At 39.8% G+C, this 101,928-nt stretch overlaps 8 protein-coding genes across 12 annotated transcripts; 5 read left to right on the top strand and 3 right to left on the bottom strand.

Moving 5' to 3' along the window:
• Window positions 1–432: 432 nt before the first annotated feature.
• On the top strand, window positions 433–55,614 carry LOC105389863 (blood vessel epicardial substance). The gene is made up of 8 exons (XM_038105704.2): window positions 433–579; window positions 18,959–19,254; window positions 21,610–21,812; window positions 24,126–24,320; window positions 27,027–27,135; window positions 35,509–35,620; window positions 49,925–50,107; window positions 50,409–55,614. Exons 2-8 carry the CDS (start codon window positions 18,982–18,984, stop codon window positions 50,624–50,626), a joined length of 1,293 nt encoding a protein of 430 aa, XP_037961632.2. The 5' UTR covers window positions 433–579; window positions 18,959–18,981; the 3' UTR covers window positions 50,627–55,614.
• Window positions 55,615–61,162: 5,548 nt separating this feature from the next.
• On the top strand, window positions 61,163–65,443 carry LOC105389846 (lipoamide acyltransferase component of branched-chain alpha-keto acid dehydrogenase complex, mitochondrial). The gene is made up of 9 exons (XM_038105610.2): window positions 61,163–61,358; window positions 62,277–62,449; window positions 63,025–63,209; window positions 63,505–63,629; window positions 63,795–64,034; window positions 64,232–64,498; window positions 64,701–64,829; window positions 64,919–64,990; window positions 65,107–65,443. Exons 1-9 carry the CDS (start codon window positions 61,278–61,280, stop codon window positions 65,269–65,271), a joined length of 1,437 nt encoding a protein of 478 aa, XP_037961538.2. The 5' UTR covers window positions 61,163–61,277; the 3' UTR covers window positions 65,272–65,443.
• Window positions 65,392–67,032, bottom strand: LOC105389845. Its single transcript, XM_011561041.3, has 3 exons — window positions 66,297–67,032; window positions 66,022–66,220; window positions 65,392–65,743 (listed from the first exon to the last, which is right to left on the bottom strand). Exons 1-3 carry the CDS (start codon window positions 66,723–66,725, stop codon window positions 65,547–65,549), a joined length of 825 nt encoding a protein of 274 aa, XP_011559343.3. The 5' UTR covers window positions 66,726–67,032; the 3' UTR covers window positions 65,392–65,546.
• A 512-nt stretch (window positions 67,033–67,544) lies between these two features.
• On the top strand, window positions 67,545–72,964 carry LOC105389841 (beta-1,3-glucan-binding protein). Its single transcript, XM_038105617.2, has 7 exons — window positions 67,545–67,588; window positions 68,914–69,133; window positions 70,283–70,437; window positions 71,006–71,169; window positions 71,649–71,900; window positions 72,147–72,394; window positions 72,797–72,964. Exons 2-7 carry the CDS (start codon window positions 68,918–68,920, stop codon window positions 72,911–72,913), a joined length of 1,152 nt encoding a protein of 383 aa, XP_037961545.2. The 5' UTR covers window positions 67,545–67,588; window positions 68,914–68,917; the 3' UTR covers window positions 72,914–72,964.
• A 44-nt stretch (window positions 72,965–73,008) lies between these two features.
• LOC105389842 (rab-like protein 3) lies at window positions 73,009–76,097 on the bottom strand. Its single transcript, XM_048628871.1, has 6 exons — window positions 75,968–76,097; window positions 75,299–75,508; window positions 75,029–75,177; window positions 74,453–74,589; window positions 73,581–73,635; window positions 73,009–73,307 (listed from the first exon to the last, which is right to left on the bottom strand). Exons 1-6 carry the CDS (start codon window positions 76,011–76,013, stop codon window positions 73,164–73,166), a joined length of 741 nt encoding a protein of 246 aa, XP_048484828.1. The 5' UTR covers window positions 76,014–76,097; the 3' UTR covers window positions 73,009–73,163.
• LOC105389844 (general transcription factor IIE subunit 1) lies at window positions 75,825–85,408 on the top strand. 2 transcript variants are annotated; one of them, XM_048628870.1, is made up of 10 exons: window positions 75,826–76,018; window positions 79,772–79,938; window positions 80,299–80,415; window positions 81,114–81,292; window positions 81,698–81,924; window positions 82,314–82,383; window positions 82,912–83,040; window positions 83,518–83,650; window positions 83,977–84,084; window positions 85,176–85,408. In XM_048628870.1, the coding sequence occupies exons 2-10, from the start codon at window positions 79,815–79,817 to the stop codon at window positions 85,349–85,351; spliced, it is 1,263 nt and encodes a 420-aa protein (XP_048484827.1). In that variant the 5' UTR covers window positions 75,826–76,018; window positions 79,772–79,814; the 3' UTR covers window positions 85,352–85,408. The 2 variants fall into 2 exon arrangements, with proteins under 2 accessions (XP_048484826.1, XP_048484827.1); XM_048628869.1 differs by lacking the exon at window positions 82,912–83,040 and having other exon boundaries at window positions 75,825–76,018; window positions 82,314–82,512.
• Window positions 76,353–79,236, top strand: LOC105389843 (tyrosine-protein kinase transmembrane receptor Ror2). Its single transcript, XM_011561039.3, has one exon. It carries the CDS (start codon window positions 76,600–76,602, stop codon window positions 78,508–78,510), a length of 1,911 nt encoding a protein of 636 aa, XP_011559341.3. The 5' UTR covers window positions 76,353–76,599; the 3' UTR covers window positions 78,511–79,236.
• Window positions 85,409–87,007: 1,599 nt separating the features above from the next.
• Window positions 87,008–90,610, bottom strand: LOC105389862 (putative ATPase N2B). 4 transcript variants are annotated; one of them, XM_038105611.2, is made up of 8 exons: window positions 90,461–90,610; window positions 89,930–90,344; window positions 89,486–89,680; window positions 89,062–89,303; window positions 88,532–88,706; window positions 88,073–88,222; window positions 87,621–87,734; window positions 87,008–87,172 (listed from the first exon to the last, which is right to left on the bottom strand). In XM_038105611.2, the coding sequence occupies exons 2-8, from the start codon at window positions 90,323–90,325 to the stop codon at window positions 87,047–87,049; spliced, it is 1,398 nt and encodes a 465-aa protein (XP_037961539.2). In that variant the 5' UTR covers window positions 90,326–90,344; window positions 90,461–90,610; the 3' UTR covers window positions 87,008–87,046. The 4 variants fall into 4 exon arrangements, with proteins under 4 accessions (XP_037961539.2, XP_037961540.2, XP_037961542.2 ...); XM_038105612.2 differs by having other exon boundaries at window positions 90,465–90,583; XM_038105614.2 differs by having other exon boundaries at window positions 89,930–90,341; window positions 90,465–90,564.
• Window positions 90,611–101,928: the final 11,318 nt, after the last annotated feature.

The raw sequence follows: 101,928 nt of genomic DNA, 5'->3' as shown, positions 1-101,928 counted from the left end.
AATACAAATTTCTGACCTGGATATGCCGAGATAGGATGAAATTTTGCTTTGACGCACATAGTCTACGCTACGATAACAAATTTCCATTGTGTAGAGTGTCAATTACACGGTGTATTGATGGGCTGATGGCTGATACCTAATTTGTAAAATAATTTGTCTTCATAACAAAAGAAAATTCAGGGTTGTTTTCTACGCTTCACAATACAGTGAAGATAACCTAATTTATCTCCATAAAAGGCTCAGAAAGCGAGTGATCTCTCGAGGCGGACGGGCAGATTGACAGGTAGCTGCTAGACTCGGCCGGTGAAAGAGTTTTGTTACGTTTGCTACAGTAATTTTATTGATAATATCTAAGTACGGAGTAGTGAGATGTCGGGGTGGTCGGGCGGGCGGGGCGCGTGCGCGGCGGCGCCGCCCGCCCTCAGTCGCTCGCGAGCCGCCGCCGCCGCCCCCGCCCAGCATGCGAGCCGCGTGGCGCGCTCACTCGTGTTGTGGTGCTTTATGATGGTACATGACAGTGCGCGACATGCGGACGGTCCGTCACCGCCTCGCCACAAGTGGGTGTCCGGCGCTGCTCAGGTGAGCGGACTAGTCCCCGTGAGGTCCACAGTGTCAGCCGCGGGGGACAGCGACCTGCTGCCCAGTGTACCCCGCGACCACGCGCCACGCACTTCATCCCGTCTCTACGTATTTCGGCATATTGCGTGAACGGCTCGAGGCATGCTAGTTCGTGATAGTTCACCCTTCAGAACTTTTTCGTAATAAAATGTGTAATATCGCCGTCGGTACCAGCTAAGTACCAACGATTCAAAGCAAAAGAAAACAACGTTCAATCTTTGCTTCGTAACGTATACGATAGGCATAAATACGTTTGAAAATTGTTCAGAGAGTGAACTTAACTACGCATTTAGTTTGAGAGTATTATCTTCATCTGGAGTGTCTGAGAGTAGTTGTGTAGAGGCGGGAGGGTACATCTGAGGCACAGATCTTTGTCACGCGCGCCGGGCCGACGGCTATTGTTGCGCTCCATCCTTATCATCAATTATTCATGCTTTGCTGCGTATTTATTTATTTATACTTTTTGCACACATAAATATAAGTAACTTATTGCATTGCATATTACATATTATGTGGCCGGATACTTGAATAAGTTTCCTCTATTAAATTTGATGAACTGAACCATATATTGTGTGCGGAAATAATAAAATACATTTATGCATTGAACGCAACGCAGCTTGAAGCGAATGAAACTTCGAGTGCCAATATGCTTTTGTACACTATAGTTAGTGCAATATTCATTAAAGTATTCACCAAATTACCTCGAATCGTATTCGACGAAACATTAATTTTATCACTACACTCATCGCTTACATTCATGTGTCAGTAAAATTGATTATAGTTTTATGACTCTGATACGATTCGATATCTAGGAGAAAAGGGTTCAAAAACTTAATAGCTTTAACGAGAAAATAATGGTGTTGTAGTTGAGTATTAAGTACCTAAGTAGGTACATGTGTGTGGGTAGATACTCGTAAGATAGAGAGTAGAATGAGATCGTGTGTAGGCAGCAGCTATACAATATACAAGTTTAGTATCGAGACACGCTAAGTTTCTGAGAAACATAAAGAATCGGCACGAGAAGGAATCATAATAAAGATCTCTACAACTTCAAAATACAAACAAGAAACATGAAAGCATTCTCATTTGAAGTAGCTCAATAAGAATTCTTTAAATCTTTTGACTGAAACAAATTACGTGTGATATGAATAGTTTAAGTGTTTGTGAGGAACATTTATTTCAATTTGAAAAAATGCGTAGCGAACACAATATTTATTTGCCGTTTGCCGCTGGCGTGTCTTAAAAATATTTCTTTTCATACAATTTTACTCGTAACTATAGGTAGCATTAGCTTGCGAGCCGCTTTTACTAAACTTTAATGATTTTTTTTTTTGTTATTTTGGAACCAAAACTACCAAAAGTACCTACAAGGACGATTTGAATGTACCAACAACGAGTCTACCTATAGTTTTGAAATTCCTTCTACATCGAAACACATGCTAGTGCTAGATGAACTATCAAAGACCCTTATTTATAATATTGGCAAGAATATTTATAGCACCAAAAGGTATCACTGCGTTTTTTCGAAGCTACTAAATAGATGAATTACCGAGGCGGCGTACATCTATAAATGATAATATTATGAAAGGTAATCAAGTAAATCTATTAGAATCTTGATCGATTTGGCAACCCTACACCTCCCAACTAGGAAGGTTATGGGCCCATTCATCATTCCCAGTCGAGATCTAAAGGATTATATTGTTAGGACTCCATATAGGCCAACTTTGCAAGTCGATACAAAGTCAATAATGTCGATCAATTTGCTATTTTCGTATCTTGCGTACGGTAATAGTTGTTCAATAAACTTGGAGCTTTTTTCGATGCATAATAAATTGAACGGTGCATCTATTACAGAAAGATACCAAGCTCCGAATTGCCTTGTAACGATGATGATAGTTTAATATATATTTGTTACAAAACACATGTAGGTATGCCTTCCGCATGTCTGGTTTTACATATACTCTAAGGGTTTTACCTAATGATTACATATGTATTACGTATTCTAGCCTGTGACCATGATAATTTGCATAAACACAAAAAATACGTCTCGAGCTGAATCCGTGAAATAAAGACAATGGTGAAAGAACGAGGAATCATTAATTTTACGGAAGTGAACCAAATCCTAACATTATACATGATAACTTAGCCTTCTGCAATGCCCAGCTCGAGCCTTCACGTGTGCTGCATTACGGCGGAGGTTCCACTTAAAACCATAGAGGAACGGAAATTGCATTTGTTGAAGGAACAGATTATTTCATTTCCGCTTTGAGGCTAAACTGTGAAACTCACAAACTCCTATTAACATTAAAATTAAAATAACTTACCCTCATTTACATTCATTACTTTTATTATGTTCCTTATTCCTAGATTTGTCTCTGAGAATTTTTCGTGTTGGTTAAACAGTCTTTTTTGTACCAGTGGTGCCTTTTGAGCCATTTTAGTTATTAGATACTCTTGGTTAAACAACATCCACATCCAATAAGACAAACATCTCATATTTACGACGTAATTTCTACCAGATCTATTTCGGACAAGATAAATTAAATTGGTAAAAGTACCTAATAATTGTATATTTGGTAACTCAAGGAAAATGTTATACTTGCAATAATAATAACCTACGAACGTAAGTACTCAAATTGAACATTAGGTAAACTAAGTCTGAAAATTGATACCTACTGCAAGCTGAATATAAAGCATATTTACCTAGAGTATGTGTTTACATAATGCACACTCACAAATGGATAGGGATGGGTTCTCCCATTCACAATACGCCAAATGTGAATAACAAAACGTCTTATTTTCTTTTACCTCGACACGTTTTCCTGTTAGAAATTGTCCGCTAAGCCCATGACGAGGAAATAGGGACGGGGGGAAATTATAGACTAATAGCAATTCCCCCGTGCTTCGCTTCGCCTTAAAAAGTTTTCCCGTTGGAATTCCGGGATAAAAAGTAGCCTATGTTCTTTCTCAGGGTCTAGACCATCTGTATCTTACCAAACTTCATTCAAATCCGTTTAGTAGTTTTGGCGAGAAAGAGTAACAGACAGACAGACAGACACAGTTACTTTCGCATTTATAATATTAGTTAGGATGCTTAGATCAGGCTGTCGGGGAAAATATTCCAATATTTTTCACTGAAAGTGTTGGCAGCTATTTTAAAATAAACATCGTGGGGGGAAATTGTGGAATTTATGTAATTTGTTAAGATTATTGTGGATGTCGCCGCGGCGGCGTCGTCGTGTCGAGAATAGCCCCCTCTCGCGGCGATTGCCAAATCGCCCCCCCCCCCCCCCCAGCAATGAAGCACCAGAAAGCTATTTATTTTATGGACTGATGCACAGCTTTTAATACTAAGAGAGAACGAGAAATAACAGGGTTGATGCACCACTAATGCTGTGTGCCATTTCTGCTACATTTACTATATCTACAGTTTTAGATGTGTTATTAGATTCAAATGAATATTTTACACTGCTTATACCTATAATTTTACATATCTAATTGTGCATGAATTTGAGGTTTGTTTTGTAATTACTAATAAAAACCACATTGCGGATTTGCTATAGCTACGTTCTGTGGTTTTGTACTATTTAATTAGTTTTATGTTAAACTAACCTATTCGACAGAAAACCCAAAAAAAATATATGAAAATAATCAAATAATAAAAAAAGAACACATGAACGAATGTTTTAAAAAGTTTTGCATCACAACTTTATTTCTTGCTACGGCGCGGCGTAGCAACGCTACGAAGTACTCGGCGTAGCACCGTAGCGCACAGCGTAGCACCAGCACCGTAGCGAACAGTGATGTGAAATTACGGGATGTCTTGTTTATTATCAGATCTGTTCTTAAACATAATGAATCAATATTGATAAAAAGTTCGCTGAAGATATATTTAATTAAATACTTAAATGCCGTATGGCCGTATAAAACTAGAATTCCAAGGCTGCACAAATCTAAATGTATGTAATCGGTACTTATCATATTTGAATGTCTCTGAAACTATCGGCCGTTATTTGAATAGGGAGGAAATGGTCGCGGCTTCGTTATTTAAACGTCACGGAACCACTTCAGAGTTCATAACGAATTCATGTCGTTGTCGTTGTTCATATTATAGTTTTACGGTGTTTAAACTTTCAACAACTTTCATATAAAACAGGGCTTTTAAATCATTAATTATCTGCTTGGCTGTAGAAATTAGAAGTGAAGAAGACGCGCTTAGGCTGCAGCAGGATATTGACAGGGTCGTAGCATGGGGTTGCGACAATAAGCTGGAGTTTAATGGTTCGAAGTGCGTGCAGATGACGTTCAGCAGAGCGCGCGAGCCGCTGCGACACCAGTACACGCTGGGCGGCGGCGCGCTGGCGCGGGTCAGCTCCGTGCGGGACCTGGGCGTCAAGTTCACCTCCACTCTGTCATTTAGTGATCACATTGTGAATATATGTAAAGGTGCTTTTAAAACTTTAGGTTTTGTGCTCCGTAGCTGCCAGGGCTTTACAGACATAGTTACTGTGCCCTGTATAATGCGCTAGTTAGGAGTAAATTAGAAAGCAACGCAGTCATCTGGGCTCCGCATGAAATTAAATATAATCTCATGCTGGAGCGTATTCAAAATAAATTTTTAAGGTATATTTACCTAAAAATGTACGGAGTGTATCCGGGCTATCCTTTGTTGTACCCATCTTTATTTATATTAGGTATGGTGGGGTACAGCAAGATTGAAGTTAGGAGAGACCTGGCTTTGACCAAAATGGTATTTATGAGGTTTAGAGGATGGTTGTGCAATCCCACTGTGCTAGAGAGCATCGGGCTCGCGGTGCCAGCGGCGGGCGGGTGCGGGCTGCGGCGGCGCGCGGGCCGGCTGCTCGCGGCGCCCACCGCCCGCACCAACCTGCTACATGAGGCTCCAGTCACTAGGGCTATTAGGCTTATCAACAAGGCATCTGAGAGGACTGACATTCTCACATGTTCTTTGGGTGACTTCGTAAAGGTTATGTTAAATATGTTATGTGTTGATTAGTTTATTGTGTTTATTATTATTTGTATATCTTGTTATGAAAGTTTGTGTTATTGTTTGATGTTTCTATATTATTGTGTTAGGTTTATCCTGTTAGATAATATAAGTATTAGAAATAAATACCTAATTGATAAATCGGCTGATCTGGAAAGTAGGGTAAAAGTACTGGCAGTTTAAGCGACTAGCAACACAAAAATTTTTATTAAAAATAAAGTATCGGCCTGATTTAAGCACTGGTAGGCTTGAATTACTGGCAATAAGATGACGAACAATTATAGGCATAAATGGTAAAGATATATGATTAATATTCGATTTTAATGAATTTTATATCCACTACCCCCAAAAAACCTAGTAACTGGCAGTAAAAATTAGTAACTGTCACATGATGTTTCGGTAACTGGCACCTTTTAAAAAATCATGCAATTAGGCCAATAAGTACTCTAAAATCAATAATATATTTGATATTAGGTAATGTACATGTACAATTACCTGTCTAGGTTCTGTACCGGTAAGACTCAAAATCACCGTTGTAATGGTCGACTTCTACGACAAAATGACAGTACAAGTATGCGACGAATCGTGGGTCCATATCAATGCAACAAATCGAGAAACCCTTGGATTTGGAAACGGAAATGGAGAAAGCAAATGCTTGTGGACCTTGATGTATTCATTCAGCAGCTTGAGAGAAGTGACCTGGCTAAGTTGAAGACTGCTGACGGTAGTATAGTTGCCTCTAAGCAGAAATTTCTTGCGGAAATTTAAGGTTTCTACGGCTTTCAGCTTCACATGCTCTGGGTAAAGATAGAATTAGTACAGCTCTTCTGAAAGCTATTACTATCCTCGAACAGCTTCAGAAGCTCTTCAACCAATTTTGTTTATAAGTCATGTTTTCAAGCTGTTTTATAAGGTCATCACGAACCATGTTTCTATCAAGTTCTTCAAGGACTATAAGAAAGCCTTTGATTCCATTTAGACCTGGGCAGTTCTGGAATTCCCTCGTTGTAACATGCATAGCGGCCTTAATGCAGCAACAGTATATTATGTCTACCTTGGACAGTCTATTCGACTAGGCAGAAGGAACTTCGAAAACGAAGCTGTAAGGTGCATAAAACAAAATATGTATTACTGGATTGGACTGCATAAGGGAAGATTTGAAAAATTTTCACATAAACGCCTGAAGGCAAAGGTCTTCAGTCAATGTGTCTTACTGGTGATGACGTATGGATCATAGACGTGGACACTGACGGTTGGACTGGTCCACCGATTCAAAATCGATCAGCGGGCATTGGAAAGATTTGTGGTTCTTTGAAGGACCATTTATCAAAAATAAGGTAATCTGTAAGAGAACTTGAGTAACCGATATAGCTCTTAAATTCTGTATGCTCAAGTGGCATTAGGCCGGCCATAGCTGCCGAAGAAACGATGACCAGTGGGGCCAACGCGCTCTAGAGTGGAGACCACGAACAGGTAAGGGTAGCGGCGGATACCTTCGGGCCAGCTGGACCAACGACCTTATAAAGCTGACCGGTAGTGGCTGGATGAGGAAGGTCGAGAACAGAGTGCAGTGTCACTGCTGGTGAGAGGTCCAGCAGTGGCCAGTTACAGACTACTGTAGATTGCCTTGATTTTAGTAATTTTTCTGAAAAGAAACATGAAAGAAATGTTTACCGCACCAGTAAGTGCCAGTTATTGGTGCGTAAAAAAATGTATGCAGATTAGTAACTGGCAGCCCCGTGCCAGTTATTGAAACAAAGCTGCCTAGACACTGGGGGTTTTTACAGTGCACTTTAAATCGTATTTTCTGTCGATAGAAGGTATAAAATAGCTTAAAATCACAAAACCCAAAATATTAGTAACTGGCAGGGGGGTGCCAGTTACTAAGTGAAGATATAAATTACATTTCAGTAACTAGCACCCTCAAATATAACTCAAAAGCAACTAAAATCACAGTGAATCGGGCTATTATGATATTGTTTAGACCTTCCCCTACTTCCTTGGTATTGTCACACTATCAAAAACGTATTTATTTTCGCGAAAACAGGCCATACAAATTTTGGTGTCTCCTTAAGAAAAACTTAACGCACGTGCATTTTTTTGGCCATCTTAGCCGCTTTGACTGAGATAATTTCTAGCGCCGGAAAATACCCACCTAGCGCCGTAAAATTAAACTATAATATCAATGAATAATTGGAGATTGCTGTAAACACATCAAAGATGGTCTTACTATATCCAAAAGCTTAATATATTTAGTTTTATAGTCAAAGTGCGTTACCACGATTTACCCTACCTATAGGTATTATTTTTTGATTTTTTTTAATACAAAATTCGGTGTGACTTTTTGCCAAACTTTAAAATTTTCGAAAACAAACGATGTCTACTTCGAGCTGAAATGGGTTGACCAATGTGACTATTTCAGATTTTTAATCGCTAAGCTCTTATATATTATATTTTAAAACGTGTTTTCAAAAACAGAAAACCTTACCAATTATTTGAACAGGTTCTGTATAAACTGGACAAAGTTTTGTTGGCGCGGCACCATGCTTGAGCTACACTTTAACAAATTAAAAAGATAAAAGTTTGTTTGATTCAGAGAACAAATGATTCATGTTGAGATTCTCATTGAAGTCGAACTATTTCTTTAAAGTTATGAAATGTAAAGACTGGAAAAGAATCAACTTTAATTATATTTTTAATATTATAATTTTATACATTATAGTTATTTTAATACCATATCTAAATCAGTTTGTCATCGATTCTTAAGCAAATTTCTTTAGATATTTACAAATAAATAAATAAATACCTAACAATAACGTTTAGCTGTATTGCTGATTTGTTTTCACCCCTTAGTTCCAGTGACTTAGAACGAAGTCGTTCTATCTAATACAACTTGAACATACCAATGTGGATTGGCATTCTTGAGATCGAGTTCAACTGGGCAACTGACTACTGATGCTAGAAGAGTTTAAATTGCTGTTGAACATTAAAACTAATGGCTATAAGTATAATATTTATTATATGGATACGTTAAGTGCCTTTTTAACCCTACCTGGATATAAAAGTTATCTGTGCAAGGTAGATAACGACAACGTTGGTTACAGTTTTTTTTTTATTTATACAAAACATTGTGTAACATAGTTAGGTTTTTAAATTAACATGCCATTAAATCTTATTATAGTTCATATCACATAATATATTATTTAAATCATCTTCATAACTTTAGATATAAAATTGACTGGCTTTTGACGTTTGAGTGTAAACATGCCAAATAAACAAAATAAATAAATAAAATTTTAAATTATAATTACAAATAAGATAATAATATAAATACTACATTCCCAAGTGCTTACAATACAAATTTCCACGATCTACGAGTTTTAAGTGTTCCTAGTCGGCCAACGTACCTACATAATAACTAACTCCAGGACTTCTTCTCCAAAATACACTTCTCGGACGTATCGGAACCTGGCCGGAACCGGCCTAAGAGCCGCGGAGGCAGTGGTCCGAGCAACACGCGCGACGGTCCGGCCGGTCTGAGTGGACACCGTCATCATCGGCAGACACCGCCTCGCGGGGTCCGTCGCAGGAGCCTCCCTGAGAAACCGAGAGGGAGGCGCGGGGCCTGGACCGCGCCACAGCGGCCACAGCGGGCCTGCCATAGCGTACTCCGGCCCCTCGCCCCATGGGCCGGAGCTACGTGCGCTCGCTCGACAGAAACAATCTGGTTTTTAGGTGCCGAGTGCTTATACTTAATCTAAGAGACGAACATTGTGCAGTGATAGTAACTGTAAAGGTCTTTCTACTATTTTAATTATTTTTTTATAATGATATATACATTTATATTTTTAGTACCTATGTAGTAGATTAATTTAATTTTTATTATATTTATAGCATTTTAAAGAACGGCGTATGTCTCAAACAGACTGCCCGCCCTCCACCAGTAATGTTGCGCCGTCCCAGGAACTTGTGAGGTGTCCGGACTGCTCCCAGCCACGTTTTTTCAAGGGACAGAGAGGCCTGAAGATTCATCATGGAAAACAACACCGCCAACCATCGTCCACGCAGCCACCGCCGCCGCCCGCCCATGTCCCCACAGACCACAACCACAGTCGGCCTGCTGGTGGCGGGCTGTGGAAGCAATTAGCTGAGCTAAAGTCCACCTGCCCGGTGGTGGCACGGATACCCCGCGGCGCGCGGAATACGGTGGCCGCCTCTCTGTCCAAATGCATTCGACAGACAATAGAAACCAACGACGTGAGCAGCTGGGAGCAATTTTTTACTTTTTCTTACCGGACCCTCCACGTGACCCGGGACGGGAAGTCGAGCGGCTCCCTAACACAAAAAATAAAAAAAAACTGCACGCACCCCACAGAAACCGACAACCCACATCCACCATCAAACAGACTCCCCCACCGAAACACCGCACAACTCGTAGAACGCAAGATAAATGCGGGGGACATCAAGGGAGCCGCCCAACTTCTTTTTTCGTCCGACGCGGCTGCACCCGACACAGCAGAGACTTTGTCCGCCCTGGAGTCAAAACACCCGCTTTCATCACCATCCTCGCAGCTTCCACCACCGCCCGACCCCACCGAGCGCACCCCGACAGCCACGGTTGAAGACGTGCAGGCTGCAGTCGCGTCCTTCCGGGGCGGCTCGGCCGGTGGCCTCGACGGACTCTCGCCCCAACATTATAAAGATCTCATCTTTGGCACAACGGGAGACACTGGCCGGGTCGTGCTGGAGAGCGTGACACAGCTAGTGAACCTCATGCTGTCGGGAAAGGTTTGCACTGAGATAACTGATGTTTTATACGGTGCAAACCTATGTGCTCTAAAAAAAAAGGACGGTGGGATAAGACCTATCGCTGTGGGAAACGCAATCCGCCGCGTGGTATCCAAAATATGCTGCAAACACATCGCGCCAATACTGTCGGATAAGTTCCAGCCCACCCAGTTAGGTTTCGGCAGTAAAGGAGGGTGCGAGGCGGCGGTCCACGCGGCGCGCGCGTTCCTCACAAGCGGCGCGGGCGAGGTGCTGCTGAAAGTGGATGTAAGGAACGCCTTCAACTCGGTTGAGAGGGAAGCTCTGCTGACTCAGATCAAGGAGGTGGTTCCTGAAATATACCACTACATGTGGCAATGTTACGGGGAAAAAACAAAATTAGTATACAGGAACCACCTCCTTTACTCTGCGGCTGGGTGTCAGCAGGGAGACCCACTCGGTCCAGCGATATTCAGTCTGGCTATTCATCCGGTGATAACCAAAATTAAATCTAAATTTAACGTGTGGTATCTCGATGATGGATCCATAGGAGATGAAGCAAGCACCGCTCTTCAAGACCTTGACTCCATGATCAAAGAATTCCAAAACATCGGACTAGAATTAAATTTCTCTAAATGTGAACTTTTTATCAACCCCAACCTACCGACAGACAAACAAACAGACATCCATAGTAAATTTAACTCTCTGGCACCCGGTATCAAAATCTTAAATAAAAGCTCGCTTCGTCTCCTCGGATCCCCAGTTCTTGACGAATCGATTCCCAAATATATTGACGATGAAATCACAAAATTCCAGGAATCATCGCATCGGCTGGTACAAATTAATCCGCAAATCGCCCTGGTAATCATCAGATACTGTCTTTTCGTTCCAAAATTTACCTATGTACTGCGATGTTCACCTATTTGGAGACACCAAAATTTACTTAATAATTTGGATGCGATGATCAGAAATATACTAACCGAAATTCTAAATTGCCAACTGGATAACCGCAGCTGGGCCCAGGCATCGCTGCCGATACGGTTCGGTGGCCTGGGCATCCGCTTGGCGTCCAGTGTGGCCCTCCCGGCGTTCCTGTCCTCGGCACACAGCACGGCTGGCCTCTACGGAAAGATAATTTACCCATCGCTTGGCGATGCAGAGGTCACCTACTTGGCCGAGGCCAGGAGCGCCTGGTCAGATATCGCTGGCCTACAACAAGATGTCCCTCGACTACCCGAATCCCAGAGGCTGTGGGACGAGCCGATCTGCAGGCAGGTACAGGAAAATCTCTTAGAAACTGCCACCAGCCCTGCAGACCGCGCCCGCCTCATGGCTTCTGCCGAACCGGAGTCGGGACATTGGTTGAGGGCCCTTCCATCTGCGAGTGTGGGCACACTGCTGGACCGCAACACCTTTAACCTTTCTGTCTGTTTGAGACTAGGCTGTAAGACCAACGAGCCACATCGCTGCCGTTGCGGGGACCCCGTCGACCAGCTAGGCCACCACGGCCTCTCCTGTCAGCGGAGTGCCGGCCGATTACCCCGCCACGCGGCCCTTAACGACGTCATACGTCGGGCCTTTGCGAGCGCCGGAATCCCCGCCATTCTGGAGCCAACCGGCCTGGCGAGAGACGACGGGAAGAGGCCCGACGGTATGACCGTAATGCCCTGGAAGTACGGGAAATGCCTAGTGTGGGACGCCACCTGCACCGACACAGTGGCCCCCTCCCACATCCAGGGTAGTGCCGCGGCGGCGGGCACGGCGGCGGCTGCTGCAGAAAACCTCAAACGGCGCAAATACAACGGTCTGTCTGACAGCTACATATTTGTGCCGTTTGGGGTTGAGACCCTGGGGCCGTGGGGACCCGAAGCGCGACGATTAGTAAAAGAACTTTCGTCGCGCCTGGTCGAGGTATCAAGGGACCAGAGGGCTGGCAGCTATCTCAGCCAGCGCATCAGCCTGGCTATACAGAGAGGGAACGCTGCCAGCCTCCTCGGAACCATCCCGGGCGACGGCAGCGAACTAAAAGAAATATTCTACCTTTGATAAACTCCTGTTTATTAAGGGTAGAATATTTCCAGGCCAGTTATAAGTATTTTATATTATTATCATTTTTATTTGTAAAATATATAGATAGTTTAGTTAAATAATAAGTACTTAATATTTTATAATAAAGCTTAATAATGTTTAATTTAAATTTTCAATTAAGTATTGTACTGTACACATTTTAAAATTGACTTGTGAGTGTATTTATCTTAAAGTCTATTCTCTATGTCTTTTTCTATAACTCTGTTGGAGTTTCAAGCCTCGAGAATCTCGAGATCATCCATTTTGGTTGTTGACTATAAAATAAAGTTGGTCGGTTGCCAACCATTCACTATTCACGACCCTGTCAAAGCCTTAGTGCATATGTCATTCTTTCATCTTGCCAACTTTATCTTTATCTAGCATGGCATATTCTGCTCCATAACTTCATAACAGCCATCTGCATCAGTGTTTCATAAATATAAAATTAGGTATAAAGATAAAGATAAAATACTCTTTATTGCACACAAACAGAAACAGTTTCATCATAAACATAGAAAAGAAAAGAAATTATACATAGGTATATTTGTATATTACTATTAGTCTTCATGTCACGGTTTTAAATAGATGAGCACGGTTTTTAATAAGGGTATTTATTAACTATCGTAGGAATGTGGATACAAAATGCTCTAATACATCCATTAGCTGGTTAGCTATCATTCAGTTGTGAAATAAGAAAGCCTTATTGCATACGTGCTTATTATATATTGCAAACAAAACAATAAAATAAAGATCTTCCATTGTTTTAAATAAAAATTAGCTATGCTATTAATTAGGCTAGGAAAACTGGCTCGTAAAGTTATAATAGCTCAGGTAACAATAGGTTTTACAAAGGACATACAACTGCAGTGTTTTATCGATAAAAACTGTGCAGCTGGAAACAATAGGGTGTGTGTAATAACGGTACTGGTTGAAACTGCCTTGAGCGTAAAGCTGTGTGCACAATAGCACAGCTAAGCATGCATGAGGCCTTTGTATTTTATACATAAATATCTGAAAACATTTCTTCTCCTTATCGATTAAGTGACAAATGCATGGAATAGGGTTTGTTAATTCTCGTAATTTTCTTAAAATGTATATACAATAACGGATTTACAGCTACTGATCTGACATCACTTCTGCGATTACAAACGGGTTTTCCTTTTTTCAACTTTTTATCCACGTCCCAACGATGCTATTTACCCACACTTTACTGGTAACGTTACACGGTAATAGCGAGGATATGCTAAGGAAGCTGTTGGCTGGTCGCGTCCTTACCTACGTCTCGCGGGGCGCCGCCGGGCGATGCAATTCAATGCAAATGTGGCGATGCTTGATAAGAACGGGTGCGGCCGCCGCCGGCCGGATGTCTGCTAAATACTAGCAGCTACAATGTACGCAAATTTTAATGAAATGACTAACGAACAGCAAAAATATTTGGCCACGTTTGACGGAAGTTTGATATAATTACATATAAGGCGATTGACAACGTTTAGCAACAGTTTTGATGATAGGTTTTGATACTTTTGATAGTAATGGCCCAAGTCGAACATAAACATCATATACCTACTACAGACGACTGTATGGCGCAGTGGTTAGTGACCCTGACTACTGAGCCAAAGGTCCTGGGATCGATTCCCGGCTGGGGCAGATATTTGTTTAAACACAGATATTTGTTCCCGGGTCTTGGATGTGCCCGTGAAATGGCAATAGTTCCTAATAACCCTATTACATTGGGACTAACATAAACACTGTCGAAAAGTGGGTGCAGCACCTCTGCCTACCCCGCAAGGGAGTACATTAGTACAAGGCGTGAGTGTTTATATTATTATTATTATTATTACCTACTACACAATAAACATTATACAATATGACATGTTACGATGTTAAAAGTTAATCATCGGAGTTATAAGATTTTGTACCAGTCAAGGATGCGGATAAATTGCTGGAGATATCATTCTGAAAGCGTTGTCAGCATCATTGTACCAGCCAATACACTTTTTCTAGATAACATACGCCATTAAACGCGGCCTTACACATCCAAGACCTGCTCTCGCAACGTACAATTTCATTATTTGTAGTGAATACGTTTCCTTATAAGCGTAGTTACGGTAGGTGTATGTATAATTGTATTATATCTTCACCAATAATTTATTGCAAAGTGGAAGCTTGTCTAACTATTGTGCTGAATACAACTAGGTAGGAAAAATTGTGCCAATAAGCTTTCCCAAATAGGACATGAACCGAACTAGGCACACTCGAATAGTAAATAAGTGACCTAAATTTAATAGACAGACACAGGTTTAAAAATTCAAAAACGATAACAATTATAATAAATATATAGGTACATTCCCAATAATATGTATGTCAAGACGAAAAATGGGTTCATTACATAAAGGCTCTCTTCGTATAATATAGATTAGTCAGATTATTCCAGTCACTGGATAGTTAAGTACTTGCCTTGTACTACAACTAGTAGCTAGTGCATAAACTATGACTACAAGTGACGAAGCCTCAGCGCTATCAATCATTGCCACGCGATCCCTGTTCCTATTGCAACGGGATAGAGTCGTAGTTAGTTGCTTGATCAGTTTGGTATTCACAAAGCCACATGATTATCTGCCTGATGAATGCATCTGTCACTGACTATCAGTATTAAGTAGGTAATTGGTCAGTAAATCACAGGTGGGAAGGTCGACATGTAATGTATTATTACGTAAATAAGGAGCTTAGATGTTAAGCTTTGGCATCGCAATATCAAGCCCATCTTAAAACTTGACCTAATAAGCGACTGCTCTAATAACCTTACCCACGTCATACTAACTAACTGAATTTAAAAACAGCTGACTTTGATTAATTGTAAAAAAGCGTAGGAACCACAAACTACGATCGGTTATTCGTCGTTTGACGGTTATGAACGAATTTATACAGCTACTTATGGCATTCGGAATGGTTTATCGGTTTTGCATTTACGTAGATCGCATTTGGCATTACCAAAGACGTAATTATTATGATGATATTATGCAGAAACCATACTTACTAAACACGAGTTAGTTTACACTGTTATTAGTAATCTTACGGAATTCTGACAGTTATCAATTTTAGACAAATCAGAGATCACAAACCTTTTTGGGCTGGGCACTTTTTCAATACGAGTCTGGACATCTGAGACTATAATATATTTTTTTTAGTCCCTGTATCCATTTTATTAAGTGCGGCGCTCCAAATTAAAAGGGGATTTACCTACGGTGAGAAATAATTACCGTACCTACCTAAATATATTACAAACAGTGAAAAATACAATTAAAGATAATCTCAATTATCTTATATAATTATCGCTGTCGTAGAAAATATATCTAAAAACAACTAGTTATTATTTTTGAAACGGTAGCCGCGCCGATGTCAGGCCGATGTTGCGTTCGTATTTGAATAGAGGTAAAAAAAGAGATCTCGCTCTATAAAATTGTATTGTGTGCACTGACTGGCTTGCGTGTCGTCACAGCAAACTGTGCGTCTAAAATGTGCGGTGGTGGTACCAAATTAGCGATACAGGTGAAATTGTGTCAGCAACTCATCGCTGGGAGTAAGACAGCAGAACACGTTTACCCCATCGGTCATCGGTTCTTCGACAGATGTGACCAGCCCATTGCCACTTAAGCTTACTATCTCGGTGAGCTATGTCGGTGACTTTAGTTCTCTGTCAGATTACTTCGTTCCGGATGCGATCTTTCAAGCATAGCTCCAAGCATAGCTCTTTCCATAGCTCGCTGAGTGACCTTCAGTTTGTGAACCAGTCCCACAGTAAGTGTCCACGTTTTAGCCCCATAGGTCATAACCGGTAGGACACACTGATCAAAGACTTTCGTCTTGAGACTTTGTGGTATGGGCGACGAGAAGACTTGACGAAGTTTGCCAAATGCTGCCCAGCCCAATTGTATTCTTCTATTGACCTCTGATTGGAAGTTGTTTCTACCCAGCTGCAGAGTCTGTCCAATCCAGTGGCGTGCTTTGGGAGGGAAAGGGAATACGTCCAGCAGTGAACTGCTATAGGTATGACGATGGATGGATGATGATGGATTTGTTTATTAAAATCTCTACCTAATCATCACTATTATCATCATCATCATCAGTATCTTCATCATCAGCATCGCTGACTTTAATTATTAGAGATTCTGTAACTCTGTCGATAAAATCGTCGAGAGTGCACATCTTATCTTCGTCTTTTATTGTGTGGCTGATGCATGCTTGCCATTTCTCAGGAGTAACATTTTTTATACCTTCTAGTAGTAGTTTTTTAACTTCCACCATTTTGTAGGTTGTGTTGTCTCTTGCGACATGCCCCTTCACTTAAGCCCACACCAATTTTTGAAATTGATTAAAAAGGTTTATTATCCCTGAATTTAGTAGGAAGTGATGCCATGCTAAAGAATAAAATAAAGCAATTAAAATTAATTCGATACATGGGTCTGAGTCGTGATCCTACTTCATATTATAGATGCGAAAGTTTGTAAGTGTATATGTGTATGTATGGATGTATGTATGTGTGTATGTTTGTTATTTCTTCACGTCAAAACGGCTGAACCGATTTTAATGAAATTTGGAATGAAGTTAGCTGACACCCTGGATTAACACATATGTTACTTTTTATCGCGGAATTCCCACGGGAAAACTTATTAAGGCGAAGCGAAGCTCGCGGGAACAGCTATTATATTGAAATATTTGTTATTTTTGTATTAGTTTACTTGAGCAAGTAAATATTTAGATTTATCTTTTTGTATAAAAATATTAAGAAAAAATTATTGCCCAGAAATGGATCGCAATTTTTCATTTTTTCGGTAAAGAACTTTTTTAGTAGCATCACTTATAAAATGTCAGAATTCTTTCCAATTAAAAATCAGAGAGTAGAAAAATATTATTAATTTATTAAATGCGCATATATGTTTAGTATTATATAGATACAAGACTTGGCTTTTATTAAAATGTTAGATGAAAGTCGAAGTAAAACCAATATTGGATGAACAGACCCGTGAGTTGCGTATGAAATGAGGCAAGCGAGGGACCGCACATCGCACGTTGCACGCACATTCTTAGAATGGTATGAGAAAAATGCTTTTCACTATAACCTAGAAAAGATCTACTGAATTATTAATACTAAAATCCTAATTATTTATAGTTATCACCTTCGTGGTAAGAGATACATTTATTAATAATCTAAATAACAAGTAATTCAACCCCGTGTGCCTTTAGAAGTAGCCTTAAATTGATTATACATACAATAGTTGCTGTTGCTTGCTATATTAGCCATAGATCCCAAACCACAAAATGTGGCAAAACAATAAAAACTTAGCTTAGAAGTTTGTCGGGCAGTTAATATGACGTTCGCAGTAGATTTGTGTAAAAAAATATGTTTCTTATATAACCTCAGTGTTTACAAGCAATCGAATGTAATTCTATGAATTTGATACTCGAACGTGGCCTATCAGTGACCTCAATCTAGTAAATACTGTGAAATATATCAGACGCACCCTCGTCCGCCGGGAGGTCCTGAACAAACTCGATTTCCTCTCGACGACCCATTCAGTGTGCCCGCCAAATAATTCCAATAAACGACTCCACCAAGAAATCCTGTCCCCGCCTCGTGATTCATTCTGTTCTGCTCCTCCATTTATTTTTAGATACTACGGGAAATTAGCTATTGTAGGACTTAAGCCCTACTCGAAAGCTCGAACCTGAATTGGATTAGTGAGACCGGGAATAAATACTCCTTTTATATTGTACCGGTACTGAAATCGATAACTTGCAACTTTTATGTTATGTTGCTTTTGGGGTTTCGTCCGCAGCTCGCATTTTGCTCTAGAATTCGGTAGCGTGTTTCGAAGCGGGAATTTGAACCACGAAACTATTTTAATGAGTGCATGTGTTTTTGAACCGATATGTACCTTTTTATCTACCCACCTATACGTATAGTATTGCTGAGAAGCTAATGTAACAACATTAGGCAGTATAGGTTTTTTTCGGTAAAGTGAAGACTGATGATGCGATACGCCCACCCGCTAGCGAGGTCATTGTACAGACAGTCTGAGCGCTGCCGCGGGTTCAAGGCGGAACCTGTATTATTACGTCGTCTAACACTATATTTATAAACACAGCCCTTTATAGCCTCATGTAACATCGTTTACCAGAACGTTGCCGTTGTCGACAATATAATGTTAGAAATATTCGCAGTTTCGCAAAAGTTCAGTTCTAACCTTTTGTATTTTGCTGTTCATAAAAGTTTGGTCTCGCCCGCGCCCTCCCAAATATGATCCAAATCAAGAAAATCATGAAAAAAGCACTCGTTTACCTAATGTTAATGAGTGAGAGTAGACCAATTGAAATACGAGTTTGGTACGGTCATGTGCAGAAACCTGACCCCCCTCTCATAATAACAATGCTTCTGAGAGGGGTCAGATTTCTCCGCCTTAAACTAACCACCATGCTAACACTTCCTCCTTGTTACAGATAAGGGTGGCACGCTCGCGGTGATGGAGGTAGTAATCCTGAAAGCGAAGGCGCAACTGAATCGTGCGGCGGCGGCGCGTCGCGCGCACGCGCAGGCTCGGGGCGCGCGCGGCGGCGCGGGGGCCATGGCGCCGGCCGCGCCCGCGCCGCCCTGGCTCAACGCCTCGCTGCTCTACAACGCCACCCGGCTCAACCTCACGCTGGACGCCGAGCTCGACGCCATCGCCGGCAACGCCACTGATGATGACCACGGGTTCTGTGCCAAGTGGGGCACGGCGCAGCAAGATCTGTTTCAGGTAGGTTTTGTTCGGTGAATAAGTTTCGTATGGGGTAAGAGTTCTTCTTCTTCTTCTAGAAGGGTAAGAGTTAAAGGGGAAATAGATTTTGGAGAATTCTTAGTTATAAATACTACGGATGAGTAGATAGACGTATTGTATTGATTAACTATGTACTGAAGTTCCCTCGTTTATCTCGGACAGATTTTCAGTTGTTTTATCTATTCCATTTTGGTTCTGTTAAATTTATTATCAATCAAAGATCCATGTCGTTTTTGGACAGTAGTTGCGTCATTCAACATGTCTAAACCAACCGTGGCATTTTAACTAACATTTGCAAATAGCTTTACAATACCGATCCTGAGCCGTGCATTTTATTTCCCCGAAACTGGTGCTGTCCCGGGGGAGCTATTAATCTTATTGCCCGTGCAACAACAGAGTAAAACACTTTACTTTTTTCACGGCTAAAAAATTGCCGCCTGTTCCGTCTACCGCCATACATGCATGGTTGGGGTCACTCTCTAAGTAGACGAACGACGCAGTCGGCACGCTTAATAAACGTCATAAAGCTGTGGTTCGCGGCAGTTTTGGTTTTCCTAAGCTTCAGAGTGCTGCGATAACCACGGCTCTGTGACGTTTATTGAGCGTGCCGACTGCGTGACAATGCTTGTTCGTTCGTTCGTCGGCTTAGAGAGTGGCCCCCCAGAACGCAGTTTATTTCCATTTCTGTACCTGGCGGGCTCCCAAGCTGTGTCAGGACTCGCACGATATTGTACATTTGAAATTCTATAAGCTGCCATATCGACATTTACGAGTGAAAATTGTACGTCCGCCTGCGAGCGGCTTGTATAAATAAGATGACTTGAACTTGCCATTTTATTTGTTATGTAAGGGAAACTGAAAATGAAAAATACGTAGGAAACCTTGGTAAAGATTCAAAACAAGAGAAAGTTTTGGAAAGTTTGCTAGCAGAAATGAATTGTTTATGTTAGCAGGTATATTTATAACTTAACTTTAAATAAGAGCCGTGTATAATAAATTCGGCACTTTTTCATAAAGCAATGTCTACCAGACATCCTTTAGGTGGTGTAGATACTTTTGAAATGTTATTGAGGTTGCCCATCCAGCATACCATGTAAAAGAAAAACATAATACCATACCATGTAAAAGAAAAAGATTCTCGGTGGCTAAGTTCCACAAGCCCAACCGTCCGAGGACGTCTCCAGCAAACACTTTCCTTGTTGGTCGCGTGCACACTAGTCGCTTTGTCGTCACTGTGATTGCGCGCGCTCACGCACTGCTACACAAACAAGTTCATGTCACATGGAGCCGTGGCCGAGGCTACATTGCGTTTCTTTGCTTTTTTGTTTACTTTAATTTAGGACTGCGTTGCCAGTCGACAAATTGCTTATACTAGCCGCGTGTAACGCTGCAAATTCAGAACACTTATCATTCAGTATATAAACTTTCAGTCAACGGTAGTTAAAAACGGTAGTTTTCCTACTGGGAACTTACATATAGATTATGGAAGCGATGGATTAGGGTGCACGAAAGAATCCTCCCTGAATGTAGTATCTGGCGGCGGCGCACCCTGGATAGTAATGGACTGGCTAATCTTCACATCACGGAGGTAAACCCTAGTCTAGTCTACCTCTAGTGTTTGTTACCTTACCTTTTTACCAATTTAATTAAATATTACTTACTTTAGTTTATTTTAAATTACCACACAGGCACGTGACCCTGCCACCACATGAAAGCCATATTAATAAAGAAGCACTATGTACCGCAAAACTGTGGTTTCCGATGTCGCATGCAAGTCACGCACGGGCTGGGTGCAATTTGCGAGCGGCGACAGAAACAAACTTGCAAATTATTCTCAATAGTTGTCTATTACATGTTGCATTGCATCGCACTGACGACAAAGTATGTGTTGGGGGAAGTTCAACAATTTGGAACTACAATCTGATAAAATATCATATTCTTGTGTAACACTCCACCATCATTAAAATAGTCTTCCAAAAAGTTTTTATTTCATTTTTAACAATGCAACATTTACAACACAACTTCACACGATAGTACATAGGTAATGTTTTCCGTACTTGCATTAGTTTCGGCTTTTTATATCAAGTCCAATGATTTCATAATGACTTTATCATCTTACTAAATAAACCTACAAACTTACATTAACCGCTCAAGTCCCTGTGACTTATTGGTTAACCAAACCATTGATTTTTATTTGTCTCTAATTTCCCAGCAGAGAGGTTAAATACAACTTTTAAAAAATATCAATTTTTAATTAACATTTACCGTATGAACCCACAGACCCCACACTTAAAAACCCCAACCAAAACCAACTAACTCCCCTCCACCCCACAGGCAGCAAACCTGTGCTTCGCGATCGCCTTCCTCGCGCCCAAGAGCCTGAAGCAGAGCATCCTGGTGCTGCGAGCGCTGGCGGCCACGGGCGCCGTGCTGATGGCCATGTGGGCCGGCGCCGAGGTCTGCGCGCCCGACGTGCTGGCCTGGGCCACTGCGCTCGTGTTGGTGAATTCGCTGCACACCATTGTGCTTATTATTCGGTGAGTCTTGAAAACTAGGTTTGCTGGAGTTAGATGGTAGTTTATGATATGCTGGTCAACTCGCTGAACATCATTGTGCTTATTATTCGGTGAATTCCAGAGTTTTTTTTTGTTACAATGTTAAACAATTTATGAGTATGGGCAGGTCATTTTAGGTGATCAAGTTTGCGAAAATATTATAAATAAAAGTATTTAAAAGGTGTTTGAGGAGTACTTATATGTAGGTACACCTACATATAAGTAAGTACTCCTCAAGTATTACCTGTATATCAATCGGGATAGTGATATTTTACATGTATAATGGCGCATGAACTTGAAACATACGAGAATCTATAGATGCCTTAGACTGTTTCTGTCTGAATTATGCGGTGAAAAGTGAGAAAATTCATCCACTTTTTATATTCTTCGAATCGAATTAACTAACTTAAGTAGCCGTAAGAGTCTTAAGCGTAATTTAACATTCTTTACTTTGAAGCTAAAAAACGGAAGCTCATCGGAACCACAAAAGAAAGAATAGAATGCAGACCGCACAGTATTTTTGTTCTGTGCTTACATTTTTTCCTGCTCCCAAAGAACATAGCGGTAAATGTAGTCTTAGTTAAAGCTTTAGTGGATTATGGCTACCATTTTCGTAGCCACAACAAACATTGTTTCAGTTATTCTATTTTGTGAACTAAGAAATATAAAAAAGATAAATAGTTGAAATTACTTTTGTTCTACATAGTACAAAAGTAAACACATGTACTTATAATATCGATTGAACAAAATATTCTTCACTTCGAGTTTTAACTACTACATTTTGCAAAAACTTATATATTCATTAAGTAAGAATACCAAGTAAGACCAAGTTTATAAAAAATGCATAACACTTTGCAGAAAAGGATGGTAATATGTTTACTTACATCACAAATAAGTGGAAAGTACCTCGTGGTTTAACTTTTCCTTTTGCTTCTAAAACATTTTCCTGGCTGAGGATTAAGAATAAGTAAAAAAAAAAACGTAGCCAGCATTCCGAGGTGGCCACTCAAGAGCCAGGTCACGTCAAGTTGTCCCATGCGAGTGTGGGAGTGACGTCATTCACATGCACACAGCTCTATGCAAGTGATTTATATTTCATCCCGGTTCCAGAGTTTTCAATATTTCATAATATATTCACATGGCTTATGTTACGGGCTGAAGCTTGCCGTGGCTTCTGGCCTGACATTTTCCAGGCTATAGCGTTGTATCTGAACATTAATACATTTACGAGAGGTTTTCTATAATACTTAATGGCATTGAAATTAATCCATATATTTACTGGAATTATCTTAAACCATAGACAAAAAAACTTCAATATTTTGACCGCCATCCGCTACCAAAATTTTTACCACTGATTAAATTGGTAGCCTCGCTGTGAAACCGACAAAATTCATGCTCACTGAATGGAACTGTTTCATTAATTAAACAGAACAGTCATGTAAAATTTATATTAATACTTAAGTGGTTTGTAAAAGGCATGGTGCGAGGTCAGTAAATTCCACAGAAATACCCTACGATCATATTCGTACTGAAAAGCTGTCGCCTAAAATGTATCGTGGCAATTTAACTTTTCCACTTCAAACTATGAAATAAGGCGTTATTTGGCATGAGCTTTATGTGTCGTGAAAATACATGATAGAGATAAAGTATAGGTATTGTTGAAAGTTCACCGCTATGTAAACTTGTATATAAATATAGCGAGTATATTTTATTATAATGTCATGTAGTTTGAAAGCTCTACATCAGAGGGATAGTGGGAGCTTTACGATGGTTGTGAACTCGTTTGTAGCTTCCTGAGGTAAGCTTTCGAATAAAATATATCTGCGAAATATTACCCGGGATTTTAGTTTGTTTATTATTACTGTTACGAGTTTATTTTATAAATAGTGTACTGTATATCATTATACTAATGTTAAAAAGAGGATAACAAAGTTACAATGTAAGACTGAATATCTGTTTTCTAAAATTATTACACAAATATATGAAAATTATATTTTGTTCATCCCAGTATTCCAACAGCAGCGAACCTTTCTAAAGACAATGCATAAAATCTCGATGTGGAAAACTTTCGTACCTGGTTTCAATTAGCAAATCATTGATCATAATTTACATACATACAGTCGAAGACGCAGTGAGCCTCCAATCAGCCCACATTGTGTTATTACCGCAGTATCACGTATAACAACTTCTTACATACCAACCAAACCATAGGTACTAACATTTGGTTTCTTAACATGCAAAATAAAATTACCCCCTCTTTTACCAGACAACTGAACTTCATTTCTCTCCCGCCAGGTTCCTCCCGCCAGCGCTTTCCCTCGAGCTGACAGACTTATACCTGAAGCTGTTCAAGCCGCTGAAGGTGAACAAGAAGCACTTCACGGAGCTGACGCGGGAGGCGCGGCTCGTGCGGCTGGACGCGGGGGAGGCCTACGCCGTGGAGGAGGTCACGCCGGCGGACGAGAGGCTGTCCATACTGCTGAAGGGGAAGTGAGTCTTTTAGCTTGTTTATGGTTTTTAGGGTTCCGTAGCCAAAATGGCAAAAACGGAACCCTTATAGTTTCGTCATGTCCGTCTGTCCGTCTGTCCGTCTGTCACAGCCGATTTACTCGGAAACTATAAGTACTACAGTGATGAAATTTGATGGGAATATGTGTTGTATGAACCGCTACAAAAATATGACACTAAATAGTAAAAAAAAGAATTGGGGGTGGGGCCCCCCATACATGTAACTGAGGGATGAAATTTTTTTTTTCGATGTACATACCCGTGTGGGGTATCAATGGAAAGGTCTTTTAAAATGATATAAAGTTTTCTAAAAAACATTTTTCTTAAAGTGAACGGTTTTTGAGATATCAGCTCTCAAAGTCGTAAAAAGTATGTCCCCCCCCCTCTATTTTTATAACTACGGGGTATAAAATTCTAAAAAAAATAGAGGTGATGCATGCTAATTAACTCTTTCAACGATTTTTGGTTTGATCAAAGTATCTCTTATAGTTTTTGAGATAGGTTGATTTAACTGTAATTTTGCTGCTACGGAACCCTTTGTGCGCGAGCCCGACTCGCACTTGGCCGGTTTTTTATTATTATTTTCCGACGCAATCACTTTTTTTATTCGTAGTGCTACACTAAGGATTCTTTTCTACATTGATAAATTTGTATCTAGGTATAATACCTACACGTACCGCAATGATATAAGTATAGTCGTGTCAAACGCAGTGCGCGAAATAGTCACGTTTCAAACGGGTTAAATGTATGAATTTGGGCCGGTTTGGGGCACACTATTGTGTTTATCTACTATGTCATATGATGCTAAGTAGGTATGTTCAAGCTAGTAGTAAGCGCTGATAGTTTTGTCTACACAACACCAGAAGTACTAACTTGCTATCACTAGCAAAAAGTAGCCGTTGCAGTTGTTGTTGAGAAGTTTCTTGTTCGAGAGTGTTATAATAATATACCTAAATTATACATATTTGGTGTAGTGTCGTACTACTTGTTTTGAGTTGTGCTACGAACTAATAGCGCTTGCACAAAGGCACACACAGGTCTGTATTTTGTATGGACAGCCAAAGCGGTTGCAAGTACTTGAGTATTAATTAATATGAACATTACTGTTATGTACTCAATAATGACTAGACTCGGAAACTAGTCTAGAACGTTAGTCATAATACATTATTACGAGCACTATAACCGCACCCTGAGCACTAAATGAAGTAATTACCATGTAAAATTCACTTTGTCGCCCATTACCGCAATAATTGCGATGATGTCGTATCTAGATAAACATGAAACATGTGATTATAATATTTAGCACTTACTACATTGTCATGTAACTGAATTTATAATTTAGGCTGCATAAAATATACCAAAAAGTACCTATCAAGATATATATTTATGGTTGTTTCGTTTTATTAAAGTAAGCTAATTTATTAGAAGAAAGAAAGAAAGAAAGAAACATTTATTTGACACACTGAACAATAAAAACAGAAACAAAAAGAAAAAGAATACTACAAAAATTATATATGAAAAAAACAGAAAATAATACAAACAAACAAGGTTGCTGTCCAGAGCGTCAAAACTAGTTTTCCAATTGAAGATTTAAAATAGTTTTCCACCAGTGTCGGGCTTATTTTACACCCTGAATATAGACCAGATACAGCAGACACTTTCCCACCACAATCACTATAAAATATTAAACTCAATGCCAATAACATCTGCCTCAAAACAATAATCAAACCATAATGATAGCACAAATACAAGCATACCACATGATTATGTGATTAAATGACCAGCCGAGCAGCCGCTCGGATCATTTAGTATGCACAAACGAGTGGCTCGGTACCACACTGTCTACAGTACCCAACAGTTTTCTTACCTGTTGCTGCTTCGTCATTTATTATTTACACCACCACCTACTTTCAAGGCGAACTTATTTCTAAGTAACTTTAAAACTTTACGATCGATTGTTTTTACAAATTTTTCTTCTGAAGAAATGGCTGTGGTTTTCGTGAATGCTTCTGAATTATTCACTGTAATAATAAGAAACTTTTTCACTTGCCTTATGAAGTTAATCTCGCACTTTTCAGTAGATATTTTATTATTCGCCTCCGCTGAAGTTCTTACTACTTACATTCAGTGGAATATGAAGAATAACTTTGAATTTATTCTGCTGATTCACCAGACTGGTTTGAACAGATTTCTTTCATATCATCGCAAGCACATTATCTGGTGGATTTAAATTCAGTCAAAAAGTTGGACACATCCCGCTGAAAATATCGTGACAGCAGATAAACTTATTTGAACCATTACACTAATTTGGATATAAAAATCGAACTCGCTAACGTAACACGTCCCTCTAGAACAAAGAAACAGCAAACACACAGACACAAAGACACACTCCTCAAACGTATAACACTAATCAAGGCTATTTTAACAGCATGCGGATTTCATCACGCACGCGGTATCGCACGCCATTTTCCCGCGTCTCGTGTGCATATTCTACTGGTATGAACACGTGCCGGGCAATCCCGCGTGATCAAATCCGCATGCTGTTAAAAACAGCCTTAGACTATCTATCATCTGGTAGATTGTGATGTTAATTGGTGCTGGCCACTGGCGGGGCAATACCGTGTGCGATATCATATCCCGTTAAAAACAGGCCAAATCTGATGAACTAACCCTCCTTGGTGTCCGCAGGCTGCGCGTGTCGTGCGACGGCACGCACCTGCACTTCGTGCAGCCCTACCAGTTCGTGGACTCGCCCGAGTGGGAGGCCAACCGCGAGCAGTCCGACAACGTCTTCCAGGTACCGTCTTTACATATTATATAAGTATATTTTTTAATTTATTTAACGTAATAAATTTTAATTATACAGGGTGTCCCAAAAGTCATCGTCACACACACTTTTATAAATTTACTGAAAATCGACACCTCGATGTCAATATCTCGGAAACTATCGAATGTTTACGATATTGTGGCCACTCCTTAGCTGGCCTTTCAGCCCTTCAAGGTTGACTTTGGGACACTCTGTATATTCGTTGACATTTGGGACACTCTGTATAGCCATATTTGTGTCCCACTACTGGGCAAAGGACTCCCCATGTTCATTTCACACGTGTGTTGTCGACCTCCTGAAGCCGATCTATCTAAGTCGTCCCGCAACCTCCGCCTAGGTCCACCATCCCGATAAAACACCGCTCACGGATCCTCGGCATATAAGCCGACCCACTGCCACTTCAGTTCGTAGATTTATTATACGAGTACATACCTACTAAGCTATTTTCAAACTTAAACAGTAGAAACTCTGTAACTCGAACCTCAAGGGAGACTCCTAAAAGTTCGAGTTATAGAGTTATGAACTTAAAAATTATTTATTTCATTTTCTGGAGAAGGTGGATTTTATGAAGGGCATAGACATTTTGTTCGTGAATATAAAATAAATAGGCTTCTTTTTACTACTATCTTCTGAATGCCATAATTATAGATATCACAGACAGATCACATCACGTTGCGCCAACCAAGAAACCTTACACCTCAAACCATTGTGGCATGCACGGTAAAATTGGTATGCTAATAAGATTGGAATGAAAGCGGCAGACAATTGAGTAAATGAGTTATTCAATGGGGACTGAACGAGTAAAGCTATTATGAAATTGGGAAAATCGGGCTTCGGGAGATCGTTGACTCGCATGGAAACATTCTAACCACGTAGATACTGCGCGCTTCATGTAGAGTAGGAGCTGGGGAAATAGAGCACGGTGTACATTGGATCCCATACTATTTTGGAAGTGAAATTCGAACAAAGCCGTTTGCGGTTCTTTTACGTTATGAAATTCTAAACTAATTCAATTAGGTTGTTAAATTCATTTATTCATAAAAACATATAAGTCACAAACATGCATTAAATCCACTAGAAGTTTCGTCAAAAAAAATTAATAATAATTATAATATACCTACAAATATACTTACTACTTACTTATTATAACTAACTAATCAAAAATACCACTCCGAGCCACACCCGACCCAAAGGTACCCATGACACTGGCAGCGTTACCACGCTGCACAGCCAGGGATAGCCTCTGCATCAGGTGAGCCCCGGAAGAAGATCCCAGACCACGACTCCTCAAGCGTCTGGTGATTTCCCTTAAGAAGGCCCTGCCCTCTTCTCCCCACACCCCCATCGTCTCCACAGCCAAGGGCACAAACAGATACCGCTGCATTAGCTGGCTATATTTAAGTTTTTTAAGCCGAGCCGCGGCTTCAGCAGCGGCACCCGCATTGGCCGCTGTAGACTGCACGTGAGACGGCGCGAGGGTGCAGACGCACGTCGCGTCCCAGAGTAAACTGCGGCCCTTCTCCCACGGCACCATGGTGAGTCCATCCGGACGCTTGCCATCAGCCCGGGACAACCCTGGTGGCTCCAGGACCGCCGGGACATCCGCAGAAACAAGCGCTCTCCGGACGATGTCATTGATAGCATGGTGCCGTGAGAACCTGCCCGCACTACGCACACAGTGTAACCCGTGACGTCCCGATTGATCCACCCGCGCGCCGCAGACACAAACATGGGGTTCCACCACAGTGCAGCCGAGACGCAGAGCCACCGCCACCCGCAAGGAATCGTTGTCTAACAACGTTCCCAACTGCGGCGATGGCAAAGCATGCAGCCACAACCCTGACTCTGGCTGAGAGACCGCCCGCAAACGCGCCAACTCAGGCCCGGCATTGCGCAGCATCAGCATGTTCAACTGCAAGCGACACTGTTCCTCGTCCCAAACACGCTGACGCTCAGGCTGCACCGGCACAGCACTCTCAGGACACACAGACTGCCACAACTCCAGGGCCTCTGCCGCATGGGGAATACTGAACTCATCACCATTAACATGTAAAATGCGAGTGACAAGCCGCAGCACCTCACACGACGACGCCAGAAAAGCCGGCAGTTGAGTGTCCTCCAAGCGCCTTAAACCCAGCCCACCATACCTCACAGGAAGCGCCGCTTGAGACCACTGCTCATTGGACATGCTGATGTTGACAATAGCCTCCAGGAGGTCCTTCAACACCTCATCGTACTGCTTGGACTCCTCTCTATGCAGCCAAACTGGGGCTGTACGCAGCGAATATGTCAGCCTCGGTATGGACAAACAGCCCCGCAAGATGGAAAGCGCCACGTGTGCTGAAAGCTGGCAGAGGTGCGACTTGGTTTCAGCCAACGTACGCATCTTGGACAGAACCAGAGCTGGCACTCCTTCGGGAAAAATTGGCGCACCCAAAAGCATGAATGTTGTCCTGTCCAAAACCTTAGCACCTGGCACCAACACGTCCAGCCGTTCCTGGGTAGTCGGCGACAACTGACCAGCACACGCAAACACCTCTGACTTCCTTGGATTAATTCGCAAGCCCAATGCAGCCAAGCCCTGAACCAGAGATTCAATGTCGCTCAAAACCTCATCTGCGTCACCCCCCACGGTGCCATCGTCTAAGTACCATAGGTTCAACGGCGACCGGAGGGAAGACACCACGTCATGTATGGCCAGGCTAAAAATTAGGGGGCCTAAAGGGTCACCCTGCTGCGCCCCTACTTGAGACTCGACAGGGATAGTTCCAAAGAATAAGTTTGAGGGCCTTGCGTAACATTGGTGGAGAAACGGGAAGAGAGACGGAACGCGCTCTAAAACCCTTTTTAAAAATACGTCCCGCTCCACCATGTTAAACGCATTTTCTAAATCAACCTTGAAAATGATGCTATCCGATCCATCCCTTAAATAGGCAAAAGACCGAGCGACGTGAATGGCCGCCTCGCACCCTAAAGGCACACCAAACCCCAACTGCAAAGGCTGCAGGTATTCAGACATTTCTTCTCTGACAGCGCTGCAGCCGAGCTTGGCCACGAGACGGCGAAACGGTTCTACCTTTTTAGGCCTAAGATTTATTAGCCTAATCTCGTATTGCATAGTAACGTTTGGTCAAAGGCTCGTTTCGCCGAAAATCGTATGGCATAAATCTCGTTTAGTAAAAAGTTATTTCGCATAATCTTGTTTAGCGTAATAATTGTATGGCCAAATCTTGAATAGACTAATAATGCTACGAGTATGGCATAGGTTTATACAAAGTAATAATATTCGTTTGGCTTTAACTTTGACGGAGCGACGGAGCGTCTCCATACATAGGGCAAACTGGTGCCTTATATTGTTTCCGCTGTTTGGAAAACGCTCCGCTCCGCTTCGCTGCGCTCCGCTTTGGTTATGACGAACATGTGCACCTAACACGCTCCTCCTCGCTTTGCTCGTCGTCGCACCTATCTTTAGGTTTCGATCCCATGGGGTTTGTATAATAATATAATGCTCGTTAACTTTCGATTTTTTTATCATTTAATATCGTGTTTCTCGGAATGTAGGAGAAAAATACCACAATTGGTGAATTTACTACATACTTAATATATTATTTATTAAGATAACATTAGGGGAATCAAGATTATACATAGGTATAAACGAACATAAATTTGAGAAAACGAGACTTAGGTGTTTCAAGATTGTGCCTAAAGAGCTTTAGACGAAACGAGCCTTATGCCATTTAAGTCTTGGCAAAGTAATGATTCGACCAAAAAAGTTTAGACCATACGAGTTATGCGAAACGAGTTTTGGGAAATAAAGATTAGGCGAGATGAGCGGAACCCCGGCGAAACACACTACCTACGGCGATGGGTCGGATACCACCATCCTTTTTATTTAAGGCGCATAGCGAGGCTCCATATAAAAAGGGCATACCTCTCTATTGACCATTCCCTTCAGCATAAAATTCGCCAATGAGCATAACGAGCGTAAAAGAGTTGCACCAGCATCACCAGCCGCAGGTGAAGTCAATTCCTTGAGATGACCGGGGCGAATACCGTCCAAGCCGCCTGCCGAACCACTATTGAACGATTCAATCGCCTGCGCAACGTCCTTCACCTCCACAGTCAGAAATACACTAGAAAGGTTCGGTTCAGGAGGAAACTGTAAGTCCCTACTCGGTATCGGGTGCTTAAGCCGAAGTGCCTCTACCGTAGCATCGCTATCATCCGCCAAAGAAGAGTCAGACAGTAAAATACGTACCGCACCACTAACATCACCATCGAAAACTTTGGTCTCAACTAGCTTATACAGAGCCCTTCCGCTCGCCGATACACACCGCGACGTGACGTCAGTGGGCAAAGGCACACCCAAGCCACCAGCCGTGAGGTTTTCTTTTACCTTGGACGTCAGAGACCTGCCCCTGTCTGCGGAAGAGGGGACTCTCAGGCATGTGTAAGCAAATGACTGCAATTCAAACCAATCCTGGGTGGTGTTTGACTGAATACACTTCTCAATAACCTGAGACAACTTTTCTGCAGCCAAACATCTCGCGCCTTTCGGGATATGTTTAAGGATACGGACCCTTTTTTTCCACATAGGCAAATCCTCAAACAAGGAACGCGAATTACTGGCATCATCACCCTGAACATCCACTGAAGGCTGGGAAGCAACATCCCTATGCACTCGGCTTATATGAACATTCAACCCTCTGGGTTCAATTAGTAGTTATACGAAATAATTATGTATGTGTAGGTAGCGTAAACATGTCCATATTTTAATTAAATATCCATAAATCACATTCATAAGTTTTGACTCATAAATAGGTGGCTTGCTGTGTCTCTTATATCATACAGTCGAGTATTCATACTTATTTAGAGCATTATTGTAAGTCAGACTGTATATTGGTTACCAAAGAGACTGTCCCAAAATGCCGTCGTTTGATAGAGATAATAAACTAACAAAGTCAACAACCCGTCCTTTATTACACAAACACGGGAGAGCTAAAATTAGTCCGTCTGATTTGAGCTCTTCATTTCATTTAGGCGCGGCTGGCTGCCCGGCGGATGCTCGGGCTTCCTCGGGCTCTCGGTATTAGGCATTTAGACCCGCATTTACAGCGTTAGCATTTCAATTTTACGATGAAAACGTAGTTATTAATGGAGGAATGTTTTGGTTGCAACCAACGGAATACCTTATATGTACACTGCCATGATTACTCGCGTAGTTTCGTGTATTACAGATTTACAGATACATGCGTAGGTACCTATTATTCTTGGAATAAATTACTCCAGTATTATCTAACACTTCTAAAAGCGCGTCAGTCATAAACACGATCACGGAAGTAGCCTCCCAGATCGAGTATGACGCATCCGGGTCACCTGAAAATACTTGAGCACTGCTAAAAAAACATTCAGAAATGCTAATTTCACAAGTTGTTTGTTTTTATCGTACGATTAAGCTAATGCGTTTGCAACGAGGTAGGAGTCTCGTCCCGGAGATTTATTGACAAAATGTGAATAACAAGAAGACGTTACCAAGCGTTTAACGCTAAATCTCCTTTTAAGCTCCGTTCATTCATTATGAATGCAAGACAAATATTTTATGCACCCTCAATTACTCACGTAAGATAAATTCCGGAGGTTGTTAACCCAGAAAAGAGACGGTAACATACAACCTAGCGCTGTATTCTCGAACGTATAACTTCTGAAGCTGTTAAAATATAAACGAGCTAGACTTTTAGGTCCGGTCGCGCGCGCTATGCAAAATTTGTATGTAGTAAATAACGTAGTGAGACACTGCCGTAGTAAGAAGCCGTAAACTTTACAACGGCGTCTTGCCTTTCGCTTCCACCCTATTCATAAGACAACAGAGAATAATTTAGCTCGGAGGTGTCTGAGATGAAAGTTTGTTTTCAGCGAGTGGTAGTGAGTGCAGGCGGCGCCCAGGTGAAGTTCCACGTCCCTGGGCAGGTGCCCGAGGCTTAATAACGCCCCATTTGTTTGAAGAAAACGAACATTTTGCTTCCCGGTCCATTTAAGGGGAGGCAGCGGCGACCGATGTTCTATTGACGACGAGGGGCGGCGGTCGCAATTTGTCCGTTTCTCAGACTCGTGTTTTTTTTAGGAAATGCGGTAGTTTTCCGTTCCAGTCGTGTATTTTTTATGTTTAAATTTTTGCAGACTAATGAAATGTAAATTAAAGTTTGTTTTTTATGATTCTCGATTATGATATAACTGTTATGAGTTTGTGAGTGGAAAACTTTTAATGTGCGTTTGTAGCTGGAATGGAAGTTCGTTAAATAAATGGACTTTTATTTGAATCGTAACGATGCACGTAAGCGTAAAAATACAATGACGTTTTATTTTCCTTTCATCTCAGTTATTTGTATTTTCTGGTTTGGGTTTCTACACAAAATAAACGCGCGTATTTTTTTATTTCCATGAAAAATAAATATAATGTTTTCGCTACGAGGTAAGTAAATCTTAAATTTGTGAAAACCATTTTCTTCAATTCATTTCAATCATTGTGAAAACCATTAAATAACTATTTTCTTGGTATTTTAATGCTTAAAAATATATACTTATTAACAATTAACAATGATAATCAAATCACACACGTAACCGGCACAGCAATGAGCAATTATTCATCAAAAGCTTATTATAGGATAATCTTTTTCAATTGGAATAAAATAGCAAAAGCAAAGCGGCTGAAATCATAATTTATTGCATTAATTCCACGTACTTACTCATTTATAAATCGCGCATTTAAATGAATACACTTCTCTATCATCGTATTTTTCAACTATACAGGGTGTTGCAAAAAGGGTATACTAAGCCGAAACCTACGAGTACGTGTGCAGCATGTTATCCTAACTAATATTATAAATACCAAAGTAACTGTGTCTGTCTGTTACTCTTTCACGGCAAAATTACTGAAAGGATTTTAATGAAATTAGGTATACATATGGTCTAGACCCTGAGAAAGAATATAGGCTACTTTTTATCCCGGAATTCCCACGGGAAAACTTAAGGCGAAGCGAAGCTCGCGGGAACAGCTATATATCTAATAAAATCACAATGACAAAATTCCAAAAAAAATGTATTCATCCTCCATAATAAAAAGCAACACCCTGTATACATATACTACGCTACACCTATGATATCTCTCCACCTATGCTACAAAATAACTCCGTACGAAGCGGCTATCAACAACTTTTGACACGTTGTACGCCCTAATGACATGGTTTTAGCTTCGCCTGACGACCGCTGCCACGTACCGGCACTTACCCCTGTCCATCACCACGTTATGTGGACACTGGGCTTGTGGTATTTACTAGGTACCTATGTGTAACTATGGAGTATAGCGGATGCTCGTACTAAAGTCAATGAGATTGGAATTGACACGATTTAGGAAAGTCACGTAGTTATATGCGCGCATTATTTTTACGTTATGTTAATTTATTTATTTATTTATTTACACATCATACATAACATTACAGGCTAGAGACCTATGGCGTTACATATGGTTATTTCTAAAAACACAAACTACAAATTGTAAACTTATCATTATACTTATATCTTAACATCATTTACTATACCTAACTATATTACTTAAGTACGTTTACATAATGGACGAACCTTTCATTCCGATCTCTGCCATACTTTTACACGCTCTCAACACGGTGTTGAGTGAGTCGGCAAACAAGTCGACACCGGGCTGAGCGGCGAGCAGCCGGGCTAGCAGGCGCCGGCCGCGCGGCACCGGAGACTCCCGGTACAAGTTGGTGCGCGAGGGTGCCTCTGCCAAAAGCATGTGTCTCCTTGCTCTCATAAAATTGTTAGGTACAAAAAGCACTAGGATATTGTGGAGCAAGTCCAAGCAGTCTACCTTATTCCTTATGATACTCAGAATAAACTTTGCCAGTGCCATGTTTCTTCTGAGTTAAGATATAAGTGCGTTTAAATTTTTGCAAATAAATGTTACAAAAGAAAAATACGTGTTATACTTACTAAATATACTCGTACTCATGCTTCTTGGGGTAGGCGGAGGTGCATTGCTGCTACCACTTTTCGTCCAATGTAAATATATAAGGGGTGAGATTCTCGATGGTGTGTCACAAGCAAAAACTGTCCTCATTTTGTTCACTGTCAATCCGTATTAAGTTTAACCTAATGTCAACCAAATTTAAATTAAGGGCAGTGTTAGGATGTTTTTTTGTCGTGACGTTTCTTTAGTACTGACACTCCATCTTGTTTGTATATTGTTAATCTAAGCCTAATGTTTTGGAACATAATTGTGCAGCACAAAACCTTTGGGCCCATGTCCTAATGTTCACCTCCTTGCAGGTGACGGTGATCGCGGAGGAGTCGTCGACGTGCGTGTGCTGGCCGCGCATGCGCCTGGAGCGCGTGCTGCGCCACCGGCCTATGCTCAAGGTCGTGCTCGACTGTCTTGTGGGTATGTACTCCTGAACCTTGTTAGCCAATCACAGCTCTCTGCTGTGCTGCATGCTGCGCCACCGGTCAAGGTCGTGCTCGACTGTCTTGTGAGTATGTTCCTCTATTTCTGAACCTCGCTAGCCAATCAGAGCTTTCAGCAGTTTTCATGTAACCTCATCATCAGCCAATCACTGGCCACTGCTGTGCTGCTCTGTATTGCATGGGAGGTTATAGGCACTGCACGGGGTGGCATCGGCTCACTGTACATCCGGCGCACCCGATTTGAGTCGGGCATAGGGGTATGCCCAAAAGCAAAAAGTTATATACATCGTTTTTTTATGAATACAGTATATGTCAACATCGCTTGACGACTCCTGGCTTTCCACTGATCGTTGGCACAAGTTTATCATCTCGTTTATACGATATATGCCCTATCCCCACTTCACCTGGCTATGTCGCTGTCTGTAAGTACATTACATATATCGTAGTGACCTAGACCTGATAAAAAAAATCCTAATACTTAATCTTTATCGCAGTCGAAGAGCTATTGCAAAATGTAATTGTCTGCTATACGGAGCTCCGGGTTTTCTAACCCATTTTCCCACTATTTAGTGGAAAACGCGATGCGTGAAGCATTTATCTTTTTCACAGAATCTAGCCGCCGTTTCTCACTGAAACGTTTTTATCTCGCCCGATAAAACTTTCGCCAAAGTTAGTTTTGCTTTTTTATGTTACATTTTAGTTTTTACATTGTTAGTTTTAAATCGGTTTCTGCTGCTCAATCGAGTGGTTGTAGATTTAAGCTCCGGAACTTAAGAAAGAAAGAATCATGAATTTCTAGTGTTTCCTATAAGTATACATACTATACATTGGTATAAATGTTTTAGATCGTGTAGAATAGTATAGTCCAGGATAGTAGTATGAAGATGTTAGATAGATACAACTATCGTGCATCATGCGTTATAATTATTGCAAAAAACTGTAAACCTACTAGTCACTTAACCTGTATAAACCAACACCATTAACCGAAAGTTCGAAATCGATGAAATGTTATCTCGGGACCTGTAATTTGTCAGCTTCGATATTTGGTTGGTCGCTTCTTCAGGCCAGAACTACCAATTTGGCGAAGTGCTCTCCTACATTTGTGGAGGGCGAATGACCTGTCGATGTATAAATAGACAGAGGTCTGCGAATACCTCCATTTGTATCTATTAAAGCCGAATATATTAATAATTTATGTAAGAGTAGATGCTGTAGATTGTTTCTGAAGTACCCATTCAGTTATATTCCTCTAACAATCTTTATAGCTCTCACTTTAGTGGCGTATTTTTTTTTGTATTTTCGAATAAAGAATATAGCATATTATATTTTAAGTACTTACTTATTTACGATCACGACTAGTAACCTCACTTCATAATATAATTATTATGTATGTATAACAATAAATTTCGCTCTACAATTTATTTACACGAACGCATTGTAACTTGAAACTACCATTTCGTCGCATTCGTACATTTTCGTACATTCATCGCATAAGTATCATGTTATTTGCCACTCGAGGCCCAATTTATTTGTGTTGTATAAAATTGTTACAGCCGTCCTAATTTTATTGGCAACTATCTCGGTGTTCTGAATGAATTTCAGCATAAATCTATATAATAAAATATGTATACGAGTATGCACAGCGTTTCCCGTATTTCTGCATATTTATAGAAGTGGAAGTAATCATATCAACCACATTTCCAGATAAATTGAACAACGCCCGCCGTCAGAAAAACTGTGCAAATCGACCAATAACCGGTTACACAAGTTTTAATTTCCGTTCCGTTGGAAAAATGGCGGCAAACTCTCCTTGAGCGAGTCCAATTTTCATTTATAAATAAAAGACTTGTAGTCATTTTGATTTATTATTATTTTTAAATTTTTATGGGTTATTTTTTGTTTACCTTTTCCAGACCATATTTATTATTAAGGTTTTCATATGCATCAGCAGCATTTCAATAAGGAAATTATTAATTGTAACAGTGTCTCCAAATTGTTTATACACATATAAACATAACGTAATGAATCACTCACATCTGTAATCCCACTAATCCTGTATGAGACAGAGGTAATCAATAATTACTGTACACCTTCCACTCTTCCACCTGAGCTATAATATGGACTTATTCACATATTTTGTTGTTAAGTATACCAAAAAACCACATGAAAAAGAAGGGTTTTTAACTATTTTCTTGCGTTTTAGAACCATTTTATAAACTGACGTTATCTTAAGCCAAAAATCTCCCAAAGAGATAGTGAGCGTCTAGCTTAATTCAACCTTAATTATAAACGAAGTAAAGTTGAACACGCAACACTTTAAAAGGCTTTTGGTTTAAAATAAAGCTTATTTTATATTTTCTCACGAGGTCGGAAAGATACTATCAATAAGGAACTAGCTCGTCGCCGCGATTCATCACAGAGTATGTTATGAGGACACGGAATTTCACTTTGCCGATATGTGCGCTGGGAGCAAAGAGCTTATGTTGTACATGTATTGAGTACTTAGTGTATACCGACCGATATTTATAGTATAATAAGTACTTCAATTTGAGATAATTATGTTGGAATTATATCGGTAACTTTAATTTATCTCGGTTTAGAAGAATTAAGAAAAACCAACAACAAAAAAACTCTCGAGTAATGAAAAAGTTCCTCGTGTGTATATAAAAAAGCGTTTTATATAATATATCTATATTTTAATTTGATAAGTTTTTTTTTACCCTGACACTGACATAGTTTTCTTCTTACCATGATTTTTTCGTTTTTTTAACTACAGTAGTACACACGGCAACGTCAAATAGTTGGCAGGGCACACTAACGTAGTGTATGTGTGCACACTAACGTTGTCTATGTGTGCATAAACGCAGAAATCGGTTTACACACCAGTAACAAACCACACACACACACACACAACAACACAAACGAGTTTGTGCGTAGGCAAGCGCCCGTATACCAGCTGTGACATAAAAATATCAACCGGTAGTGTTAGTGAAATAGTTATAAAATTGATGTGAAGCAAAATTTCACTACCTGTGTCTATACACTTCGTAGCTCATTGGTAGAATGTTAGACTAATGAAACATAGGTCGTGAGTTCGAGTCCACCGATGGTCATTTTTATTTAACTTAATTCAAATTTTGCGTTAATTTAAACGCTGTTGAGTATAAAATTAATATATTTGAAACTGACAAATGACTACAAGCTGCATAGCTGTCGACTATTTCTCTTCGCCAAAAATATATGATTCGTTCTTCATTTGAGAATTAAAACCATTCTACCCTCATACAATATGAATAAACGAAATTTGTTTTTAGTTTTAGTGACAATTCACCTCTGCGTCTGCAAAGTGATTCACTTTGTGATTTGTCAATTTAATTAATTTCTCTTCGCAGTCAGTATGGAAAGTCACTTAACCATGTTAAAAAAGGCGGAGATAATCGTATTTATATGAACAAAACATTACAATTAGTGAAATCGCAAGACGTTTAACGGTAAGTAACATAGAATTGTAAATTTTTTATTTGACTGTTAGAATATTTGTATTTGTATAAGCTAAGTATTTGTTTTTTTTATTTGCAGAGGAGAACTGTTCAATTATGGGTTCACCGATACGCAGATTCGGGACATGTAGACAGTATCAGAATCAGAATCAGAATCAGAATAACATTTATTTGCCTACTTTGTGTGATAACAAATTTTGCCTGTGGCCGGTGAGCCGTGCAGGGGTGAGTCAGCTAACTTATGTCCAAATGGAACTATGTTTGCTGTGTTCTGTTGATGCGTAACAAATGAGTATTAACAATACCTAAGGTTACGTGTTAAATTAGTGTAGGTACTTACGATATTATTATTTAAAATATTAATGTTAGTTTATAATAACAAATGAAATACTTAATAGGTTCTAGGTAGGTAGGTATACAGTTCATCAGTTTATTTTCAAAGGTCGCGGATCTTTTGTTTTGTCAGTGGGCCATCTCTTATGACCTTTTTCTTTGGGGTCATACAGTATGTCGCCTAATCTGTGATTAACTCTTAGAGGGTTGAATTCACCATGTTTTTGGTAAGGATCTCCTGGGGATTCAAGATCTTCTATTTCCAATTTAGAAATTTTTAGCAACATATTCGTGTGAAGGTCCTCAGCGCGTAAGTGCCAAGCTTCTATATCAGCCATCTCCCAGATCGCTTCTGTAGGCGTTCGTCTTGGTAGCTGAGCGGCATTTTTTAGTGCCAATCTATATTGACGCTCTATTTTGCTGAGATTAGTGGAACTGTATCTCGGGAGAAGTTGAACAACTCCATAATCCATCAGTGGCAGAATGCAGGCCTGAATGATAGCTAGTTTAGTTTCTAAATCAGTCTTCGCATTATATCCTATTATTGGTCCCAGGGCTCCCCTGATTTGCTTCAATTTTTTGACGACCTTCTCGGTGTGCTGGTTCATTTTCATGTGTTTGTCAAAGATGACACCGAGGTATCTGATCTGCTTTTGATACTGTAACGTTTGTTCTTTCAGTTTCACTGATGGCCGGTACTTTTTCTTTTTCGAGAACATAATGCATTCAGTTTTTTCTATGTTACATTTTAGCCCCCATCTGGTGTAGTAGTCAATAATCATTTCCGCTGCCCACTCAGCACGCATAGTAGCATGATCAGGGTTTGGTGCTCTGTTGAGTATACATAGATCGTCAGCATACTGTGACAGTTTGAGTCCTTTGATACGGTCTTGGATGTCCCAAATATCATGAACGTACAGATTGAAGATAACTGGTCCCAGGATTGAACCTTGAGGTACGCCGTTGTGTATTGGTTTATCTTCGGTTGTCGTAGTTCTAAATCTACCTCTCAAGTTTCTGCCTTCGAGGTAGTTCTCGATTATCTTAATGATATTATTCGAGACTTCCTTATTTTGAAGTTTCTTTATCAGGCCTTTATGGTTAATAGAATCGAAGGCCTTCGATAGGTCAGTCGATATCATGGCAATACTTTCGTCATCGGCTAACGCATCGGTTATTAGTTTTCCGGTTCGTAGAATCTGGGTTCCTGTGCCTCTTGCCCTTGTGAAGCCGTGTTGGTATGTTGGTTGCAGCCGGTTGACCGTAGCGTTGAGTCTGCTCAGGATCAGACGCTCACACAGCTTTCCCATGATGTTGAGCAGTGTGATGGGTCGGTAAGAAGGTGCCAGGCGGTGATCTTTGCCATCCTTGTGCAGGAAAATGCATACGCCAGTTTTCCATTTCATAGGGAAGTAACCTGTGGACAAAACAAAGTTAGCAAGAGGCACGAATGCCTCGATGAATACTTCTCCTCCAAGTTTGAGAGCGTCTGCTTTTATCCCATCTAAGCCAGGGGCTTTCTTGTTTTTGAATTTGCTCAGTGCTAGTTGGACTTCTCTTCCTGACGTCAGATCGAGAGGTTGGAACGGTGTAGTTTTTTCAGTTCCTTCATCGTCTTCCGATATTTCAGCATCTTTTACTATGGCTGTGTCTACTAGCTTGTCGATAGTTTCTCTTTCTGTACTGCATCCTGTGATGTTTGGAAGTTTAACGATAGGTTTCTTAAAGTTTCGTTGGATGCGCCACATTTGTGTTCTATTGTCCCGTGGATCTTGGAGTTTGTTAAGCCAGCCTTTTTCGGAATATTCTTTCAGGGCTTTTTCAGCTTCTCTCTTAGCATTGTTATAAAGGGTACGTATTTCAGATCGGACTCTGGGATTGCAGTGTCTTGCTTGCCATTCTATTTGTTTAAGTTTATTTCTATAATCTATCTTATTGTTGATTTCCTCAGGTAGTCGTTCCTGTCTCGTGGAATTTTTCAAGGGCGCATGTTTGTCGAGGGCGCTAATAATGGAGTTTTCCATTGTTTCGATGTATTTCTCACAATCGGCTTCTGTAGTAATATCTACGTTAAGCTGACGGAAACCTTCCCACATTGTCTGTTGGTATGCCGCTCTCAGTTTCTCATCGTCATAAATTTTCTTTGTGTTACGGAATAGGTGCTGCTCTATATTGTGTTCGACCTTTACTGTTAGTAGCCAAGGAAGGTGATCCGAGCCCACGCTTTCTACGTGTTTACCTTGCGCTTCAAGCTGTTGGTGTGTTATTATAGCTAGGTCCAGGATACCGTCTCCCTGGCTAAAAGGTCTGGACGGGGCATTAGCGTGTTTCAGCAAACAAATTCCATCCTTAATTGCTTTTTTAACAGTGTTACCAAGACCAGCGTTCCTTTTATGGCCAAGCATTAGCATTTGAAGGTTCATGTCGCCAATGATGATAGATGGATCGTCGGCTAAGGTCTCCTCCAGTTCATCTCTGGCATGATTCTGATTTGGGATTTGGATGTATATTCCTTTAATCTTGATATATTGTCCGGTAGCATGATTAATAAAAAGTTTGATCCCTATGCCTTCTATACTTCTGTTTTCATCACGCCAGCCGGGGGTAACTTCTGTTTCGACCCACCTTAGCCCCCTTTGTACATACATGGCAGTGGTTAGATGTTTTTCCAATGTATGGGTGATTTTATCGTACCCCTTTATATTATACTGATTATTCTCCATATCGATCTTGCATTCATTGAATAATAAAATGGACGGTCTGTATTTCTCGACTAGTGTTTTAATTTCTTTGAACTTGTGTCTTATTCCTTGGGCATTTAGGTGTAAGATTTTAAGATTTTGTATTATTTTTTTATTATCATTGTTGGCCATTTAGATGCAAGTGTATCCTGTTTATGGTATCAGTCAGCATCATCAGTGTCTGTTGCATTTGTGTTTGCATTTGGAAGAGGCCTTCTAGCGTCAGTCCAGCTTTTGTCGGTGCCACTTGTTCTGTAGGTGACGGCGCTGCTTCTTTTTGAGGCAGTGTTGGAAATTGCTTTGTGTTTGTGATATCTGCATATTTCACACCCAGTCGTACCACTGAGCGTTTGATTCTCTCCTCTTTCTTTGATTGCTTAGCCTCTGCTTGTTCAATTTGTCTTGCTATCATATTTTTGAACACAGGACATTTTGCATTGTTGGCGCCATGGTCTTCTTCTTTGCAGTTTCTGCAGACTTTCGTTGTTGTACCCTCAGCTGTGGTCAAAACTATTTGTGGTTCTTCTTGTTTACCATAACACGATTGTTTTGAGTGATCGAATGCATAGCATTTCTTGCACTGAACGATGTGTTTTGGGTTTTCTCTGTATGGTTCGACCTTGATAGTAGGCGCGCAGAAAAATTTCCTTTCCGCATTTTTGAAGTTCGCTAGAAGTTCTCTTGATTTGTATTCGCCATCAAAAATGAGTAGGTGTATTTTGCCTGCTCTCCCTAGTGGCTTGATTGCAAGTGGTTTAATACCGATGCAGTCTTCTATCTCGTTAGCAATGGTGTCAGTGGATTCATCGTAGGTATCATTTTTAAGCACAATCTTAGTCGCCATTTGTCTATCGGCCTTTGGTTTTGGTGCGATTATTCTAGTTATCCCGCAGGTTTCAAGCGTAGTGAGTAGATTCACTCGCGCTGTTGCATTTGTAGGGTTAATTTTTATTTGGCCTTTCATGATATTAAGCGTTGAGCAATTTTTAGCTACTGATTCTCTAATTTTCTTTAGCGTTTCTTGATTTTTTATTGCATTTTCATCCCTGATAATTATATTAGGTATGTGGGTGTTTCTCTGTGCTGGGGCCGCATTGTTTGAAGCGCATGTACGCTGTCTTTTCGCTCCTCTAGTTACCATTTGGTTTGCCACTTCTTTGACTTGCGTGGTGTCACATGTTGTTGTTTGTAATTTGAACCCAGCTGCTGTAGGTGGTGGCCGAACTGGTCGTGGGGTTTTCCATGCATCAAGCGTAGTCTGTACTGTACCTACAGTATGGGAGGTTCCTAGTGTAGTTTGGCTTTCGATGTAATCACCTTCCTTTGTAGTGGGTTTGTACACGCGTTGACTATCTCTTACCACTGCAGTGGGCGGAGCTAGATGTGTGGCGCCGTTAGTTACATAGGTATTCCGGTCGGTTGATGTTTCGGTATTTCTGCTAGTTTGGCTTCCCCGCTTATTCTTTTTTCGTGATTTGCGGACAGCTAGAGGTAGTAGTTCACTTTGTGTAACATATTCTATAAATGCACACTGGTTTTTACCGCACTTACAGATGAACCATTCCTCAGAAGTGAAGCTCTCAATAGGCAAGGTAGTTATTTCCTTCTTAATTTTGCAGTCGATGCATGGGCGAATATTTTTCACGCCGGTCGCTTCTCCTGCGGTATATATTGATACTAAAGATTCAATTTCTAATAATCCGTTATCATATTTAGGCTCAGCTTTAAGCGCCGCTTTTATGAGAAAGAATTTCTTACATACCTTGCATTGAATCCTTCTAGTGTTCATCTGATTTATTCCCCATAAAGGTTCTATTTTGAAGGTACATTCACATTCCCAGCACTGCACTATGTTTTTGTTGAAGTCCGATAAATCTATTTTAACTAATTTCACTTTGTCTTTAACTGTTTCACTGTCTGATCCCGTGCAAGGCGGGGCCGTGTCCATATCACTGTTTTTAATATAATTTATATTGTTCTCCGAAAACATTTTCGATATGTTTAGGTATCTACTATAAATTCACCAACACTATACTAATTCCGGGGGTTACGAGGCCCCCCGGGCTATTCACAGTTCAGAATTTACTATAAAGAGTTCACTGTATAACTCGCGGCCGTGTAGAATTTTTCGTTCAACACAGTAAACAAATGACGGTCGCTTATCGGTCGTGCGCGTGAGTCACCAATTGTGAGCGCTCCGTGGGCACGTCCGCTCGCTACCGCAACTCGATGTAGACAGTAGTCGTCTATACGGATGCATCACCACGCCATCGAGAAATCGTAGCTGCACATAGCGCTGATCCGTTCTGCAGCACCCGTTCTACGGCCACAACACATAATCTATCCCTACAAACCGTACGGGTTCACTTGCGTGCTGCTGGGTTGCGTTGTCGGAGGCCGACGAAGAAAATTGCTCTAACCGATCAGCATCGTCGAAACAGAGTGCGTTTTGCGACTGACTTTTTTAAACTTTGATTGGTGCAACAATGTGGTGATATTTAGTGATGAAAAGTCCTTTAAGTCAGACAAGGATGGATGGTAAGATATTATGGCGAAAAAGTGGTGAAAATTATAGTTATTGGGGTTAGCTCAGTAATTTTTATTTTTCCATTTGTATAAGATTTTAGTTATTTTGTTAAATACTTATTATTATTTACAATTATGGGTAAGCCAATGTGTTAATGATGTTATTGTTACTGAGGTTGGAATAAGTTATCTTATTTCTAGCTAATTAACATGTTGATTCATATAACTAATGACTTGCCTATTTACTTTAGTAAAACAGCCAGTCCATCCTTTTCTGATGTTTATTATGATTTAAAGCTGCTAATTGAACATTTTCCTTATTAATAAACTACAACTATGTTTTAAAACGAAAAACAACAAAAAAGTAACATCCTTAATGTTTATGTTACGGCAAGAATAAATTTGGTAATTTTAACACTTAATAACTTGTTTCATTTACTTTCTGTGTTGCTTTTATTCGTATATACTACAATACTATTATTAGCCATATTAAAAAATAAATTAAATCTATAAAAAAAAACAAAAAGGAATATTGTAAGTTCAGTGGGATTTGAACCACCATACCGATTATTGTAAGTCTTGTATCATACCAACTGAGCCATTTAACCTATTACAATGCATTGCAAAATTTTGCTTCATATCATAAAAACAATGAAACATTGTCACTGGCACAACTACATGCTTACAATATCCGTGTGTGGGTTGCCCAGAACTAAATAATTACGTTGATGTCGCTGACACACACATACACTACCTACGTTAGTGTGCCCTGCCAACCATTTAACGTTGCCGTGTGTACATGAAGGAAGGTTTTACACCGTATCCGGCTGGGCGTGGCTTGAACCGCACAGAATTGGCTTGTCAAGCTGACGCCGGCAGCCCCTCGGGCGCGCGGCGACCCCGGTCCCGGCTCACGGGAGCCGGTAGGAGTGGGATGAATATGTACAGGGTGTTAAAAAAAGAACATAGTAAATCGAAACAGAAAAAGCAAACAAGCATTCTGAAAAATAAAGTTGTTGGAAAATTTGCGAAGTTAGTAATTTCGGCAAGTATATCAGTTTTGCAAAATCTGCTACATAATAATATTTAACTACATCATGGTGCACGCCAAGAGATGATCCCTGGGCTGTCAGCTACTGACAACTAACCTGAATGCCTGACAAAAATGCTGAGTGTACCGCAACATACCAGTGCGGCCTATAGTGGCTCCTTTGCTGTCAAAGCTGTGAATCTGTGGAACTCGCTACCAGTGGAAGTACGGCTATCGTCATCACTTAATGTATTTAAAAATAGTCTTAAATTACATTATTATAAGACCTTGGGATGGTAATTGTTTTATTCTATTTTATTTATCTATTTATTTATTTATATTTTCATTATTTGTAAGTTCTGGTGTACCCCAGGGATCACATTTGGGGCCATTACTTTTTATTCTGTTTATTAACGACCTTGCGGAATGTCTTGAAAATCCTTGTCTTTTATACGCCGATGACTTAAAAGTCTTTCGCAAGGTAAATGATGTAAATGATTGCCTTTCCATACAAAACGACATCAATAAAATAGCTAACTGGTGTTCAAACAATATGATGTCTCTTAACGTTAAAAAATGTTTTGTGGTGTCTTTCACAAATAAAAAAACCAAATTAATGTATAGTTACCAGTTATCGGGTCATTTGCTACAAAGACAGTCGGTTGTACGGGACTTGGGAATATATTTTGATGAGCAATTGACCTTCCGCTATCACTATGAAAATATTACTGGTAAGGCGAATAAATTACTAGGTTTCATTATAAGAGCCTCCAAACACTTTAAAAAGTACAGAAGTTCCATATATTTATTTCAAAGCCTGGTTCGTCCTATATTGGAATATGGATCTGTGATATGGTCGCCATACTATGTGGTACATATAGATAATATTGAGCGAATACAGCGCAAATTCACAAGATTCTTAAGTTATAAGTGTAAAGCTGGTCGGTCAAGAAGTAGTTATGAGGAAAGGTTAGAAAAGTTTAACATGGTGTCATTAAAATATCGTCGTAATCAAAGTGACTTACTATATCTTTATAAAATCATACACAATGGTATTGACTCCAGCTATCTTTTGTCACTACTGTCTTTCAACACAAATAATAGAACTCGAGCTTTTAAACCGTTTGCCCTTAGATCCTATATTAACAACACCTCGTTTTACAACCCTATTGTGCGAATGTGCAGACTCTACAACAGCATTGTGTCAATAGACTCTAATATAGATATTTATGTTGCGAATTATGTTAAATTTAAGGGATCCTTGGCAGATGCGCTCAGACGCATAGACTAAATAGATACAAATTCCTTTAATTTTATTATTATTTTCTTCTTTTTTTTTTTTTTTCTCTATTTCTGGTTTCGTTCAACCATTTTTGTTATTTAGTGTTAGTCTTTTAGTTGCTTAGTTATACTATAGGTTAAGCATAAGCACGATTTGTTTAAATTAATTATGCTGTAAACACATATTTTGGATTTCAATTCAGATCTAAATTTATAGTACGTAATCATATTATTGTGATGTATTAATTGTAATCCGTTTTGTGTTTTAATAAATAAAATAAAATAAATAAAATAAATATATATGTAATAGTATATTTATATATGTATACTACTATTTATATTAATATAAAACATGATAGTTAATATATGTAGGTACATAATAGTTATTTATATTTATTTATTTTTAGCTTAGAACTTAATATGTTAGGTTATAGTTAGATATGTTGATGACGACCGAATGGCGTAGTGGTTAGTGACCCTGACTACTGAGCCGATGGTCCCGGGTTCGATTCCCGGCTGGGGCAGATATTTGTTTAAACACAGATATTTGTTCTCGGGTCTTGGATGTGCCCGTAAAATGGCAATAGGCCCGCCCCCTATTACATTGGGACTAACATAACACTCTGGCGAAAAGTGGGTGCAGCAATGCACCTCTGCCTACCCCGCAAGGGAGTACATTAGTACAAGGCGTGAGTGCGTGTGTTTTTTTTTTAGATATGTTTATTTAAATTTGGATTAGGTTACACTTGATTGTCTCTGTGTATACAGTAGTTTTATTTAATTTTAAGAGTTATAGGCTTACTTTTATTTCCACACCATAAAGGTTGACTGGAAGAAATCGCGTTTAGGCGATAAGTCCGCCTTTGTATATATATACTTGTATTGTTCTTTCTTGTACTTGTTAACTTTTACTTTAAACTGTGAAAATTGTGTATACATACAATAAAGTGTTTAAATAAATAAATAAAAATGATGAACAGTATTTTAATGAAAAGAGCCTTCCTGTAGTCTGTAGCATGAGCTACAGACTACAGGAACATGAGTGAAATGGCGTCGCCTTTTCTCAATCTATTACGGGTTGATAATGTGCGTGTCATTCCCTCATACCTGGACCCTCTACTACCCCAATTCCAGCGAGTAACTGATACACTCCGGTCATGAATTCAACATTCATCACTTTTCGACAAATATTTCAGAAAAGGAGGATATTTTATTGTGTATAAGTGTGTACTAACATTAGGTACGTTGTCTTTATTTTGTTTATTGAGCGTTAGTTATGACAATGTATATCAGACAGTTTATTGATTTATTATAAGTAATTATTAATCACATACTTAATAATTATAAGATGGTTTCGAATAGACAACAAAGTTGACTATAAAATGAAACGATAAATAGTGCTACGCCGCCGACCGTAGCGTCGTCGTAGCTCTCGCGTAGCGGATGCTACGAGCACTCGTAGCCCGTAGCAGGTACTTATTTTATTTGTTTATTTTTATTTATCACAAAGTTCAAACTTCTATGAGGTAGACTTGACACTAATTTGATATGCATCCTGCATGCGCCTAGATTCCCTTCGCATATTTTTTTTAATAATATATTTTTTTTTTTTAAAGACATTTATTTATAATAAAAACTTAGGCTAATACAATTTTTTTTCTGCCAAACTGCGTAACAGTTTGTTGGCAGACGCTCTCAGTTCTAATCTGAATTGTTATTTTAAATTTCTAAAATGTTATAAGTAGGTGATTTATGTTTTTCATGTGGAAAATAATATTGGTATTACTTAAGTTAGTTTCTATAACTTATTACATAATTAAATAAACTTTTAATACATAATATTAATCAATATAATAAATACTATATTGTATGTACTTGAAACAAAAACGAATCAAACGGCTGCCATCTACAAACCTGCCAGTATTTCCCCTGACATTGACATACCTCCCGGCGTTAGCTGGAAATAGGTTGTCAATATTTACGCACGTCTACATAAATTGATTTTCCCTAATGAAAACGGGCGCATATTTTCTAGATGAACCCACGAGCTGGTATTTGCGAGGTACAGTCGGCGCCACAATGCGGCCGGGACGGATGCTATTGATTTGTGAATAAATTCCACGCGACCCCTCCGCCTGGGTTCTACGCACTGTATTTTTAGGCACAGCCAGCCAGTGTCATCAACCCATTTTTTTGTTTATCTTTGTTTTTTTTCAAAGCGGGTAGTAATTGACCTCAATAATTGCAATAGATACGTGTTGTATATCAAACCTTGGGAAAGGCTGAGGTGAGCCTATTTACGTCTAGTAGAGGTTGATGATCATAATATCTGGAGTTGGCTGATGACGATAAATAGTTAGATAAACATAGTTAAGTAATGAATAGTTAAGAATACATTTAGTACTTACTCTTGTTTCGGTCTTTGGACATACATGGTTTGAATTTCCAATGTTTTTTCTAGGCATGTAAAAGCTATAAAGTTACCCGTCAATATTGGCAACGGTTGGAAACATAGTTGGAATAGTTTAGTTGATGAATGCGTGTTGTCGCCGACACCGCGGCGCAATACTGCAGCCAATTTATACACACATATTTTGTTTTGTGTTGACACTTTCATGCCAGTTTTGATATGTGTGTGTTGTTTCATTAACATGCTGACAGTTTATCGTTGTATTTTATACCGGAACTAATTTGTTCACCATCCAATAACTAAAGGACGTCTCATCGTTAAAATTTGTGTTTCCATAAACATTATGTTGTTTCATCCGTTACCTGTTTTCACTTTAGGTACAAAACACTGTCTGGGAGTTTTGGCTTGGAGTTCCGGGTTTTACAAACTTTCTTTAACCCCTCAACCGTCTCCCTTCCAGGCAAGGACATAACCCACAAGCTGTACTCCGTGAGCGAGGGGCTCACGACGACGGGGCTGAGCGAGCGGGACGCACTGCCGCCCCATCTCACTCGCTCGGCCAGCGTGGACGCCGTGCACGAGGGCACGCAGGGCCGCCTGCGCAGCCTCGACTGGAGGACGCGCTCCACCAAGATGCCTAAAGGTAAGGAAGCTGGTGAATTTTGGGGAAATATATTTGGTCTTAAAATGAACGGATCGGATACTTTGATTGTTGTTCCAAGGGTCCAAGGGGCAAAGACAGATATTCGTATCCGGTCTTGGATGTTCAAAGTTTATGCCCAAATGTGATGTACAACCACTTGCTAAGCTTGAAGATCATAGCAATTACCCTCCAATCTTGAAGGAGAGTCATATCTTACAGCGGACTATATTCGGCCTGTGTGTTTTTTTGGGTTCTGGGAGCATCTATCAAATAACTAAATCGAGAATGTTTATGTCGCCAGGCACGTCATACTGGCAGCCGATGGTCGCGCGTCAGTTCCTGCGCAACTCGCCGTTCGGTCGCAGCCTGACGCAGCCGCGGCTGCTCCCGCAGGCGTCGTCCAGCAGCCTGCAGGCGGCGCCGCGCGTGCGCAGCCCCCCGCGCCGCGCCGCCTCCTTCCGCCGCCCGCGCGAGGTCAAGTTCGCGGAGGCCGTCGCGCCGCCCGAGCCGCCCGTGTGACCCGCCGCCCCGCGCCCCGCGCCCCCGCGCGCCGCCCCCTGACCCCCGCCGCGGACGGACCACCCCGGCACCACCGACTTCTAGGCCCGTCCGCTGCTGACTCTACCCTCGTGCCGTGACCAGTGACTGTGACTCGCGAAGAGACGAGATCGAACTCCGTTTATAAATGTGTATTTATTGATTACGAAATACAAAGACGTTACAGCGATAGTTTAAAATCACTGATAGGATATGCGACTGTAGTGTGTAAAGTTTTTAGCAAGTGTTAATTATAATGATTCAAATATGTAATTCTAAAAGTATTTTAATGTTACATAATTGTTTACTAATGTTTAAGATGTGTTAAATTCGTGATAAATTATGATGTTATTGCGAGAATTTATACTAATACAAACCTATATCTTTGTTCGGAATTACCTATCGATATATTTTCATGCTATTTATTCTTTATACGTGATAAATTTAAACGCTACATTCAATTTACATCACCGCTACCTCCACGTCTAGGTAAATTATGTGAAACAATAATCGTACAACCTGGCCCGTTAACTTAGATACCATTAAGATAAAATAGAAAAAAAATATACAATAAACATTTCAAGAAATATCTAGAATAATCTAAATGTTCGGTGTGTAGTTGACCCATGAGCTTCTTGTAGAGTTAAAATGCATTTATAATCGTGTAAAGTGGCATCAGAACTGATACCTCCTTGCCAGTAAAAACATATAGGTTAAGAGAACCTTAAGCATCAGGATATAGAGGAGAAAATACAACGAATTTCATGTCTTATGGATCATTCTGTGCTTATAAATGTCCATTCATACCAAATATCGATGTCGTCTCGTCGTATACTTCCTTGTTAATGTAAAGTAATGTGTAATGCGCCTTCGGGAATGTTCTTAATAACATCAAGGCTCTGCCGGTTATACTCTTCTGAATACAAGATTAGAGAACTTTAAAAACATATTCTACGAAAATCGTCATAATATAATTGCGCTTTCAACGGAACAATTAAATATTAATAAATTATTCCATGCATTTCGATAATTCATCGCGTAAAATAGTTAGGTACTATTGGATAGAATGGCCGTGAAACTTACATAATAGAATTGTTACTAACACCATGAAGAAAAAACTGATGTCGTGAAATTTTTTCACTGCTAAATATACTTTCTTATGAAATATGTTATAGCCACTTTTGGATAAAAACATAAGCAAGTACATACCAATCTGTGTTTCCTGCTAAGGAAATCTAGTTAAGATCAATTCATAGCCTCGTCATAGTTTCTTGAGAGATTCTTGTCTCACAGTGATACAAAAGAGAGAGCCTAAACAAATAAATAGTAAAGGTTATGTACAATGGACTGCGAAGAAACCCACTCAGAGTGGCAATGCTACTAAGATGGATCATGTTTCTTTACAGTCCACTGTACAATCCCTGAAACATAATATAGATAAGTAACGGAATCTTCTTTGTAGGTGTATGTAAATCGTTTACTGCACGACGGCAGTAAATACCATCTCGTAAAGTTGTCGGTACTGTTGTTTCCATGTCGTTGTTTAGTTGGTGTCGTCGCTTCCCTTGTGGCGGCTCTAGGCCGTCAAAATCTATCGCCATCTTCACACTCGTAAATCTCGCGATGTAATCATAGTTTCAGTCAGTCTATGTCAGTAATTTGTGCATCAGCATCAAGGCCATAATTCTTAAACTGAAGGGCCTCCGTTGCGTTGAGTATCGGTTTCTGGTGTTCGCTTAACGCACGGAGGGCCTCATAGAGGTATTAAATATAATCGTTTACATCAGAATACCAATTACTATTATGCCATCATCATCATCACTTCTGCGTTGAATACATAACTAGAACTCCTAAACGCAAAACGCTACGAGTCAGGAGGTTGGCGATAGTGCTGAAGTAGTGTTTGTGTTACTGAAAAACTGTATATAAGCCTTGCCGGATGTAGTGTCCGACAATACGTAATTTACGAATACATATCGTTCTTCGTCTTGTTAGTACTTACTACTTACTTACGATTGGTGTAGTGACTCACTAGGAACTAAGCGCAAAATTCTACCTCTACGGTAAACATAGTGGTTTTGATTTCCCGCGTTTTATTACAATGTCCTTATGTCTTTAGACGTAAATTAGGAGTTACCCTGAACATAGTAGGTTAACAACTTTACCTAAAAACAACTATAACAAATGAACTAAACTCCATTTATCGCAATTCTCAAAGACGACATCATTTAAATTGGCACTCTCAGTATGCTCTAAGTAAAGTTACTTCAATACTAACTCTACAATAGTTAAACATTGGCCTTGTTCTTAACAAATACTTAAATTAAATAAATTAAAAAAAAACATTGTTGAAGGCTAGTGAAATTTTGATAACTAAATGACAACTAGACTTGAAATTATATCTACGTACTTATATCTAACGATAGGCGGTAAATTCTCCGGTTCTTACCACCACCAAACCTTACCACCGCGGCGTTTAATGTGTTAATATTGTAATTAATGTAAAATAATATTTAAGAAGCGCTTTCAGTACCTACTTAAATAACGACTACGACTACTAATACAATCTCCAATAATTGAGCAATGGATTTGAAACCTATGTATGTATAAGCGGTATAAGTATCTACTTCCGGTAAATCTATCTTCCAAGCAAACAATCTATGTAATCCTCAAAAACTACTTAAAACATACACTGAAAAGGTCTTCCATTATTTTTGGTATATCCCATATTCGTTACTGATTGTTGTAATTATCTGATGTTATAATGTATTATGTTACGATTTCAAATCCGAATGAAAAATATATAGGTACGAGTGATAATAATATCTAAGCGGCATGCTACATATATTGCACTCACGATAAACAATTTTGCTATTAAATAAAATAAATAAACATGTTTATCAGTGTTAGCGTACAATACATAAACTAGCTATTATATTTAACACTTCGCGTTACTTGTACAAAGAAAGGGATCAAATTTCTTTTGTACATATTAATTTAATGCTTAGTAAAATGTACAGTTAAATTAAAGCCATATATTTCATATCCGAATCGTTGGGTATCCGTTACTGGCAAAATGCCATGTCCTGAAATTGTACCGCCATTACCGAAGATATTTCACTAAGAACAAAATAATTTGGCCTTCGTACCTACATAGATAGTATCACATTTTGTATGATCAGTCGATCAGTTTAGCGCAACATGTACAAATTAACTTGATGGATGTATACATTTAATAAGTATAGCACATGCACAACGTAAATAAATGTTTAACTTAAATGTACTGACGAAAGCTTTTTAAGAAAATTCCGTTTATTGAGCTCTTAATGCAAACGGCTGATGTGATAAAATTATGCAATGATGTTGTTGTTTATTAATTTATTGTAAAAATCATGTACTTTAATCACAGCGAATTGAATACATACTAGGAACTACGAGCATCTACTCTGAAATAGACTCAATTATTAACGTTACAAGAATATTGTTGTTGTGAACCTGTTTTGAAGATTTAATTAGTAGATCTTGTACCTGCCTGTGTAAGTAGACCCGAAATGTAGGTAAGTAGACCCCCGTGTGACCCAGCCCACCTTTTGTTCTGATGCCATATGTGATGACCACTGTACGAGCCTTGGATGGACACATCTACAAATATGTATAATATTCTTTAATTAATGCGTGCAGAAAATACGAAGATTGTGTAAGAACATAAGTATTAATTGGTGATTTTGTAAGAAATTCATCGTAGGTTATTCTCAGAATTACATCAATAACATTCATCGATGAATGAACGATGATTTTGTACACAATTATCTCACTAATCTTGAATCAGTTTTAGATGTGTCCTCCAACATGTTACCTCCAGAAATGAGTGTGAAATCGCTACAGCTAGTTGTAGTTACATAATAGTAATGTGTGTACTCAAGCAATGGTGTACATAGTATAATACATAGCAGACACTTGGCAAAGCGCCTCTGTGATACACATTAGTTGTTTTAATTATATTAGAAGTGGTTGTCGATCGAGCGCGAGGTGTGTTTTTAGTCTTAGCTGAAAAATACTGCAAGTTCAGGCAAAAAAAGAGATAAATATCCACCCACAAGGCTAAAGTTTCATAAAAATCTGCAGACTTTCCCCGTGCAATTTTTTTATCAAGTCACAGGTTTTCATGAAATGTGATATGAAAACCTATGACTTAATAAAACTGTTCGCACGAGGAACAACTCAAAAAAAAGCAAATGCGCTGTTTTAAAACCTGGAACACATCTCGCCTGGCAACAGCTGTTACATACCTACACACAGACCCCAAGCACACTATAATTCACTTTTCTTAAACGCATAAACTTTCTAACAGCAGAAATATGCATAAAAATATAAGGAATAATCTCATGGAATTGAAGTAAGGTGAATATATCTGCTTACTCGGTCTACATTAAATCTGCAACCCAATATCTCGTGCTTGGGGTTTAGTACCATTAGTGCGGGTTTCGATAGTTTATGAAAAGTCAGAAAGTTAACTATCACAGAATGAGAGCAGTCAGTACATAGGAGGTACAGGAAAAAAGCTACATTGGCCACCCCATCGCAAACACTTTGATTTTATGATCCACTGTCGGGTGAAACACACAAGAAGAATACAAACGATTTATATTATTTGAATGCATTGATAAAATATTATTTGTTTTATCTTCAACCCATGAGTCTAATAAGTACCTATCAAACTGTTTGCGCTGGGGTTGGGGTGGCATACGTATCTCTTTTGCTGACAGTACACAATGCACACACCTGTGCAGAAAGTAAACTTTTTGATTAAAATTGTAAACTGTTAAAACCTGCTCGAAGGGTACCTACTGGTATTTCTGACTATGAATTGTCGTGCATCTCATTACTTGAAATAACGTTATTGACATTATTGTATTTATTCACTTTATTAACATGTTTATTATATCTTTAATAAAAACAAATTGCTTATATGGACTACTTTGATTCGTCTTCACTCACATACCTACGAGTAGTAACTTAGTTCTTTCATCGACGTTGACCTCCACACTCACTTGTTATTTAAATATTGAATTTGTATTCCAAATCTTACTTCATTATCATAATACTGATATCGTCATCGTCACGACGTACGATGTGAAGTTAGCAGCGAACTTAATATGGAAACAATACGGGCCTTTTCTAATAAAAATAAAGTGTGTTATACCTACTTACAGACATATATCATTACGTTATCATTAGCCACTAGAGAGATGGCGCTAGTGAGCCAGTTATAACATCGGATAGAACATAAATAATTCTTTTAAATTGTGAAATCTAGTTAAAGTTCCCAAAAAACACCGTGCTTACCCGTATAAAACCCTAATTTGTGTGGATAACTGTTATCAACGCGGTTGGTTCCATAATAGCAGTGAAAATCAAGATAAAAACATTGTAACGGTCAAACAGTTTCAAAACATTACCAGTGAAGTTTAGTGAATCTGAGTGCCACCAGATTAAACATAATTATAGTGCATAAACTACGCATGCATCCGTGAGTAAATATTATAAAATCTATCAAAGTGGAAGAAACATAACCTTAAATTATACTTGTTAAATTGGAATATCATCTTCACTACGCCATTTAATTACCACTAACGACATCTATGGACGAGTAGCAGAACTCACAAATACCTCCAATACACACCCAACGAAAGAGTACCACACTATTACACTAGATGGCGCTTATTATGAAATAATATAAGTATCATATGTAGAGCTGATTGATAGAGTCATATCTCAAGTAAAGTGTAGAGTTTAAAAGGAGAGTTATATTTGGAACTTAAATAAATAAAAAAAAAAAAAAAAAAAAAAAATGGGAGACAGCAGTAATGCAACACTATTAATAGCCATAAATAAAATAGGTACAGATTTAAGTTTAAGATTAAGTAACTTGGAAGATAAAATCGAATCAACAGAAACAAGAATTACTACAAAAATTAACCATAATATTGATGAAAAGTTCGGAAAACTGCAAGAAGAGGTTGATTTACTTCAATCTAAACAGCTTGAACAAGAACGAAGAATTGATGCTCTTGAAAGACAACTGAAGAGAAGAAATTTAATTATATTTGGGATAGCAGAGGAAGAAAAATCATATCATGAGCTGGAGAAGATTGTCCTAGAACTCCTGAGTGGAAAATTAGATGTAGAATGCACACAAAGCGAGATTCAGGAAGTTAAACGCATTGGAGTTAAGAAAAGTGGAGACAAACCGAGGCCTATCCTACTTACTATTGCAAGCATGGGCAAAAAAATTGAAATATGTCAAAACAAACATAAGTTACAGGACACTGGGTCCTACATCAAAGAAGACTACTCAAAAAAAGTACTAGAGATAAGAAAATCTCTACAAGAGGATTTAAAACGTGAAATTGGAAATGGGAACCGGGCATACTTGAAATATGACAAACTCATAGTCATACCAAAATCAAACAAAAGAGCCTTGTCGGTAAGTCCTAACAAGAACGAAAAATCTAGTACTTTGATATCGCCGCAAACGACGCCAAATGAACAAGTAACTAAGAAAAATAAAAGATCCACTAACTCGAGTCCAAGAACAAACAACTCTATCGTGAATTTTATGAATAGGAACAATTCTATGAATCACCAGAGACCATGCATAGCTAGCTCTAGCTCGGATAAAACAGATAAAATGAAAGAAAACAAAACAAATTCTCAAAAAAAATAACAACAATCACACAGGCTCCTCCTATGCACGCCACCGCAACGAATTGAAACCAAAAATAAAGAAATTAATATTACGAAACAAAAGGATAACATAAACTTTCCCAGTACGGTTGGTCCCCGCGGGAGATGTAGACCACAACCCCCCATCCAAAATACTGAATCAAAACAAATCGACAACAACTTGTACATAGGAACCTTCAACGTCAGAGGGCTGGTTGATCCGCACCGACAATATCTTCTAGATCACGCCTTAAAAAATATCAAATGGGATATTATAGGACTATCAGAGGTAAAGAAAGAGGGTACAGAAATATTGGAAAAAGAAGAGTACGTCTTTATGTACCATGGAGAGAGAAGTGGAACAAACGGTATAGGATTTATAATCAAAAAGAAATTCAAAGAAAATATAGTCGATTTTAAGCCGATCTCAGATAGAGTTGCGCGACTTAGCTTAAAACTAGGGAACTCTAAAACACTCAACTTAATTCAAGTTTATTTTCCAACCGGCCGAGCTTCGTGGGAAGAGATAGAGAAGACGTACACCGATATATCAGCCGCTGTGGGAGATTGTAAAGAACCGATAATATTGGGTGATTTTAATGCTAAGATAGGGCTCCCAATGGCGGAAGATAAGTTTACAATGGGCCCATGGGGATATGGCACCAGAAATGAAAGAGGTTCAAAACTTCTCGAATTTTGTAGAGAAAACCAACTCTACATTTGGAACTCACACTTTAAAAAGAAACCTAAACAAAGATGGACTTGGAGATCCCCAGATCAAGTAACGCGTAACGAAATAGACTTCTTCGTAGCTAACAAGAATGAGAGAGTACAAAATTTACAGGTCATCAATACCCAATACCCTAGTGATCACAGACTTTTAAGGTGTACCTATAAATACGCAACCAACCTACAAGAAAATAAAAAATCAAGAAAAACATTCACAAGAAAAAAGGCAAAATTGTCTCCAATAGAAGCGGAATCTTTAAAAAATATATTTAGACAACTGACAGAAAATGGAAACGATTCCGGAATACAAGAACGATACGACGAAATTATAGCAAAAATAACAAAATCATTGTCAATGCTACCACAAACTTGTGATGACAAAAATATCGACCACTTTGTAACACCAGATATCGAAAATTTAATTCATGAGAGAATAGAGCTTCAGAATAAAACAAATAAGAACAAACTTGAAAAGCGACGATTAAGTAAACTCTATAAAGAAATAAAGAAAAAAATTAAGAAAGCTATGAAACAATATAAATTTAAGGTCATAGAAGAAAGTTTAGAGAAAAGAGGATCTGTTAAACTAGCGAATAAACAACTTCAAACATCTATCTCATGGATACCGGCACTCCATGATAAAAAAGGTGGCAGCTCTACGAACCGTATTGATTTACTGGACATTGCATCAGATTTCTACAAAAACCTATACACAGAAACGGCACAACTCTATCAGAGTAAAGTATCAAACTATACAGATGACGAAGTTCCACCACCATTCTTAGAGCGAGAAATCCAACATGCCATAGAGTCACTTAGACTGTCGAAAAGCCCTGGAGAAGATGGCATCACAAATGAAATCTTAAAAGCAATCGTAGAGCCTTTGACACCTCTACTTACCTATCTGTTTAATGAAATAATAAGTCAAAAGATAATTCCACAACAATGGGAAACTGCAGTGATAAGACTACTCTACAAAAAAGGTGACCCCAAAGAAATTGGTAATTATAGGCCAATTAGTCTTCTCCAGACAATTTATAAACTGTTCACTCAGTTAATACTTAAACGAATATCGCAAACACTAGACTTCAATCAACCGAGAGAGCAGGCCGGTTTCAGAGCTAAGTTCTCCACAACTGACCACATGTTCACATTGACCCAGATCGTTGAAAAATTCTCAGAATTCAAAAAAACTATATACATTGCATTTGTGGATTACGCAAAAGCATTTGATTCCATATTACATGATCCACTGTGGCATGCTCTAAAAGAACAAGGAGTCCCCAAACAATACGTTGAAATATTAAAGGAAATCTACTCTAAAAGCAAGGGAGTAGTCAAACTAGAGCGGAAGGGCGACCCCTTCGTTATCAAACGAGGAGTGAGACAAGGAGACCCTGTTTCCCCAAAACTCTTTACAGCTCTATTAGAATACACCTTTAGAAGATTAAATTGGGACTCTATTGGACTGAACATTAACGGAGAGCAACTAAATCATCTGAGATTTGCTGACGACATAGTGCTCCTGAGTGAAAGCCATGAAGAGTTACAATTTATGCTCAGCACATTAGATGAGCAAAGTAGAGCGTGCGGATTAGCTATGAATCCCGATAAAACATGTATACTCACAAACGGCGAACAGAAAGACACACTTGTCCAAGGGAAACTAGTAAACTACGTCCAAAACTATGTCTACCTGGGTCAAAATATTGCTATGGAAAACTGGGGCATCAAAGAAGTGGAGAGAAGAGTAGCGAAAGCGTGGAACAAATACTGGTCGTTGAAAGATGTCTTCAAATCCAACTTGCCATTAGGACTAAAAAAGAAAGCCTTCGACTCTGTAGTACTGCCGACGCTGCTCTACGGCTGTCAGACCTGGCCTCTTACAAAAACAATAACCAAAAAATTACAAGTTTTCCAAAGATCGGCAGAAAGAAGTATGTTAGGCTTAAAACTAAAAGACAGAGTGAGGGCGTTGGACATCAGACATAAAACAAAACTCATAGACGCAGTAGAGATGGCATGTAGCTTAAAATGGAGATGGGCTGGCCATATATCACGAGTGACAGATGGACGATGGAGCGAAAGGGTGCTGCACTGGCAGGTACGGGACACTCGGCGCGGGCGAGGCAGGCCGCGGCGGCGCTGGGTGGACGACATCGTGCAGCTGGCGGGCAGGACCTGGACGCGGCTCGCGGCAGACAGGGACCACTGGAGACGGATGGAGGAGGCCTACGTCCAACAATGGACGTCCCAGACTATTATTATTTAAGAAATACTTGCATGATTTAAATAAATTTTTATGTTTGTTTAATGGAATTTAAATTATTAATATTAATTAAGGCTTAATTTAGTAAATTATATTAGTTATTGCTATTGGTTTGTATGATAGTAATGTTTATTAAATTAATCTAATTATGCATTTAAATTATTAATATTAATAGTAGGTAATTTTGTAAAAAATATAATTTGGTAAATGATATTTAAAATTTAATAATTTGTTAATGAAATGTTGAATTTTTAGGTTAATAAAATGAAATATTTATTTTAATTTTATACTATGAAATATTTAACTAATGATTTAATTATTATAATTTTAATGTATTCTCTATCGCATGGAATTTCTATTAAGTTTGGGAAAATAAAGGCTATAATAATAAATAAAATAATAATATCATTAGCCACACCTCTATAAATTTTTGATGTTTGCCAAACTATTTAAATTCGTTTTTTATGTTTGGCTTTAGTTAAACAAGCAAGTATAGTTAATGTTATGAACACATAACACAATAAAATGTGCCACTTGAGCTATAGTATAGGTGGTAATGCTAACTTCAAAATTAAATGCCGCATGGCCACCTCTGAATATACCTATTACCTATACTTACAAACAATGGGCCAGGTATTTAAGCTATTATTTATTCTTGGATATATCCTAGGTCCTAGAGTAGAGGTTCTCTGATATTACCGAAGGTATCCACCAAATTTATAATTACTTAGGTACTTATTACTTATCATTATTTACTTTTTTAATTTGTTTAACTAATCGCGAGTGCTGCTATCTTCGTGCATGTTATCGGCAGTGGGCCGCGGGCACCGGCTTCGAAAACACGTATTGAATATGTGTTTTTAATTAATATTTAAGCATATAATTAGGTAGAAAAATTGTAAATTAAATATGGCTTCAATCGTTCGGAGGAGCTTGGCTTCAGCTAGAAATGTGAAGAGATACCGGAAAGTTACAGTTTTCATGCAGACGGTAAGTACTTAAATACATTTTACCTACTTTGTTCTAATTTTATGCATAGATATGTATAAAATTAGTAAACATTTGGTTAAAATTTAACACTATCCACTTGTATGTATGTCCACCACTCTTACCATTCTCACATGATATTTTGCATGTCAACAATTAACGTAACTAGTTATCTCCAAAACATAAGTTGGAAATCCCCGACATTTAAAAAAATAGCATTATGGCTTATGGAAATGGTGAACAGCTGAAACATGGCTGAAAGATGTTGGTGAAATATGGCTACGAACTTAGAACAAACTAGATGAAGACAATCGAATAACAAAAAATACTGCATTCATCCTTTTTATAGCTTATTAACTAGACAGATAGACATGACATGCATACAAATATAATGTAGATCTTATAACACTCCTCTTTTGTCCATTAGCCTATATTTATATAGACTCGATCACCTTACGCAATACCTAACTATAGATCATTTGATGTAACAATTAAAACGAGTTTCGTAAAGAACTCTCATATACATAGTGATAAGAGATATGAATATTAAATAACAACTAGTGATATCATTATCATGTTGCTAGCAAACAAGTAAACTACAAAAACACACTCATTTATTTTGATCAAATTCGGGTTTTATGAAAATTATTGTCAAGTCATTTAGTATTTTTTTAAGTATTTAGGTTAGATTGTTGAACAACCTTGTCCTTTAAAGTTTACAGTAAGTACCTATAGGTATAAGTAATAAATTTTAAACTATTAACGAACTAGGCACTAACGAACAAAACTATAATTATGTCTAAGTAAATACTGGATTTAAAACTGTACGTATACATACAGACCGCACTATTATATATTCCTACCAATTTTATTCCTGTGTGTACCTAGGTATTAACTACTATTTTATTCTGTAAATTTCAGGAGCGACACCAATCAATACTGGCCACAAAAAACACGAGAGAAAACCAGAAGCCAAAACATGAGAGCAGTTTCCACTCGAGAGCGTTTAGAACCAGCGCCGCCGCGAACAAGATTGTCGCCTTCCACCTGTCCGACATAGGCGAGGGCATACGGGAGGTCGTCATTAAGGAATGGTCAGTATATTCATGTTACTTAAAGTATTAAGCATACGGTTTCAGAGCGGTTCAGAGGGTTGAGCTAGAGTGAGCTTCACGAATACGATATTTCAGACAGCTACTCAGCAATGAGTATAACCACTACTCTGTATATTGCGTGAAAGCATAGAATAACAAGTACATTTCTATGGTGAAAGCTTCTTGAAATTTTTATTTCGTAAAAAGGGGCCACGCTCATGTGATATATACCATTCAGAATAGTCTTAGAGACTATAGGTACGTACGCATAGTTTTCCAACCAACCGTAAGTTGATTCATGACCACAACGATTTGTTTCTTACCCATAACGAGATCACATCATAGGCTAGATTAGACAAACATGTAGAATTTAAAATAGTTTCATTTTATCCATTCAACTACGGAACCTTACAATACTATAATACCTAATTATCTTATCCCGCAAAAGGTTGTCTGGTAGATACAGCCGCCGTTTTGTACTATTATTTTATTTTATAAGTTGTTTTTTTGTAATACTTTATTTCATGGTGCAAAATAAAGAGTACTATTCTACTAAACCCAACCCTCCCCTCCAGGTTCGTAAAAGTGGGCGACTCAGTCCAGCAGTTCGACAACATCTGCGAGGTGCAGAGCGACAAGGCGGCCGTCACCATCACCAGCCGGTACGACGGCGTGGTCTCCCGCCTGTATCACGAAGTGGACCAGACGGCTAAAGTCGGCCAGCCATTGGTGGACATTGAGGTCGCTGATGATGGTGCAGGTGAGTGATTGTGTAAAACTAAACTAACTAACTAGGTTTAGAGTGGAAAGTTATGTCTGTATGTCGCACTGTGGCTCTGAAAAGGATGATGCTTCTTAAATGAAATGTAACACAAATTCTTACAATTTCAACTACTGGCAACTAAGTGGCTGTGATTGGCTTATCATTTCACCACTGTGAAAAATGCTGCCACTGGTCCAGCTCTGGTGTTTGTCTCCTTCACACTAAGAAGAACAATATTAATTAACTGATAACAGTAATATACCATTACTGATCAATGTATTCTGCTTTTCAGCATCAGCCCCAACTTCCAGTGCAGACGCAACCCCGAAACCAGAAGCCACTAAAGACACAGCCACAAACCAAAGAGTAAAAGTATTGACCACTCCATCAGTCAGAAGAATCGCATCACAGTTTCAGGTAATAAACCATTGTATTATCGCAATTTTGATACTAAGTAGCTATCTGGCGCACAAACGTCTCTGACTCCCAACTTTACCGTTTTAGTTTTGATAGTAAGAAGACGCAGAAGAATCTGATAAAATCCATCAGCTCAATAATAAAATTATCTCTATAAAATTCCAGGTAGACCTGAGCACAGTGAAATCAACCGGGAAAAACGGACGCATAATGAAAGAGGACATTCTCTCCCATCTCAACATGTCTTCAGACAAGTCCAACGAGGTACCTGCTGCAAGCTTCGTGGCCGCCGAGACTATACCGGTGGCTGTCGCCAAGGCGTCCGCTGTGCTCGTGAGGGAAGATCGGACGGTGCCCATCTCTGGCTTCACTAAAGCCATGGTCAAGTCTATGACGGAGGCTATGGTAAGTTTAGGTTTTGTATAAGTTACCCAAAACGTTGCTTGAAGCTTTATATTGATATGCAGGCTAGACTTACATTCAGCGTATGCGAGAGCAGAACAATCTGTTATATGCTGTGCTGGCTGCGTTGCCTGCGTCTCAGCACACGCCTAATCTTTTGGGACATTGAAACAGACGAAAAACTACATATACTCTTACAGAAAATCCCTCACTTCGGGTTCAGCGACGAATACGACGTGACAAAGCTGGTGGCAGCCCGCAGCGAGCTCAAGGACCTGGCAGCAGCACGAGGGGTGAAGCTCACCTACATGCCGCTCATAGTGAAGGCAGCGTCCCTGGCGTTGTCAGAGTACCCCGTGCTCAACGCCAGTCTCGACGCCGGCTGCGAGAATCTCATCTACAAAGCCAACCACAATATTGGAGTCGCTATGGACACGCCTAATGGGCTTGTTGTGCCGGTTATCAAGGTGATTATGATAATTTTAAAATGGTGTGCTAAGCTTTTAACCATCGTTATGTGTTAACACTTTAGTACCTCCAGTAGTATAGATAAGTTACCTGATGTAAACGAGTATGATGATGATAGAATAAGTAATCGTATAGGAAATTAGGAAGTAGAATTGAAGTTACAAATGACACCTAACTACGGAATTTCATCCTTTTTTTCAGAATGTGGAGCAGAAATCTATTCTGGAAATAGCACAAGATCTGATGAGTCTACAAGAAAAGGGATCAAAAGGACAGTTAGGACTCAGCGACCTGACTGGAGGAACCTTCACTATCTCTAACATTGGCATTGTAAGTACTTATCAACACTACGCCAGTAGTCTATTGAAAATCTCCTGCTAATGCTATCCAGTTAATTACCTAATAAAATGTATTTTCAGGTCGGAGGAACATACACAAAGCCGATTATTCTTCCACCTCAAGTGGCGATAGGAGCACTGGGCAAAATTCAGGTAGGTACTAAAATAATATTAGGTAGCAAGGAATTTTAAAGACATACCTTCTGTAGTTCCTAGTCTAAGCAAAATAAATGCATATTTCTTTGATTAGAAAAATACGTAAATTCCAGGTGTTGCCAAGATTCGACGCGAGCGGTAACGTGGTCCCGGCGCACATCCTCACAGTGAGTTGGTCCGCGGATCACCGCGTCATCGACGGCGTCACCATGGCCAGGTTCTCGGAGCAGCTTAAGAGCTACCTGGTCAACCCTTACAACTTCCTTCTGGAGCTGTGAACTGTGGACTTCGTAAGGTGCCCACGGATGAATAATTTATTGATGACGGAGATGCCATCGTGTTGTGAAAAATAATGAATACAGTGACCCGTTGTTGGTTTTGAGAGAAAAAGTCAGGAATGAAGTGTTAAACTATTTATATTTTATTAAAAATTCATGTAAAACTGTGTAATCTCTCTCTTACTCCAACACTCCATCAAAAACTTTCGCCAGCATTTTGCCAGCCGGAAGCGAAGTCAGCCTTCAAACCGAAACCAAAGGCAATTTCTTGCCTATCACATAATAGGTCTCCGCCGAAGAACTTGGAACCGGGTTATCTTGAAGTAGGCTATCGTCCACTCCGGTATGCAGTGCGGGGTGTAGTCTCTGTGGAATCTGGCGAATATCTCCGTGAACACCAGAGCTTCGACACTTTGTATGGGCACCCATTTCAATGCTAGAAACGCCATGTCTACATCACAGTATCGTTTATCTGAAAATAAGAAAGAATGTCACACATTTACATCCAATTCAAAGGTATGTCGAAATTGGTTCGACTGCTGTTTAGACGTACGAAATAAAGAAGGCAAAATGGAATTCAGAGGATTAGGTCACTACTGCTAAAAGATCTGCTAGGTAGGTATAAAGGATTTTTAAAATTATGAGGATATTTTCTCCCTTATCTGCCGAAAATTTGAAATTGATAAGTTGGACATGGCTTCTATGTAATCGTAAATACCACTTTAAACTCAAACCCAACCCATATCTCACCGGCAACTTTGATGAAGTAGATCTTCCTGGGCGCCGTGACCTGTATGTCATCATGGTCGAGGGCCAGCAGCGCGCGCTGTCGCTCGCTGTAGTGCCGGTCCAGCTCGCGCATCAGGCTGAACTTGGCCGGCTTCGTCAGCAGCCCGTTCAGGCTCTTGAACTCGCCGTCGCTTATGAGATGGGTCACCCGGGATATGGCCTAGAAAGGAGAGAAATTTAAGTATACGTAAGTACCAAATATGCCACCACCGGGACTAGGGTGATTCCAAACTTACTTGTTTAGTTCCAAACTTGAAATCAGTCTCCACAAACGTTGGATCCCAAAGTCTCCTTAACACATTGAAGTCAATTTTAAGCATCAGCCATTTGAAAGGATTTTGAACCAATATTAGTTTCGGCACTCGCTTCCTCTGGTCATCAGTTTTGTCGTCATTCTTGCGAAAGAAGAACGTTCGCGATATACTGTTCAATAGTTTCGATGAAAAAGTGCCTTCTAGCGTTGGTTTCTTCGCTGGCTTCTCAAGTTGACGAAAGTTAAGGAAACTGTTAATTGTGTCGGTCCAACTAGTGGAGGGTGTTGGTGGCTGGTGCCTCGGGACGGGGCAACAGACTCTTGGGTGGGGGTAATGATTGAGGAGAGTGCCTGAAGCGAGGCGCCCTGCCAGGCGCGGACATTGCCTCACGAAGTAGCTCGTGCTTGCCATGACCACTCAGCGCAGCAAACTCTGGCTGCAGAGCTCGTTGAGTGATCAACTGTCGGTGCTCCTGGCTACTACCACATGCCTCTTGCAAGGCAGAGAGGTAGGTATAACACGAGCTTCGTGAGCAATATCTCCATTTATAAACAACCCCCTACCATCCTACAGCGCACATCCCAAGCGCAGATGGATGTTGTTAAGAGGACAGCGGCAGCAGGTAACTGTATGTTTTCATACTGCCGCTGTATCTATTTACCAAAATTTTACATGACCACACAATATAAATAAACTTATGAAAGAGACACTTGTCGACCACTTGTCAAACTAATTGTGGTCTTTGATTGACACCAGACATTCGTCTAACATTGTTTATGCTACGTGATAAAGGTTTTATTAGATTCATAATCATTATCCTAATGATGGGTCAACGTAGTCCACTCCTCCTTAATATAAATTAGCATCAGCTTGGCCGATATTTTTAACACAGTCATTTCTAGGTACCCATGTATACTTATAGTTACCTAAATTCCATGTCGCTTAAAAAACATAGCGGACAATATTTATTATTATTATGTAGTGTTATTAATAGATTCTCCGACTCCCAATATACTATGGAGATATTACGAAGAGATAGCAAAAATTATACTAAATTGATAAAATAAGGGAAACAATAAGTAATATAAAAATACAAGATTTGAAACATATCAACAGCTTAAGATAAAGGTACAGGACCTCACATCGATTTAGATGACTATCTACCTAATATGCGATTACGAATGATGTACTGAACAACATCATTGTATCTAGATAGGTATAAATGGCTTCACACGACTGATACAGTTTCAGTAGTGAGAGTGTTTCTATTACAGGTGAGTCCGTTATTCAGATTATAAAAACAGATAGGTTCCTACCTGCCTATTTAGTTCTACTCTACATAATATTGTATGTTTTGATGTAGGTAGGTAGATCATTATAATACGAGAGCATTTAAGAAGTACATATGTAAGTACCTAATAATGTCCTCCTAGCCGAATTTCGACCACGGCGGCCAATCTCAATTGAGATCAGCCATCTACGCAGGAGTAGATTATAGTGCCCAAGTGTGTGCGCAGTACACAGGAGCACTCTCTGTTCCATCACTCTCATAGCCCAATGGGACGGATTGACCGACACGACTGGAGAGAGCTAGGCGCAGGACCGATTGCGTTACATGCCCATCCGACAGCATGGATTGTTTCACTGTTTCGGACATCAGGTGATCAGCCTTCTGTGTCCTAACCAAACTTAGAACCACAATTTAGAAACACAAATTGATGGTCTCACCCGGGAATCGAACCCTCTGGGTCATGAAGCGAAGCTTCTATATACCACTAGACCACAGAGGCAGTTGTAAATACCTAATAAATGATCAACATCAACATCTGTTTGGTTGTGGCTCTAGGTACCAATGTTGATGGTGATCAAGCAATTAGAGGTGGTGAAAACCGTGTAAATCTGCACCGATTACACAGCCATTGCATATGGGTACCTAAGGTAGTGATTTATCCATACTTACTTCATTTCACTTCAATTTATGTAGATCTGCCAACGTAGACATCCTACAGACAGACGATTAAAATAATATGATTATGCTGAAAATTCAGTTATCATCGGTAATTTAATTAATGTGAGTCGGTATATTAGGTTGCGTTGGTAGATAAGTACCGAACCTAACTTATGTATCTATTTATTTATATGTAAGTAGTGGTTAACTAGGTATCAATATAACATAAAATATAATGTAAAGTAAGTATAACAAATCATTCATGAATTCTCACGACATTAAACAAGCGACAGTCGTGTGTTAGCTCCATATTGTTCGCATTAGCCATTGACTCATTGTAGGTTTATTGTAAAGTGTTTTCCGGTGCGAGTTTTGTTGAGGAAGTAGAACTAAGTATTTAATCAAGTACCTACAACATATTTATAAACTTACCGTAAGTATTTTTTATATACTGTTGGTACTCTTCGACCATAATCAAAGACTGTACTTAAGATTATGTATGTACCTTGTACCTTCCACCTATGGCAGCTTAGTACTAAGTATCTGCCAAGAGAGTCCTATTCTACAACCACATAGCGATTATGTATCTTCCAATTTCACCTCAGGAGCGCAAGTCAAACAATAAACTAACCAAATCTTCTTACAATCCAGAAACATGAAGCATCTTCTATTATGCGTGGTGGCGATGGCCGTGGCCGTGTCGTCGTCGGGCGATACGGCCCGCGGCGACCGTTGCACGCCGAGTGTCACCACGGTCAGCGGCACGCACGCGCCGGTGACCGTATGCTCCGGGGCGCTCATCTTCGCTGATGACTTCGAAGAGTTTGATCTGGAGAAGTGGCAGCACGAGAACACTTTGTCTGGTGGCGGCGTAAGTTTGTCTTATCATTTTATTCCACAATAAAATATCAGTAAGATACTAGATAACCCATAGAAGATGAATTTAACTAGTTAACCATTTTACAGTAAATGTATGTTAAATAAGAGTAACTTAAAGTACTTCCTTAAGTATTGTAAGCCGAAAGGGAGTGAGTCTGATGATGTCATTCAGAAAGGTCTGAAACGGTTTTATTTTTTGGCCTAAGATTTATTTGACTAATCTCATATTGCATAGTAACGTTTGGTCAAAGTCTCGTTTCGCCGAAAATCGTATGGCATAAATCTCTTTTAGTTAAAAGTTATGTCGCATAATCTTGTTTAGCTTAATAATGGTAACTATGGCCAAATCTTGAATAGCCTATATAATAATGCTATGGCATAGTTTATACAAAGTAATAATATTCGTATGGCTTTAACTTGTTGATGGATCGTCTCCCTACATAGCGCATATGTGGGAAACGCTCCGCTCCGCTCCGCTCCGCTTCGCTGCGCTCCGCTTTGCTTTTGACGACAATGTGCACCTAACACGCTCCTCCTCGCTTTGCTCGTCGTCGCACCTACCTTTAGGTTTTGATCTCAAGGTGTTTAATGGCGTTTGTAATCATTATAATGGTAATTCACTTTCGATATTTTGATCATACAATATCGTAATTTTCGGGATGTAGGAGATAAATACCACAATTTGTATAATTACAACATACTTAATATAGTATTTATTAAGATAATATTAGGAGAAACAAGATTATACTAATACGAACAATTTGAGCAAACGAGACTTAGGTGTTTCAAGTTTGTGCCAAAAGAGTTTTAGACGAAACGAGTCTTATGCCACATAAGTCTTGGCGAAGTGATGATACTACTAAAAAAGTTTAGACCTTACGAGTTATGCGAAACGAGTTTAGGGCAATAAAGATTAGGCGAGATGAGGGGAACCCCTCTGAAACAGAGGTACCACTTTTGCAACACCCTGTATACATACGGGATTATAGTCGACGTGAATGTTCCGTAAATCATTAAAAAAACTGATCTTGGTTGCATACGAAATTATTGTATACTTAAGTAGTTAAGACATTCCGGTATTAACTTACACAACCTACGATAAAATTAGCAATCAAACTAACCATCTCCACCAACCCCACAGAACTGGGAGTTCCAGTGGTACAGCAACAACCGGTCCAACTCGTTCGCGCACAGCGGTCTGCTGTTCATCCGGCCCTCGCTGCTGGCGGACCAGTTCGGGGCCAACTTCCTCACCAGCGGCACTCTGGACATCGAGGGCGGCGCGCCTGCTGACAGGTACGGCTACTTCATTTCAACCACTCGCGCATTTCTCGGCGCATATTCGATGATACGCCATGGAAAAAATGAATATAAATAAGCTAGATTCATAATTATTATACCATGGCTAGATTGAAGTAATAAGATGAAGATAAGATGAAGTAAATACTGAATAGGGCAATAGCTGTATGTTGCTTACCTATGTGTGTCAACCCAAAGGATTTGCAAAGATTACGTGGATCTCGGGTGGATAAGAAAAACATGTAAGAATAGTTATCAGTTTTATGAGATGAGTGGTCCCTAGAGTAGCACGATAAGATGAACAGATGAACATTGAACGTCTAAAGAAAAATCGATAAGGAGATAGCGAAAAATTCATAAACAATATAGTATTAGTACTTATATACACTTAAATCTTATCTTCCATAACAACAAAATGGGTAGGTACTTAGGTACCTACATTTGTATCCCCAAAAAGGTCTGCAATGCAAGTGATAAAGTGAAGTACTTACATGACTGCATTTCGGAAAAAAAAATAAAGTAACTTCCGAATCCCAGCTAACCCCTTACAACCTCACACCCCCAGATGCACAAACCCCAAGTGGTACGGCTGCGAGCGGTCCGGCTCTCCCTCCAACATCATCAACCCGATCAAAAGCGCGCGCGTGCGCACCGTGGACTCGTTCTCGTTCCGCTACGGACGCGTGGAGGTGCGCGCTAAGATGCCGGCCGGGGACTGGCTGTGGCCCGGTAAGTTGTGATCAAATCAAAATCAAAACTGTGATGATTGGTTACTTCCATTTTCAGTGCAGTAGGGACTGGATACTTACAACCATAGTATAATACTAAGTCTATGCTTACAACAGTAGCAGTAGGTACTAATAAGCTTCTAGATGTTCCGATAGCAGTGAGATAAAAAGTGAAGAAGTAAACGCCGACCTTCCGATATTTTTATTCCGGTTTCGATGCAGTGGAGGCTCTTATGGTTAGGCTTTTAAATACTTATCTAGTTACCTACCGTGTCAAATTTCAGACCGATCTGGATTTTGTTCAGCGAAATTTCAGAATGTCCGGCCAGTCTGGATCTAGTTATAGTTAACTAGCAAACTTTCTTTCACTGAGGAAGACTCATCATCATTCATTGGTCCATCCATAAAGTTAACTACTTCCCCTTCCCCTTTCCACATTGTAATTACTCCCGTCTCACTGCTCTTTCCTCTTCCCCACAGCAATCTGGCTGATGCCAGCGCACAACGTTTACGGCACGTGGCCGGCTTCAGGCGAGATCGACCTGGTGGAGTCTCGCGGCAACCGAGACATGTACAACGGAGGCGTCCACATCGGCACCCACGAGGCGGGGTCCACCCTGCACTATGGTCCTTACCCGGAGCTGAACGGATGGGAGCGCGCGCATTGGGAGCGGAGGAATAATAGGGGATATAATGCAGAGTTCCATAGATATCAGCTGGAGTGGACTCCTGGTAAGCATGAGATTCCATTATGTGTTATAAAAATTTTGTACACTAGCTAATTTTTAAAGGCCTAGTTGGACTATGTAACGCATTTGTGTCCAGCATTACTATTGTACGAATGAAGACCTTTCTTCATCAGCACCACATATTCCATCAGTGATACCCTTAAACACGTGGGGCACCAGCCATTTCAGCACCCGATAGTGCGAAACTATCAGTCCAGTATCAGTCAACAACCCTATCCTCAAATTCCAGACTTCATCAAGTTCAGCATCGACGACGTGGAACTAGGCCGCGTGTCTCCCGGCGCCGGCGGCTTCTGGCAGCACGGCGGGTTCAACTCACACAACGTGGAGAACCCCTGGCGTTATGGCAGCAAGATGGCGCCCTTCGACCAGAAGTTCTACCTGATCATGAACGTGGCCGTCGGAGGGACTAACGGGTTCTTCCCCGATGGTGTTACGAATCCGCTGCCGAAGCCGTGGTGGAATGGATCGCCTAGTGTGAGTAGTTGTTATGTACTTTTGGTGTTTTGAAATATGTTTAAATGGCCATAATGTTCCTCTTAATTAGTTATTATATAGGTATAACCCGCGCAGATAAAGAAATAAGGAGAAAATTGTGGCTTTTGGCAGTCTCATAAGTGGGAGTACTACGAGGAAGGAGTATTGAGACCTGCGTACACTGAGGAAATGTACTAAACTCGTGCCTGCGAATAGCATACTGCAGGGCTCACTGCAGGGCAAGGTAGCTTTGTCCGCCATTTTCATATCCTTTCTTTATCGGCGTCGCTTGTACTTTGTGATACGATAGCGAAAAGGCAGAGGCATATTGAAAGGATTATTACAGTATCTGTAGTGTTGATTTAAAACCTAGATTACCTAACCTTTTTGTCTCTATCACAGGCCGCCGCAGACTTCTGGAACGGTCGTAACGGCTGGCTGCCCACTTGGAACCTGGACAAGAACGATGGCCGCGACGCCTCGCTACAAGTGGACTACGTGCGAGTTTGGGCTCTCTAGAGCACTACGTCGTTTAACTCGTTGTGTGCATAACACAATGAAATACCTATAAGTGTTTACCTTAGATCTTGAATCTTGTAAATAAAAAAATAAACTAATTTAACGAGTCTCTTTATTTAACAAATACATAAATAAATACTATTTATCATACAATACAACGAACACTGTGCAATTTTTTTTAAACCGACTTTAAAATGCTTAAAAATCTGGAATGTTGAGGGCGACCTTTATGCAGAAATGGCGGCCATTATTAATCCATGTGATAGAATCTGGGGCTCAGATACTGCTGGTTTGGTTTGTTGGATAACGGGGTCGATGTGGACATCATGTAAGCAGGGATGCGTCTTCGATCTGAGAAAGGGCTGATGCGCGAGTAATACCTTCGTTCGATTACCTGAAATGAAGATATTAAAAAGTTGTAGGCTCCAAACAATACGCCTTCTTTGAACATATAACCATAATTAGTAATAGTAATATATTTATTGCAACTATGTAAGTTTTACATTGGTCTTAAAATTATGTACACATGGTCCTTAACATAGTACCCTGTAGGGCATAGCAAGTTTAATTCTTATATCTTATATCATTATCAGCCAACAATCGTGAAGTAGGTAATAATCTAGTAAGTATAGGTCATTAAATAAGTAGGAACATTATTTTAACTCACCTTATCAAAAAACCGAGTTAGTTTCACAGAGTTACTGGTCCCAGGTGCTAGGGATCTGCAAATAACGGTAATTTAAAATATTAAGTAAGTATTGTAGGTGAGTCTTGTTAGGTCACTATGTCAAACTGAAGATCTACTTCTGGGAATGCAATCTGAAGAAACTTGTGGTGGAGTCATATTAGGCGATATTTGTAAGGATAACTTCAGCCATATGATATTTATGTTTGAAGCGCACAAACGTAACGACCAACAGCGCGAACCCCCTGGATGTATTTTTCAGTTCCTGGTTCCAATACATTAATGCTAGGTCCATGTTATGTAGGCCCCCTGGGAGGTGCGAAATCAGGGGTGGATGGAATGTGTCAAAACCGCGCGACGCCATCGGTGCGCGCTATGCCGCTTGACCGCTATTGGTCTATCCTCTTACCTGGGTTGGTGTGAGTTGACGAACAGCTCGTCGGACCTACACTGCTCAGCGATGGAGCTGGCGAGGCGCCGGTACTGGTTCTAAATCTAAAAGTAACTCAACCAATAACATAGAGATGCTGTCTGAAGCAAGGCCAGTGTCAAAACCGCGCGACACCATTGGTGCGTCAACGCTATGCCGCTTAGCCGCTATTGGTCCACTGCGGATAGCTTTACCTGGGTTGGTGTGAGATGACGAAGAGTTCATCGGCCCCGCACTGCTCGGCGATGGAGCTGGCGAGGCGCCGGTACTGGTTCTAGTGAACATGTAGTTCAATACAAGTAACTCAACCAATAACGTAGAGATGCGGCATGAAGCGCGGCCACAGTGTCAAAACCGCGCGTCGCCATTGGTGCGCCGATGCTATGCCGCTTGGCCGCTATTGGTCCGCTGCGGAATTCTCTACCTGGGTTGGTGTGAGTTGACGAACAGCTCGTCGGCCCCACACTGCTCGGCGATGGAGCTGGCGAGGCGCCGGTACTGGTTCTTGCGCTGCTTCTCCTCGGCCAGGTCGAACTTGGTGCCGATCACTAGTATCGGGATCTGAGGAGCAAGGGTTTTTTTTTTATTTTTTTTTAAATCTTTATTAATTTAAAAGGGCTTGGTACACAAGTGACCATGTCACCCTCATTATTACACACACTTAATTAAGCTTATCTATTTGAATTAAATCTAGCACTTAAACCAAAGTTGACAATTTTATACAGTATCTTAGCCTTATCAGAGTTTGGTCGTGCTAAAATGCTATTACATTATTTGGCACTTCTAGTATAATACGTTTTAGGTACAGGATGGAAGCATTAGCTTATATTTTGGGCAAGTGCGGCTCCATTTATACCTATAAATAGTTAGTTAGACTTTTATAAGGATTTGGGAGTTAACATTTAAGCCATGTTTTATTTACTCAAACACAGTTATCAAATGATTCCAGCTTTGACCTCTGTGCATCATTGAAGCATCATCATTATTCTGAGATTTATACCTGTGTGGATCCCAGGAACTGCTCCGAGTCTACTTCGACGCTGCTGAGCTGGTTGGGGTTAGAGTTGTCTTGATTTAATATCTCAGATAACCACTTCTGGAGATTGATTTGGCTCTTTCTGTTTGTTAGGTCGTGTACTAAGATTATTCCTGAAAATAATGATATAGTTATGTTGATTATTTACTTATTCCCAAGTACTCTTAAAACTAAATTATTAATTATCTATTTATTCATTAATATAACTAAGGCACTGAGCTAAACAAAACTCACCATGTGTAGGCTGATAAAAAACATTGCGCGTATTCCTATGCCCATTCGATCCGCCGACATCCCAGAGCTCTACAAAGAATGTGTTTTGCGCCTGAGTCCCTTCCTTGTACCGGTGTAGCTTGACCTCCACGGAGCAGCCCACTGTCCAGCCGGGAGACATAAGCGGCTTGTTGTGTGCTATTAGATAAGTAAGCGACGTCTTACCGACACCTGAAAAATTCTATCGTAGGTAAAGGTCTACTATCCTTTACTATGTTAAGTTAAAACTTAAAATATTAATAGGTACTTTCATTAAAAAAAAACATTAGATTCTGTTTGGTAGCCGACGACGTGTTAAAAGAGAGGACAATTTTTGACCAGATTTATTTAAAGTTAACAATCTGTGTTCACAGCGTATCTCATCATCATCAAATAGGAAATTAATTAATAAGACGAGATTTAAAATAAACAGTTCAGAAATAGGTAATAAAGTTATTGTAAATGTACACTTTTAAAAATAGCGCGGGAAAATGTATAAGTTATTTAAGTTGGTAACCCTTACAAAGTGTCATGGTGGCGAATAACAAGCAAGTACTCTTTTGGAAGTGTTGTTATTTTGAGTTTAAAATGTAAATACAAAGTGCGATTCAGTGAGTGTTGTGCCCGCATAAAATAAATCAATTCTATTACCGGAATCACCAAGGACAACCACCTTTACTTTCTCAATTGCTGCCATTACAGGTAAATACGATCCTTCACTATGTAAACTTCTTTACGTCTAATTTGACATTTCGGTACAATCAGTATGGCCAACTTTAGAACATATAAAGTGTTGCTAGCTACTTTACGTTTCGCCCAATGAATGCCACTAATTCTATGTTAGGGTACCACGAATCAAGATGATCTCTGCTTCATATTTCTTATGAATTTCTTTGCTGTGCTAGTCATTGAAGGTACAGATATATTTCGATTTATTTAACCAAAATCTAAGTTATAGAAATAAACCTGAAATTTCATTTGTACATGGCAATAAATTTTCAGTAGACCATCTCTTTCACACTTGCTACTATGAAATAATGTATCTCTTTCTATTGTTTTTTTTTCTTTCTCCGTTCATCCATGAATCCATTCCGTTCCGGCTCCAAAGAAACAGCCAAACAAAACGCCACTCTCTCTAAAATCAATAATAATGTGTCCGCCATTAAATTCTGGCCAGCCAGTATCATTTTATTAATCAAGAGTTTATTATAGTCCAGCTATAAAATGCAAGTAAACATATTACTCAAACCTACAAGTTAACCAAACCCTCATTGGCTAAAACAATGGAAGTCTATTGCAAAGTGTTTACCATACTGCTTGCAGTTAAATCAGTGTATCTTTATTGTGCTCCATACAATGGCCAAGTGTGTAAAAGTTATTCCTCAGGATTTGTATGGTACAATCACACAGGAGGCCTTGAGAATGAGAAGATTGCTACTGGCTTATGGAAAGAGATGATATCTAATTTAAAAGAGCCATGTAAAAGCAGGGCTGAAAAACTACTATGTGCATATGCATTTCCTAAATGCATCAATAGAGATGGAGAATTTGCACTACCACTTTGTTATGAAGACTGTATGGCTGTAAAAATGCAATTCTGTTACAATAACTGGATAGTCATAGAAGAGCAGAAAAAACTAGGAGTATATTTCCAATCTCGTGGACACTTCAGGCTGCCTAACTGTGAAGAGCTGCCACAGTTTGCCGGGAAAGGGGCACAAGTGACTTGTAACAATATTGGCATCACAGACATGGACTACAGCCAGGTGACCACCAACTGCTACCACGGCAGCGGCCAGTACTACCAGGGGACTGTCAATGTCACCGAGACCGGGAAGGCCTGTCAAGCCTGGGAGTCCCAGTCTCCACACAAACATATAAGACCCCCACTTGTGTTCCCAGAGGTGCAGAACTCCACCAATTATTGTAGAAATGCAGGTGGTGAGGAGAAAAAGCCGTGGTGCTACACTATGGATTCGGAGGTTCGCTGGGAGCATTGTGATATACCCATCTGTGCCAACTCTAGTGAGGATTTTGACAATATAGCTGGACCAAACATTATAATGGAGAATTATTTTACACCAACCTTTGTTCTCCTGCTGTCAGTGGCGGGACTGGGTTGTATTTTAGGAGTAGCCTCAGTGGCACTATTATGCCACTATTTCCTAAAAAGCCATTATTCTAAGTGTAATATTGCTAGCAGAAGACTACCAAATGTGGATATTGATCTGGACAAACTTCCCAGCAACTTAGCCTATCACACTACTGGGGCTCAATTGAACCCTAAGTTGGAGAAACTAGAGTTTCCTAGAAATAACATCATATACATTCGTGATTTAGGCCAGGGTGCATTTGGCAGAGTGTTCCAGGCTAAAGCTCCTGGATTAATACCTGATGAAGAATTCACATTAGTAGCTGTAAAAATGCTCAAGGATGAAGCATCACATGACCTACAACTAGACTTTGAAAGAGAGGCATGTTTGTTGGCTGATTTTGATCACCCAAATATTGTGAAGCTGCTGGGAGTTTGTGCTATTGGCCGACCAATGTGCCTGTTGTTTGAGTATATGGGGAAAGGTGATCTGAATGAGTATCTGAGAGCTTGCAGCACTGCCCCTAACTACCCACCACTACTTGAGAACAGAGAAGAGATGAGACTACTTGCCACCCCCCTCTCTCACCTAGATCTGCTGCATGTGGCCAGGCAAATAGCCTCAGGAATGGTGTATCTGTCTGATAGAAAATTCGTCCACCGAGATTTAGCTACAAGAAATTGTTTAATTAATGATGATATGGTTGTTAAAATAGCAGATTTTGGACTCTCACACAAAATCTATTTACAAGATTATTATAAAGGAGATGAGCATGATGCTATACCGGTGAGGTGGATGCCACTGGAAAGCATCTTATACAATAAGTATACTTTGGAGTCAGATGTATGGGCTTATGGAGTGTGCCTGTGGGAGATATTCTCATTTGCCTTACAGCCTTATTTTGGGATGACCCATGAAGAAGTTGTAAGATTTTTAAAGGATGGCAATGTTTTAGCCTGCCCTGACAACACTCCCCGCTGTGTGTATGATCTGATGAAGCAGTGTTGGAACAGCCACCCCGGAGACCGACCCAACTTCAGGATCATTTATCAGACACTAGAGAATATACAAATGACTCTTGAGGGAACGCACACTGATTAATTCATTAAGTGTATGATATGTATTTATTTGTGAGTGTGTTGATTAACTTTGATAAGTTATGTTTACTTGCCTTCCTGTATTACGTTAAGATTCTATTACATTCTTACCTAAGTGTAGATGTAAATAAGCTCATTTAATGGAAAGTTTTTATAAGTAGGCTTTTATTTATGTCAATTAGATTTAACAAAGGTCTGAAACTGTGAACTTAAGAAAATTCGGCTTACATAATGTTATGAGTCCCTGACCCATGACAGATGGATGGCTTATGCTGATGAATGCACAATGTTATCAAGCATTTATTATTCAGTAGGTATAATGTTCCCTGTACAATTTTATTTTTCTGAATTGGTATTTAATAAGACTGATATTTCATTTTAGTATTTTAGTTTCTATAGACCAATTTTATGCATTTAAAAGTATTAATACAGAGCATTTTACATTTTTAAATGCTTTATCATACGTAATGACGCCCGTGAGATGCCTTCCTGCAGGTGAAGCTATGCAATGAATGAAATTAAACGATTAATATTGCCAAATTAATTTTAAAAATATTTGTACAAATTGTATATTTTACCACACTTTACTGTACTACAAACTAGTTATTTACCGTTTTAGTTCGTTGGTTTAAAGTCTTATTTTGTAGATATAAATCTATTTTTATAACATAATCATTGTAATTGCCGTTTTAGAATAATTAATGTGAAATAAAGGTTTTGTTTCAATAAATATCATTTTTATTTCAGTAACTAAAGTATAAAGCTATGTGGTTCTATATAGCAGATAGGTAGGTATTTGAGATAGGTATTCCTAAATAATACCTAAGTATACCAAAAGTAGCTTTACCTGAAAACATGGTTACCCTAAGTAACCGAAGTGTGACTACCTACTACAGTGGTAACCACTGCAACCCTTCACAAATGTTTTTTTATGGCGATAGCGTCCGTTATCCAAACGCTTACGACAGGAAGTAGTTACTCGTAAAAGTCCACATGTATATAAAATTCAGCTATGAATAAAAGCCTTTGTTCACTCATGGAATACCCATCTACTATCCTAAAATCCTAGAAACTTAGCAAGCTTGAGCTTTCATCATGGTAAGTAACTAGTTATTCATAGTAGATCCTTACAATAAGTATAATAATAGTTATAAATTGTCCGAAGTTGGTGTTACAACAACCTGCCATTCAACCCCGTCCTCTAATTGGCTGCAGCGATCGGCTCAACTACCATACATCTAACCCCGCCCTCTAATTGGCTTCAGCGACGGCCGTACCTCCAACCCCGTCCCCTGATTGGCCGCAGCGATGACGGAGGAGCGCCTGGTGACCGAGGTGCCGAGCAGCCTCAAGCAGCTGGCGCGGCTCGTGGTCCGCGGCTTCTACAGCATCGAGGATGCTCTTATTGTGGACATGCTGGTGCGGAATCCCTGTGAGTATCTGAGAAGCATTTAAATTCTGTGGTGTATGAAAGAGGCCTCCTCGAAGAGTAGTCCATCTAATTGACTAACAGAACTGTCGAAAAGTACCTATATAGTTACCTAACTACTTTAACATTAGGTAACAGTACCTACTAAAACTTGAACGATTGGGCCAGCTTGAGGTTACAATTAAAACCTTATATTAAAATATAATCATCATCATCAGTCCATAGTCATCCACTAACGGACTATAGGCCTCGACACCATCCAAATGCGTAAAGTGATCTTTATCAAAAATACTCACTGAGCAGACTGTCCATGTTGCTAAAATAGTAGGTAGGTACCTAATTAAAAACTATATTTCTTTGCAGGTATGAAAGAAGACGACATCTGTGAACTTTTAAAATTTGAACGCAAAATGTTGAGAGCGCGGATAGCCACACTAAAAAACGACAAATTCATCCAAGTCAGACTGAAAATGGAAACAGGTAAAATCTCTTCCGGTGTTTTTTTCTCTATCAAGCTAAGATGGTACCTACTTATTTAAAATGCGGCGACTCATTCTGGTTCCGGCTGCAGTCAACAAAAACTCAAATCCAATGTCAGATGATTCAACCTGACCTTGCACTTATATGCCCCCATTCCTCTTCATTACAAAATACTGTGCAGAGTCAGAGATCGAGTGGATAAAATAAAATGTAGGTACGGTGGCCTGCGCCTAAAAGTATACAGGCGGAGTTTTTAAAATAGCTCCCTGATGATGAAGGGACCAGCTACATCTGTCATAAATCCGGGGACCTGTTGTGTGTGATGTGTGTAGCAGTGGTGTTTATGTGGATGTGCTTGAGCAGCATGTGAGCTTGAGATCGCTATTTTAAAAACTCCGCCTGTATACTTTTAGGCGCAGGCCACCGTACCTACCTAGTTATTTTGTGTATAATATGTAGAAGCACATCTAGATATGTGATCCCACCAACCCGCAGTGGACCAGCGTAGTGGGAAATGGTACAAGCTAGGAAGGCAGTTTAGACCAGTTTAGACCTTGAGGATATGCAGAAAGGTTCCACTCGAGAGAGCCACGTGCAGGTATTTACACCCCCACAGAGATATAATAGAGAATAGAATAGTACCTAAAAACTCACCTATTCCAAAATTTTATAATTAGGTACTTATGTTTGTTCCCCAGGACCGGACGGCAAAGCTCAGAAAGTGAACTACTACTTCATAAACTACAAGACGTTCGTGAACGTGGTCAAGTACAAGCTGGATCTGATGCGCAAGCGCATGGAGACCGAGGAGAGGGACGCCACTAGTCGGGCTAGCTTCAAGTGTCCAGCTTGTCTCAAGACATTTACGGATTTAGAGGTACCTACCTACCCCATTATACCTAAATACTAACTCCAGTTCATATCATCACCATCAGTTATAACGCCTCTCCCAAGGAACGCCATTAACGCCTCTCCCAAGGAACGCCACACAGCTCTGCCCTCAGAGTTCCTATTCCAACCACTACCTGCCTTGTAGAAGGCCGTCGGCCCACCAAGCTAGAGAGTGTCTTGCTACATCTATGTTCTTTACCCGAGAATTAGTCTACCCTGTAGGCATCCGCAGACATGACTTCATCACTGCCACTTCAGCACAGATTTTAAGAACTACTTACCTATTACCTATTTTATGTTTTCTGTCGAATTATTATTATATTATTACCTACCTCATTAGTAACTTACCTAATTTCCTGGAGACTACATTTGACCGTTACAACCACCCCAGGCTGACCAGCTATACGACATGATGACGCAAGAGTTCCGGTGTACATTCTGCAACGCGGTGGTCGAGGAGGACCAATCAGCGCTGCCCAAGAAGGACTCTCGACTGCTAATGGCCAAGTTCAACGAACAGTTAGAACCCTTGTACATTCTCTTACGAGAAGTCGAGGGCATTAAATTAGCGCCTGAGATTCTGGAGCCGGAACCTGTCGATATTAATACTATTCGAGGGTAAGTTATGTTTAATTATTGACGTCATTTTCGTGCACGAAACCATCCTCCCTGAGTGACCTTTCAACTGTCCAGCAAAGGGTCTAGTATACATACATACATACAGGCGCCTCTTAATTTGAAATTACTTGATAACGCCTTTTGACCCCTTCTTTGAAGGAAGCCACAGAAGGTGCACGTCATAATTCCTCAGAAAGGGCATTCCAGAGCAGTACGGCCGTGTAAATTTCGTTTTTTTACGGTGGAACTTGCAGTGGCAAGTTCTGTGCAGACCCAAGTGCGCGGTCATGGGAACAGTGCCCAAAACATAAAATTATCTTAACTACACCGTATCACAACCAGCATAATTTTGCATCGCATATTATAACCCATTCCCTCCTCCATTCCAGTCTAACCTCAAAAACCATGGCCGCGCGGCCCCCAGGCATGGAGTGGTCGGGCGAAGCGACCCGCAGCCAGGGCCTGGCCGTAGAGGAGACTCGAGTGGACATCTCTATAGGAGAGGAGGACGCCGGCGCCGACGCCAGCAAGCTGAGGAAGGAACGGCCCGTGTGGATGGTGGAGAGCACCATTGTTGGGGCTGAACAGGTATTGTATTCTAACCTTCAGGCGACTTGCACCAATATCTTAAATCTAGATTAAAGGCGACTGGCATCAAAATATTAAATCCAGATTTAGTGTCTAATCTCAATTTAAGAAAAGTATATCCATATTGATTTATGGCTTTAAGCGAGATGAAACACTAAATCTAGATTTAAGATTTGGGTACAAGTCGCCCTTCATCAGTGGCCACAGCATCTTAACAGATGATAGTTGCAGCTAGATTTAAGTAGGTACTTTCTTTCGCTTGAAGAGTCACGCTATATATAGTAGGTAAAAAAAAACTCATTGGTAAATACCACGGCCGGAATTAGAATCCAGCATTTCCATCGTGAGAAGCGCTACCCTCCTGAGCCATCACTGCTCCCGTATGGGACCCGCAGCCAGGGCCTGGCCGTGGAGGAGACTCGAGTGGACATCTCTATAGGAGAGGAGGACGCCGGCGCCGACGCCAGCAAGCTGAGGAAGGAACGGCCCGTGTGGATGGTGGAGAGCACCATTGTTGGGGCTGAACAGGTACTGTATTGTAATCTTACCTTTGTGTCTATCCCCTAGTACCCCAACTGGAGACCTACGACGCTACCATAAAATTTGTCAGTAACCCAACTCGGGAACTAAGTGGCTCTACAGGTTAAGGTCTTAACTATTTAGATACTGTCTTTCTCTTGAAGAGTCGCGCTATATACCTACCTACAGAAAAAAAAATCGATTTAGGAAACGTCAGTCCATATAAAATTTAGATTTAATATGTTATTTTAATATGTGTGTAATGTCAATTTAAGTAACGTCAATCCATATTAATTTATGGCTTAAATCGACATACTTACTAAATCTAGATTTAAGAATTTGGTGCAATCGCCCTTAAGTTCTTAACTACCTTAGTTTGACCCACGATGTCGATTTGAGATGTGTGTAGATGCTGTCTCGCTCTGTCAAATAAAGGGTTCGTTTCATCTTTTCTTTTTTTCTAATGGTTACCAATGTTATTTCCAGGGCGACAGCGTCCATTCCTCAGACGCAGCGCTCGAAAAGGCGGCCAGCAACGCCAGCAACGCGAAGGGAAGCGGGAAGGAGAAGAACGACGACATCATGTCCGTCCTGCTCGCACACGAGAAGCAGAATACTGGTGCGTAGTGTTTTGTCTCTTTCGTGTATCAGTTCACGATATTCTACAGTATTAACCATCGTAGTCTTCTTTAGTCTGTGATTTGCCCTGATGTGGCTTTGGGCTATTCAACAACTGGTCTTATACTTATGCAGGAAGCGGAGATGACTTTTGGCTATTAAACAACCGGTCTTGATTATTCTGAAAATATAGATGGGTAGTAGTAGACCTATTCGTGCTATCTCATTTCACGAACTGATCTGTAGGTAACGGAACCAAACCACAGTGATGCAATATTATCGTGAATGTGCAAATAATTAAATTATTAATTTATTTCCCAATTCCAGGCAACCCCACTTCGAACGCGGTGAAGGGCATCGAGCCCGAGAGCTCGGACTCCAGCGGGGACGAGTCCAAGGACCCCTTCAAACTGAAGGACGAGCTCGCCGCCGTCGGTAAGATATGGAGTCCTTATGTTATATGCAGTAGATGGTTCTACCTTTTTTGGCCTAAGATTTATTTGCCTAATCTCGTATTGCATAGTAACGTTTGGTCAAAATCTCGTTTCGCCGAAAATCGTATCGCATAAATCTCTTTTAGTAAAAAGTTACTTCGCATAATCTTGTTTAGCCTAATAATGGTATAGCCAAATCTTGAATAGTCTAATAATGCTATGGCATAGGTTATATAAAGTAATAATATTCGTTTGGCTTTAACTTTGATGGAGCATCTCCCTACATAGCGCAAACTGGTGCCTTGTATTGTTGCCGCTATGTGGGAAACGCTCCGCTCCGCTTCGCTGCGCTCCGCTTTGCTTTTGACGATAATGTGCACCTAACACGCTCCTCCTCGCTTTGCTCGTCGTCGCACCTATCTTTAGGTTTCGATCCCATGGGGTTTAATGGCGTTTGTAATAATTACTTATAATGGTCATTCACTTTCGATATTTTGATCATTCAATATCGTGATTTTCGGGATGTAGGAGAAAAATACCACAATTTGTACATTTAAAACATACTTAATATTGTATTTGTAAATATAATATTAGGAGAATCAAGATTATACCAATACGAACAATTAGAGCAAACGAGACTTAGGTGTTTCAAGTTTGTGCCAAAAAAGTTTTAGACGAAACGAGTCTTATGCCACATAAGACTTGGTGAAGTGATGATTCTACCAAAAAAGTTTAGACCTTACGAGTTATGCGAAACAAGTTTAGGGCAATAAAGATTAGGCCAGAGGAGGGGAACCCCTAAAGTATACTTACTCCATTTTCTAATACCTACGCTTGGTCTCTGTATGTAGCCATGTAACTTGATGTAACATCTGAACAAGATCCCGTGCACCCCACTTTTATTTGAAATCTATATGTACAATGTTCTTCGCTATGTTTTATCTCAATTAATTCAGTCGTCTTTCAACTACACTCACGAGCAATGAAAAGTTCCAGTAACATAGAACGTCAATGGCAGGCACGTGGGACTTTTTCATTGCACGTGAGTGTATTCTCTGAATAATATTACAACAACAACCCCTTAATTCGCAGCTGAAATGGAGAGCGAAGACTCGGACTCCGACACAAACGTTCCCAACGTGATGGTGAACGGGAAGCCTCTTCCACTGACCGACGTGGACGATGACGTCATCGCCAAAATGACGCCAACAGAAAAGGAGACGTATATACAAGTGTACCAGGAGTACTACAGCCATATGTACGACTGAGAGAAGTGCTGTTGTGAGTATATTGTTTAGAGATTACTAATAAATCGTACAATTTTTTTTACGTGTTGTTTTTGGATTCCTGTGCCGGATTGGTTAGTTTAGTGGGAATAGACCATAAGAGTAGACTAGAGAATAGGTGTGCAAGGCTTATGCCTAAGCTGGGGATACCATTTTGAATAAATAGTGCGCAATAGTCGGTGTTGAGGCACTAGTAGGTAAGACCAGCTTCATTAGTGGCTATATGCCTTCGCCAAACTCATAAACCGTCAATGCTTGAATAATCGATTTATAAGCTTCACAAGGTACTGACTTACTTGACTTAGTATCCTATGTCCCCTGGATGGGGCAGAGGGCGTCCACAGTGACTCTCCATCGCAACCTGTCTTGAGCTTCGCCTTTGATTTCACTCCAAGACTTCCCGATCTTTTTCGCTTCGTCCACTACCGTGCGTCGCCAGGTCTGCTTGGGACGGCCACGCTTTCTCTTTCCTTGCGGATTCCAATCCATCGCCTGTTTGGGTATGTGGTCAGAATTTCTTCGGAGGGTGTGGCCAATCCAGTTCCACTTGCGTCGCTTGATCTGCTGGTCGATCAGGGTATCGTGGCACCGTTCTCTCAGTTGGTCGTTGGAGATTTTATTGGGCCAGTATATTCGGAGTATGCGTCGAAGGCATCGGTTCACGAAGACTTGAAGCTGGTGCGAGATGGGTTTGGTTACCTTCCACGTTTCGCAACCATATAGCAACACGGACTTAACGTTTGACCTGAATATTTTCAGTTTGACTCTTCTGGTTAACTTTTGTGATTGCCATATTGGTCGCAACTGCGCGAAAGTAGCTCGGGCTTTGGCAATCCGCGAAATGACGTCCTCTTCTGTACCTCCTGTTTCTGAGACAACGCTGCCGAGGTAGGTAAATTTGTGAACGCGTTCCACTGCCTCACCACCGATCTGCAGCGGGGTCATATTCTGCACACCTGTTCGCATCTCTTGGTCATCTTCACAAGGTACAATAGCTACTAATTATGTTACTAGTTGACTGGGGTGCAATCTTCCTTGGTAGGTAAAGCTAAATGTAAAATGTGACAAAATAAAATAGAAAATAAACTATTTAAAACTTTAATACAAAAATAAGTTAATGAATTCACATCAAATATAAACAAGTAAAATGGAAGTATGAAAATAAATATTCCGGATACTTAAGTAAATCGAGCCAATAAGAAACTGGTAACATTTATTTGCTTAAAAACTAATTTATTGCTTGAATGTCATCTAATACTGTACATTATTATTTACGTAGAGTCGATTGATTATTGCTTAAAAAAACATAAAATGTTGGTACATTTGTACACATTCCTATACCTAGATAAGTAGTCATTAATTTGGGAGATAAAATGGCAAAAGACCAAACTACGAAATTACTTTTAAAGTATGAACGTGAAATCGGTAATCGAAACTTTCAATACCTAAATGGCATATTTTAGTCAAATAATTCCTGTGTGGAAGATTTGTACAACTATTGTACAGTCAACTACATAAATATATGCACACTTATTTATTACCTTTACAAACGCAAAACTTCACATACCGCTAATCTAAGATTTCACGGTTTATGAATTTATGTTTATACTAGGTACTCATAACAAAGTGTAGTGTATACTTATTTATGTAGTGGCCTGTACTGACAACAATAGCTGGTTAGTTGATGTGCTTGCCCCACTTCTCCCAGTACTCTTCGGTCTGCATCTCCATGATGCGGGACAGGGATCGGTCGCAGGCAAACATCTCTTCTTCACCCGTGAATATTGCTGCTTTGGCGTCCTCCTGCGAAATATAGAGAAAAATGTAATGAAAAGTCTAGAATAATTAAAATGACGCTGTTCCTTCATGCCTAAATAGGTTTGCAATGAGTTGGACCAAGGTACTGAAAGATAGTTTACATAATTTCCTCATTACGAAATTTGCATATCGCCTTGACTTAGCATTAGCATTTACGAGTTTTTACATACTTCTATATTGCTTTTAATGATAGTTATAAGTTCAAATCCTAACTAATATTATAAATGCGAAAGTAACTGTGTCTGTCTGTTACTCTTTCACGCCAAAACGACTGAACGGATTTGAATGAAATTTTGTATACATATGGTCTAGACCCTGAGAAAGAACATAGGCTACTTTTTATCCCGGAATTCCCACGGGAAAACTTTTTAAGGCGAAGCGAAGCTCACGGGAACAGTTAGTAATAAATAAATATATCTTATAGACAACGTACAGAATCTTTAGTGATCTTGAGGTCGTCCATCAAGGCCCTGTCAGCATCGCCAATTTCGTCGCTTTGTTCCATTTTGAACAACTCCTTCGGGTCACAGTCCGCCGCTATTACAACCTGGGAACACATAAGAGCGCATTTGGAATACATTGACATCAACTAAAGCACTTCCCAAGGACGATATAGGTCCTCATCATAAGCCAATAGCCGTCCACTGCTGGACTTACTAGATGCTCTCAATAAGTGCCTCATATCGCTACAATACTCTGTCTCTTCAGTGAGGTACCTCTTTTAATAGTTGTTCATTGCGGGATTCAGGTGTTATATGCATGAGACTTCAATAAAATGTGCTTGAATGGACTCTAGCTAACCAAATCCTCAGCACAACTCTTGAGTATTTACCACCAGGCAGTGTAATTGACCGTAATTTTAATGAAAAATACTTTAATACTTACTCGTACTCTATTATCGTAAAGGGTGTCAATAAGTACAATGAATCTTCTCAGCTGAGATCGCAGTTTCGTGATGGATATTTGCGGGACATCCCGTATGAATACTGTGTGGAAAGTCTTCGATATGACTAGATAATCGCTTGCTCCCAGCGGCTGAAAACATTTTACATTAGCTACATATAGTTTACTTTAAAGTTGCATACATTATTGAGATGTCTCTCGGGAGACAAAAGGCATCATTCATTGTATTTCAAGGATGGCGTGATGAAACACTGCATTCTTTATTTCCATGAAAATGCAATTTATCTTAATATTTTGAAAATTTTGGTACATCATTACTTTTTATTATTTATTAGAGAACAATACTCATTTATTAATATTTTATAGCAATAAAGTGCACTAAAACAGTGATCTCATTGTTTAAGTTTGAGGTCAAAATTGTTACTGTATGATAGTACTCACTCTATCACACAACTCATCGAATGAAGTGTATAAAATTCGGCCACAGGACTTGGCGAACTGCACATTTCGTCCCATAATGTTGATGACTCGGGGCCTCACTGTGTCATTCTCCTTAGAAGCCAGGAACTTGAACAAGTTCTCTACTGCATCGTTATCTGGTGTCAGCTCTGAATTTCTGAAATACATATTAAATTCATTTCCATTTATTAAGTTTGGCCTTTGGCTTTTGTTGGAACTTGAACTTTTTTTTCCTAAAACCTACACACGCCCCTAAAGCCCTACCCAAGTTGGCAATTCTAAAACTATCAGCCCCAGGGTCTTTGTCAGTGTTAAATCGTATTTGGTGCATTGTTATCTTGAGATAAAATTACTCACAACTTTTGGATTTAAGATAAGATACCCATTTACCCATGACATAGGAGTGACGTCAACAGTCATAACAATCTACTAGACATTGCTACAGCACTGCATAATTATTATGTCAACCACATTACTAGCAATAAAGAAATCACATGATATAAGATACTCACATGAAAAACTTTCCATATTTGTTGCCCATCCCCCTCAGCCGGTAGTCAATGCCGGAGTCCAGCTGGACCACCTGGCAATGATGCTTCAGCACGGGAATGAACGGGACAAAGTTACTCCGCTGCAGCCCGCTCTTGTACAGATCATCAGGCTTTCTGTTGCTTGTTGCTACAACAACACATCCATTGTCAAACAGTTGTGTAAACAAGCGTTTCAGAATCATTGCATCCCCAATATCAGTCACCTGCCACAAAATATTACTGAATACATAAATAAAATAGACCACCCCTTGTTGAATGTAAACTGTTTGTTCATGAATACTCATATCTCTTTGGAGTCTATACATATTTTAAGGCTTGTTTGCATATTTGCCAAGCTGTTTGAATAGCCAAGTGGGGTACCAGGACCAGCATTAAAAGTACAGACCTGAAACTCATCAAAGCAAATAAGCCATGATTCCTGAGTGATATCCGCAGCCACAGGGGGGATGGGGTCGAAGGGCTTGGAGCTCTCGTCCCGGAACGAGCTGGCTCCTCGGCTGGACTTGATCTTCAGCTCGTGTATCCTTGCGTGCACATTCAGCATGAAGGAATTGAAGTGCACTCGCAGCTTCTCTTTTATCTGAAAATGGATTGTAGATTTTTTCATGCTCACTGACATTACATTAGCACTACACACAACATACAGTCAACTACCATGTCTTTTCTATCATATTGAAACTTCATATTTTTCCAGCTACTAAGATTGTTTTTCAATTATAATAAAAAACAAGAAATCACAGAAAAAATTAACTGTTTATCTATTCCATTCTAATTTTATTAATCTTTTCATTAAGTTTATAACAATCCCTTGTTACAGTTAATTACTTACTGGCAAAGTTTCGTAAAACATGTCCATCATCATAGTTTTCCCTCCTCCCACACTTCCATAGATGTAGAGGCCTGTTGGTGCCACTATCTTTTGAGGTTTACTTCTTAAGAAGCTGAAGAATCCACCTTGAGGTTTGATAACAGGTGGCTGGTAATTTCTCACTTCTTTCGAGATGCTCTCTAGATGCCTCATGACTACTTCTTGATGTGGATCTTTGGTCAAGGTTCCATTCAGCACCTTCTCTTCATATACAGCCCATGGGCCATCATTGTCTAAACCAAGTGGTTGTCTTTGAGCTTCAGATGAAAACAGCTTTATGCACTGGCTGCATCTCTTCCAGTGGCACTTTATTAGCGATGAAACATGTAGGTAAGAGCCTTGCTTTATTAAAATCATTGTAGACAGACTGAAACTTCTGAAAACAATGTTGACATTATATAACTGCAATGAAATGAGACGTAAAAATACAAGCTGAATTTTTCCTAATAAACTGCACAAAATTTTATATAACTGATGAATCATAATACTCACTTACACGCTCACAAAACTATAATTTTAATCTACTCTACGAGGAAACGAGGAAAGAACCTTCGAAACCAAAATAATCAGCTGTTCGCCTTGACAATGACATTGACAAATGACAGCCTAAAAACGTCAACTGCACACAGACTACATTGTCATTGACATGACATTTGTGTTTTTTTCTCTCTGTACCACGTGACTCTGGCCAAATTGTCACTGTGTTAGATTATCTACTCTGCACGGCAAAAAAACCATACAACTGTATACAACCAATATACAACTAACTAACCATGTATTTTTCCCAAGGACTTTATCTTTCCATACAAATTCGCAGTTTCTTTTTCTTTACTACACCGAAAACTTATTTCGAAAAGTTGTTCTGAGTCGTGAGCACAGGTTTCGATCCTCCGTTAACGTTGCGTATCGTCAACTGTCACTGTCAAAATGTAAGGCAAAGTTAGTTCCAAAAGTGACATTTGTTTTTTCCATATGTTAGGTGGAATTTCACCAAACGCTAATCGTATTTAGTAGCCTGTCATACGTCTGTCAGTTAGTACAAAATGTATTTAAAATTTGATTTATATACGTTAAGCGTTTGGTAAAAGTGACCCTTCGTGTAGATTCGAAAATAGTATCGAATCCTATGCTCGCTACACTGAACGACTACCCCCTGAAATACTGTAGTAATATACAGTGTGTTGTTTTTTGGACCCGATAAACTTTAAGGGTGGATTTTAAGACTAATTTCATCGAGAAAAAACCCCCATATGAGGGATCAAATCTCAATATTCTAGAAATGGCGGCCATTTTAAAGTTTAAAATACTTAGATTTTTCTTCTTCTACATAGAAAATCATAATTCAAGTTTTAAACGCCTAACGGATATGAAATAAAATGCTTTTATCCACAAAAAGTCACCTCTTTCCAATAAAATATCCATAAACTGCTAAATTAGTTACATAAAATAATTAAAATGACCTAATCTAGGTTTTTAGGGTTCCGTAGCCAAAATGGCAAAAACGGAACCCTTATAGTTTCGTCATGTCCGTCTGTCCGTCTGTCCGTCTGTCCGTCTGTCACAGCCGATTTACTCGGAAACTATAAGTACTACAGTGATGAAATTTGATGGGAATATGTGTTGTATGAACCGCTACAAAAATATGACACTAAATAGTAAAAAAAAGAATTGGGGGTGGGGCCCCCCATACATGTAACTGAGGGATGAAATTTTTTTTTTCGATGTACATACCCGTGTGGGGTATCAATGGAAAGGTCTTTTAAAATGATATAAAGTTTTCTAAAAAACATTTTTCTTAAAGTAAACGGTTTTTGAGATATCAGCTCTCAAAGTCGTAAAAAGTATGTCCCCCCCCCTCTATTTTTATAACTACGGGGTATAAAATTCTAAAAAAAATAGAGGTGATGCATGCTAATTAACTCTTTCAACGATTTTTGGTTTGATCAAAGTATCTCTTATAGTTTTTGAGATAGGTTGATTTAACTACGGAACCCTTTGTGCGCGAGCCCGACTCGCACTTGGCCGGTTTTTTTTACAATAAAAGCAGCTAACATTGACATTTACTGAATTACGTACTTTGCAAATGCCCCCCCTTTGATGTTATTTTAATTAAGTATTTTATTAAAAGTTTTTGAAATAAGCTAGACAATGATATCAAAACCGTAACTGTATGTCGAGGCAGTCAAGAATTAGGTATTGAAAGTTCAAACACACTTAACCACTTTTTTTGGTGTTTCAACATTTGGTGTAACAACGAAATATCAAATTTCATAAAATAACGAAGCAACGTCTTTCCCTCCTTTTCACCCAAGTATATTATGCTTAATTAAGTGTAATCTGTAATGTGTTTCGGTGTGCAAATAAATATTATACTACCTAACTATTATGTTATGAAATATCCAGTGTTAGTTAGTACCTACACATTAAATTAATCTTCTGGAGTCAAATCATACCTAAACTGCTGATGTTAGGGTAAACATAAACTGTGGTGATGTAGTGTGCAAGTACCTAGGTAGGTACAACGTCATAAACACTTCACATTCACTTTTTTCAATGACCCTGCCAATCCTAATAAAGCCACAAAGGGGTGTAGACTTTCTCGTGCAGCAATCACACAATTGGATCACTCGGTCATTGGCTGAAAAAAGTCGCCATTCTTTGTCTGAGAAAGCTTTATGCACAGGATGTCGCCAAATTGATATCGACAAACTGCACTTTGCAATCAACTGAGCTGTCATCTCATCGTAATTTTCGCAAGTGGTCCGCAAATTATGTTTTCTTCAGGGTTACTCACCTCTCTGCATCGTCGTTTAATTTTAACGACACAGTCACGTCAAGATCAAATCTCTGGAGATGACAGCTGCAGACTTTATATTTATTTTTACCTTCTGCCATTTTAACAGCCATAATTCATAATATACCAAAGGCATATGCGAAGTTTCGTCGTGGAGTCAGTGATGCGTAGGGAAGTCTAGACACGACGTCGTAAAACTTATTCCTGCTATAAACAAACTACGACAAGGAGCACTTAACACTAGCCCGTGCGGCTACTGCAACTGTGCATCAGTAGAAAACAAATAAAACTTGGTTACACACTCACAGTTAAGTACTTATTAGAAACTCTAGAATTAACTATAACTACCTACTTATGTACTTACCTATTAGTAAGTGGTAGTTACCTTATATTCAACAATATAAGCTGTGGTTTTGGTACCAAGTTACTAAAACAGCGCAGTTACCTACTTACTCAACTCAGCTGGGTACAAAATGATAACTATCATTTTAAGATCCTCTCTTCTCTGTACTTATGTAGGTAGTATGTAGGTAGGCTAAGGTTACCTACTGTAACTTTCCTAAGGACTGCTAACCTGTGCGATGCCCGTATGAAATGAAATATGTACAGTATGTAGATATAAATAATACTTTATCTTATTGTTATGAAACTATGAGATTAATTAAAATAAAAGTACCTACGTACGGACTGATAAAGCATTTTAAATTTATTTTGTTATGACATGCTCGAAAATATAATATCTACCTCTCGGAGCGACCTCACGTGATAGCTTACTGCAATTTGTTTGTCACGTTAGGTGCAAGGTTTTCGTCCACAAACACTTATACTTACAGATAATTTATTTTTCAGTAGTCATAATAACAGAAAAGGTAGGTTCTAGAGCTCTGAATTCTAAATACGCTCATGGAATGTAGAGAATCGGAAAATAACTTCTCATATTTATCTTTAGGTAGATAGGTCAGTCTTCAAAGTAGTTCAAAGTATAAATGCCATCCCATAAGTAATTATACGATTCCTTTTCAAGTTCTATAATTTTACTAGGCTGCTAAATATAATGTATAAGTAGGTACTTACGGTAATTTTGTAATTATATTGAAACAAATGATTTTCAGTGCGACCGGTTTATAACTTGTGAAGTATCCTGGTTTTACTATAGCACGTTATACAATATAGCATAGTTGGGTTCAACTGTATTTAATATCCTTTTACAATTATGTTACTTACCTAATTCTTTCTTTCACCAAGTAAACCTGCTAGTCGACCGAATCGCCAGTTCGTTTCCTCACCAGGTAAGCTGCCTATCATCCAGTTAGGCAATGTCAAGGTTACCTTCGGAGAACTGACCTAGGGAACCTAAATTGCTCTTGAACTATCTCACACAGTGGCCTCAATTGTGTGCCAACCAATGCACCGGTTAACAACCTCTGCTTCCAAGGTGCCTTGCATAGAATAGGAAGTCACTGACTCGGGATCAAGTGTGTTGTTTGCTATAGGAGCGACACGCGGTTAAAACTGATGCTTGATAATGATAGGTAGGTAGGTAGGCAGGTATACCAATAAAAAAAACTCGTTTGATAAGATGCAAATATTTTATTCATTAGGTTAGAAATTAGGTAAGGATTGTTGCTAGAAATTTAGGGGTGAAATAAGCTCTTTCCATCCCTAGGTAAAAATGGTTTCTTGCTAACATCGTTTCTTAAATCGTGAATAATTTAAAGTAAAAAATAGTAAAACTGAATAGAATAGAATAACCGATGGCCTGACCTGATGATGATGATATTTACCTTGTGGTGACTGTGGCGAATTCCTTTTTTTTATACACAAGCTTGGTTTAATACTAGAAATACGCATAAAATTTGAAAAAGTTTTTTATTGTTGTTTTTACAAAATCTATTTTACTCCTAAATCTCATAATACTGCAATAATCGATAATTGATAGTGATCATTGACTCACCAACAACTATGGCTATGACCAAAATTTTAAGTGATATTCCTACTCTGTGCCGTTAAAAACTAACCCGTTGATTAAAAGTATGTGTTAAACATTGGCATTACATAAGACGCAGTAGTGGATAGTAGACTTGCAGGCGAATGTTGAGTGCACGATGACCCCGGGTCACGTACCGAAACCAGCGTCTAGACGGCCATGTCATCAGCTCTTGTCATACGAATAACGACCTTATAGCTATAGAATTTGATTGCGGAAACCAAATTGTAGTACAGTCTATCGGTAGATATTAATTGTTCAGGTGCTTTTTTTTCCTAGAGGCAAGTTACGGTAGCTACTTCCATTTTCAAGAATTTTATTTTAAAGTCCCTCTTTCTATCAGATTGTGCCAATATAATTCCGATTTATTTCGGGTATCCACCACATTTAGAAGTTACAAGCTTTTAACTTTGATTAATTGTCTTACTTAAACTCTCACAAACGGCCATAACGCAACAGCCCTTCCAATTACCATCCATCAATACCAATAGATGCAGTCGAGATTGTTTACCCTCAAAGCGCAATGATTGCAAAAGCGTGCAGGGCGGTGGATGGGGGTGGTCCCTGGCATGCGGGCACAGCTGCGGAGGATATTCGCACGCCCGCTTCCGCTGCCCTCCGCACTGGATCACTTACTGGACCGCCCACCTATTTCTTTGCGAAGATCTGCATCCGAAGATGCAAGGAGTTAAGCCATTTGGGTCAGGCTCGAATCCAGAGTAAATTATTTTTGTTTAAAGCGGGTAACTAAAGGTGATTTCTATAAAGTTTCCATAAGCCACTATTCAAGTTTCCACACAGTTATCTTGATGGCCCCGTATTTTTCTCGCTGTTCGATTTGTTTCCCGACGCCAATCTGTATCCCGCCTAAAATTTCCACCAGTCTGCACCTATAGCACCTCGCGACGTCTCTTGATTCACGAACAATTAAGGCGCAGTCGGCAGCCCAAACAATCGATCTGGACAAGTGGACCACGTCACCGCGACATATCTGGACAGCGGCCGGGCGCGTAGCCCCGCAACTCTCTTTGCTTCGGTTTAGACTCAACATAATTAATTTGGCCTGTCTGTATTTGCGCACAACTGCCTAGGCCTATTAGTAGTCAGGTCTTCCAGCTTTTAGTTTGAAGCGATTGAAGATTGTTCACACTTTCCATCCAACTGCTGAGTTTCAGTCTGTAAATTCCCACCACACGCGTACATTCGGTGACATGCGTAATTCTTCTCGTCCTTGTTCAGAGAGAGATAAGAGTCATCCTTATCTTTACTCAATTGCCGACGAAAAATTGACACAATTTGTCTCAATATCTTTATTGTAAGTAAAACGGTAATAAAGAGATATTATACTCAAATAAGCTACCTACTTCTGACTGGCGGTAAGCTTTTATCTGCCTCAGAAACAGACTTTTAACTCTTTTCAATAGTTACTGCTGTTGTTAATAGGGTGGTAACTTCAATGTATTTAATATTTATATATTTATTTATAACAATAGCAGCTTATCTCCTACTGAATTATTTTGCAATCATAGGTAAGTACCTATAACTGTTCTCTAGCTGGTTCTGTTTCCACACCACCCTGGAGGTAAGAACACAAAGGTGCGCTTTTTTTATAGAGGTGTCCCCAATAGGCCTAGTCCTCTCAAATCAGAGCATCCTGCAATAAAAAAGTTAAGAGACACTATACCTACAATACATGATGTTAATGATGACTAAATAAACACGGTATGTAGTTATCTCATTAATGTCATCGCGGAAAGCCATTACCAAGTGACCGAATACCTATGCCTCAATTTCCTGTTCGCAAAAATTAACAGCCATTAACCTACTTTCGTTTCAGTTGCAATTTCAGATTATTCTTTCGACGAACGTTAATCAAACTGCCATTGAACTAAGAACTTTGAGGATGGGGACCGCGAAACGTAATCTGCACGATCAGACGGACCACTCTTGAAAAACACTTTCCAATGATCCTCGGTACAGTATCATGAAAACTATAAAATTAGGGTAAATTAATCAAGTAATGGATCATGACCATAATAAGAATGTTTAGTTTAGTAATAACAGCAACAGTAAATTTTTTATTAAATTCCAAATTAATTCTTGCATGAACATAATACCTATTTAGATTCCTTTAACAAATGTCTAGGAAGCTAAAGAAATAACACCGCAGTTGGAGCTGGGTGAGCGTATAACTGGTCGGTAATGTGTAAAAAGACATGATTTTTTTAAAATAAACTAACAATTTTGTAGAGCAGATAAAAAGTTTGACTACATCAGGGCAAAAAAATATTCATCTGATTCCACTGTAAATGTAATAGAGGCCCAAATGAAACAAGCAGCGCAACACGTAGCAGTGATTACCATTACATCACAAAGGACTATCCTCTCAGTTGGTTTCAAGAGTAGGAGAGGTCTGCCCGGAATTGGGTCACTCGGTAACAGTAAGGAAGAGGCGGTGTTTGCCAACTGATTAAATGTCGAGGGCAATATTCCTTAGAGCTGCCGCCTACACCGAGAGCCGCGCGTGCGCCGCGACCCATTAACACCCAGCACTCACGCGCAGACTCCACATGTCCTAGATGGAACACAGTATTATCTAAGACATCTATAGTCTAGCAGCGCGAAAGAACAAGAGACGATATTTATGATTAATTGAAAGGGTCTAAAAAAGAGCTAAGTCCTTTTAATGTAGAGGTGTAGGCAGCGGCAAAAGCTTTTTTTTTCATTTTGATGAAGGCAATCCAAAAACACATTATGTTTCTCAATATAATTTGAAACCAAGAAACAGTAATTCAGTAGCATTATTTCAAGTATCCATCATCAATCACATTCAGATATTCTATGAAGAAGGCGAAAACTTTTGTGTTGGCGGACACGCACCCTTCTACCAACTTCATAACAACACTGAACCCATTCGCATCAACCACATCATACATTCCTTTATAGTGTTTCTTGGAATCAAGCTTATTTTGGGAAAACATACAAGCAATATCTTAAATACATTGAAGTTCAATATTGTCTGTAACATTGTAGGATAGGTAAGTTGTTTTGACTGCAGGTCGACCTGCACTCGAGACAAACAAGTCTTGAAAGTGTAGATATTTATGGCACCTTTCATTACCCAGTACTCAATCAGAAACAATGAGTGAGTCCTGCTTTATCAGCCGCGATATGCTAAAAATAATACACACCAGAAAGGTCGCGCAGCGTTCGTGGGAAATCACTCCATTTAGAATATTTATCTACTTTTAGAAGTTGTTGTTAAATTAATAACATGGCACATCAAAATATTTTGCAGATACCTAAAGGGCAAGTTAGATTATAACGAGGCAACATAGTGTTGCAGATAACGCGTTATTTTAGTGCACGCAATTTCTAAATTTGTTTACTATTGCGTCTAAATTAATTGTTTTAGTACTAGTAGGAACCGGGCTTTGTGTTGATAAAACAAGTTATAGATTATTTTTAACAATTAATATAACTTAAAATATCGATGTACTGAACGTTGTAATGATCGATAAGATTGATGAGATAAGATCACCATATCAATGATTTGAATCATGCTCAATTCCGTATAGAGATTCAGACCTTTCCCTACACTCCAAGTCACCAAAAATTATAGACATTAGGTAATTTCTTGTTTTTTTGTAGCTATGTGAGTGACTGTGACACAGTAAGTCTGTATACAGACGTTATCACGCACGGTCGAAGCTCCGTCCTATACCAGATTACACATAACTTGAACTTAGATACCCCCGTTTCGCATCGAAATTATTGTTTTACCTTTAAATATCTTCAGATCAATTACTCTTGGCCTGTTGCGTAAACAAGATCCAGATATACGTGCAAAACATGGATATGGAATGGGAATCCCAAATAAATAACTAGTCATGTTTAGAAGGGATCCTTCAGGTTTCTCAGGTAAGACAATCATGTTCGAATACCTATGTTAATCCATTTAAATTCCTAGGTTATTCCCACAAAGACACAATGAACCGTTGTTAATCAGTATTCTGGTATCGTAAAGACTAGCGATACCTTCAGCTCGTAATCTCCAACGTAAACTACTTAGTATTTTGTATTAAACTTTCGCAAATCCGGTCCCTATGCTATCCGGCAATGAATCACTCATTGCTGATGCTATAATTTCTGAAGTTCAGCATTTCTGGTTAATAAACTGAAAACTTATGGTAGTCAACTGTTTTTTAAAGAAACATGATTTCGTATTTCCTTCGAATTATGAGTTCTATGAAGTTATACAGAAGTTATATGTAAAGAAAAAGAAACAATGTGGTAAACCTTGGGTTGGAAAAAGGTATCATTTTGAAATGGATTAACTTAAAACATTCATGGTGACAATGGCTTCAAATTTACAATAATCTGTTCTCCTGGTAAATTATAAGCACGCAGGAGCACATTATAATAGTGAGGGTACAAATTTTTACTTTTTCCCTTAACCCTTTTTTAAGAAATAAATATGTATAATCGACAAGAATGCCGAGAGTTTAGATCACGTTTACATGGATGATTGACTGTTGACATGCCCATTCGGAAGTATAAACCAAGAGTTGATTAATTTTTTTAACTATCATCTGATCAACTTTCTACTTGGAATACTCAATTTTGAAACGCACAGTACTTAGTCCCATTCAGGAATCGAATCTGAATGTTAAAGCCCTGCTTCTCCCACTTTAGATGGCAAATTTACGATAGGTCACCAACACGTGAAAATGGCTACCGTTTCCTTGAATTGGCAATGGGGCTTCGCAAAAAGATGGCGCGTAAATCGGTTGTTAATTAGCATTGGCAGTGCGTGAGTCCTGTCTTAGCCACTTACAGGCAACGCACGTGCCAGTCAATGAACCTTAGTCCACGAGTCCACGACACACCGGCCCGGTACAATACGCATGTCTAGATTGTCTAGTATTGTCTAGGCGTGGTTACTATGTCGCATGTCGTCAGGTAGACTACCATCCGTCTGCCATGACAGTTAACTCGTGGTTAACGTTAGAGGAAGATGGGGTCGGTTGACACAACAAAGGTGGTAAGTATAGTTAACTAAGAAGTTCTTAAATTATCATTTAGTTTTATTTAAGTTATGATTTTTGTTTAATTTTAGTCTTCTAAAACTGATTGGTCCATTGATCATACTGGAGGGACTCGCAATGCGTAGCATTACTTTTCCATTGGCTTATGATAGCATTGCTAACTCGTTTAGTATTGGTAAAAAAACTTAGGTAGGTATGGGGTGAAGTATGAACTTTAGTGTTATGTGTCTGATTGAACAGTATGACTCAGTGTAAGTATAAAGATTTTACTTTTATTTATGCTGGATAAATTATAATCCTATTCTACCATACCACGAAAACATGAAATTTTATACCAAAGTTTAGTCTGATCGAGTTTTAAAGTTGGTTTATTAAAACAACAAATCCTGGAACATACTTAATTACTACTGCAACAATAATTATAATGGTGACGTGTCTCATTTTAACAATACAAAAACTTTTATTTTTAAAGGTAACGGTGTAAGAAAACATTAAGCTTTGCTGCCCTACATTTTTCCCTAAAGGTGCTTTCACAGCAGACTTTATGAAATTTAAAATTATTAGGAATTTCCCTTTTATGATAAGAACTACGTCGCACAGTAAGTATATTATGCCGGGCCGCAGAGGGTTGCTTTTTCTAATAAAATTAATAAGTACTTCAGTGACTTGCACTGCGGCCCGGCTGGCTGCAGACCCTCACAACTCACAAGGTACAGGATCCTGAATAAAACAGGACTCGAAACATTAGTTTTTCTGAGGAGAGATCCTCTAAGCTACGGTGTGCAAATAAGAAAATGTGTACTAACGGGCAAATATGAGGACATTATCGGTGCGGGCGAGGAAGTCGTCCGGCTCCGAGTGGGAGACGATGGAGCGCGCGGGCGGCGCGGGGCGGGCGGGACGCGCGGGGCGGGCGGGCGCGTCCTGCTGCGGCGCGCCCAGGCGCAGGCGCTCCATCAGGTCGGCCGGCACGCGCGGCAGCTGGCGCCCCGTCGTGTTCGGCGCCTGCGAGAAGCCGAGCTTGGCCAGCAGGCTCTCGCGGATCACCCGCAGGCTGTGCACCCGCGCGTTCTCGTTCTCCCGCGAGCGGCAGGTGGCGCAGGCAAGCTGCTCGGGCGGGCAGGCCACGTCGGCCGCGGCGACCGCCAGCCAGGCGGCCAGCAGCAGCAGCGGCGGCAGCAGGCGCGCGGGCCTGGCCCGCGGCCCGCGCGGCGCGCCCAGGGGTCGCGTGGTGCGGCAGAGCGGGCGCGGCGGCGGCGTGGCGCGGAGGTGTGCGGCCGCGGACGGCGCGTGCTACACTGCACCGCGCGCCTGCACGCGCCCGGCCGCCGCCGCCGCCGCCGCCGCCGCCTCCCCGCCGCGCCGCCCCTGACTCATCGCGCCGCAAGGCGGGCGGCAGCGCCCCCAGACCTAACTGTTACCTTTGAGTCTTCGTCTTTAGTTTGATGACCGCCGATTAAAGCACCATGTCTTATCCTGCCCCATAACCAAATCCATAAATGAATAATTAAAACATTTATTAGATAATTAAACAACAATTAGTAAGTATTTTCTTTTTCTCTTCAGTTCTAAACTGGTAACAAGGTAGGATGGTATTTACATAAGTAAATCCTTGGGCTAGTTTATTACAGGCGGATGGTTACTCTCCAGAAGTGCAAATATTTTGACAAGGAAACATTAGCGTAACAAATGGTCGACAGGTACGTAATTTATAAATACTTAGCGAATTATATGTGGGCGGATGCAAGATTAACGACCGATATCGTTGCGGTGAGCTGCTCGTTCCTCTTCTTCTCTAGAAAATTTGCTTAGAATGACGAATTTTATTGGATTACCGTAACTTAAGACACACTCTGTAACGAAATTTAAGACACAATGTATATTTTCCTTAGGGACGAAAAGACCTTTTCATCCTTCATACTTTCGGAGCATGAGTATAATCACATAGAAACCTTGGTGGTCACGTGACTCTTTTACTATAGAGTTTTTTTTTTACAATTGACATTCTCACTTAATTTGTTAATTTCCTGGCTTAAGATATATAAACATGTTGCATATGTAGGTTTCGGTTAATAACAAAAAATATTCATTTATAATAGAAATATTTTTATTTTTGTCTTTGCTGGTTATT

This window comes from Plutella xylostella, chromosome 22, assembly GCF_932276165.1.
Source record: "Plutella xylostella chromosome 22, ilPluXylo3.1, whole genome shotgun sequence".
Taxonomy (NCBI): Eukaryota; Metazoa; Arthropoda; class Insecta; order Lepidoptera; family Plutellidae; genus Plutella; species Plutella xylostella.
The sequence above is the reverse complement of the archived record's forward strand: the minus strand, read 5'-3'. Positions and strand labels throughout refer to the sequence as shown.

Coding starts and splice junctions, on each gene's coding strand:
- LOC105389845 (XM_011561041.3), bottom strand. CDS start 66,725: ATGGCAAGCACGAGCTACTTCGTGAGGCAATGTCCGCGCCTGGCAGGG. Junction 66,221..66,296: donor TCAAGTTTGGAACTAAACAA/GTAAGTTTGGAA, acceptor TCTCCTTTCTAG/GCCATATCCCGGGTGACCCA. Junction 65,744..66,021: donor CTACTTCATCAAAGTTGCCG/GTGAGATATGGG, acceptor TCTTATTTTCAG/ATAAACGATACTGTGATGTA.
- LOC105389844 (XM_048628869.1), top strand. CDS start 79,815: ATGACGGAGGAGCGCCTGGTGACCGAGGTGCCGAGCAGCCTCAAGCAG. Junction 80,416..81,113: donor CAGACTGAAAATGGAAACAG/GTAAAATCTCTT, acceptor TTTGTTCCCCAG/GACCGGACGGCAAAGCTCAG. Junction 84,085..85,175: donor GGACGAGCTCGCCGCCGTCG/GTAAGATATGGA, acceptor CTTAATTCGCAG/CTGAAATGGAGAGCGAAGAC.
- LOC105389862 (XM_038105611.2), bottom strand. CDS start 90,325: ATGATTTTAATAAAGCAAGGCTCTTACCTACATGTTTCATCGCTAATA. Junction 88,707..89,061: donor AAATATGGAAAGTTTTTCAT/GTGAGTATCTTA, acceptor TATGTATTTCAG/AAATTCAGAGCTGACACCAG. Junction 88,223..88,531: donor TCGATGAGTTGTGTGATAGA/GTGAGTACTATC, acceptor AAATGTTTTCAG/CCGCTGGGAGCAAGCGATTA.
- LOC105389846 (XM_038105610.2), top strand. CDS start 61,278: ATGGCTTCAATCGTTCGGAGGAGCTTGGCTTCAGCTAGAAATGTGAAG. Junction 61,359..62,276: donor TTACAGTTTTCATGCAGACG/GTAAGTACTTAA, acceptor TGTAAATTTCAG/GAGCGACACCAATCAATACT. Junction 64,830..64,918: donor CTATCTCTAACATTGGCATT/GTAAGTACTTAT, acceptor ATGTATTTTCAG/GTCGGAGGAACATACACAAA.
- LOC105389863 (XM_038105704.2), top strand. CDS start 18,982: ATGGAGGTAGTAATCCTGAAAGCGAAGGCGCAACTGAATCGTGCGGCG. Junction 19,255..21,609: donor CGCAGCAAGATCTGTTTCAG/GTAGGTTTTGTT, acceptor TCCACCCCACAG/GCAGCAAACCTGTGCTTCGC. Junction 50,108..50,408: donor CTCCACCAAGATGCCTAAAG/GTAAGGAAGCTG, acceptor TTATGTCGCCAG/GCACGTCATACTGGCAGCCG.
- LOC105389841 (XM_038105617.2), top strand. CDS start 68,918: ATGAAGCATCTTCTATTATGCGTGGTGGCGATGGCCGTGGCCGTGTCG. Junction 69,134..70,282: donor ACACTTTGTCTGGTGGCGGC/GTAAGTTTGTCT, acceptor CCAACCCCACAG/AACTGGGAGTTCCAGTGGTA. Junction 72,395..72,796: donor GGTGGAATGGATCGCCTAGT/GTGAGTAGTTGT, acceptor TCTCTATCACAG/GCCGCCGCAGACTTCTGGAA.
- LOC105389842 (XM_048628871.1), bottom strand. CDS start 76,013: ATGGCAGCAATTGAGAAAGTAAAGGTGGTTGTCCTTGGTGATTCCG. Junction 75,178..75,298: donor TTTTTATCAGCCTACACATG/GTGAGTTTTGTT, acceptor CATTATTTTCAG/GAATAATCTTAGTACACGAC. Junction 73,636..74,452: donor GTCAACTCACACCAACCCAG/GTAGAGAATTCC, acceptor CGTTATTTGCAG/ATCCCTAGCACCTGGGACCA.
- LOC105389843 (XM_011561039.3), top strand. CDS start 76,600: ATGGAAGTCTATTGCAAAGTGTTTACCATACTGCTTGCAGTTAAATCA.